At 46.4% G+C, this 143240-nt stretch overlaps 3 protein-coding genes across 10 annotated transcripts in view; 1 reads left to right on the top strand and 2 right to left on the bottom strand.

Moving 5' to 3' along the window:
- CHTF18 (chromosome transmission fidelity factor 18) overlaps window positions 1-41426 on the top strand; it is a 46867-nt gene extending 5441 nt beyond the window's left edge. Inside the window, exons 7-22 of the mRNA XM_008164768.4 lie at window positions 786-930; window positions 1662-1874; window positions 2989-3086; window positions 3194-3317; window positions 4194-4339; window positions 5506-5599; window positions 5695-5793; window positions 6209-6339; window positions 6761-6929; window positions 8798-9022; window positions 9249-9398; window positions 18340-18470; window positions 30323-30467; window positions 34851-34979; window positions 40127-40184; window positions 41110-41426. Of these exons, the coding sequence (XP_008162990.2) occupies window positions 786-930; window positions 1662-1874; window positions 2989-3086; window positions 3194-3317; window positions 4194-4339; window positions 5506-5599; window positions 5695-5793; window positions 6209-6339; window positions 6761-6929; window positions 8798-9022; window positions 9249-9398; window positions 18340-18470; window positions 30323-30467; window positions 34851-34979; window positions 40127-40184; window positions 41110-41246 (2194 nt within the window). The 3' untranslated portion in view covers window positions 41247-41426. The remainder of the gene's footprint in view (window positions 1-785; window positions 931-1661; window positions 1875-2988; window positions 3087-3193; window positions 3318-4193; window positions 4340-5505; window positions 5600-5694; window positions 5794-6208; window positions 6340-6760; window positions 6930-8797; window positions 9023-9248; window positions 9399-18339; window positions 18471-30322; window positions 30468-34850; window positions 34980-40126; window positions 40185-41109) is intronic.
- Window positions 41427-41814: 388 nt separating this feature from the next.
- On the bottom strand, window positions 41815-51131 carry GNG13 (G protein subunit gamma 13). 2 transcript variants are annotated; one of them, XM_005288974.5, is made up of 3 exons: window positions 50991-51131; window positions 44387-44532; window positions 41815-42058 (listed from the first exon to the last, which is right to left on the bottom strand). In XM_005288974.5, the coding sequence occupies exons 2-3, from the start codon at window positions 44482-44484 to the stop codon at window positions 41953-41955; spliced, it is 204 nt and encodes a 67-aa protein (XP_005289031.1). In that variant the 5' UTR covers window positions 44485-44532; window positions 50991-51131; the 3' UTR covers window positions 41815-41952. The 2 variants fall into 2 exon arrangements, with proteins under 2 accessions (XP_005289031.1, XP_023958187.1); XM_024102419.3 differs by lacking the exon at window positions 50991-51131 and adding an exon at window positions 48325-48449.
- Window positions 51132-67614: 16483 nt separating this feature from the next.
- On the bottom strand, window positions 67615-140682 carry LOC101943176 (uncharacterized). 7 transcript variants are annotated; one of them, XR_010591217.1, is made up of 21 exons: window positions 95270-95468; window positions 94193-94303; window positions 92670-92799; window positions 92127-92220; window positions 90692-90842; window positions 90402-90564; window positions 89765-89890; window positions 89105-89167; window positions 87335-87457; window positions 86175-86330; window positions 82791-82844; window positions 80541-80758; window positions 79030-79106; window positions 75591-75701; window positions 74639-74725; window positions 73264-73371; window positions 72923-73044; window positions 71828-71950; window positions 70417-70583; window positions 69639-69678; window positions 67615-68699 (listed from the first exon to the last, which is right to left on the bottom strand). XR_010591217.1 is itself a non-coding variant. In XM_042853063.2 (21 exons), the coding sequence occupies exons 3-21, from the start codon at window positions 94296-94298 to the stop codon at window positions 68622-68624; spliced, it is 2130 nt and encodes a 709-aa protein (XP_042708997.2). In that variant the 5' UTR covers window positions 94299-94303; window positions 113827-113920; window positions 140547-140682; the 3' UTR covers window positions 67615-68621. The 7 variants fall into 7 exon arrangements, 3 of the variants coding, with proteins under 3 accessions (XP_042708997.2, XP_065416301.1, XP_065416302.1); XM_042853063.2 differs by lacking the exons at window positions 70417-70583; window positions 95270-95468 and adding exons at window positions 113827-113920; window positions 140547-140682; XR_010591220.1 differs by lacking the exon at window positions 70417-70583 and having other exon boundaries at window positions 72923-73115.
- Window positions 140683-143240: the final 2558 nt, after the last annotated feature.

The raw sequence follows: 143240 nt of genomic DNA, 5'->3' as shown, positions 1-143240 counted from the left end.
GTCTCAGCGATTGGCTGAACAAGAAGAAGGACTGAGTGGACTTGTAGGCTCTGAAGTTTTACATTGTTTTGTTTTTGAATGCACTTATGTAACAAAAAAAAATCTACATTTGTAAGTTGCACTTTCACGACAAAGCGATTGCACGACAGTACTTGTATGAGGTGAATTGAAAAATACTATTTCCTCTGTTTCTCATTTTTACAGTGCAAATATTTATAATAAAAAATAATACACACTTTGATTTCAATTACAACACAGAATACAATATATATGAAAAAGTAGAAAGACATCCAAAATATTTAATACATTTCAATTGGTATTCTATTGTTTAACAGTGCGATTAAAATGGCGATTAATCGCGATTAATTTTTTTAATCGTGATTAATTTTTTTGAGTTAATTGTGCGAGTGAACTGCGATTAATGGACAGCCCTAAAAACTACCCAAGCCCCATTACCTCTATTTATCCAGTGCAGTCTGTGATCTTTTGAAAAACCTCAACACTGGCTAGGCAGCAGTTGCTCAATGGTCTCGTATGGACCTTCCGTGACCTGGGGCAGTTAGCTCTCCCTTCACCGCATTTCTCTAACTGCTCAGGTGCCTGGAGTAAGTTAGCTGGATTTAGGATCTCTTCTGTCCTTTGAGTGTTGGATGGTTTGAACCTAGGCTAGTGTTTATATTTCGATGATGACTATTGCCTGATCTTTCCGTGGACTCTAGTACAGGCTCTCATGGGATGGGCACTTTGTGCTCTGAGGTTTTTAATCTCTGCCTTGTTTCCTGCAGTCACCTCCACGGAGAGGCTGGAAATGAGACCTCAGAGCCTAACGAGGAAACAGACGGTGGTGACGATGAGGACGAATCTGCCCTGCATTGCCTGTGGGTCGACAGATTTACTCCTAGACACTACACAGAGCTGCTCAGTGATGATGTAAGATCCCTATATAAAGTAGACCGTTGGGGTTTTTTGATGATAGTTCTTTAATCCTGGGGGTTTCTGGTGCCAAATTATTGTTTGTGTTATAGCAGCTCCTGGAAACCCCAGCTGAGATCAGGGCCCCATTGTGCTAGATGGCGTTCATAGACCTAGTGAGAGATGTTCCTTGCCCCAAAGAACCTAGCATTTAAGTGGCCAAGCGAGGCAAAGGGTGGGAGGGAAAACAGGCACAGAGGTGGGAAGGGACAGGCCTAGGGTCACCCAGCAGGCCAGTGACAGAGTTGCGCATACAACACAGGTCTCCTGATTCCTGATCCAGTCCTGGGCCCGCTAGATGGTGCTTGCACCTCCAAAACCAGATGGCATCTTCCATTCAAGAAGATTAAAATGTCATATGCCTGAGTTAGTTAATTATATCCATGTATTGGGGGACACACACAGAGCGCGTGTGTAGTCTGGGGTCGAGGTTGGGCTGGGGAGAAATCCCTATGGCCTCCTGAAGGCTCGAGTCTGATCTGCTCAACTGTGGTGGTTTCATGTGTGCACGCCGAAAAGAACCTCCAACCGAGATCTGTGCGGTCCATAAACAGTAGCTTTTTAAGCTCCAGAGGGGGGGATGCTTTCAGCTCTGTACGGGGGAGTCTCTCTTGCACATGTCTGCTCAGGCAGATCCTTCAAGCGCCTTTGATTATTTATCCTGCCCCCTTTCCTCCTCTGTCGTCCAGTACACAAATCGCTGTCTTCTGAAGTGGCTGAAGCTGTGGGACGTGGTGGTTTTCGGGAAGGAAAAAACGGTGAAGAAAGCGAAGCCGAGCGCGGACGCCCGCCCTCCATTCAGACAGCCCAAGGAGCAGCAGAACAGGTGGAGAAGTAAGGCACAATTCACAGAAGAGATTCTGGAGGCTGAACTGGATCAACACAAGAGACCCAAATACAAGGTGCGGATTAGCAGCTTGGCCCCTCCTCTTCCAGCACAACCCTGAGAAATTGGGATTTACTTTTTAGAATTGAAGTGAATTCTTGGGGTTTTCCTGTCAACTGCGGCTTGCTCTTGCATTTTGCAAGTTTAAAAAGTGGGATCGCGGCTGGGGTGAAAGGAGATTGTTCCAAGCACAGGCAGATTAAAGGTGCTAGCTTCAACTCGGCGCATACCTGTGCTTGTCCTGTAGTTCATTCTTGTCTTCTGAAAATCACCTCCACTAGAGGGCGACATTACATACACTTAAGCAGGCACGATTCCTTCCAGCAGAGGGCAGTACTGCACAAATACATCATAGGAGGATGAAATCATACACTCAGTTTATGATTTTATCAGCTTAGCTCTGTCCCGTCAATGGATTTTAAAGGGAAAATAAGAATAGATACCCAACAGCGGAATAGCACTGCAGGCATCTCCTCTGTTGGATTAAACAGCAAGTTAAGGGATATAAATGAAGGTTATGGCAAAGATTGTTTTAAGTAAATACATTGCTGGGATCTTAACCACTTATGCAGAATGTGTCACCCTGAAGGGATCCCAAAGCACTCTACAAACTTAAATATACCGTCATACATATTGCTGGCACAGCGGGCACTGATGCCTATAGTTCAGGTTGACTTATGTGTTCCATTAATGGATTCTCCCATCGCTTTGAATAAGTGAACTGTTTTCGTTTGCTTTTATAACTTGGCCATGTAAAATGCATAAATATAGCAATCCGTGGAGCCACTTCTAGGGTGGTGTTTAATAGCAGTGCCACGGGATCATTGAAGTCAGGAAGTGAAGAAGAATTTCATTGAAATGGCAGGAATTAAATAGGCAAGGTTACAATGACCCGAACTGGGATTTGATCAGGTTACTGGGCTAGTGTTGCTGTATAAAGCACCATAGGATCTTAATGCCAAGAAGTTCCCGGAGCCTTGGGAGGTAGAAGATGGGGCAGCTTTAAAGACAGAGCAGTTTTTAGAGCTTTAACCCTTTGCAACATAGACCTTGTTTGATATCGAGCGACTGTCTCCTGCGGTGCTGGGCACCCGGTGTGCATTGCTCTGTATTCCCACTCTCTGCTGCAGGTGGCGCTGCTGTGTGGCCCACCGGGTTTGGGGAAGACCACGCTGGCCCACGTGATTGCCAAGCATGCAGGATACAACGTCGTTGAAATGAACGCCAGGTGAGTCGGTTCTCTTGCCTGGCCTTCCGGTCTATCCTGGCAGGATATCTTCAAGGCAGAATAAGCACAAGAGGGATATAAACGGCTCCAAACGGCTTTCGTTTCAGTGATGACCGCAGCCCGGACATATTCAAAACGCGGATTGAAGCTGCTACTCAGATGAAGTCTGTGCTGGGGGCCAGTGAGAAGCCCAACTGCCTGGTCATTGATGAGATAGACGGTGCGCCAACTGTAAGCTCTGTGACTTGTGAGGGGGGCCCAACCTTGGGTTTCATAGCTGGGGAGATCCTACCGTTTCCTCATCTCTTGTTCTTCTTTGTTGGGGGGAGCAAGAAAGTGACCAAGACACTTAGAGCCAGTTTTTGAAAGGTACCTAGGCACCCAGGGATATTTTCAAAAACACCTACTTGCCTGACACCCACTGAAATCAGTGGGAGTTCAGTGGCTAGAGGCTTTTGAAAATCCCACTAGACGCTTTAATACCTTTAAAAATCTGGCCCTTAGTGGTTTGCTGCAGGTGTGTTTAGTCACCATAGCTCCGCTTTGCAAGTCCAGACTGGTCAGTAACTTTCTGAGAGAGGAGAACTTAGCCTGGCTTCTCCTCTGGCTGGGCCCAATGAGAGATGTCAAAGCCTGACTCCTAGTGGTGGCGACTCATGTGTGCCGCGCGTACTGGGGAAGAGGCCGAGAGGGTTCTAAGCAAGTCGGAAATGGGGGGGAGAGAGAGTTCAGATGTAGAATGGGGTGAAGCCTTTAACTCGGTTGTGTGCTTGTGGGCTTCCTTCCAAGAAAAGCATTTGGTACACTTGGGCGTCTTGGGGAGAGGATAGGTACAGGACTGTCGAGCTCAGCGATTGGATCGTGGCGCCCGCCCCCCAATTATGGACAGATCTCGTACTAACACCAGTTCTGTGCTTGATCTTGGCAGAAGACCCTGAGGAAGAGAGATCCAGCTGATGAGTGCCCCCCCAGCGGCACTGGAGTCGAGCATCCTGACCCACCCCCCGGCTTTCCCCATAGCGGAGAATTAGCTCAGTCGTATTCACTCTTTCCCGCATCCCTCCATAACTAACGTTCACGCTTTTTTCCCCCACCCAATTCTTCAAGGCTTCTATTAACGTGTTGCTAAGCATCATCAACCGTAAGGACACGGAGACCGAGCCGGCAGCTAACCCGGGCGGAGCAGGTGGCAGAAAAAGGAGACGGGAAGGCGGCATCTTATTAAGGCCAATCATCTGCATTTGCAATGACCAGTTAGTATCTTTCATTTGGGGCCTTTCACTCTGGGTGAGGAAATTGAAGATGGGATCAGGCGTAAAACCAGAACCAACCAGCAGAGGGTTGCTGGCTGGCTGCTCCGTGGTGCTGGGGCTAGAATAAAGAATGGTGGTGGTTAGTTTTACTTCTCAATGCTTTGCTTCCTTCTCTGCAGACCACCCTGAGTACATGGTTTGTGTGGGGTGACTGTGAAGACCAGTGGTCCCCAAACTTTTGAGGGTCGCCCCCCTCCCATCCCCCGTTGTCCACACACCCCTGCCAGGCTGGGAACGGGGTCATGGCTGGAAGGGGCTGGCGGGTGGATGGGGTAAGGGAGCCAAAGCTGGAGTTGCAGCTGTGGGTGGGCAGGAGCGGAGCTGCAGCTGGGCTGTGGTGGAGGCCGGCAGCCGGGCCTATGGCCAGGTGTGGCTCTGCTCCCGGCCTTGCCCCCAGCCTCAGCCCCGAGCCAGGAACGGAGCCGCACAGGGGCTGGGGATGGCGCCAGGCATGAGCTGGGGGGCGCAGCTGGGGGCAGGACTGGAGCAGAGCTGGGGGCAGGGAGGGGCTGGGTGGCGCTCCCTCCCTGCCCCCATGGGGGCTGGCCCAGGCCCTGCCACGCACCCCAGGACGGTCCTCTATGCCCCCTTTGGGGGATGTGCCCCACACTTCGGGGACCTATGGTGAAGACACTGTGTGATTCATTGTGTGAAAGCAATTCCCCCCCCTTCTCTCTCTCTCTAATCATTCAACTGTTTCTTTCTCCTCCAGCTAAATTACAATTTTAGCACTGGTCAGGAGAGATGCTGGCACATTTCTGGTCCCACCACGTTCTCTGAGCAGCATCTGCCCACCATAGCATTCCCAAGGCAACTTAGTGACTTATCAAACCTCCCCAGAGAAGGCACCTTTTAAGCACCTTTGAGCCTTTCTTAAATCACGAAGTCCTCTGTTTGTGTGCATTACAAACCCGCACCTACCCAGGACCCTTTTAACCCAGTACGTGTAAATGTATGCTAGGGTCTGCAATAGAGAGGTCCCTATGGACCAAACTTCCACTGAAGAAAGGAGTTAGGCTTGGTCTGTATCTACAGACTCATTATTTTGTTGGTTTCCCTCCTCCATACGGGTTATCCTTAAAGGCCCCTGTGTTCCCCTTTGGCAGGTATGTCCCCTCTCTGAGGCAGCTGAGACAGCAAGCGTTCCTCTTAAATTTTCCTCAGACTGCCCCCTCCCGGCTGGTGCAGAGACTGTACGAGGTCAGTATACACTCAAAGCGCCCTTCTGCCCGGGATTATTTCTCTGTGAGGCCTATGTCACACGGGAGCTAACGCACTCACCCCCTTTTCTGTAGATTGCCGTCAAGCAGGGCATGAAGGCAGATACAGGGGCGCTCACGGTGCTGTGTGAGAAGACGGAGAATGACATCCGGTCGTGTATAAACACCTTGCAGGTACGGCAGAGCTGCCGCTTCCCACAGGCCTGTGGGTGGTCTAGACTCTGTGGCTCTTGACACAGGGCTGGATTCCAGCTGGCAGTCTAGAGGAAAAGCTCTGTATCCCATCACTGGGCCTTTGAAATGTCCATCCCGTTTGCTCCACTTCATTTCTTTAAGCTCTCCTGTTAAGCAGATTTCCCCCTTTCTGGGATCACAACTTAGCATCACCCTGTAGACAGAGTATGTGAAGTCAGATTCGGGTGCCATTAACTGCCATTTTTATCAGCACAAGCTTGGAAGGATGAATGGTCAAATGCCACTAAAATGCCTCTTCCTGCCTTGCCCCTAATTGCCTTCCTCTTCAGCAGGGACCCTCCCTCACGTTCTTCAGGGCATTGCCTATAATCAGACTTCTTGGTTGTATTTCCAGTTCCTTCATGGCCGAGGAAAGAAAGAGCTCAGCATGAGGGTGGTGCAGACAATGAAGATTGGCTTGAAGGACCAGAACAAGGGGCTCTTCTCCATCTGGCAGGAGATCTTCCAGCTTCCAAAGATTCAGAGGTAAAGGGAGTGCTGGTTATGTCTCCACCATGGGGAGAGCAGGGTAGCATAGGAAACAGACTCTCGTTTGTTCAGTATGTGGGAGGAGGGGGTTTCAGGCACCACTAAGGCTACAGAAACGAGTAGCTATGTGCATTTGTTTGCAATGGAGAAATCTGAAATCTCCATTACAATGCATAGGCCGTAATTCATATCCTGCGGCACAGAGGGCTTCATTTAAGCAGCTCTTGGGTACCTCATATTCTTGTGTTCTCTTGTGCCATCTCCAGTGTTGGTTGTAACTTGGATGGAGGGCAATGCTAAAGCCATTCTGAACAGCCTGAGCGTGCTCGGCTAATCTCTTTATCTTTGGACCTCACCACCCTTTCTTCCTTTTATTATTCACCCACGCTCCCTCCTTTGTTCCTTTGTCTCTCCCCAGACAGAGGATTGGCATGGACCCTTCCTTGCCAAATCAGATCCTCCTGGGAGGTGATGCTGACCTGTTAAACATGGCTGGGGGAAGAGCTGGTCTTAACGCATCCACCCAAAGGTTCCATCACATCCTGCACCTCGCCACCTCTTCTGGGGAGCAAGAGAAGCTCACTCAGGTACAGCCGTTTCAGCAGGAAAGCCAGGTGCTGTTGCCTCCACCTCCCCAGGGTATTTTCCACCCAGGTTATGAGGCAGAGATCTGGCTAACACCGGCTACCGCTGGCATCACACCAGGGAGGTCACGCAGCTTTAGTCTCTAGGACCACATCTGTTGCCAGCTGACCATTCTAAAATAAGACCAGGCCAGAGGCTGCGGAATGGAATGAAATGAAAGGGAAAAACCATGTTTCACTATGGTACGGCGGTGCCTGAAAATTACTTCCAGCTTCCCTTATGACAGGGGTTCTCAACCTTTTTCTTTCTGAGCTTCCCCCCACGCTATAAAAACTCCACGGCCCAGCTGTGCCCTAACAACTGGTTTTCTGCATATAAAAACCGGGGCCGGCGTTACGGGGTAGCAAGCAGGACAATTGCCTGGGGAAGCTACGTTGTTCAGGCTTCGTCTTCAGCCCCGAGCTTCAGCCCTGGACAGAGGGGCTTTGGCTTTCTGCCCCGGGCCCCAGGGAGTCTAGCCTTGGCCCTGCTTGGTGGGCCCCCTGAAACCTGCTCACGGTCCCCCAGGGTGCCCCGGACCCCTGGTTGAGAGCCACTGCCTTATGATACCTTGGTAGATGAAAGAATCATGGTGCCTTATGCCGTTCATCTCGGCCATGGCGGGTAAAGAACCATTGGACACCACCGTAACTCCATGCAATGTGTGGTGATACTGCAAGGCAGCTTGGAAGTGGTGGACTCAGCTGCTCCCACGTGGCGTTACGGTGCAGTGTGTCGTGACCGAACTCAACAGTGTCGCGTGACGTGGCCCGGTATCTTATCCTGGTGGACAGAGGGAAGTAAATATGTCGCTATTTTACCCAGAGAAAGGGGGGGAATTTTATGAACCAGACTCTCAGGTGGAAGTCGGTGTAGTTCCGTTGACTTCTCAGTGATGTTCTGCTTACTCTGGGCAACAGGCCCTTTGTGAGCCGAAAACTTTACTTGGCAGAGATGCTACTTGATTAGTAGCAGCATGCGTGGGAGTTTCAGTTCATCTCGGGAATGTTACTGACTGAACTCGGTGGCTGTCTGGAGACTTCCAACATAGGCGTTCTGATTGTGAAATGAAATCAAGTTTTTATATGAGGGCATTTGTGTGGAAGTTTAGCCAGGGAATGGATTTCTTCTTCAATTAACTATCACAAATTATAAATGTTTACAGTTCCCTTTGATTAGGGGTGTGGGGGTGCCAATGCTTAAAAACCTGAAAGGCACCCTTTAAATTCTTTTTGGAGGTACAACAAATACTTTCTGATGGAAACACTGATAACTTCATACTGTTCTAATTGGCTAAAGATCTATAGGCCTTTATTTTTGCAACTGGGAACCTGCACAAAGGTGCAATCATTTAGATGCTAATTTTGCACACACCATTGTTGGAAATCTCACATTTTCATGGGCAAATACGATGCTTGTACATGCAGTTGTGACGCAGGAACGGTAATTGTCCACCTAACCTGCGCACCCGCAAATGCACAGTTCTGTAAACGTGGCCTTTAGTCTTCAAAGGGTAAGAATTAAGAAGCATGATAAAGTCCGGTCATTGTGATACACCAACTGTGATAAAACTTGGGATTGGGCAAGAGCAGCCAATCGGATTGCTGGTTGTCACAAATAAATAAAACCCGTTCAGTTGCCTGTGTGCGTCTAACACGCAGATGCCACAAGGATTGATTTGCTGTTACTTCTGGATAGTGCAGGAGGTGGATACACAGCAATTGAACTACATATTAGTGGGATGCGTGAAACCCTGACTCCCAGCTATGTAGGTGACAAGCTGTCTAGTCAGGATCGATATGTAACCGTCGCTCTGCTCTGTTCCTTCCAGGGCCTGTACGACAACTTCCTGAACATGAAGTTAAAGGATTCCAATTTCAGCGCGGTGTGTCTGGCTCTGGAGTGGCTGGGCTTCTCCGACATAGTCAACAGCACCGTGATGCACGGCCAGAACTTCCAGCTGATGAGATACCTGCCCTTCCTCCCCGTTGCTTTTCATCTGCTCTTTGCTGCGTCCAGCATCCCCAGACTAGCCTATCCCAACAGCCAGTATGAGGCAAGTACTGAGAACTAATGGGCCCGGGCCGGTGCTTTGGGGCCTATGAGGGAGGGTTATTGGCTTCCTTTCTGTAGGTAAGATGGTTACAGCTGTGTTGCTGGAAGGAAGCAGCCGTTGGAGCAGGGGAGCTTGACTCGGACTCCTGGGTTCCTAGGTGATTTGCCTTTGGATGTAAGTGCATTTGCAACACAGTGGCTCACTTTCCTGCTCTGTCTTAAACCAGGCTCTGACCAAACTGAACCAGATGCAGAATCTCGTGGCGTCCATGATATCGGGGATCGCGCCCAGCTCTCGGAGCCGCGCAGGGCCGCAGTCTCTCATCCTGGAGGCACTCTGTCTGCTCCTAGACATCATCTCCCCAAAGCTCAGGCCGGTGAGTGACCCCTGCGCATGTCTCCATGCCGGTGGCAAGTGTTTTGTGTTTGTCCATGGGGCAGCGGGAACCATCCCTTTGGAAAGTGTCCCTCACACAAACTGGGGCCCAGAATGCTCTGAATAATTCCGAGCAGCAGACGGGGATGGGGTATGAATTGCAGAGAATAGAAAGGGGCTGAGCCCGCCACCCCAGAGCCTAGTGCCCCAACCTTTGGGTTAGCTTTAAAGTGGGGCCGCTGTGAGAGGACATCCCAGTCCCGATGCCGGACGTTTGGGGTCTGTGGGGTAGTGCTGAGTGCCTACAGCTGAAGTCAGTAGGAGCTGCAAGAACTTGGCACCTCTGGTAATCAGCCGCTTGGGGAGAGCGGTGTTCACGCACGTGTCTGTTCTTATGCACTTACGTGTCAGTTTGCACTTCCATAGATGGGACATAAACAGTCCTGGTAAGTCCCCGGTGCCTAAAGAATTAGGGTGTCTGTGAAGGTCAAACCAAAGCAATGAGGCCAGCAAGGCTGGGAAGGGAGCAGAGACGTACAGGCAGCCGGCCAGTGAGGGGGAGAGACAGGTAGCCAGAGCTGAAGGAAGAGCTCTTGTAGCAGCAGAGAGCACAGAGACGGCCGGGAGCAGAAGCGGGGTATAGAGCAAGATTTGGTCTGTGAGTGCAGCCAGAGGAGAACACGCTGTTGTGTTAGGATGGGATCAAAGCACCCCCAGTGGATTCTGGGACACTAGTGCTTTCCTCTCTGATCCCTCTTACAGGCCCTCGTGGCTGCAGAGGCTGGGTCTGACTTGGGTCAGCGAATGCTGCACTTTTGCATTGGCACCGGAGAGCAAGGGGCTCTGTCCCTATCAGCCAGGGGGAAAGCGGCACAGCCCTGTTTGGCGTCTCTCACTCCAACCCACACGGACGTTGCTCTGGTGCAGGCCCGTACATTGCAGTTGCTGAGGAGTGCAGGCCGCTTTCTCCCTGGATGGCGCGTCTCTATTCAGCAGCTCTTGTTTTGTACAGGGGTGGCTGGTTTCAGTTACCTGGGCACTCAGATGTCATGGTGGATTTTCCTTTTGGCCTGCTGAGAAGGCTCCCCGCCCCATCAAGCACATTGTGTCCCTAATAGGAAACTCTTTCCCCTCCCCGCTCAGTGCTTTAATCCTCCTGGGTATTAACTGTCCTCCTTGTATCAGGGGAAAAAATCTACTTCATGTTGTTTTTGCGATTAAAGGTTTTACGGATTAATTGCGCTCGACCCTCGGTTAACCTCACCTGTGTTCCAGATGCATCTCCCATGGTTGGGAAGCTAAGGCTGGGTGGTTCGGGGAAGGTCTTGTAACTGGCATTGCTAGGATACAAGCAGTGACAGAAGGCCCAGTCCTGCCAGGTGGAGGTTGCTCCTTTATGCTCTTCTGTTGAACAGATCTTCCCCTTTCTGGGGGGATCCTCACTCCCAGCTACACCAGATTAGGATCATCCTATGGATACAGCACCTGAAGTCAAGAGTTAAAAGCTCTCAGGGATGCTCGGTACGACCCAGAGTTAGCAGCAGTAAGGGTGGGTCCCTGTAAAGTGCTGGCACGTTCTGTCCTTTGCATGTCTGATGGCTGGCTTTGACCATTCACCCAGAGGAAGAAGGAAGGGAGTGGTCTAGTGGATAGGGGTTAGGTTGGCACACTGGAGAGCCAGGTTCAATTCCTGGCTCTGCCACAAACTTCCTGTGTCCTTGGGCAAATCACTTAGTCTCTCTGGGCCTCGCTTCCCCATCTGTAAAATGGGAATCATAGCCCCGCTCTGCTCAAAGGAAAGGTGTGAGGCTTAATGCATTAAAGGTGCGGAGGCCACCAGTTACCATTAATGGCGGGTGGGGCACCGAAGTACCAAAGGGAAGTAGATTGTCCCTTAGTGGCCACAAATGAGTCTGGGGAACAGCCTGCCAGTCCTGCAGTGGATGGACCGAGTGTGGCTTCTATCCTGGCTGGGAGACGTTTGCGCGGGGCTTTCCCAGCCTCATTGTCACTGGGTCAGAAGCAAACAGGAATTCAGAGTCCCCTATTTGTGCATGTCACCAGACGGGCACCGAGCATGGCGCTTCTTGCTGCCCTGGCCAGCCTGTGTTTGGCGATCCCCAGGCCTGGTGTAGCAGGCAGTGCTGCGGGTCTGAATTGAGGAGCAGCAACTGGGGAACAGGGAAGGAAGGTTTATAGCTGAGAACACCCCTTTGAGCGCTGTGCTCTGTGAAATGGTGGGACCAGAGCTGGGTTCGGGGGTACGAGCACCGAACTCCTTTGGCGTCGGAGAATCCCTGGGTGTCCCAAGGCTCTGGTGAAATGGTAGATGCCATCGAGGAGATGAGCTTTCCACGCTCCCAGCTAGGTGGGGGAGCACTGTTGTGATAGGAACGGGTGGTGGTTGGCATAATCCACCGCCCATGAGAGCAATAGGATGGGACCATATTGTCCAGCACTTAGAGCCTGGGAGTGAAGAAAGCTGGTTTCTATCCCAGGCTCTGTCACTGACCTCCTGCGTGACGTCAGGAAAGTCACTTAATATCTCTGCCTCCGTTTCCCCATCTGCAGAATGGCATCGTCTGCAGTTGTAAGCCTCAGGTCAGCAGAGAGCGAGTGCAACGCAGTGTTACTTCCTGAGATCCCTGCCGTGGCTCTGCTGTTGGACGCAGATCTTTTAAAAAATCCCGTCACGTCAGCTTTTCTTTCTTGACACAGATTTCTGCTGTTACCCACTAGGACTTTCATCTGGTTTATCTGTAACTTCCCTTTGTCATTTCTCTGCAACAGGCCTTCCTCCCCTTCTGTAGGGGGTGGGGCAGCCCTTTATCAGTTCATGTGTCACTTTCAGCATTGAATGCTGCGGAAACTTTCCTGATTTGTATTTGATTACACACACGTACAGTTTGGACTTGATTTTATTTTTGCAAACATCTCTGCTCACACTCATGTTTTGAACACAGCTGCTGCCTTGTCAGGCTTGGTTATATTCTGGTTATCAGATGTCACGATGCAGTAAAAATGTGTTCTCATGCATCCTGAGTTTTCCTGTGAAATAAATTGGCAGGCAAAGGTACGTAGCTTATTGTCCATTGTATGCACAGCTCAGTCGGTGACGAAGGATTCTCTTGGGGATTTATCAGCATTAAAGTTGCTAGTAAAAATTGTTCCATTTTGCACTTATTTGTCTTCCTTCAGCCGTCTCAAAGGAATAAAACTTTAAGTAGCTTGTGTGTGTTTCCTCCCATTTTTCTGAGAGGTAAACTGTGATTTACCCAAGCTAACACAGCAAGCTGGTGACAGAACCCAGGAGTCCTGACTCCCTGTAGCCCATCTTCCTGTACTAGCTACTAGGTCACTCTGTACAGAAAGGCCTTATGTTCTTGAGGGGAAGGTCTTTAACTGACATTGATACAACTAAAGGTAGTGAGTCTAATAAATCAAAGATGGCTTCCCAGAGTCTTTGGGGCAATAGGCTGTTTCTTTCTGGAGGCTGCTGTGTTTTTAGAAAAGCCTTGATTGGGAACATATGCAAATGGCAGGTGGTCACTGTGGTGTGTTTACATATTGTGGTGTCTAAAATGCACCTGCAGGGGAAGAAAAGCACGGTACCGGCACTCTAAAGATTGTCTCTGCAGCCCTCCACAAACGTGTTTAAAAATAGCCCTGGAAAACAGCACAATGATGTGCGCTGAGTTTATTTGCTCAGTTGCGAGTCGCTTGGCTCCTGGGAAACCAGCGTTCGGGGCCTAAGGATTATTTGGCTTAATTTTGTTTTTCCTTTCTGCCTTTTTTTATTTTAATGTGTGTTGCAAGAATCCGTCCCTGATCAATTAAAAATCACAGCTGTTGCTGCCTGACGCGTAAGCGAGGGGAAGAAAGATAGGGCTGAAGGAAGCTGTTGAGTGGACGGTTTTGGGGAGTGGAGAAGTAGCTTCTCTTTCACTGTTACGTCAGCTCTGATTCATAAATTCCAAGGCCAGCAGGGACCACTGTGACGATCTAGTCTGATCTCCTGTATGACGCAGGCCAGAGATCTGCCCCCAAAATAATTCCTGGAACAGATCTTCTAGAAAAACAGCCAATCTTGGTTTAAAAATTGCCCCTGCTGGAGAATCCACCAGGATTCAAATTGTTCCCATGGTTAATTACTCTCTGTCACAAATTTACACCCCATTTCCAGTCTGAATTTGTCTAGCTTCCACTTCCAGCCATTGGATCGTGTTCGACCTTTCTCTGCTCGATTGAAGATCCCCTTATTAAATAGTTGTTCCCCATGTAGATCTGTATAGACTGTGATCAAGTCACCCCTTACCCTAATGTGTTCTGGGGGGCAGGAATCCAGCCCCGGCTGATCCAATGGACGCCGCTCGGACTCCGCCAACGGTGCCAATCGGGGAGCAAACTCGCTGGTATGGTGGGTTTCACAGTGTGGGCTCGCAGCTGTTGGGAATGGACTGACACCCGATGACACCAAGCAGCTATCGTGGGGGAGGGAACTTCTGATCACTGCAGAGCCAGGCTAGGTTTCCGCTAATGGCCTACTGGTGAAGGAGGCTATAGACTGCTTCCAGCCCCTGAGCCACCCTGGCGTGTGTGCGTGTTATTTCGACAGGCACTTTCTTGTTGATTTTTGGATTCAGTCCTGCAAAGTGCTTAGTCCTCCACTTCCATCGGGCATCGCTGGGAGTTGAGGACACTCAGCCTCTGCCTCCCCGCTCACTAAATTCATTTCGGCTCCTGCTGCACTAACTTTGTTGTGGGCAAACCAGAGCAAAACTCTGGAGAGGGTGGGACTGTGAGGAATAACTGGTATGCCAGGAGAAGCTGTTGCATAGACCAGTCCTGGTCTAGCTCCTGTCTCTGATCAGTGGGAAGACTAAAGCCCCTGGCGTGCTCCCCCCCCACCCCTCGCTGGATGTCCAGAGGGAATGTGTGGATGGTGATGAAGGGATCTGCTCCCAGTGTGGGCAGAGAGAACTAGTTTGTGCCAGTTGTACCTGGCATCTGACCTTGAGAATGCTTCCACTGTGGCTTGTCAGTCCACACTAGGTGCAGGGTATGTTTAGCCCAGGGCGCTCCTTTCCCTAATTCAATGGACAGGCCACTGAACTGGGAGCTGAGAGACCTGGGTTCTGCTCCCAATGCTAACCTTGGGCAAGTCCCTTCTTCGCTCTCTGCCTCTGGTTCCCCTTCCACCCTGGACTGTGAGCTGGTAGGGGCAGGGGCACTTGCTGTGTTGTGCACACCCAGCTCAACGGGGCCATGATCTCGGTGGTGTCCTCTAGGCGCTACTGTTGTGCAAATAAGGAAGAGCATCGCAATTTATATACCACTTCAAGCCAGGGCTCTGTCTGATCGCGAGTCCTCTGACTGATGGTAATCAGTACTACATGCTGCAGAGAAAAAGGCAAGAATCCCGGTAATGGACAACCGTGGAACAATCTGCCAAAGGGGCAGCTTCTTCCAATCCTTCGATGGCTATCGGGGCACAAGCCCTCACTCCATGAGGATCAGAACCCTTATAAAAGTTTGTCCTGATTCATGGAGCTGGATATTCTGTTTCCTACTGCAGTGGCATCCAGGAGTTGTCCTGGGTTGCTGGTACAGGTCAGTATGTGAGGGACCGCACCCAGTCATATAGCTATGCCATGTTTGCTCCCATCTCGTGACCCATCGGTCCAAGCTTTACCTGAGGCAACCTTCCCATATTTAGAGGCTAAAGGGGACAGCTATGTAAGGCAGCTAGACAAAGGTATATAATCAGAGGACTTGAAGCAAAAGCAATTGCTAAACAATGTCTTGGGGCTGCTTAAAATATGACATTTATTTATTCAGAGCACTTTGATCTTGCATTCAGATGTCTTTCAAGATCTGGTATTTCTGCTGAAAAGTGTCACCTGTTTAATCCGTCATCCTGCAGTTGTGTGTATTTGTTTGTTTGTCTTTCAGCAAAGCCTCAGAAATTAAGGCTAATGTGTAGTTTGTGTAAATAAACGAGCCTGTTACTTTTAGTGTGAGCAAGGGGTTATTCTAAAGCCCTTGAACTACATTTTCCCCTCTTCACACTCCAGTTCTACCCACACCCTTGTACAGCATTCTGGATATTTGTTGGTTACCAACCTCCTCCCCAGAAGTGGCTGCATTTCATTGACATAGTTTAATAGCGTGTGTTAGAATCTTTGAGGATGAAGGGCCTTGCGTAAACGTCCAATTATTAGCATAATCTCTTTCCCATAGCTGCAGTGTATTTAGCGTAGGCCATAGGTTGCCTGGATACAACACTTCGGTACGTAATGAAGTTGTATATACTGTAGATCAAGGGCTAACATTTGCTCTGTTACTGCAGAGTAAATCTGCAATATCTCCATTGATTCCAATACAATTACTTTGCATTTCTACCAGTTTATCCGGGAGCAGGGTTTGGATTCAGTGCTGTAACAACCTCTAAATATGGGCCCAGATTTCCAAAGTTGGATGTCCAAATTTCAGTTTCTCACGCCATAGCTAGGCAAATAAGTTCCCTGATTTTCTTCAAAAGGGCTGAGGACCCAGCAGACTTCCACTGAAGTAGGGAGGGGGTGCAGGAGCTCCGTGCTTCTACAAATGGGGCTGCTTACAGGAGTTGGAGCCTTAACTTTAACCACTCGTCTTTGGAAATAAGCTGCCTTGTCTCGATAACCATCTTGTCTGTCTCTTGCCCAGTGGAGGACGAAGTCATTTGTAAGTCACTTATACAAGCGTATTTTCACACAAACTAGCATTCGTGAATGGGGTTACGTGCGGGACACCATGAGAAATAAGAATTACCCAGTTACATTAATCAAGATAAGGGGAATAAACTCTCGTGTACCATCATAGTAAACATAAAAGAGCCTGGGAGACATCCACGTTGAGCCCCAGTTAGTAATTCCCTGTCTCCTAGTATGGATTGTTGTGTCTCCCCCGCCTTGTTGTTGTCTCGCTGGATTGCTCTGAACGCTGTGTTGTGGCCGCCATCCTTGCTGACCTCGGCTCCTGCTTTATTTGGTAACCGGGATTTCTGTCGCTGGTTTTAGGTACCACTCCTTCCCTCCCACGCCCCTGAGCAGGCTGTGCTCAGATACACCTGCTGCTAGCAGCCTGCTATCTGTAGCCAACATGGGCTAGAGCTCTCCGGCATCCTACAGCCGCTTCGTGCTCTGCTGCTGGCAGGTTCCACCCCAGGGGGGCCGGCCTGCTGTTGGGAGGATTCCCTAGCGGTCCAGGGGTGAGATAATAACTGCTGTGCGTCTCTGCTCTAGCATGGGAAGGGGGGAAGGAATGCGTGGAAAAGGGGCGGGGAAGGCACACTGCGAATCTCTGCCAAGCCCTGGCTGGGGATTCAGCTTATTAGGGGCCTTAGCAGCCGGCAGAAGTTTAGAGCAGCCCTCAGCCTGCTGTAGCACAGTGCAGGGGAACTGGCCTGCAGAGAGCCTGTCCCAGGATCAGGGGAGTGTCACGTCTGAGCTGGGTGCGCACGGGCCCTCCCCTGACCTGCGCGGCCGGCTGTTTAGCTGGACACCTACTCTCCAGCCGTCAGGACCAGCAAGGCTCAGGACAATTCCTCTCCCACGATGTAGCTACCCAGGCCTGTTCCGTGTCCCCTCCTGCCCCAGCTGGGCGGAATTTTCATACTGCACGCGGACACGTTTCTCGGTGTGTTAGAAAATGCCGCCTTGCACCGCTCATGGGCCGGCGGTAGCTTGCTAGCCGGCCACTGGTGCTGTAGGCTCTCGGGATTTCATTGCTGGTGAGGGCGAGGGCGAGGGCGTGGGCATTGCAGAGCACGAGCTGCCGGGGAAATGGCTTTTCAGGGCGAATTTGCACCTCATTGACTGTTCAAGTAATAAATCACAGAGGCTGGAGGGCAGATTTCCTCTTTCCCGCTCCGTTGAGGGTGCTGCTGGGTTTGCAGCCATTGGCTGGAGGAGGATGAACGGGGCTGCCACTGTCGCCCTGAGGCTGTCTGTGCCCACCTGCTGCATTGGGGGGGGTACAGAAAGGAACCAAGCACCACCACCGGAACAGCTGATCAAATGCCGACTGCTGCAAAGTAGGCGTGTGTCTTGCTCTTCATCACGCAATGGAGCTAATTGCAAAGGGGAAGGCCCTGAATGGAAGCCCTGTTGCCTGGTCCCGGAGAGTCCAGCTGCAGGAACTAGGCGATAGGAGCCACATTCAGTCCTGGTGCAAGCCAGTGCACCTCTGCTGAATTCAGTGGAGCTGCAGTTGCTCACAACTAGTGGGCTCAGGTCAGCCTTCCTGTGTTTGCCTCAGGAAGAGTTCTCAGCCAGCAGGGGCAAGCACAAATTGAGCCCCATTCCTTTCTCAAGCCCTCCCGCATGGCTGATCCCTTTGTGCCAGCCGGTGGGGGCGTCCATGGCAAACCCTGGCGTGCTCTGCGTTAGTGCTCTGGTGCCGCAGGTTACCTGCACCTGCTCTGTACTGAGACCCCTCTCCCCTCACCGCCGCTTCTGTCGTCCTGCTGAAATCCCCCCGGCTGGGGGTCGTGATGGAAGAGGAGAGGGAGGGTCTTTCTTTAGCGTGTATAATCTTGCAAACTGCTGCCTAATTGAAGCCTAGATCACAAAGGGGTTTGACTGACCTGGGACCCTCTCTGTTGTCCCTCTGTGAAGCTGTGAGAGGTTTTACATACAGAGCAGGCATGAGTGAGACGGCAGTTGTGAGTGTAGGAGACCAGGGTTCCAGGCCCTGCTGTTTCACAGACTTCCTGTGTGACCTTGGGTAAGTCACTTAGCCACTCCCTGCCTCAGTTTCCCCATGTCTCTGATGAGGATAATGCTGCTCTGATGATTAGAGGTGCTCAGATACTTTGGTAGTGGGGGCCAGATAGGTACCTTAGAGTGATAGCTAGCTAGCCCTTGTGTGAAGGGGTCTCAGTTTGGGTTATTTCTTTACAGGTGAACACGCAGCTGTACAGTCTCAAGGAGAAGCAGCAGCTGGCTGACCTGATCAGTACAATGCTGGCCTATAACCTGACCTACCACCAGCAGCGCACTCCCGAGGGGCAGTATGTCTACAAACTGGAGCCGTGAGTATGCGTTGAGCAGTCGCGTGCGATAAAAGGCCTTTGTGACACAAACACTTGATTGCCCGGGGTCATTAGGTGAAATGGGAAGGCAGCAGATTCGAAAGGGATAAAAGGAAATAGTTCTTCTCTCACCTGCAATTAGCCTGTGGTACTCATTGCCACAAGAGATTGGTGAGGCCGAAGATCTTGGCAGGATTCAACGTGGTATTAGACATTTCAGTGGCGAATAGAAATATCTAGAGTGAGAATAGGTTGGACATTAGGAAAAAGTTCCTAATTGTCAGGGTGGTTAAACACTGGAATAAATTGCCCAGGGAGGTTGTGGAATCTCCATCTCTGGAGATATTTAAGAGTAGGTTAGATAAATGTCTATCCGGGATGGTCTAGCCCGTATTTGGTCCTGCCATGAGGGCAGGGAACTGAACTCGATGACCTCTCGAGGTCCCTTCCAGTCCTAGAATCTATGAATCTATGCATTTATTTTTCACGTTTGAGGGCATACGGCAGCCCTCTGACTACTGGAGGTCAGGTTTCCATGGGGGAAGCTTATGCCGTAACGGTGAAAGAAACCTTCCTCCGAGGCAGCTGGTGCCAGCCCTGGGTGCAGACAAAATACTGACTAGATTCTCTGAGCCAATCTGGCAGTTCATTTTTAATAACATTTCAGTTGAATGCGTTGTCCTCAGAGTTGGTCCAAAAGATTTCCCTGTTTTAGCACGGAAGCTGTATTAGATCATCCAAACGTTTAAAAGCTCACCCAGGAAAATGCTGAGCTAATAATACTCAAGAGCCTTCACTATTTACAGCCTTGGACATTCCTGCAATCAGCGAGCGCTTGGATCTTTTCTTTGCTGCGTTCCCTCTCTCTGCATACAAGACAAAACAGTTCCAGCTTTAAAAATGCTCGGCAACGTCCCCTCAAGATTCAGAACAAAAATTGCAAGAGTCAGAACAGTGACCGAGGACGTCACAGATCTGCTCGGTTATGTAATCAACGCAAGAAAGCCCATGGGCTGGGCTAAGCTCTCACTCCTGCTGCAGTCTTTGGGAAAGGCAGGTGTTTCAGAGGTTAGGAGCAGATGGCAAACTGGCTAAAATATCACATTCATTTCTCAGCCTGTTGACTTTAAACACAACCCTGCCCCCACAATACCCATGCTCTTCCACCCCCTCACTTCCCTCCCACTTGCTAATCAGACTGTTTTATCCTCCTTAACTTTCACCAATCTGTCTTGTCTCTGGCTTTTTTTTTTTTTTTTTTTTCCATTTCTGTAGAAGATTCTTTCATGGGTATTTCGGGTCATGCCCTCTCTCTGCTTTACAGCAGGCTTCTAAATCTGGCGGCTGATGCTTTGCAGTTAACTCTTTAATAGGCGGGAGGGTGTGAGCAGCTGCTTGTATCTAATCCCGGTAAACAGAAACCCCACTTTCGATAGCAGATGGTTAATGGGTGTCGTCTCACTGTCCAGAGTGGATATTCCATTCTAGTTGTCATTTGTTAGACATCATTGTTTTTTAACCGCAATAAGAAGGAATTGCTTGCATTATGATGGACAAATCAGAGCAGATGTTGATATAAGCCCCATGGGAAGAATATGGTCACTGGGAAAGGTGTAGGTCTGAAAACTTTTAATTCCTTTATCGAGCAGTACAAAAAAACCCATGTGTAGGCTGGAAAGGATTCGATGGAAACCGTTAGTCATTGGTAAATGTCGATTTCACCTGACACACACACATCGATAGGGGAAAAAAATAACAATTGATAGTAGTCTGTGAGGGCAGCCTCCCCTGCACGTAGCACCTGCAGGGATCCGGTACCCTGGCCTTGGCCATGCAGGGAGCGCCCTGCAAACCCACCCATTCGCTTCAGGAACTGTCTGGCAGCAGAGCGGTCTCTCCCGCGGCCAGGAGCTCGTCCTTCTTGTTGTGGTTCTAGGCCTGCCTGGAGGAGCTCTGCTCTACTGGGCCAGGACCTCAGCCTTCCCCATGCCTTGTGCCAGGTATCTCAGGCCCCTGGCCCTGCAGGGAGCCCCCTGCAGTCCCGCTGTCGACATCTACTGTCTTTAAATAATTGTCTGGTTTCTACCATCACCCCTTCAGGTCCCACAACTGTGAAGATTCAAATCGATCAAATCCAAAATTTCACATAACTGATCAAACGAAAATTGATAAAAATAAAAAACATGCTTAAAAATACAACCCAATATCCATCGAAATTGCAGCCAAATCAAAATCCGATTCTGCCAGCCTTGCCCATAAGGCAGCGGTTGTCTTAGCATGTGTGCAATGTGCCTCAGATGGCACGTGACCAGGATTCAGCACCGAGTTTGGTCTGTTAATTGGATCACTAGCTTTGGGTCGGGTACTGATGGAGAGCGCGACCAGTGGTGGTGAGTTAAGTCAACAGCCACGAGGAAGAAAGCCACGTGGAAATAGGGATAGCTTGCCCGTATCATCTCCCCAAAGCAGTGATGCTTATTGGCCTACCTTGATGTCCCATAGAGGCCGTGGGCACAGTGAGAACTGTGTCCTTCTGCAAGTTATTTGTGACGTGTTGTGCAGTAGCAGCCAAGTGGCCTAGTCATGGACCAGGACCCTGTGTGCAAGGTGCTGTATAAACACAGAACAAAAAGATGGGCCCTGCCCCAAAGAAATTACAGTCAAAGTATGTAAATCAGACATACCTACAAAGGCATGTAAATGACTGCTGATAACCCCAGACTACCCAATGTGACTGCCATGCAAAGAATTTGGCCACTTACTTATTTGTCACCTTGGCCGTTTCTGTGTGAATTTAGTGTTTGGCCATAGGCTTTGGACTGACATCTGTGCCCTGGGACCGAGACTGAGACCACTAAACAGCCATCAAATCGTAACAACTTAGCATCACCCACTGCCCAATTTGAACCAACTACTGAGATGCTTTGTGGTAGGAGAGGTGCCTTATTAAATCATAGAATCATGGAATATCAGGGTTGGAAGAGACCTCGGGAGGTCATCTAGTCCAACCCCCTGCTCAAAGCAGGACCAACCCCAACAAAAATCATCCCAGCCAGGGCTTTGTCAAGCCGGGCCTTAAAAACCTCTAAGGATGGAGATTCCACCACCTCCCTAGGTAACCCATTCCAGTGCTTCACCACCCTCCTAGTGAAATAGTTTTTCCTAATATCCAACCTAAACCTCCCCCACTGCAACTTGAGACCATTACTCCTTGTTCTGTCATCTGGTACCACTGAGAACAGCCGAGCTCCATCCTCTTTGGAGCCCCCCTTCAGGTAGTTGAAGGCTGCTATCAAATCCCCCCTCACTCTTCTCTTCTGCAGACTAAATAAGCCCAGTTCCCTCGGCCTCTCCTCAAAAGTCATGTGCTCCAGCCCCCTAATCATTTTTGTTACCCTCCACTGGACTCTCTCCAATTTGTCCACATCCTTCCTGTAGTGGGGGGCCCAAAACTGGACGCAATACTCCAGATGTGGCCTCACCGGTGCCGAATAGAGGGGAATAATCGCTTCCCTCGATCTGCTGGCAATGCTTCTATTAATGCAACCCAATATGCCGTTAGCCTTCTTGGCAACAAGAGCACACTGCTGACTCATATCCAGCTTCTCGTCCACTGTAATCCCCAGGTCCTTTTCTGCAGAACTGCGGCTTAGCCAGTCGGTCCCTAGTCTGTAGCAGTGCATGGGATTCTTCCGTCCTAAGTGCAGGACTCTGCCCTTGTCCTTGTTGAACCCCATCAGATTTCTTTTGGCCCAATCCTCTAATTTGTCTAGGTCACTCTGGAACCTATCCCTACCTTCCAGCATATCTACCTCTCCCCCCAGCTTAGTGTCATCCGCAAACCTATTGAGGGTGCAATCCATCCCATCATCCAGATCACTAATGAAGATGTTGAAGAAAACCAGCCCCAGGACCAACCTCTGGGACACTCCGCTTGATACCGGCTACCAACCAGACATCGAGCCATTGATCACTACCCATTGAGCCTAACAATCTAGCCAGCTTTCTATCCACCGTATAGTCCATTCATCCAATCCATACTTTTTTAACTTGCTGACAAGAATACTGTGGGAGACCGTATCAAAAGCTTTGCTAAAGTCAAGGTAATGCTTAATGATAAAGAGATGATAGTCTATTACGCGTCCTCTGAGCTGTCTAGTCCCCCCAAAAACTTGCCATTTCAAAGCAAAGGAATGCAAATAAACGGTGGCAAACCTCGGAAGGTTCAGGAGAAGCGAAGGTTCAGGTTAGAATTGGTTGCCAAATGCAAACGCTTTTTGCAAAAGTTTTTCTTCATGGGTTTCCCTCCCCCAATTGAAAAATTGAATTTTGGAAAACTTTGACAAGTTCTAGTTCATCTGCTCAACCCTACCTTCTTGAGCTTTTCAGCCAGGCTACCAACATGGATCCTACGTATATCATATTTCTGCTTCCAGTTGTGGCTGAAAATGGGAAGCACAGCGACAGATGAAAATGAAATGCATCTGCACTCTGAGATGCACAGTTTGGTACACACTAGAAATCTCTTAGCCTTTGCTAAAATGCTGGCTGCAGTTTGTAAGCTGAATTTAGCAGAGAAGAACCCTGTTTGTGCTGATCCTACTTAGCTATGTTCAAATTTTATTATCAGACTTTATATGGATTCCATTTATCAAACAATTAATAGATGTTATAGGCATCTAACAGATATGAGTAGCTTTGTATAGCTGGTTATAAGCACATCATTAGAAGGTGTTCTATTTCAAACAAGAAGTAATTCTGGGACTCCTATGACTTGACTTGTGTCATTTAGAGGTCAGACTGCATGACAACAGTGGTCCCTTCTGGTCTTATCTGTGAATCTTTTCCCAATTCTGCCACTGACTGATCTGTGGGTGGGATCAAGTCCCTGTAGCCAGCTCTGTGTAAAATGGAAGGAACACCAAAATGCTCTATAAATCGCTTTCAGATGCTCTGATAAGAAGTACTAAAAAAATCCAATTAACGCATTTTTGTTTATATAGTGTGTTAATTAAACCTCACACCCCCAATGAGGTAGGAAAATGTTATTCCCATTTTACAGGTGGGGAAATTGAGGCACAGCAAGGTTAAAGGATTTGCCCACGGTCACAAAGTGGGTCATTGACAGAGCCAGGGATAGAACCTAGGTCCTCTGCTCTAACCCCCAGCCAAAATCCCTTTCATTTGGCATTGCACAGAACTCCCCTGGGAGCATGGACCAGGATTTCACAGGGAAAGAAAATGGCTCAAGAAAGTTAATTTAAATATTTGAATTAATTATAGAAGTTGGGTGAAATTTACATGCTGATGTGCTTGCTGGGCTATCGACTTTAATCATTTTAATAATAATAATTAAAAAAAACCGCAAACCATACATAGCAGCAGTACTTGTGATTTACAAAGGTGTGGAGGGAATGGCTGAAATTGAGCAATAAAGATTTTCTGAAGCACCTAATGAATGCAGGAGCTGATGGCCCGTGGAAAGGACTTGGACTTCTTTGTCTCTCATCTCTCCTTTTTCATTCAAGAAATCTTTTTGCAAAGCTGCCTCCAAGGTTAATTCTGCTGAAATGTCCTGTCGTTCCAAATCCCTTATGTATCTAAGGGGCTTAGTGACGTTTTTTCAGTATAAACCCCCTCTTTTTCTTGATGGTGGGTCTTACTTCCTTTCTGCACCACTGAGCCATCTCTTTCCAGGAATATATTAAAGTGTCACAAATCCCCCACATGAAGTCCCGGTTTTTGCTTCCCTCTTGAGAACAGCAGAAAGGGAGAGTGGGCAACTCTGATGCATTTTGTTCTCCCACCACCTGTCTGATGTTCGCAAGTTTCTGCTCTCTCCCTGGGCATCCAGGCGAGCGAACGCTAGAGTGAGATTGTTTGCTTTAATCGGATTAATGGAGGGGAAACAGCTGCCTTTCGGCTTTTAACAGAGAGGCGTGAAGAGCCGGCAGAGAGAAAAACCAAAGATGCCCGTGGCTCTTCTTTTGTCCAAGGAACAATAGAATGCGGCACGAACTTCTGCGCCTATGTTCCAGGCTCGCTGCCATGAGACTTTGTTCATCACGGATTGGGGAGTGCCGCTGGTGATTGCGCTGCTCCTTCTCGGGTTGATCTATCTGTTCGTTTACCTGCCCGCCACTCTCCAGCAATCCACCGTCGATGAGACCGTGAGGAACTTAACAGAGAATTATCGTTACAATGGCCTGAACTTTGCCAAACAGTGAAAGACTCCTTGCTCTTGGCTGGGTTTACATGGCCCCTGTAGGTGAGTGACCGGTTTGACAAGAGACAGGTCTGCTCCACCTCTTCTTCGGTGAGATGGGATGGAAGCAACTGGTGTAGATGGAGAGAGAGAGAGTTTTGGTTTATTAGCCATGGGATGATCTGAAAAGGAGAACTCGATACAGCAAACTCCTTGAGAGGGGCTTTCCCAGGACAGGAGATTTTGTGCACTGGGCTCTGAGATTCTGCGTAGCTCTCTTCAGTCATCTCCAGCATGCAGTGTTCTGAGCAGGAACAATGCAGTATTGTCTGCCCTGAATGGTATTCTGTGCAGTGTGATTTTTAAACCTGGCTTCTCAGTAAAGACAAGTTTGGTCCAAAGACAAATTAACATCATCTCGCCAGCACAAAGCAGCTGAAAGGGGATCCAGCACTTGGAAACAGCAACACTCTGCAAACAGAGAACTCAACCCAAGGACAATGGTTGACTTTCACTGTGAACTTTGTGTTGGGTTAAATGTTGGGGGTGCGTCTGGAAGTCGAGGCTGGTTTTGGTGAGAGAGGGGGGCAGTAGTTTTGAAGATGGTTCTGCCCAAGGCAAAAGGTCCTATGCTTTGTCAGAGATTCATAGCTTTAAAAACAAGGGATGTATCTAATAACCTGGAGATTTCTCTCTGCATCAGGGCCATTCCCCATTTAAATTCTTGGTCCACAAAATGCAAAACCATAGGAAAATGGCGTCATTCCGTTTGCCAGTAACGTGTGTCAAGTTCCATAGGCTAATATGGAGTAACTGGGGGTTACAGTAGAGGTCTCCAGAAAAAATGATGTGTAGCTATGACTGGAGTTTTTTGAACTGTACAGTGTCTTTTTAGCTTTGCAGCTCACGTAGATGGAATTAAGTTTGTAGATTTCAGTTGCCAGAAAGCTTGCCGAGAGGGTTATTGTTAATATGTGACTGACATCTCTGTTCACATGCACACAGGAGATCAGATTCTACTTGATTGGGCCAGGAGTAAAGCCAGTCATTTTTTGCACCAAAAATATGCTGGTGATTCACAGCCTTCCCTAAGATTTGAGTTCTGTCCACTTTGGTTTGTGTTACTACTTGATGTAACCTCACTGATGTCAATGGGGTTGCACCAGGAATGAATCGGTCCCCTTGTTATATTTTTATTTGCTGAATATTAGTAATAATGGTATTCGGTTACCAGGCTACAGACCTAATAATTTTTAAATATTCTGCTTCAAGTATGTACAGTACAGTTCAGACATCCAAGGTGTTGGGAATACATTCACACATCCAAGGTGTTGGGAATACATTACAGTGTAATAACATAGGACCTAGACTATAGCTAAGACTTGTGCTAATGTAGTCTCCAAGTTAAAAAAAAAAAATTTAATATATACACCGCTACCTCGATATAGCGTGACCTGATATAGCACGAATTCAGATATAACGCGGTAAAGCAGTGCGCCGGGGGGGGGGTGTGTGGGGACTGCGCGCTCCGGCGGATCAAAGCAAGTTCAATATAACGCGGTTTCACCTATAACGCGGTAAGATTTTTTTGGCTCCCAAGGACAGCTTTATATCGAGATAGAGGTGTGTGTGTGTGTGTGTGTGTATATATATATATATATATATATATATATATAATCTCCAGAGTTAAGTCATACACTGTATTTCATTATAACGAAACCTTTTTCAAGCGGCAACCCAAAGGACTGGAAAAATTTGAATTGGCCTTCTGATAAAGGAGACGCTTAATGGAGGTGGATCTTCCAGTGATGGATTAGAATTGTACTTGGTACATCTGAGGATATTTTGTGTGATCTTTTAAGCCAGCAGTTGTTGGACAAACATTTTGCCCAGGTTTCACTCTGCATCTTATTGCTGGCAGTTACGCTACGCGGTAGGTTTTTAGATTTGTTTCAAGTGATTCTTTCGCCTTTCTTGAAGCGGCACGTGTAGATTTCACAACATGCATATGGAAACAATGTAGAACTGACCTAATACACTCTGGTTGTAGTGAAATGGTATCCTCTCCCCCATTGTCCCTGGTTTGGGCTTCTAATTGGAAATGTTGCAGAGTGTGGAAACCACATGACATTAAAAGCACCATTTGGTGCAGGCATGTGCTGGGATGATATTTGATCTTAAGTTTTGAGTCTGGGCTTTGTTTTCTTTTGCTGGCATTTTCTGCAATGTACTGTAATAGTGACTGTAACGATCTGAACATGCATGAAGGTGCGTTATGTCCTATTTGCACTTTTGGCTGTGTGACCGTGGGTTGCTGGGAAGACAAGACTGTCCAATGCAGCTGTCAAGTATCAGGGGGTAGGCGTGTTAGTCTGTATCTACAAAAACAACAAGGAGTCTGGTGGCACCTTAAAGACGAACAGATTTATTTGGGCATAAGCTTTCGTGAGTAAAAACCTCACTTCTTCGGATGCTGTTTCTCAAAAGTGCTAGTGTCCCTTCTAATTTCAAATAGTAAAATCTCTCTACATCTCATTTTAAGCCATAGAAACTTTGAAATGAGAAGAATATTTGAAATGACAAGCCCAATATTTTAAAGCAAAGCTCTGTGTTAGAAGTCCTTATTTTTCCTACAGTTACGAAGACAGCAGAGAGACAATAGGAAAACTGGAAGAAGGATGCTTTTTCAAATAGCAAAGCTGGTCTCTAAATCACTGAGAATTCTTCAGATGCATGGGGTTTTTTGTTCTTAAGAGAAATATTATCAAGTGCAAATAAGTCATAAAATATTTATAATTGTTATACAAGGAGGTTAATCTGGTTTCTAAGAAATTCTCTGGCTGTGTTCATGTTTTAACTGCTCAGAAAAAGACCTTCCCTCCAAGTCCAGCGCTCAAATCCTGTTAAGAATAAAACTGCTTTGCTTAGCCAAAATGACTGGTTATAGCCTAGCTCAATAAAATAAACAATGGGAGTTGGTTATAATTTTTTTCTCTCCTTTGTTGCATTCCGTCCTGGATAGGAAATTGGGGCAGGTGGTTTCCCATGCAGTCGATGTGAAGGATGCTTAATTAAACCCATTCAGGTGGAATGGGTAGAGATACTTTGATACAATAGGCAGGGTGGTTGTTTTTTTAATAAAGAAAAAGACGTACAATACAACAGGAAATGCTCTGTCAGGTTGCTGTAGCTTGGAGGGCTTTACCTCTGAACCCACTTTTACGTTCCGCAGACAGGCAGATCAGACAATGCCGATCTTTTGCCAGTGGGCTGATTTATTGGGGAAGCCTGTCAGCCAAGATGAAGAAATGGTCTCTCTGAAACTGAATTCTCTTTCATGTTGCAGTGTGACACTGGGGGAGTTAATTCTAAATACATCTGTTGTTCAAATCCATTGAAAGTTGTTGGCCTTATCTGCAAGTGTGTAGATCTGCTCCTGAGTTTATTAAATCCCGAAACGTTACTTGTGCTGCGTGTTTTAGGCCTAGGATCCAAAATCCTTTGAAGCGGATGGTCAACCCCATTGACCTCCCTGAGCTTTGGATCAGGTACTAAAAGCCCAATAAGGGATCCAAGAGGAAACTCCAGCAAAGCCCAAACCTCTCTTCTTATACCCGGATCTGACCTTGTCCGGGATTAGATGCCCACCCTTTGTTTTGCAGGATCGGGTAGGAAGTGTAGTAAATAGGCAAATGTCTGACCGATCGGTTGTAGAAGTTAGAGCCTTTTGACCGAGTTGCAATATATGCAGTAAAATCTGTCTCCCATATTATTATGTTGTCTATTTCCTTGTCTAGTCCATCCCTCCCCCTATATTCCCTTAATCCTTTTAATCCAGGATTTCTCACTGAATAATCTTCAGAAAATATTTTAAACCCAGGTGACCTGCTTTATTTTAGCTTCTACAACTCATTGGGCAGAGCACTGGAACTAGACAGAGCAAAACTGGAGCGAGCTTGTTCTGATTTTGAAGAATTGACATTTCTAGCAGACACAAGGCATGTGAGACAAATATCTTTTAATGGATCAACTTTTGGTGGTGAAAGAGACAAGCTTTTGAATTACTCAGAGCTCTTCTTCAAGTAGCTTTCACCACCAAAAGTTGATCCAATCAAAGATACCCACCCAACCTTGCCTTTCTAGTATCCTGTGATCCACATGACTACAACAACACTGCAAACAACAATGGAAGATTTCTATCAGATGCATTTGCTATAGATACTGACCTTGTACATCTCAGGTGTCAGAGCTCTTCCAAATTTTGCTCTCTGTTCGGTAGGGCTGTATATATGGGAGCTTGAGAATGAGAGACAGTGAGTCGTAACTGAGGTTGACAGGTGGACTTGATCACTGGAGATAACTTCCACTCATGGAGGCACTCATCAATTACTAAAGGGCTCTATAATTAGACAGACAAAGGTCTGATGGCTGGAAGTTGAATCTAGACAAATTCAGACTAGAAATAATAGAGAGGTGATAAACCATTGGATCAGGTCACCACGGGATGTGGTGGATTCTCCATCATTTGACGTCTTCGAATCAGAATCAGCTGACTTTCGAAAAGATACGTAGGGGATCAACCCCAATTTATTGTGCTCAGTACAGGCATTACTGGGTCTCTATGTTACGTACAGACCAGACCAGAAGGGTGTAATGGCTAGGTGTCTGTTTGAAGATAGACCTGTACAGTGGAGATGTGGTGGGTTGGGGATGGTAACAGAGTGCAGTGCTTTGACGTCCAGGTCGCTGTGCTGAATGCTGCCCAGGGTCAGTGGTCTCTGTGGGTCAGCCTCTTGGACCAGTTCCTACTGGACCATACAGTTAATACTAACTGGCGTCCCTGATGGCACCGGTGGCAAACAGGCCGAGGACTGGATTGACCCTGGCAACTGCTACCCTGGTTAGTAGAGGTGGTTCTTTCTGAGGTGCGGTGGAAGTGTGTTGACAGAGCAGTGGGCAAAGGGTCCTTTCACTGCTGCTGCTCGTGCGATGGCTAAACGAAGCTCGGATAGGGCAGGGCTGTCAGTGTGGCTTCTCGCGCAAGAATTACATTCGCTGCGTTCACATGAAAACAAACGGTAAGAAGTATGGGACCTGAATGAACTTCTCCCTGGTTTGGAATCCATTGAAACGACTTTGCTCTGCACTTCTGGCATATTTCACCAAGTGATTTCAAAGTACTTCTCAGACCTCGAAACCTCAGCACGACCCTGATGGGGAAACTGAGGTACAAGGAGACAGTTACTTACCCAAAGTCACACACACAGGAAGTTACAATGTTGGGGCTAGAACCCAGGTATCTCAACTCCCGGCCCCCTACGCTATGGCCATGAGGCAACGCTTCCTCCCAATAAATAAAGGTTTATTCTGAAAGGAAAGATAATAGAAAAGCAAGTACTGAATTTTGAATGTGGCTTGGATGAAACAAAACCCAGTTCTGCAGATCAGTTTAAATGAACCTTTGACCCTAGATTTTGAGGGTAAGGTTTTCAAAGGCGCAAGTGGGAGCTGGCTATCCAGCTGCACTCTGTCCCTTCCTAAAAATCTCCCTCTTAACAGCAGCCAAAGGCTGTCAGACACTACCAGCCAATATTAACTGGCTCCGTTTCATTGATTCCCCCAAATCTGTTCTTTTCAAACCCCCTAGAAACGTGGAAGACGTCTGTAGGTTCCCGGACCTACCGGCTCGGAAACCGTTGACGTACCAGGCCAAGCAACTCATTGCAAGAGAAATCGAGCTCGAGAAGATGAGGAGGACGGAAGCTGTGCTCCAGGCCCGGAACGCCAGCCAGGTAGGAGTGGGACACTGATCATGGGAGACGGCCCGAAGCTGAAGGGGAGCAAACGTGGCAGATTCATCGAGCTCCCTGCGTGGCCCGGGCGTAGCTAAAGAGGGACAGAGCGCCCTGTTGAGCGGGGGTAGGTTACACAAATTATAGGGGCAGTGTGAGCGTCAGCAGTGTACTCTCTGTCCTATGCACAGAGGCCAAGACTAATGATTCTGGATGGCTCGGTATACGGGTGTGCAAGCCCTAACGGAGGGAGGGTGCTCAGCGATGACTGGAAACCAGCCCCCTTTATAGTGACTCCATTGGGAAAGTGTTCGCTTAAGTTGCTGCTCTCTTGTGTTCTAAAACTCCAGCTGCCTCTGCCCAGATCCTCCGCTCCGGCCTCTCAGTGGGCTTAGCTGTCTCTGCCCCAGGATGGCAGCGGGCAGGGGGGAAGCTTTGCCTGGCAACTTCCCTCTGACGCCAAGTGCAATGCGAAAGCTTTCCTTTTGCAAGTGAAAATTCCAGATTAAAACCTCCCTCCACCAGCAACGATTTGTATGTCGTGCACCAGCAGCTTTAAGGCTGTCCTCGGCTTGCACCATGTGAAACGTGTAACGTTAGCCTTGAGTCTGACCGAGCCAAACAGCTCATCTTTCTGCAGGGACCCTGGTAATAAATACTCACTGAAATTGAAAGTGCCGAAAAGTGATTCTGCAACAATGGCCGAGGTCATTCTGAACGTATCCCATCTCCTTGCAGTTTGCATGTTTCAGTGAAGCAGCTGTCCGTATAGAGAGATGCTCTGGCATCTGCTTGCTGGTAGATAGTCAATTCCATTATTATTGGACCCTTCTGTGTCACCTTTCTCCCAAAGATCCCAAAGCACGCCAGGAACATGAGGTCATTTCATCCCTCACTGAAACAGCTGCCTCTGCAGCTAGCAATGATTCCCTGGCTGCGCATGTGTGCTCGGGTGCCTGCTGCATCCTGGGCGGTCCTCTCCCCCTTCCTCTCTGAAACCGAGAGCAGCTGCCAACCTCCGCCAGGAGAGGGACCCGGTAAATCCACAATTGGGCCTGACGTATTCCACGTAGTAGAGGGCAGCAGTACGTGCGCACACACAGATTGTCGCTGCGGCTGTTGGGTATTGCTAACGTGCCTTTAGCAAAGGGTCGCATTGATGTGGAGGGCAGGGAGAGAGGTGAAATGAGGCACAGCTGGGATGGATATTAAGTGCCAACAGTGCTTCTAGCGCTGTAGAGAACACAGAGCCAAGGCATAGTCCTTGCCCCGAGATGCTATCGGCCCCAGGAATTGGTTTCCTGTGCTGACTGCTGTTCCCCTCTGTAATGCTAGAGTTCTGCGCAGCGCGTTAGTTTTCCCTGCCTTGCGAGCGGCACGAAGACTCCAGCTGAGGCCGCGGGTGCTGTGCGCTCCTGCCAGCGAGCGACGGCCCTGCCTGTCAAGTTCTGCTCTTGGTGCATTCGGGGCCATTCGCACCGCTGCAGCATTCCGACGCGAGAGCCCCCAGCGCGAGAGTCGTGGGTCGTGTGTCTGGAGCAACGAGGGAGGGAGGGAGGGATGGGGAGAGGAGGAGGCTCGGAAACGGCGTCATTGGGGCTCACGTGATTCCGATTGCTTTCAACAGAGGCCTCCCTTGGTGCCGCTCGGTGAGATAATTAATCCTTCGGAGCCGGCGACTCGCAGCAGAGGGTGTTTTTCAGGGAATGCACGTGGGAAAAAGCGATGGTGTAAAAAAATCTCCGAAGGATTCTTGTTTACATGATGCCATCGGGGAAATGCACGCGCCAGTGATCGAGAGGCCAAGCCGGGCTGAAACATTCAGAGTTCTTAAAATGATGGCAAATAATTGCCACGGTATTAAGATGTAGTGTTTTTAAAAAATTCTTTTTTTTTTTTTTTTTATTATTAAGCATGTTTAGTACAGCAGTGCCTAAGGGCCAACCATCACGGGGCTGCACCGTGCTAGGCGCAGTACGGACACACAGCTTTAAAGAGCTTACAGTCTAAACGGACAAACCAGAAACTGTGTTCTGAGATCTCCAGTCAGGCTCTTTGAGAGGAAGGCAGTGGGTCTCAGGCTAGCTCTCCTGAACTTTGATTCCCAGGCAGTGGAGTGAAAAAAGTCTGACAACCAGCAGGGAAAATGCCACTTGCATGAGCAGGGCGGGACTGAGCTCTAAGCAGGACTTTAGGGTATGTCTACACTGCACACAAAACCTGGGCTGTGACTCTGGTTTGAGCCCAACCCCGCTTTTGTCCACACACGCACATCAGTCTGACTGGGGTCAGCAAGCACTCAAGACCCAGGCCCAAAGACCGTGCTAGGGGGTGGGTCCGAGCCTGGGTCCAGGCCCTGTCATTTTGCAGTGTAGACGTAGCTCAAGCCACAGACCCGAGTCAGAAGGTCTGCGTAGTGCAGTCTGGATGTGTTAGCACGGCTGTGAGCCCCAGATCCAGCAATTGTAAGAAGTGCTCAAGCACGGGCTTGAAAACACAGAGTCCGCAAGCCCGTATCCCACAGACAGTGCAGTGTAGACGTGCCCTTAAAGGGAGACTTCCAAAGGCCCAGGGGGCTGTTAGACATCCACTGACTTTCAGTGGAAATTGGGCACCTACCTGCCCTTTCTGCTTTTGAAAGGCTCCCGGGAACAAATAGGAAGGAGGCAACAATAGGAAATGGTCAATGAGGGCGTGATCCAGACTCCACTGGGCCCTAAAGCTGGTAATGAACCTGTGTTTTAGGCCGGTTCTGAAGCAGATGTCGCAGTGAGGAGCCGGGTTGCCCGTTTTGTCTGGCATGCTTAGCGGGAGGAGAACTGGAGCTTAGAGAGGTCGCGTGTTGTAACGGAGGTGGGCAAGGGCAGGTGTGGGCATAGCTTTGCCTGCTGCATTCATAAGGCTGGACTGGATGGCAAAGAGCTCTTGGAAAGGGGGGAAAAACTCAGGTCTCCTGGCCAGACGGCTCTTAAGGAGGGAGATAGCTGTTACGTGCTCCGCCGCCACGGTAACGGACACGGAGTCTTGGGGAGAGTTCAAGGTGCCCCCACTCCTTTGAAAGGTCTCCTCTCATTCTAATCCGTCCTCCAGCCAGGAGAAAAGAGAGCGACACTTATGGAAAACCACCAGTGTACCTTGTCGATCTGATGGGACCAAAAAGTAATTGGAGGCTCATCCCGTGGGGCAATGTGCTCTTCCTCCACTATAGAGCCTTGTGTCGTGCTGACAATAGGCCGCACTAAACACAACTGGCCTAAGTGAGCCTTGTTTCATGTGAAAACTGCTTGGTAACTTCTCTTTTCTCACTTCTCAAGGAAGGATAAACCCATGGAAATCTCTCTCCGTGGTAGTTTGTCATCTTCAGTCTGTGACATTCCTTACGTCCCTGAGCACGTATGTTAGCTCAACAGCCAGGCAGGAAAAAAATAAACTAAAATTAGATTTTTATTTCCAGGCCGTTGGAAGCTTATCACCTCGCGTTGTATTGCAAAAGCCCCTAAAATTCCCAACTCGGCTCTGGGTCCCGTTGTGCTAGGTGCTGCACATACACATAGTGAGAGACAGTCGAGACCCCCAAAGAACTCCCAATCTAAATAGACAAAACAGGGAAAGGGTAGGAGGGAGAAGACAGGCACAGAAAGATGAAGTAATTGGCCTCAGGTCGACACAACAGAGCAATGCCAGAGCTGGGACTAGAACTAGGGTCTTTTGACAATGGGTTCAGTGCCCCAGCCATGAAACTGCACTGTCTTCTCGTTGTAAGTGCACCTACAGCCCACCCAAGAGCTACGTCCCCACAGCACAGCTGGTTGGCTGACTTGGGGCCTGTGAAAGGGTGATACTGCCCAAGCAATTAGCACTCCAATGTTCCCATGCAGAGGCTTCCCAGAGCAAGTCCCATGTGAAAGGTGATGTGTACTGCTGAGTTATAACCTTGGGGGAGGGGATAGCTCAGTGATTTTAGCATTGGCCTGCTAAACCCAGGGTTAAGATGTCTCCTGTTGTAACGGAGGTGGGCCAGGGTTGTCAGTTCAATCCTTGAGGGGGCTATTTAGGGATCTAGGACATAAATCTGTCTGGGGATTGGTCCTGCTTTGAGCAGGGGTTGGACTAGACGACCTCCTGAGGTCCCATCCAACCCTGAGATTCTATGATTCTAATAGCTGGATTTGTAACAAAGGATGTTCCTTAACCTGCTGTTGCACTTCCCAAAGAGTATCCTGGTCGTTTCCCCCTGAATTTTTTGAATAAAGAAGGAAGAGGTTGCTCATGGAGAGCAACTTTTACCTTGACAGGATCAATGGTTTGTCTCCAAGAGAACAATTGAGAAGGAGGAACTGTAAATACAATGTGGCTTGTCCAAGTAAACCTCCCTCGTTGCAGGTGTCTGAAGAAAGCCTTGGTGAAACAGAAGATAAGCCAAGTGCAAAGCCGGGGATGCCCAAGTCCAACGTCCGCAACCATGAGCAGCGTCTGGAGCACATCATGAAGAAAGCCGCTTTTGATGAAAAGGTGAGCTGGAAGCCCTTCCGCAGTGGAGATAAATTAAAGGGGGTTGGCTGGCCCAGGGCCTGGGGCAATGGCACATGTTGCTGTTCCCACGCTGAGGTCAGTGGTTCAAATCTGGCAGCTGCTTGTTGGCCATGATGAAATGAGTCGTTGGGTTGCAGTCAGCACAGATGGGTATCTGTGCTGACAGGCTCTGAAGAGGTGCTTGCAATAGCTTTCGAAGGCCTGGTCTACACCTAAACCTTATGTCAACCAAGCAATGTCATTCAGGGCTGTGAAAAATTTCACGCCCTGTGAGATGTAGTTCGATTCACCTAACCCCCAGGGTAGATGCAGCTAGTTTGACAGAAGAACTTTTCCTCTGACCTAACTACTGCCTCTCACGGGGTTGGATTAACTACAGCAACAGAAAACCTCCTTCCATGGCTACCGCAGTATAAGTGTAGACACCCCCTAACTGGACTGCAGTTTTTCATGGTATTTAAGTGACTGTATTTGCCTCTTATTTGTAAAACTATCAATCTTGGCATGTTCTTTGATATCAAGGCAACCACTTTCCCCTCTGTTGCCCACCTGGTAACATGCTCCTTTCCCCTCGGTACGGGCTCTGTAGCATAGGCACTGAGTTTCTAATCTGCTGGGGGGTGCTCCCCCCCCAGCTCCGCCCAGGCCCTGCCCCCACTCCACCCCTTCTCCCAGGCTCCACCCCCACCCTGCTTCTTCCCGCCCCCTCCCCTGAGCACGGTGCGCCCTCATTTCCCCCTTTTCCCCCCCCGTGCCTCCTGACACCACAAAGCCAATGATCCACAGGAGGTGCTGGGAGGAAGGGGGAGGCGCTGAGCGGCAGGGGGAGGTTTTGGTAAGGGGGGCTGCCGTTGGGTGCTTAGCACCCACCATCTTTTTCCTGCGGTTGCTCCAACCCCAGAGCACCCACGGAGTCGGCCCCTATGCTCTGTAGCATAGCTAGACCGACCCTCTTTTAGAGGAAACACTAAACCAAGATCCCCTCCGTGAGCGGGGAATAACCCTCCCACGATATGTGCACGAGCTATTATGGAGCTTGGAACGGCTCCTGCAGCTTCTTCCTAGCTGATCGTCACTTTGCACCGAGCTTTAGGATGGTAAGATACCCCGAGGACAGGGGCCTTCGAGAAGCCTACTGGATCCCGCTAAATTTGATTCCAATTCTGTTCTGCTTTTCAGCACTGATCGGTGAGCTCTTTAGCTGGGGGAAATCGGCCTAGCTCTGTTGGCTTTAGTGGAAATAGACTGATTTACACCAGCTGTGGGTCCGGCCCCGGTATTTATAAGGCATATACATGTTTTTGGTGGAACGAACACACACGGCGGTTGGGTCTGCTTGTGCGGCATGCACGACCGGTCAGAGCGCTGGAGGGTTTATCTCAAGGCACCGGGTTTCAGAGGAGGGGTAGCTTAGTAACCTAGCATCCGTTGCCTCTGCCAATTATGGGATTTTAATGTCCGGGGAGCCAGGAAAAAACCCGTCTTCCAAGAGGCCAGGAGGCTGTTGCTACTGCTGTGACCCAACTAAAGCCCCACCTCCCGAGAGGGCAGGCAGCGTTGCTGGAGTGCCAGTGCCTCTGATGCAGATTGCATAACCACGTATTAAAGTGCAGCGCACCCGCTGCTCCACGCTTCAAACTGCTTTCTCCTCCGCTACACTCAGGCTTCCGCAGCAACGAGGGTGTTTGGCTTCCCATCCTAATGCTGCCGGTATTGGGGAGGAGGGAGGAAATCGACTGCCTGCGCGTAGCGAATAGACCGTTCACAAAGGCATTGCGGGAGAGGGGGAGGTCGATAGTGGATATTTATAAACCTCTCTTCCTCTCTGCAAAAACGAAGGGATTCAATACCAGGCTTCCCTTAAATGCATCAATGATTTTTATAGTGCATAGAGCAGTGTAATTAAATATTGATGGCAGAATTACCTACATGCCAGGCACCAGCTGCACCATTAGCAATGTTTATGAGCTTGCGTCAAAGTCCTCAGGGTCAGATCCTCACCTGGCGTAAATCATTGAGGCTCCATCGAATGCTAGGGAGTTCTGCCCATTTGGGGTTTAATTTTTCAGGGCAAGGCTAAACGGGGGAAACCCTGCCGCTGGTTTGAGGGGCGTGGGACTTACGAAACAGATGGTTGGAGGATTTGGGAGGCCGGGTGGGTGACCTTGGGAAGCTTGCCCTGAAGTGCAGAGTTGCTCAGCCTCCCTGCTCAGATCGGCACAGTATCTGGTGCCGAGGCTCCCAAGAAGGGGGCCCCGTCGGCGTCAGGCTCTGTAGTGCGAACCCCCATGTGACATTGTGGGGCTCACCCAGAGCCATCAGGGGTTCTCTCTGCTTGTCCTATAACTTCGGGTGCCTTCATGCCGTGCTGCTAGGCTCAGGGCTCTGGCACCAGCAGCCAGCCGACAGGCGTAAGGTTTCACCCTGCCTTCCACCAGCCTAGTGACCCCTTGCAACAAGTCTCTCCAGCTCTGTCTCCCTAAGTTCTGAACTCCCAGATGCTTGGACTTCTTCCCCTCTGGACCATCACCCCCGAAGGGGTGAAACCTGCCACCAGTGAGTTCACTTTGGAACACCAGGATTGCTATTCCCAAATGTTCAAACCCATGAGTCAGGCTCACCAAAAAAAAAATCACGAGATTGGCTTTAAAATCGTGAGATTATGTAAAAATAATTAGATTTTATGTTCTTTTTATTTGCCTTCTGCTTTGAGCCTTGAAGGTGCACTGGGGTCACATTTTGAAGCTTTCTCCATCTCCACGAGGGCTGGACACTTACTTTTTCTTTAAGACCAAAGGCTGAAATCATCATATATCCACTTGACTCCAGGAGCTGGGGCTTTAAGGAAACCAATAATTGTCATGAATCTCATGACAAAATCATAAGAATTAGCAGCACCAGGACATAGTCCACACAGTTTGCACACCAGAGACCTGCTGGGGGCAAAAATAAACCGCAAGTTTATTTGACGGGAAAATCGTCGGTTCAGAGATGAACTGGGGAGGAAAAGCAACACACGCAGGTTACGCAGAAAATCAGCATAAAGATGCAACCTCAGGCTTGACACTCCTGTGTCTGCTAAACTCCCTTTTCTCATACAAGTTACCTGTTGCTGCTGGACGGCTTCCCAGCATGTCCTCGGCCTAGCGGGGCTCCAGTGTGTCACAGGCAGCACCCTACTTCAACGCTGGCCTCTGTTTCTGGCTCCCCTTCACTTTAGCCCCTCTTCCCTTTTAACATGGTAATACCCGATTACCCAGAGGGGGGAAATTCCCTCCGTCCTTGGTTTTCTTGGAGTTTTAATGTCTTTCCATTAACTTTCGTGGTCCACCATTGTCTTTCCCTGGGTTGTACAATGCTCGGTGCCTGGAGTTAGTTTTGTGTAAACAGCTCGTCTGGGAGGTGTCCCTCTTTGCCTGTTGGCTTCGCTCCCTGTTGTGAGGCGATGCTGTAGTTGCGCCACAGCTACAATTACAACTTTCTACGCAAAGATACACGCATACGTGCAGAACTCTAACCTGGATACAGCTCTCCTAATGACCACCGAGTTCAGAACATTGCACGCTTCCATCAAAGACGTTGCCTGACATATATTTATACCCCATAACCTTGTATACCACCAGTTGATTCACTTGCTTATTCTTTGGGGTTCAGATCCCCTGTTCGTCCATTGGGGTGTCTGGGGGTGTGGATACTGTGCTGCTGAGGCTTCCGATAAGACGGCCACTTAGCATCAGTCAGCGTAATGTGAACCTCTGTCTGCTGGGCACTGAGCTGTGACCTCTGCCCCACTCATTTCATCCAAGCCATCAAACAGCCGCTGGGGCTTCCATCTGGTCGTCTTGAGCCAGGTTGGGTTTGAATCGACAGCCTATTCGGGAGAGGCTCTACATCCATCTACCAATCTCCTGATTCATCCAGTTCCCCTCCTGCAGTGCCATTGGATATCTAACAGGGAGTGCAAAGCTTCCAGTGCAGCTGCAGTGCCCAGAATGTGTGGCTGTTACCAAGCGGAGAAATGCTTGGAGTTATTTCTAATCCAGTAAATCATTATACGCCAGTAATCTCATCCAGGGGGAAATCAAGTTAATGGCAGATAGAGAGTATAAGCCGTAGGAAAGATAAGCTCTGTGGCTTTGAGGATGTGAAATAAAACCAAGAACCAAAGGCCACATTTTAAAAATAACAAATAAATACATTCAGAACCATCTTGGTTTGTGGAATCATTTTCCTTTTTAGTCTTCTGACCTTGTAGGCTATTACGGGAGGACCTGGCTAATTCATAGTAAGCACAGGGAGACCTGTCATCAACTACTAGATTCTAGGAGCTAGGGAGTAAAAAAGACAACTTTAATTTGTTACCATTTCTGCTCTCTTCCTCCTCCTGCCCCCCGTGTCTGCATTTTACAGTGAAATCAGACCAGTCACTTTCATGCTTTGTTTCTAATCATTTGCACTCTAGTTCCCATGCACGCTAAGGTTGGTTGCTTGGGTTTCTGGACCTGTGCAGGCTATCTGAATGACTAAAGAAAGGGGACTGAAATATAGAGTGATCTCAGTATACTTAATCCTACCTCAGTGCAAGGAAATGGCCTAGATGACCCCTTTCAGCCCTACATTTCTGTGCTTCTATACAGCGGCGGCTCCCGGCACCAGCGCACCAAGTGCACGCCTGGGGCGGCAAGCCGCGGTGGGCGCCCTGCCGGTCGCTGTGAGGGCCTTTGGCGGCATGCCTGCGGGAGGTCCGCCGGTCCCACGGTTTCGGCGGCAATTCGGCGGTGGGGACGCCGAAGGCACAGGACCGGCGGACCGCCCACAGGCATGCCGCCGAATCGGCGTGACCAGCGGACGCCGCCGAAAGCTGCCTGCCTGCTGCGCTTGGGGCAGCGAAAAACATAGAGCCGCCCCTACTTCTATAACAAAAGGAAACATTTGTGCTGATAAATTGTGTAATTTTTTTTTCTTAATGAAGTCACATTTTGGGATTGTAACTAGATAAAAATCCCATTTGATGTTGAACTGGGCTGGGCTGGCACTATTCTCTTTAAATACACACTATAACCAATATGTACCCAGAGATCTGCTGGGGAGGAGTATACTAAAACCATTTTGATTTCTTTTCACAGCCAGAAATGGACTTCTTTGGGCGCCAGCTTGTTAAGAAACAGGTGTCTCCATCAGCAGGTATGTGCAGAAAAAAGGCATGATGTTGGTCAGGAGAGATGGAAGAAAACTGAGAACATATGTTGTAGTAGAAAGCTTTGCAATATCTTCTGTGGTTCCATAATGCTGAAATCAAACTGACTGTGGGTCACCGAAAGGGTGGATGGAGCTGGGGAGCAATTTCCATGGCGTGTTTTGCAACTGTCTGACAATATTTATGTATAAGGGAGGATTGGAAAAAAAACTTGGGCCATAAAGGCAGTCCAGTCCCCTACATGGAGCAGCTAGGGTAGGATATTTCATTATGGAAGCACCCAAAGGCCCAGTTAATAGGTAATAAAGATGGCTGCGGTTCTGCTCCTGCAATGTTTTAAGCAATAATTTTACTTAGGACATGTCTATGCTACAGCTGTGGTGCTGTAGCTCCATAGCATAGACGCTTCCTACACTGATAGAGGGACTTTTCCTGCCACTGTGGTTCATCCATCTGTCCAAGAGACACGAGCTAGGTTGATGGAACAGTTCGTCCCTTCACCTATCTGCGTCTATGCCAGGGGTTAGGTCGACCGAACTGTTGTGGTCAGGGCGTGACGTTTTTCACACCCCTGAGCGACGGAGCCAGGCCGATCTAGTTTTGAAATGTAGACCCGACCTTAGCAAAGTTACGCAAGATGCTTAAGTGTGTGTAGGATCAGGGGCTTTTGAATGTAAGCCCCTAGTTCTGAATGCACTTAATGTGGCGTACTGAATTGACTATGGAACCCCTCGTCGTAAGAACTATGCCCAGCATTAATGTTTGCAGGTGCCGTCCTTTTCAGTGTCTTATTGGTACTTCCTTGACAGTCTGTTGCCTAAACTTTAAGACTTTCCCATTTTAAGTCCCTTGATTTAATTGTATTATCGTATCTTCTCTCCCCACCCACCAACCTTCTCTGGTTACCATCAGCTAATCAAACGTCCGAGCACAACTCTGTTGAAAAACAAATCGGAAAGGCCGTTGGAAAGAGCGATGTTTGGTTCCGATTTAATGAAGGGGTTTCGAATGCCGTCCGGCGGAATATTTACATTAAGGATTTGCTCTAGTGATAATTTAAAGAAATAAAACTGAAGAAACAATACATACAGAACAGAAAGAAAAATTTGACTCTTAGCCTTCTAAAGAACATGTATGGTTCATGAGAACTTTCCTGCTTTTATTTTCTATTCAGCTGTTTGTAAAATAAATAAATAAATAAATAAGCAAAATAAATGTTTTTAAAAATTTGTGAAGTATTGCTTTGTTTATTTTATTTATAAACCCTTAGTTCTTATATTTCGCTGGCTTTGCTGCAAAATTGTATATTCTACAATATACAAAAAAGTATTGAAAATGTTTTTATAAAAGTGTTTTTTCTTTTACAAGTTCAAAAAGGCTTTGTAAGGTTCACAGAAGCATAGTTAAGCGCAAGCTTAATTGAAAACTACAGGATTAATCAAGAGAAACCTTTTGCCCGTTGTTTGACATTGCTTTTCAAGTCCCCATTCTGATGCTGCTAATCAGCTAGTCTCCAATACATTGCATCTCTTACCAATTTACTCTTTTATGGCATGTGCTTTTTCAGTATAAAAAAGAATCGCTTCTACTAATAAAAATAATAAGACAAGATGAGGATAGTGTTTGTACAGTTAGTCATATTAGGAAACTAATAAAAAAAATGTACATTCAGAGTTAATGCAAAATTGAATATCTCAGGAGGAAGCCATTTTGTCAGCCACGGCTGCTTGGGAGTGAAGTTGGATTTAGGGGCATTTAGAGTATGGTACATTTTCCTTTTTCCACCCAAGGGTTGCTTTTCATCAGCTCTGGATTCAGAAATGGGTCTTCTGGAATGCTGTCTTCTATCCACTTCATCAACCTACAGAGAAGAGGGGAGAGGTGGGATGGTTAAACGGCTCTGGGCGTTTCTCATTGTCTTATTCTGGCTGAAGTGGAGCTAGAACGTTTCTTTTCATTGTTACGCAGTAATGATACTTAGCATTTCCATGGCATCGCCCAGCCCCCCGGCCCGTCAGGTAGGTAAAATAATAGTATCCTCAAAAGACAAGGGGGCCAAGCAATTGCCCACGGCTACACAGAGTCAGGAGTGCAATTGTGAAGAGAACCCGGCAGTCCCACTAAACCCTCAACGCCCAGACTCTGAGTTTCCCAATGCTGTGGGGTTGCTGCCGTCGGAGTGAGCTACATCAGCTGCAGGGCACAGCATTGTCCAGAGTGGTGACGAAGCCCGATGGGCTGGTCTGTGGTGTGGGGAGCAGGAAACTTAGCAGAGGAGCAGTGGCTCTTGCATTTATTTGGTTCTTTAAATTTTGTCTGTCCCGTGCACCGTGTCTCAGCAGGCCGCCTTTGGGATGGCTGAGTGGGTGAGCTGCCCCGTGGCCTCCTGGCACTGTGTTCAGCTACACTTGCCACTCGCTCTCCTTTCTTCTCTCCAGTCTTCTCACTTCTCTTCTCTCACTTTTCGGTGTATTTTCCCTTTCACGTGTCTTGCTGACTACTCCCCCTCCCTCTCCTTATTCCCCCCACTTACCCAAAGGGTGTAGACGGTTGGAGGCAGAGCACAGAGAAGTGTGGGATGGCAGGTCGCCATCACTAGCTTCCTATTGTCTAATCTCGAACAAGGCAGGTAAGCTGGAGGAAGGATAGTCCTGTGGATAGGGGGTAGGTCTGGGGCTTATGCCTAGTTCGTCCACAGAGTTCCTGTGTCACTTTGGCCCAGGCCCGCATAGGTATTTGAACACCTATCTCCCATTAATTTCAATGCATCTGATGCAGTTGGGATGGCGGGGGCAGATAGGTCAGTGGTTTGAGCATTGGCCTGCTAAACCCAGGGTTGTGAGTTCAATCCTTGAGGGGGCCACTTAAGAATCTGGGGCAAAATCAGTAGCTTGGTCCTGCTAGTGAATGCAGGGGGCTGGACTCAATGACCTTTCAGGGTCCCCTCCAGTTCTATGGTAGGTATGTCTCCATATATTCATATTTATTTATTACTTCTGCTATCTAGATAGGTCTTGGATTGGATTCTTAGAGCTCCCAGGGCTTAAAAGAACAGTGCACGACTCCTTTCTCATGAGAATTTGCACAACAACACTACAAAGATTTGGAACTTAACGAAGTCATTAAGTCATATGAATTTTTCCAGAAGCCAGGGGAGGTGCCTAGAATGGAATAGGTCCTGCCACGTGTGCTATGGAGTACTCCCCAGTGCAATCAGTTTGCTCCCGAAGGTGCAGATTTTCAAAGGTAGATGCAAGTTCAGTGGCAGCTCCCTTCGCCCCCCCCCCCCTTGCACCAGCAGACGCCTGGCTTTACACACGTATTTGGCACAAGTGTTGCCGAGCGACTCTGTTGTACGTGCAGTTATCCAGGCTGTGGGTGCGGAGAGAGGAAGTGATGTTTCTAGGTGCACCTCCAGCCTGGCTCCGCAGGGAGTGCTATCTTCAGGCCCACTGGGCGGGTGCGGGGGGCGTGGCCACCATTAAATATGGACTAAAGCAGGAACCCTGCAAGCTACTACCACCTCAAGAGCAGGTCACCGAAGGGGAAGCGTCCTTTGCTTTCTAATCCAGGGGGAAAGAACTGAGAAACAGCTGATCCAACCAATCATGGCTAAAACCGAGCAAAATTAAAGTTAGATGCAGTCACGTGTTAAGCTAGCGTTACCCTTATCCCGTGCAAATCTTTCCTGCTGGTGGGTGCCTAGGCTTCCTGGAAGATTGGACACACAACCCACTTCTCTATGTATCGGTGCTTAGATCCTATGACGATAATGAGTGCTGGAGAAAACTGGCCATGCTGAATGCTTTTGGCTCTGCCGTCCTCCCTCGATATGGGTGGTGCTGCTGGTGGGGCAGAGACAGTTGTGTAGCTAAGGTTAGGAATTTATGCCTAGATTCTCTGAGGTAATTAGGTACTTAACTGCAATTGATTTCAAAGGTCCTAAGTATTGTGGAAGATCTGGGCCCAAGTATTCTTGATGCCGATTTATTTCTGGCAAAGGGCGCTGGAGTCGAGACCCTAGAATCTGCCGTCCTATTCAGGGCCAGCAGCAGGGCCCACTTCCCACAGGGCCTGCCACTGCACCTCACTCCTTCCAACCACTAGGCCTTAGTCTGAGACCCACCACCTTGTTCCATGTGGGCTACTGAACGGCCGCCAGAAGGGGCCGGGGAAAGCATTGACTCACTCAGGTATTGTTTTAGAAGACATTTCCCTCTTGTAAGCCAGTTGGTATTTCAGGCTGTCTACTTCCTTCTTCCACTGTGGAAGGTCCCATTCATCCATGGTGGCAGGTCTTAGCGAACGTCCTTCTTAATGGGGAAGCAACCTGGGCTGAAAAACAAAGGCAAATTTGTGCTTGTTAACACTCCCAAAGCCCATTCCTCCTCAGGTGCGTTTGTTGTAGCTTGTTCCCTCCCGCTCTGGCCCTTCCTGGCTGAACAGGTCAGTGCTGGATGGCCCTTGCAAATGAGCTTTCCTACAGGTGTCTCTAATCGCTGGAAAAGACCCTGCCCTGGCGTTCACGGATCAAGTGGCTTGTCGAGAACGCGTCAAGGCTTTCAGTGCAACCCGCCCCTTTGCCCGGGGCCTGTTGGGTGCAATGGGCGTGACGGTTACCCGGTAACGGTGGCTCCACACGTAGCCCTGCCATAAGAGTTCAAACAAAATGAACTCACAACCTGGGGCTTAGGATCTGCTGATGCAGAATCCCCCCTTCGGCATATTCACCGTGCGTGCACCACGGACTCGGGCTGTCGTCACCACTGGGGGTTGCAGATGGTCAGCGAGGTCATGCCTGGAAGCTGAGCTTGGGCTACCCTTCATCGTGGTCCCTGGCACTGACCCTCCCCCCCCCAAAATCTGCTCCTGCCATAGCCCTTAGATGTCCTTCCAGACCTTTACCAGGGGCTCATTGTTTGCAGCTCCTTCACCGCCACCCAGCCCCACCTCTCTAAACATGGGAGAAGGCCTTCGTAGCCCAGAGTCACACCAGCGTTAGACAGCTGTTGCCCTTCGCTCTTCTTTCTATGATGCAACGGCGTCGTACTAGGGGTCCCTCCCATGCATCAAGGGTCCCTGCCATGGCTGCTGCTCAGTCTGAGGCTACTGCTAAGGAACTAGGTCGGGCTCGTGTGTTCATTTGGAAGTAATTCTCCCCTGCATTGTTCCCCCTCCCCTCTGCAATTTGCATAGTGCATCATACGGCATTATCATTTGACTAACAAATCCCTTTGAGTGCGGCATGGGGCGGGGGAGCTGGCAGCTGTTCCTGACCGATGGAAATGAAGGATTTAGCCTTGATGTAAATATCTGCCTTTGAGGAGTGGTGTAACAGCGGACTAAGCTCCAAAGTGGGTCGGACACATGGTACTACTTGCTAACCACAGCCCCTTTGTTCCGAATCCTGCCTTCCCTGTGTGAAACCAGGCCCGGATCCTGTGGACTGAGAATCTCCTGGCATTGTGTGTCTCATGGTCAGAGAAGATCCAAGTGTACTTGTCTCAGACATTAGGACAACACTTACAAGTGGCATGTGACTAAAAGCAGCCTGGGATTCAGATGGGGGAAGGCAAAGGGTTCATGAAGAGAGGCAATGAGTGACTTCCAGGGGAGACAAACCAAACCCAATTCTTACTGAATGAGCCTGGGGAAGATTTCCTTTTGGACACCTGGGAGAGACCCACCAATGTTCTGATTTGGGCAGGTCGCTGGTGCCACATATGCAGATACCCGCTAAGTCTGGATACGAGAGGGAAGACAAATTTTGTGTGAGGGGCTTTCAGACAGCTGGGGAGAGGCCCTGGGTCAGAAGAAAGAAGGCTGGCTCAATCTCCGAGCTAAGATTGAGATTCCCTTGGCATAGGGCTAATCTGCCAGTGGACACAGAGGAGGTCCAACCACCGGAGACAGCATAAGCCATTCTGACAGCTGGCTGTTGGCAAACACAGCTGAGCACAGCTTCCTGTTGTCTAATCTCGAACAAGGCAGGTAAGCTGGAGGAAGGATAGTCCCGTGGATAGGGGGTAGGCCCGGGGCTTACGCCTAGTTCTTCCACAGAGTTCCTGTGTCACTTTGGCCCAGGCCCTCATAGGTATTTGAACACCTCTCCCCCATTAATTTCAATGGGAGTGGGGGCTCTTAAATACCTTCCAGGATCTGGGCCCTTGTCTCTCAGGGGGCTGATTCCAACATGGAGGTGGAACCCATCGAGTTTGTTGCTATAAAACATCGCGGGTTAGTTAGGTTGCTGTCTGCCTCACCTAGAGTTCTCCTGCTGCATCACAAGCCCCTGAGGCCCTTTTGAAGCCCCAAAGGGAAAAAAACATTGCTTTCCTGCAGCGCATGCAAGGGATCGTTCAGAGATTCCTCCTGGAGCTAATAGGACTTTAAGGGCCAGATTCTGGTACCCTTAGCCTGAGTCATACATTACAAATAGCCTCACTGAAGTCAGTGGGACTTCTGATGGAGTAAGGTGCTATTCAGCACAAGGCAAGATATCCGAAACTGGCCTACGGTTGCAAACGCTGGGCCAGACCCTCAGCTGCTGTCAGTCAGGCAAGCAACATTGACTTTAGTAGAGCTGCTGTCATTTACATCAGCTGCGGATCTGGCCCATTGGTAGCACAATGAACAGAATGATCCCGTTTGTACCATTTTACTAAGCAGGGAGTCCCTTGGTGTGAAAGCTCTGAACCCCATCTCACACCTGCCGCGGTGACATTTATATTAAATTGGGCACAGATTGAAAGGGGCTGGCGTCATGGCTCTGCGAACATCCCTCACACCCTGTCCTACCAACGTGCTTCAGGCCTGATCCGCGGGCTCCCCCCACTAGGTCTCACAGTGGGGTTCAGCAGGCCTACGTCAGTCGGTCCTTGATTTCTCTACCAGCATGGGTGGTATGGAGTGCCAGTTGTCACGGTGATGGTTTGGTGATGTAATATGGAGGGCTGTCCACTAGGCACTGCACTGAGACCAACTTATTGCACACAGGTGGGCTTGGCAGAAGTTGATTCTTGTTTTGTGATGATTTTGATGGATAATATAAATTTTTATTTTTAGATTTTTAGCTATTTAAATCTTCACCATGGAGGGAAATTCTGGGAAGGTCAGACACGGGCTGGGGAGGGGCAGACAATTGTTTCATGACCGTGGATGCTGAGATTCCAAAAATTAAAGCTTTAACTGTTGAAACACAAATGCCCAACATCGCATGTCAAAATATACAAAGTAAATATCCTAAAAATCAAACTCTAATACTTTCTCTCAAACAGCATTTTTCTTACCTTGCCTTTTGGTACCTTTCCATCCTCATAGATGGACATATGTATAGTTTTTGTGTGTGTATGTGTGAAATTGATGTTTATCGATATTTACTGATAAAAATCGAATCCTTCCAAGCCAATACCAAACAGCCACCCGAGGAGAACAACTTTGTCTAACACCAGCCCAGCCAGAGTCTTAGCCGGTGAACTAAAGGTGAAAAGCGCCTTTACAAATACCAATTTCCTGAGTCATCTTGTTCACGCTCTTTCCCCCACCCCCCAGCTCCTTCCAAGTCCAGTTCCCATTTCTCCGTCCACCTCGAAATTAAAGGTTCCAGGAGCTGCTGGGGAATCCAGACTCCGGGATACCTGTAGAGGTACAATTTCAGGGGACTGAAGCCCAGCCTCCCTGTTCACAGGTGCAATCTGTGCCCGCAGCAATGAACGCGCAGGCACCAAATGGGATATTTGCCCTTCTCCCTGCATTGGGTAGAGGTGCAAACACCCAGCGCTGCTCCTGCAATTCAATTCTAAATACAACGTTGCAGGTACAAAGTGCACCGGCCTGGGAAGACACTGCCCTTCTCACAGTGGTTTGAGCATTGGCCTGCTAAACCCAGGGTTGTGAGTTCAATCCTTGAGGGGGCCACTTGGGGATCTGGGGCAAAATCAGTACTTGGTCCTGCTAGTGAAGGCAGGGGGCTGGACTAGATGATCTTTCAAGGTCCCTTCCAGTTCTAGGAGATGGGATATCTCCATTAATTATTATTATAATCCAGCCCTTATTGTAAAAGTGTCTCTCCGCTGCCCACCTGCTATTGCATTTGTCTCCACATCACAATAGCAGCCCCACACCTACCTTTGCACAGGTCGTAGTCCGCCGAAGTCAGAGCTAAGCAGTGGCATAAATAACACAACAGCTTCTCAGTTTATAGTGTGGGCTAGCAGGTTTTGTGCTTTGCATCCGCTGCCAGCAGCATTAGCATTCAAATAAGTAACCGGGAGAACCAGGTCAGCTTTGATTGCGATTTAGATTCTCTGCTGCCCTTAGGTGGAGTGTGGCACGTAACCACTTGGACACTCTAAACGCAGCGTGTTTGATGGCCGGGGAATACATGATCTGGGCTAAAAGGTTGTCAGAAGGGGGAGCAGGTGGGACGCAGTCCCTGAGTAAAGAGGCCAAGACAAATTTTGCCTTCACTAAGAAGTCATTGACCCTTGCACCACAGCGGGGGAGAAGGGTGGAGATCAGGCCCACTGCCAGGCAGCCAATGTTACTCCTGTTTTACACGGCTGTAAGAGAGATCGGAGTCGGGGCTGTGGTTTGGGGTCGAGCTGCACTGAGGGTTCACTGCGGGCTGTTGCAGTTGGGTTCATAGGTTTGAGGGGCCTGGCAGGATTGTCCCCCACTGACACTAGTGATGTGTCTCAGGGCGATCCCTGCCACCTAGGCAGCGCTGGTCAGGTTTCCAACTTCTACTGCCCCTTGCCAGCTAACACCACTAGACACTGCTTAACGGGGGGCAGTGCTAGACTGGAGAGGCTGAGAAGAGACTGGGAAGGACTGCGGAGAGGAAGAGAATTTAAAGGAGAGAGAGGGAGGGAAACAATCACAGAACATAGAAAGGGGGGAAGGAAGAAATATCCGAGCCGAAAGCCAAAGGAAATGTAGAGTGCAATGTCTCATGCTGCAGCTGCCACCTCTAGCTCTTTGCAAAGAGGAGGAAGGAAGTATTATCGTCCCTATTTCACAGCGGGGGAAACTGAGGCACAGAGCATGGACGTGGCCTAAGGTTACACAGCAAGGCCATAACAGAGTCCAGGTGAGACCCTGGAAGTCCTGGCCCCGAATACCACAATAAGTCCATGATAAGCAAAGTTGTTTCACGTCTGAGGAAGGGGCCAGAAGACCCAACCACCTGACCTAGATGCTAACTTTCCTTTGGGCCAAGCCCCTCTGGCTAACACCTCAGCCCCAATGGCCGGTTGTCCCCAGTGGGTCCCTGCTGTACTTTGCTGTCAAACCGAGCTGCATTGGTCAATGGCGGGGGCCGGGTGGTACCCAGCCAGTTCGATCGACCCTCGTCCCGGTGTGTCCCTCCGGGCAGCCTCCAGCCATGTGGAAAGCAGCATGTAATGTAATGTAAAGAACCCATTCGTGCTGCTAGCGCAGGGGGCACTTGGGCAGCAAAGCCTCGGGCGCCAGTTCCAATAATCCATTCGGGGGGTCGCAGAGCTCACCCCCGGGCTAAGCGTCAGTGCGCCAGAGCACATTGGGATACAGGCACCGTAAAGGGGAGCGAGCCGCCGGCCTGCGAGGGGGCAGCGGGCAGGAGGGACTTCATCAGAGCGGGGTTTTGGAGGTGGTCAGACCCATCAGCTCCATTCTGCTCCTCCCCTACCCCGAGGCAGCCCTGGTGCTCAGTCATATTTGTCCATCTGCCTCTGGTCTGCTTCGAACCCCAGCCGCTTGGAGGTGGCACTTGCCCCCAAAGACCTAAAGCAACCCGGCGCAGAGGCCGCCTCCCTTGTCACACTGTTCAGCCCACCCCTGCATTCAATAGGGGGGCAGCCACGGCCTGGGGGGGGGGTGTCGTCAGTCTTAGCTGGGCTGCATGGACGCCGCAGCATGAGATGTGCGCTCACCCCGACCCACACACTCACTTTCTCCCCACGTCTAGCACCAGCTGACCCGGACCCCTCAACGCCACACACGCTCGCCATCAACTTAGCCTCAGCGTCTCGCTTATACTAGTCGGCGGCTGTTTTGGCCCTAGGGTGACCAGATGTCCCAATTTTATAGGGACAGTCCTGATATTTGGGGCTTTTTCTTATATAGGTGCCAATTACCCCCCACCCCCGGTCCTGATTTTTCACCCTTGCTATCTGGTCACCCTATTTGGCCCCGAGCCTGACTTCCCTGCTGATGCGCCAGACCAGGTGGGTGAGATCACTGCTTGTCTTGGACCAACTTCTGTGGACGAGCAAGACAAGCTTTCGGGCGAACCCAGAGCCGATCCCGTTCATCTACCCTGACAGTAAACGCCAACGGTCCCCTCAAAAACATCCACCCGCCGCCGGGATCCCAACCGAGCATCCCCGAGAGGCCGCACATGGCTAACTTTAACCCCCTCCCCGGTCCCCAACAGAGCTTCCCCGGCTGAACGGTGCGAAGGCCCCGGCTTTTAAAAAAAAATGGCAACGCAGCGTGCCCGAGACTGAGCCGCTAGCCCCAGACAGCAGCGGCAAAGGGCCGCTTGTGCGGGGCGATTCCCATCTCCCTGGACTGTTCAACAAGCCGCAGCCGCACGCTCCCCTCCGGGGCCAGCGAGCCGGCGATGCGTGTCTCTGCTGTTGTTACAAAGAGATGCATACAAGGCGGCTTTGATTTGATCTCTCACCCCGCTTCCCCTGGAGGGAGTGTGGGGGGGGGAAAATAATTCACCCCCACCCCCAATCTCCCCTCCCCTGCCAAAGCATGTGTAGTGCCGCTTTTCAAAGAAACACATCAAATCAGCCACCTACCTTGTCCGAAAATGTGTAACCGGGAGGGGGAGAAGTACAGGTCCCTCCTAAAGGATGCGTCCTCCGCTGTGGGGCGCGCCTCAGTGGCCTTTTACCAGCATGGATCCAGCTAAAGCGCTCTTCCCTGTTAACAATCTCAAATCCTCCGTGTAATCTATTAATGGACAGCCAGGCCAGCTGCCTCCGCCTCAGCGCCGAGCGGGATAATGAGACCGTCTTTCCCCCACCCCGCCCCGGAGGATTTGGCTGGCTAACGCTTTGGTACCGAGCTTAGCTGAACGCGAGCGAGCCGGTGTCCCTGGCGCCCGGGCTGATCACGCCAATGCCCTCTGGGCGGGATAACGGGGGCTGATGCTGATGGCTCATTAGTTCTTGACCAGGCTTTTCTCCACTGACAGTAACAGCTAATGTTTGGCTACCATAGTTACCTTTGCCTAAAGACTGGGGCCTTAATTGTGTCCCTAAGGGCGCCGGGAACCCAAGAGCTGCTGGCTAGAATAACACGGTGCAATCCAGGCGTTACTGTATCACTCAGACACAGCGATCATCCCTTAGGTTTTGCTGGATACGTTGCACAAGATTTCCTGGTTAGTATTTGCTGCGTTATTAAACCAAAAAAAAAATCTAGTCCCACGGCTGGCTTTTCCACGGTGCCCTTCACGCAACTGGTGCAAGAGCGGGCGTGCTGGTTCAGCACCAGGGCCTGGCTTATGGCTGGCACCTGCGTGGAGCCGAGCTAGGGTGACCAGATAGTAAGTGTGAAAAATCGGGACAGGAAGTGGGGGGTAATTGGCACCTATATAAGAAAAAGTCCCAAATATTAGGACTGTCCCTATAAAATCGGGACATCTGGTCACCCTAAGCCGAGCGGGGCCACCGTGCCAGCAGACCGAAACGGCTACACTACATGTTTGAAACGTGTTAAAATGAGACGCGGCGCAGTCACAGAAATGATGGCGGATTACACATTTTTTAAACACGTCAACCCCTCTGAAAAGCCAGGTAGCTAAACGGCTAAGAATTGAAAGAACTAACACGGCCACTGGTTTAATTACCGTGAAACAAAAACTGAAATAATCCCACCCAGCTAAATGGAGCAGAGCAGTCATGGAAGGAGTGTGGAAGTCTGGGATTGATGCTCTAGGCCAGGGGTGGCCAACCTGAGCCTGAGAAGGAGCCGGAATTTACCAATGTACATTGCCAAAGAACCACAGTAATACGTCAGCAGCCCCCCATCAGCTCCCCCTGCTCCCAGCGCCTCCCGCCCACTGCTCAGCGGTTTTGTGGCATGCAGGAGGCTCTGGGGGTGAGGGGGAGGAGTGAGGGCATGGCAGGCTCAGGGGACGGGGTGGAGTGGGGGCAGGGCCTGTGGCAGATCCAGGGGTTGAGCAGTGAGCACCCCCCCGGGACATTGGAAAGTTGGCGCCTGTAGCTCCAGCCCCGAAGTTGGTGCCTAGACAAGGAGCCGCATATTAACTTCTGAAGAGCCGCATGCGGCTCCGGAGCCACTGGTTGGCCACTCCTGCACGCTGGTCTAGAATAGACGCCTGGGATTCGAGACTTCTGGGTTCGATGCTGCGTGCTGGAAGAGAGTACGGGCTAGTAGCTAGAACTACGGCGTCCTCTTTAACCCAGAGCAAGTCACTTCCCCTCGTCAGGTTCCCAGCTGTAAAACAGGGCTATTTACCAACCTTCCAGGGGTGTTACAAGTCTTAATTCACTCCGGGGTTGGTTGGTTTGTTTACATGCTTGGAGCTTTTCGGGTGTAAGTTGCAGTAGAACCGATAATATTAATGACGTTGAAAGCCTGGGCTAAAAGCTGCTACACAAGGGCCCCGAATCCTATTACACTAGTTTCCGTCTTTCGCTCCCTTACCTTGCTATGATGATAGCCTCATTTCGAAAGACACCAGCTGAGCTCACGGGTGTATTTTTGGTTAGACTCGGTAGCGCTTTCCCAGTTACTGTCTGGTCCATCCCACCACTGTGATCAGTAGCCAGGCCCAGGCAGTGAGCAAGCCAGCGTCTAGGAGCATATCAATGCGTTCAGTAGCATGCAGTTAGCACATCTCTGCTGCATTAGACCCGCAAATTGCATTCAGCTGCCACACAACAGTGGTCATGAACCAAGCACAAAATACATCCCGGCACGTACACAGTCACTGCCCTACTTCTAGCACATCGTACCTACGGTAAGTGTATGCTTATGGTGAATTACCCCTTGTCTCAGCGGTTTGTATTATAGGCCAGCCTGACAGCTACTGCTTAGTAGTAAGTTTGCCTGATACCACACCGTGTTTTCAGTTACTTATAACGTTGCCAAATTTTAGCTGTTTGGGCGAAAATGTTGCCATGCTGGCCGGGCGGCCTCAGGCTGAATTGTTTTGCAAAAGTTCAGCCCAAATGGTCCAGCTGTTTCCAAGATGGAGGCAAGTGAAAAAACACATTGTTTTGCCCCTGTTTAAAAAAAAAATCCTTTGAAAAGCTCTAGTGCACCGTGCTGTGGCACAAGGACTAGTTGTAACGTACCAGCGCTTTGCAGCTAAACACAGAAGATTCTGTCCGGGGCTCAGCAGGACTTTCCCGGCCTTTGCAACACTGGGTGGCTGTGGGCCAAGCCAAGGTTGGGCACCAAAGCTGAGAGCAGGGCCCGTGTCGCTGATGTGCACTGTGCTTCCCTCCGCTGACGCCCAGCGTGTTCAGGAGAAAGCTGCCTGATTGGCACGCAGAGCCAGCCGGCGGGGGCGATGGGGCGGAATTCGATTGGAACAAGGAGCCTGGGGTGGGCTGCAGGGGGAGACTGGGCATTTGCGGGGGGTGGGAGGGGGAAGAAGTGGCGATTGGGCAAGGAGACTGGCGATTGGGAATTGGGTGGCCAAGGAATCATAGATTTTTTTTAAGGTCAGGGGGGGCGGCACTAGATCAGTCAGTCTGAGCTCAAAGGTGACTGGGACTCGCTTGGCAAAGAGCCTGGGACAAAGAACCGGGTTGTGGGGGGAGCTGAGCGGGGGGAGGAGAGCCAGCTTGGCTGAGGAGCTGGGAGGGGGAGAGCTTGGCTATTGCCGATGCAGTGGCGGCAGGCATAACACTTGCCCTGCCCAACCCCTTTGCAGTGAACCAAAATGTGCACTACCCCAGCTGGGCAAGCCGTGACTGAGGCCTGTTCTAGCATTATACTGCTCGATGGTATGGGCCATCCTTTGCTCCCAGTGCTCCACAGTTACATTTTCGTTGAGAACCAGTCGCTGGGCACTGGATTGGGTGTCAGGACACCTGGGTTCCATGCTGGGTGACCTTGGGCAAGGCCCTTCTGGCTCAGTGTTTCTGTTTCCCCTTCGTCCGGCCTGGCTCTTGCTACGTGTTTGCCCAGCATGTCCCACAACAGAGTCCCCATCTTGGCAGTGCTGGAATGTGGCTGGTGTTGTGCTCGTTGTCGCCTGTGAGCGGTTGCCGGCTGTCACACTGTCACATGCTCCTGTCTCTGGCCTCTTCTCTAACCGCCCTCTCTTCAACCTGGCCACTAGGTGGCGCTATCAAGCTGTTGCGTCTTTGCGTAGCGACGCCGCCACGTGGCCACCGCTGGGTTCCAGTTTTACCAGCCCTGCACAAAGCTGCATAGGTGGCCGAGCGACACCGCTGCTTCGTTAGGGTCTGGGGGTGTCTGCAATGGAAGGTGGGGAGACCCACTCGGAAGCTCCCAAACTATTTAAAGGGATACCACCCACTTCCTAGACACTACATTAGCCCTCTATTGCCATGTCGGCTGAGGTGCTAGATCAGTCACATCACAGCGTTCACAACATTTGGCATTAAGGCGCCCCCTCTCCCCCCCCCCCCCCCCCCGCTTTTGCCGGGCATGTGGGGAAAGCTGAGAAGCGATGCCAAGGACAATGGGCCATGGAGACAGCACTAGTTCAGGTGATCCCCCCAGTTCAGTGCCGCGCCATGTAGGCAGGAGAGTGGGGTGCTACAGGCCTTCTGCGGGTGCCTGTGCTGGAGTGAAGTAGAGCCAGCACACCAGACTGGCACCTTTCACGAGCAACGCATCTGCACAAACTCATAAAAAAGCGGCACTAAAATTTGTATCAGGTGGTAGCCGTGTTAGTCTGTATCTACAAAAACAGCAAGGAGGCTGGTGGCGCCTTAAAGACGAACAGATTTATTTGGGCATAAGCTTTCATGGGTTAAAAACCTCACTTCTTCAGCTGCATCACCAGACTCCTTGTTGTTTTTGTAGATACAGACTAACACGGCTACCCCCTGATACTTGATACCATGCAAGGCACTAAAATTAGTAAGGGCTCAATGCAGAGAGGTAAAGGAAGGCAAGACATTAACCCATGTGCTGCTATTTCAACAGAGAGCGCGTGTAAGAGAGGGAAGCTACACACACACATGCTGGTAATGTGAGTCAGCATGCATAGGGACAGAGAGAGAGAGAGAGAGAGAGAGAGAGAGTGTGTGTGTGTGTGTATGTGTGTGTGTGTGTGTGTGTGTGTGCGCGCGCGCACTATTAATGGCTCTTGACCGTTCTCCAGCAGCCCGTGCTTTCTCGTCAAGGGCAATACATTTCCCGCTCCAAATCAATATGGGCGCCAGGGTAGTTGCTGTTGGCAGGTACTATACGTCTGTTATTGACAAAGTCCTTTGCGGGCTCCATCCGCTGCATGTCAAATCAAAAGAACTTTGGGTGAGTTCCTGGGGAGTCGCTGCCCATTCGACCAGTGCAGGCTCAGCTGATGGGAACCAAAGTCTGCCTACAGACTGCAGTACGAGCTGTGTTTTTATAGGCAGCAAAACCGGGCTCAGCTCTCAGAAAAACCAGGCTACACGCCTTAGACTGGTTCAGTTTGGCGTTGCTGGTCAATGCACACAATGAAAGGGGAGCAGAGAGGGGCTAGCAAGCCTGCCGCTGTAAGAACTAAAGCCAGCAGTCCCGCCAGAAAGTGTCACTCTACTTGAATTATATTGGCCTGGCAAGTCAGGCTTTTGCTACTGCTGGGAGGACTGGGGCTTCTCAGGTGCGGGCTGGCTGGAAAAGATGGGGGTTTCTTGCTCCATCATGGGGCTCAGGCTGTGTTATCACCTTGCCTCTCACTACACACACTGTGCTGTTTTCTCTGGCCTAACAGTGACACCTCCTGCGGAAATCTCTGCATAAGGTTCTCAGTCTGGTTGTTGCTCAGCGTCCCGAACTTAATTCCCAAGAACATTTTTGCTGGAAATCCTGACTTTTTTTTAATTGATGTTCAAAATTTCCACATGAAGTTTAAGAGAAATGATGACGTTCAGAAACAGCTGGCCCGTGCCTCACTTGGGCTGTTCTTTTCATGACAACAGCGGGGAAGGCCCCACATGCGCGATCTTTGCTGGGGCGGAGATGGAGTCTAAAAGGGACAATATCGGGCCAATCTGTGCTGCTCATTGGATGCTCCTTCCTGGCCACAGCATCTGTCTCTTTGGGCACCATGTCCCCTGTTAAAAGTATTCCAGGGACTTGAAAAATAATAAGGGACTTGTATGCTGACTAAGGGAGTAATTCACCAGCGAGCAGGGAAGGAGAATTCCATTGCAGTCCAGGGACAATAGCCAATCCACCACCCATGCTCTTCTAGACCAATCAATTTATCAATATCACAGCACTAGGGCAAACTCCCATTGGCTAATCGTGACCTGGAGGGCATGACACTGCTGTTAGCAGCTTAACCCTTTCCTAGGCATCACAAATATCATGCCTAAGCTCTTGACAGTTGGTTTCAGCTTTTTAACTTCTATTCCATTTTATAAGGCCATCAGGGCTTGCCCACACTGGTTACAGGACCATCTTCTAGGCACCCCTCCTCTGCTAGTCCCAAGTCCTTTCTTGCTCTCATTTTGATGAGGCACTTTTTTTTCCTGAGAGCCAGCCTGGAGCTCCAGTGCTTCTGACGGGGGTGCAATGTTGGGGGGAGAGGGCAAGGGGCCCAGGCTCGCCTGGCCAGCTCTGAGGGAAGACCCAGAAGCCTGCATCATCTCTCCTGGCCATGCCTGACATGACAGCCCTGCAGCCGGGGACCCATTGCCCACTCAGGAGGTTACAGGCGGGAGCTCGGGGCTGGGGAAATGTTGGGGCTCCCCTTCCCAGCCTGCAGCACTGGCAGGGGCTTCCCCATATGCAGGGCATGCAGGTGCCCCAGCCTGTTACCGTCTGTGCGAGAGGCCGGCTCGTGCTGCTGTCTCAGGCATGGCTGGGATGGGAGGTGGCAGCTGCCACGTCTCCGCTCAGAGCCAGCCAAGGGAGGTGGACTAGGCTCCCCACTTCATTACACCTCCATCCCCCCATGAGCAGTACCGTAGGCCCTTTACCTTGTCACAGGCCTGGAGGGAGGATAGGGACCCCTGCTTCTCGGCTTTTGCTGCCCATGAGTAAGTCAACCCAGCCTAGTGGCCGCAGGGCACCAACGGAGGAGCTCCAGCACCTCTTTCTTTGGGCACCAGCATCGGGCTGCTGCTACCCATCGCCTCGCCTCTGAGCACCTGCCAGGTAAAAACAATAGCAACACCCCGAGTGGAAGCCAAAGTCTCTGGCACGTTCTTTGTAGCCAACCCGGCGCCTCCGGTGCTTTTCCCTTTTCAGGGTAAAAACACTCAGGGAGCAGGGGTGAATTTCTTTCTTTAGTTAGTTGGTTGATTTGTTTATTTTGGGGGGGGGGCCTCACTAGACCTACCTAATTAAGCAATGCTTTCTCTTAACGAGAGCTGATTCATCTCCATTGTGACACCAACACTGGGCTTTGCTTTCCGACTCTAAGGCCATGATGTCGGGCTCCTATTTAGCAGTCTCTTGGGGTTCCTCCCTCGCTACGGTGCGCTGCGTTTCCTAAACACCACCACATGGCGCTTAAAGAGGTCAGCGAGACGGGATTCAGAAATACCAGCTTACTGATCTGCTGACATCAATCATAAGCTCCTCGTGCCACCTCTCCGAACGGTTATGGGCCGGGATTGGGGGTTTAAGGACAAAATGACGCTGAACGTGGGTTATTGGATTTTCTTGGCTTTTCAGACATCTGACTGTAGTGACAGCGAAACAGGGCTACGCGCATCTGCCGCAGAGCCCAGAAAGCCCCCCTAGAGACGAGCTTTGTTATGGATGACGTCATTCGCTTTGGACTTGCCTGGGGCGCTGGCTCTGTTTAACCTCGCACTTAGGAGCAACTGGGAATCAAGGGTGCTGCAGCATCTCCTCCGACAGGTTTCCCAGCAAGTTCAATGGGGCAGGGGGGGGGATGTTCAGCTTTTCTAGGTAGATTTTCCAGAGACGCAGCAGGGGCCACCGGACAGGAACTCAGGAGTCATGGGCCCTGTGCCCAGCTCTGACCCAGGCCTGTTAGCTGACTTTGGGGCAAGTCACTTCACGGCTTTGCTCCTCTGTTTCTCCCGTCTGTAAAATGAAGCTAATGCTGCCGCCCGCCTCTGCAAAACACGTTGAGCTGGCTGGCTGAAAACGGCCATGCGGCAGCTGAGCATTAATTCATCACAGCAGCCGTTGCATTGTACCTTGAATCAAGAGGGGATAGCTCAGTGGTTTGAGCATTGGCCTGCTCAACCCAGGGTTCTGAGTTCAATCCTTGAGGGGGCCACTTAGGGATCTGGGGCAAAATCAGTACTTGATCCTGCTAGTGAAGGCAGGGGGCTGGACTTGATGACCTTTCAAGGTCTCCTTCTAGCTCTAGGAGATAGGACATCTCCTTTAATTTAATTTATTTATAAGACTGGTACGCAGTGAAACTTCAGCTTCCCATCGGACTGAACAGCCCTCCCTTGGGGTACTTCAGAGGAGCATCCGTCCCTTTCTTTAGCATCATGCACAATGGCCACGCATCTGTTGGCCCGGCCCTAGCACACGGATCTGGCCACCTGCTCACATTGAAATATCAGCCGGGCCAAATTCTTCAGCTGGTGAAAAAAGTCAGTTTTACAGAGGACTGTCCCCAGCTGGGGTGGGCGTCACCCCAGCAAATGCTTCTGGGCCAGGTCTGGCAGATTGCAGGCCCAGCTTTATAGATTAGGGAATTATGAACTCCTGAAATTTTGCGATATTAATGATTGTCGGCCATCTGTTCATCTGGCAGCCAGCAACGAGCTGCTGGTTAGTTGCTTAGTCCAATTTATTAAAAATTATTTTTGTGGCAGGCAGCTGGAAGAAAGAGACTGGTGTGTGCCCCTAGTTCATTGAGAGAGTGTTTAACTAACAACACAATAACTGACAGGAAATGTATTAGGGTTACAGTGCTGCCCCCAGAGCCTCCCTGTGATTACAGCCCTTCTGGGCGAGGTGCTGTACCGAATGAGGCAGGCCCGTCCCTGAAAAGCTCACAGCCTAACTAGAGAAGGCAGAGAGAAATGAGAGATTATCATTTTACACTGGGGGAACTGAGGACCAGACTGAGTGACTTGCCCACAGTTGTTGGGCCCAGGTATTCCCTGGCAGAGCTTGGAAATGACCCAGATCACTTGAATCCCAGCCCAATGCCTTCATCCATCCTTCACTCACTGTCCAATTTTAAAGCTTCGATTTTGAAGTTCCCATGCAGTCCAGATTCAGATTCCCTTCTCCATCCCATCTTCTGAACCCAGCCTTGATAACCAGCCAGGTAAGGAACTATCCTCACACTGCACCTGTGGAGGACAGCAGCTCCTGCAGACTGTCACAACTGCACCTGTCCAGTGCTTGAATTTGTTCATTCATTAGCCCAGTGAATGGCAGCATGCAATATGAATATGATGTTCCTTCTACTGGAGAGTTGGGCTCACTTAACCACGAGTTTGGAGGTGAATACATGTACACTTCAATCTAGATATTGCCGATGTGTTTAGCGACTTATTACCTAGATGCCATCTCAACACCAGCTACCCGCCCGGAATTTTCATGTCACGTGCTGCAGTAACGCATTGGAGCTACTTAGAACTTTCCAGCCGATGGGCAATTCTCCCACCGAAGCCATGATGGGGGCTGCAACCAGGCTCTTGCCTGAAAACTACAGAGCCCCCTGACAGTTCGCTCCCTCTGGAAAATAGTAAGTGACCTCCACAATGCAGGACCTGTGAAAAGCGTTGCATCCAGTGGAAACCAAATGCGCTACCACTGCAGTTACATGCCTATTCGATAGCCACCAAAACACACCCAACCAAAGACAGAACAAACTCATTACACTGCAGCCCTTGGAAGTACTGAAATATGGAGCTTCTGGAAGACTACATCTATTATGCTCCAACCCATTTACTGCTCTAGCTGCTGATCTACTCACTGTCCTTAATGCCTCATGCAGCATGATGGAGTGATTTTTGTTGGGGCTTTGATCTAATGTCAGATCTGACCCTTCTCTCAGTGAAGTCCCTGGTGTTTTTGCCATTAGCATCGGTGGCTGCAGGATCAGGGCTGTAAACTGTAAGGGCCAAATTTCCAAAGCCCTCCAATGTTTGGAGCCTAGAGACGCAGGCAGGGACATAGGTGCATGCTGTAGGACACCGATCACATTGTCATTCACCGACTTCTGTCTTATTTTGCAATCTCACCACTCTGTTTGGGGGACATGGTGGGGCAGGGAATATCTTTTACTGGGGACTGAGTTGGTTGCATGCGGGCTGCTGGCCTCAGCGTTCTCTGTCTTTGTAAATCCTCTCCTACACTCACTGAGCCAGAGAACCTTGAGGCCAACAAGGTGAAGTGGCCTGTTCACAACATAGCATGCCATGTGAGGACAATGGCATCGCAGCAGAAATGAGCCCACCCAGCTCCCCACAAAAACCCACAGAGCAAGCACAGCCTCATTAGGTCACCCAAAACATTGATGGTGCCCTCAGAACAGGCGGCTAATTATGGATTTCTTTTGCATGGTGTTTTAGCTAATTTAGCTTTCTGGTGCATGCTCAGAAGGGATAATCTCATTTAGCAGGTTAATTAGTGTCCTCTGTAGAAATAGTTTATCAGTGACTGTCCTATCGTGCTCAGCAGAGACAGTTTAAAGATATAGTATTGAAGGTCTGGACTGCAGGAAAAGCCAAAGAGACTTTCAGTGTTGACTGTATATGGCACCACATCTTGCTCTTATTTTGATTGGGTAGTTGACTGCCCATTGAAAGTCTTAGAATATGAACATACGCAGAGATTTCCGAAGTTGGCAAGGGTGTGTGTGGGGGGGTAGATACCTAATCTATATTCGAGTGAATAGGAATGTGGTGGCCAGAAGCAGGTTGCTTTGCAAATCTCAGCCGTAATCTCAAAACCGAACGTTTCAAAACTTGCATTAGTAGTAATGAATAGCTGTATAGCAGCAGGGCTGAAAGGTCCCGTTGGGGCTTAGGCCCCCATTGTGTCAGGTGCTGTACATACACACACAAACCCTGCCCCGAAAGCTCCTGCTCTAATTAGAAACACAAAGCAAAGAGTGAAAGTAACAAACAATAAGTGGGGCTGGGGAAGTGAGGATGAGGGCAATGGGAATAAAAAACATGATTACGTTTCCCCCCACACTCGCAATCAGACTGTAGCACTCACTGTCACAGGAAAAAATTGAGATTAAAAATTTAGCAGGATTCCAAGAGGGACTGGACATTTAGACGGATAAAAGGCTTATCCAGCATTACAATAGTTACTACTACAATTCTGGGGGGGAAGGGACATGCCACCTTGTGTTTCACGTTTAAGCTAATCTCTAATGTTAGGGTTTAGATGAGATCTTCATAGGGGGCAAATTAGCCCAAGTCTGCCTATTGCAGGGTTTATTGCACCCACCTATGAAGCATGTGATGCGGGCCCCTGTCCGAGACAGGATACTGGACTAGCCGGACTCAGTGTTCGCTAGTCTGGCAATATCTGTTCCTAACTAGATTGTTCTGACATTTCTGTATCAGTTGATAACCTCATCCTCCAGGATGCAATCTAGAATTAAAATATACAAGTGGATAATTTAGGAGCCGTAGAATATCAGGGACCATTGATCATGCAAGATTAGCAGCAAGGACTGGTGAAATCATTTTCCTACTGGGTCTAAAATGAGCTGGAAATAAGCAGCCACAAACGCTATGTGAAAAACGTGGTATAAAATATATGGCGTACGGCAAATCTTTTAGCCTTCCCCCTTCGAAAGGCCCACAGAGCACCTGCCGTGCTGCCACTGGCGTAGGAGTCCAACTCCTGGTAACCAACATCTCCACCCTCCTCAAGCCAAGGTCATAGAGTGCCAGGATTAGATATTATTTTATTAGCAACCTTAACTCAGGTCCTGGAGCCTCACAATGACTCTACTTTAAAGACAACTGAAGAATCTTGTGAAGTATCTTCCTTTTTAATCTCTCTTTGCAAACTGGCTTGATGCTGCTAAGAAGTCAGGCGCAACATCAAGTGACATAGGGAAGCTGTTGAGCAGGAGTGCGCCGTCCATTGCTACAGAAGTCAACAAGAGTTGAGACTATTCAGTCTTACAGGATCAGGCCCAGGTTGTAACTGACCTGAGGGATGGACGCAGCAGCTCTTCTCTTGCACAGACTAGATTGTTTTTGGAGAAGGAGAAGTGACACAGAGTGTTCGTATCTCACGTTCCAACTATGGACAAGACCCGATTTCAACCCTGGGATAGCTACAGCTGTGCAAACCCTTAAGGTAGGTAGACAAAGCCATAATTTCAACCGCCCCATTCCAAGCAGAGGTAAACATTCATGTTGGAAATGGGGCTTGGCGTAGCTGTGCTTGTAGTTTGCAGGTGGTTACACCAAGGCTTAGAATTGGGGCTAATTCCAAGTGAAGACAAAGCTTTAACCTCCTAGCACCCATTTGCCAAGCTGCAAAAGGGATAGAATAGAAGTCATACGGTCCAGGGGCCAAGGCATGTGTCTTCTTACCTGCCTTTGACACTGATCTGCTGTGACATCCTGGGAGGATGACTTCCTCCTCTGTGCTTTAGTTCCCTACTCCCAGCTCCTGTGTGTGTCTTGTAATATCTTTAGGGCAGGGACTGAGTTTTACTAAACCTGCCATACAGCACTTAGCCCAACAGGGGCTCTGCTCCTGGGAAAAAGAATGCCTGGCTCTTAATACAGTGCTGCTCAGGGACAGATCTCAAAGTGCTTTGTCAAAGGTGGTCAGTAGCATTGTCCCCCCTTTACAGATGCAAATAATACCTCATTCAGTGGGGCTATGAGGATCAATTGATGCTTGTAAAGTGCTCAAAGATCCTTGGCTGAAAGGTGCTGTCTAAATACAAATCAGTATTCTCCAAAAAGAATTTTGTTTCTTTCACACTCCAGCTCCTACCTCCAACATCAAACAGCATCAATACCTGTTAGTAGTTTTTAGGATATACACTATAGTAGGCAAACATTGTTCCCCATCTTCAGCAATTTAAAGACAGCAGTTACTGTGGCTAATCACAATCTCCTGTTAGGTTAGGAACAGTGTATTTTGATCCTTTGACCATACTTTTGTTCCCACATTATCTCCCCTCCTGGACACCAAGAGTAGCTGGAAATAACCTTAAATCTGATTTGATTGAGGTCAAGAAGGTATCCCCTAAGGTTGTCTTTAAGGCTGTCTTCTCATGACCTTTCTAATTCTTTGGAACAGCGCACAGCTCATTTCTCTGCTGAAGGCATCATGTGTCAGTAGTTCTCTGTCTGAATTAGAATTTAAAATTAAAATGACAATTAGCTTTTAATCTAGCTTTAGATGACTTAACTAAGAACAGGCTTCTTCTGCATACCTCAAAAAAAGCCAAGCTGAGGTTTCTTGAACCTGATGCAGGAATCTTCCATAATTGGTAATGAGACCTGTCCCATGTAGTATTAAGATAGGAGTAGCTGAATCTTCAGAAATGTTTTGTTCTTCAACTCAAACTTCCATTGATTCTTCCTCATACAGGCCCGTATTTAGGGCAGAAGATTTCACAGCATCACATACCTAGGTGAACTTAGGAGACAACCCTGCTGAACTTTTGATCTTAAGGTTTTATTTACGGCAAAATATAAGTTGAGTTGCCCCCAAAGAGTGATGGGATATATGCTAATGGTCACTGAACCTGCTTGACAGTGGAGTAGTGAATAATCCCTATCAGGGAGTAGGAACAGATGTTCAGATTGTAGAGTTTACTATTCATTCTTCTGTCAGGCCCTGCACAGGTCAAATTTAAGCTCTGATTGCAAAACCTAGGGAACATTACTTAGAATTGACAGGCAGGCCAGATATCTTGAGAAGAGCAAAGACAAGTGGGGTGAAGTAATATCTTTTCCTGGACCAACTTCTGTTGGGGAGAGAGACAAGCTTTCGAGCTCTCATAGAGCTTGGCAACAGGTTTGAAAACTTACTCAGGCGGTCCCAGCTAAATACAAGGTGAAAGATTGTTTAGCATAAATCGTTAACACATTTCAAGGGACCAGTCAAGGTGAAGTGGCCGGTTAACACTGCATAATTCCTAAATATTTACATCTGAGGAAGATTGCCCCCACCATACTGGATGTTGAGAAAGAATTTATTATTATTACACATTTCTAAAGCTCCCATACCCTTAGTACCAGTAATACTACTTTCTACTTAGACAGTGCTTTCCATCAGAGGATCAGCTCAATTTTACTCAAATTCAATGAGTTTATCCTTACTGGCCAGGTAGAGTATGGAAGTACTATCCTGTTACTGATGAAGAGACGGAGGCAACAGGTGGTTTGTGTGACCTGCTCACACAGGAGTTGTGAGGCAAAGGCAGGAATGGAACCCTGGTTTCTGACACTCAGTTTTGTGCTACAGTCACAAGACCATCCTTCAGCCTTGTCACAGACTAGCCCTTTTGTTAGTCAGTGATTCAGAAGGCCACGGCAATAGAATTATGAAACATGGTTCTTGAATTGCCAAGGTTACCTTACCCCACCATCATCTCCAGATGCAAATAAGTGGAGCCACTTCCTTGAATCTCTATATTAGAGCTGAGCTAATTTTCGGATGAAATTTGACTTCGCATACAGACACATTTGCATTTTTTGGGCAGTACTGGCTGTATAGTGGTGTCTGTTAAAGGAACACTCCAGTTTAGATAACTAGGAAATTTGGATCAGAGAAATACTAGCAAAAAAACTCCACCGTTTTTGATCATATAGAACTTTTTACATCCAAAATGAAACTCTGCTTATCTTGATTACACATGCATTAAACCCGATTGGTCTTCAGCCTGACATCCCACACTGACCACCGGACTTAAGCCTTGAGGTTACGTTGATGCTAGTCTCACAGGAAGGCTGGGAAGAGGTTTTCAACTTCTGTTGATTATCCAAATTTGGATAAACAGCTATAAAGAAATATTGGTCTTCAGAGAAAGCCAGTCCTTTATACACAGCAGATTATACCATTATCTAGAGCATGATCCTCTCAGTAGAATTTGGCTAATCATCACAATTCATTAAAATTCAAGAGGAGATAAATAATGAATAGGCATGTCACTTACTCATTCAAATTCAAGGATTTCCCTAGTTCTCCTTTTGGTGATTTATTCAGTCCCAATGCGTCTCAGGAAACGCACACATCCTTGAGCCATTCTCCCCCTCGAACACTCTATTTTCTTCTGCAGACTGTCAGTGGAATTGCACCCGCAGCACAGGCATTATTTTATTTTGTTTGAGATGCAGAGCGGGATTGCTTGGTTTCAGGGGTTTTAAGAGTGCAAAAGGCACCAACCAGAGGCTCTGGGGGGTGGTGGGATAACAGTGCAGAAGGCAGCCAGAAGGGTACTGTTGTGGTCAAAGACACCCACGCAATGATTTTAGTTCAAAGACTCAAGCCTGAGGCCAGTTTATTGACATACATACCAGTGCACTGGGGTGCAGTCCGAAGACTGACACCCCGAGGACCGCTTGCAGGCGGCCTTTTATTTCATTAAACCACAAGCAACGTACAAACAACACGTCATGAGTTAAGAAATTAGCGTTGGGGTCAGTCCCTCCCCAAACCGCAAGTTAAGAAATTAGGGTCAGGGTCAGTTCCCCCATCAGGTACCTTCCTCATTTTTCCGAGAATTGGATGTTTATTTGGGTAGAGGGGCGCTTGGTGGTTTTTCCCAGGGGTGGTACTTGGCACCAGTTTGGGTACATTTCTCAAGACATGTTATTTTCCGGGGGTCTTTTGGTTAAAGATTGGGGGCGGGGGTGGGTGGGGGTTCCCCTGGGACGCCTAAAGAGGATCTATGATTGGCTATTTTTGCAGCTAGCTGGAATCACGGAGTGGGTCACAGATCACTCAAAGGAGAAGCTGCAGGAGTTAAGAAATTGCATTTAGCTCAAGTTACCTATTGCTTCACACAAGCGGTTATTATATTTCATTAGTGCTGCTGGGGCTTTTCTTCTATTCTTTCCCTCCTTGCCCCCTGCCCCCCTTCCTCTGGTCATGACCCTTGACCGAGTTTGGCAGGGAATTGTGCAGTCTAGTCTAGTTCAGGCCCTGGCCTGTACTGCTTTGTGTAAGGGTAGTTAGCATAACAGATCTCTGTTGCAGGGTTTATTTTGGGGCCTTCCGATTCACAGCTCTGGCTATTAAAAAGAAGGCCCCCCTGCTCTATTTCCCCACAGTACTGACTGTAGTGATGGGTAAATCCCCCTATGTTACCATGAGCAAAGGCCCTCTCCCTGCTCAAGGACTCTTTCAGTGGTGAATGGCCCAGTGGTCTTACATTTCAGGGGAATTCAGTTTGAGGAAGTTAGGGTAGTGGGATTTGACAGGGAAGTGAGGGAAGTACTTCTGAGCCTCATTTAGAAAAAAAAAGTCTATAGTTTTGCATTTCTGATGTCAGGATTTGATTCTCACTGCAGTCACTTTGCTAAGGAGTGAACAGGGAGTTAAATAGTCAAATGCGAAGGCTACGCTTCTCTCTGTTCTTTCCCAACATATGACAGCCATCCCAAATTCCTCTAGAAAGGAACCAATGTATCACAGGCTGAAATAAGCGTATTTTTAATAGATACGTCTATTTGATGAGTTGGGAAAGTGTGAAATGAGAAAGGACTTGGTGAGGTGTGATGACCCACCCCCCGGACACTGGCTTTAGTTTACAGCCGAAGTGATGGGTTTTGTGAGTTGTAAGAATATAGACTTTATGAGACCCCAAGCTGGCAGTCTATGCTGCAGGTCAGGACCCATGTGCATTTGGGGGAGGGGAAATTTGAATAGCCTCTGCTTCTAATAAGTGAATAGGCATCAATTGCAAATTAAGTAAACTTGGAAGGATGAGATTGTTACCAGTAAACATCAATTTCATTGCACACACACAAACCAATGAAAAGTATTTCCATCAATAATTGAAATTGACAGATAGGCAAAGCAAGAAATGCTCAGAGTTGGATTCAAGGATACTTAGTTGGTCTATTTTGACATGTTTCGCTGACAACGTGTGTTTTAACGGTTTATAAAGCTAACTCGTTGAAATTCAGCATCTGCTCTCATGGTCTGACCCACCCCGCATAATTTCCTACAACTGAGAAATTTTAAATAAATACAAATGTTTAAAAAAAATGAAACCCAGTGAAGGAATAAAAAAATAAAATTCTGCCCCGTCTAAGCAACCACCATAATTTTATTTGAACTGAACAGATGCACAGCAGAGGAGAGTACTACAATAGTTACCATTTATTGAACGCTTTATACAAGGGGTTTAGATACACATTTTCATTTTTTTTTTTTTAAAAGAAAACTTCAATAAAAAAGTGGTTTTGTAAAGAAAATAATTTAGCCGAACTTGGCACGAATAAGCAGTAAAAGCCATTATAAGCCTTAAATGTGCAAAATAAAATACATGGACATGTCAACATTTCTTCCCCTTCACTCCCAACATGGAAAGATGTCAAAGGGATTGTAGTCAGACTGTATTTTCTGCTGAATTACATTTCTCTAGTTCTACATCCAATTTTAAAGTCAACTGTTAAACTACAATTATGATAGCAATTCAAGTAACCCAGACGTGTTAGCACCCGTCAAATAGCCATCAACTGCAATACACCTGAAAGTTAAAATTTCTCTTTACAAACTAACTATTAAATTTACATCATTAGAACCATTTCTAGTTTCTGTATAAGCACTTGGGATTGGAGAAATCCAGGAAAATGGAGAGTGGAGGTACTAATCAAAAACAAGTGGGTCATATACATAATTAGATGCCACATAGAGGAGGCATTCCAAAGAACACACACTATCAAACTTCTGCAGGACCATGAATTAAGAGTTTCCCTTATCCAGGAGCTGTTTGCTCCCTCAACAAGTCCTCTGCTGCTGACGACAAAGGTCAGCATACATGCATCATGGTAGAGAACATGTCTGTTGCTCTCTCAGCACTTCCATAGAATAAGCAGCCCTGTAAGCATGGTAAGTTATATTCCATGAAAGCCAGATTGCAGAGAACTGCTAGAAAATGCACCTGCAAGAAGGAAGAAAGCGCTAAGCACATTTCGGCTTAAACGCCTCCTCCATTCAACACACCAGTCTAGGGTTGGATGGGATTTTTAAAAATGTTTGTTTGTAAATCAGCTCGTAGGCTGAAAATTTTATTGAGGGGAAATAGCAAAAGGCAACCAATTGGGAGGTGTTATACGGCAGGTTAGAAAATTCTTGAGACCCTCAGAGTGTTACAATTTTTCCAAAACAGCTATGAACTTGGCAACTTCATGATCAGTCGTGGTACCAAGAGGCAGCTTCCGTAATCCCTGCACAGAGAAAAGAGGCGGTTAGAAGATTTTATTGAAAAGAAGTTTTTTTTTAAATTCTATTTAAAAAAAAAAAAAAAAAAAAGAAGAGGCACCCACTTACTAAAGCCATCTCCCATGGAGGGGATAGCCAGCCTTACATCTCCCAAAATACCTCCCTTCCAGAATCCCTGACTACCTGCTGGATTAACTGTTCCCTTTGTGCCCTCCTCTCACTCACACTTGTGTGCCTTCTTCTACCTGGTCCCATACACATGAATCCCTCCTCTCTCCACACAGTCCACGTTGCCAGTCTACTCTTTCCTCAAGATTACTTCTTCTGAAAGACCTACAACATTGAACTCCCTGGAGAGAGGACTAGGACTATCTTTCTCTACAAAAAAACAAACCTTTTAGAAATCCAAAAAAAGGCCCATCATTAACAAGACGGGTACTAAACTTCATAATTCAGTTTGCTTTCTGTTCCTCTCCAGTCTGCTTTCAGGGGATTGTCTGTTTAGATTGTTAGTGCTCCCAGACGAAGGCTGGGTTTTAAGTTCAATGTGCTTCATGCTGTAGACAGATGGCACTATGTAAACTAACAACACTATTCGTTCGGCAGAGGAGAAAACAGTTCATCTACCCTGGTGTGTAATGCTGTTCTGACCAAGCACTAGGAAATGTGACACATTGCAACCCAAGGAAAAATCACCACCATGGCAATTCCCTCAGCATTAGAGCCAACAGCTTAAATCCAATCCATGGAAAGAAAGATGGACAAGAAACCTTCTAAGGTTTCCAAGATTTATTAAGACCCACCAATTCCTTTGTATTGTTGCTAGCTTCAACCTAACTATTTTATTTCTTCCATTTGCTTACAGAGAATTTAACATGTGACGACAAATTTAACATTTGAGAACCATTGCTGGGGTCAGCAACCTGAGGTACAAAGACACTTACTGTGTTCAGAAAGTTGCAAAGATGCTTTGCCCATGGACACCTGAAAACAGATTTAGATTCTTAATCCACTTTCCACAGATGGACAGCCTCCTTCCCCAATTCAGCTACTTCATAATGAATGGAAAGTTACACTGAGAGCATGACATTCCCAATATTTTGTTACACTTGCTAGTCAAATGCTCAAACTTCATGTCCCAAAATGTGGGAGAGGTCGCCACTGAAGTCACCTTGACATTGGAGTACAACTTTGAACTTGAGCACATGTTGAGACATATTACGTAAGAGCTAAATAAACCACTGTGCAAGCTGATGGAATTCAATAAATATAGCAAGCTTGACAAACAAGGCTGTATTCAGACCTCCCTCATGCACACATCTACATCATCAGGCTCATGAAAGCCAGTGATTAGTCACCCCATCCCTTTTGCCATGTACAGCGGAAACAAAGCAAATGAGAAGCTCTTTAAGAAGCGGATAACTTAAGTGTTCCTGATTTCCTCTCAGAACAAGATTCCAGGAAGTGCAATTGGAACGTTATGCTACAGCCGTCTGCAACATGTTTTGCCTGTGAATTAAAAATTAAAAATTTGGAGCAGGCAACTTCTGTGTCTTCAGATACACAAACATTTGGCTACCTTGTTTTAGGATTAATTCAATTCTTAAGGCCTGGTATGCCAAGGCAAAAAAAAAAAGAGCCCACATTTTAAAACCTTGACTGCTTTACTGCCAAATCTAGAAATAAAATATTGCAATCATACCAGACAAGGCTTATGCTTACCTGTGAAACCACTTTCTCTCTGTAACACATCTGAAGCATTTATAGCAATAACTGTATTCCAAAAGTACTGTTACGACTATTTCAGAAACCCTTCCCTCCACACCTAGTCACAGAGCAGATGATTGTCTCCGAATTTTATACACAACTTGAGGCTCCACATAGTTTGCCTAAAATGGGACAGATCAAGCATTGGTGCACCTTTAGCTCCCACTAGAAGCACGTCTATATTAAGGATGCAAGACTCCACACCCAATCTCAGTGGATGAGCTGTTTGAATGAAGTGAGTCTTGCATGTTGTGCTCTCTAGTTTCTGTGGGACACACTTCCTTAGAAAGGTGCAGGGCCTTACTTTAGCGTTTCATTGAAACATGCAAAAAACCCTGATTGAGCTCCATATTGTTGGAATTGTTGCTGCTATTAGTGACCATCACTTTTCATTAAAATGACCAGATGGCCTTCCAGGGTCCATAGCTTCATGGAAACTGCCCCAGGCCAGGGACCCCATGTCTTCCAGGCTGCCTGACCCCCATAGCTTGGGAAGCCAGCTGGCCCAGGCACCTGGCAGTCCTGGGTGCCTGGCCCAGGGGCAATTGCCATGGGGAAACTGCACCAGAGCCACAGACCCTGGAAGCTGCTGACTGAAATCGACATGATTTGTGTCAGTTTCACAGCTGAATAGAAACTATGCCTATTTCCTTTCAAAAACACATTTGCATTTCTCATACAAAAAAAAAAAAAAACAATCAGAATTTCCAAGTTTTGGCCATTTTAAAAATGTTTCTATCTACTCCCCATGAAGTTGGAAAGCGCCTCGGACTTCAGACCAAAGACATTACCACTACACTGAAGACTTTATACAAAAGTGGTACAAAAGAGAGAGCTATGCTATTTGCGGGACAGGTTTCCAGCTATGTTTTAAGAAAGTTTGCGTGTTCTGTTAACCACACATTTGTGCAGTATGAAGCATTCTTAGGAACCCAGTAACGTGATTAATAAGCTTTTCCTAAATTTATTTAGCTAATCAAAAATGACTTCCACAGAGGATGAGCAGTGTCTATTAGTGGAAGGAACACCCACCTGTTTTCCCCAGGCAAAAAGAAAACTAGTGAATATTATCCTGGTCATTGGTCATGCTCCTAAAAACAGACTACAGACTTCTTTGACAATAGATGGAATGGCCCTGAGGGGCCCATCAGGTAACAGGGCTTGTCACTGAAATATTGACATCAGAACAATTTTAAGCCCACCAAAATTTTTGAATCTCATTACTGGCTGTAACAGCAAGGATAAAATTGTGCAAAAAATCCATAACAAGACTCTGTGAATGTTAATGGAATTATGAGCAATTCAATCAGTGTAATCTTCACTGCTATAATCAGCCTGGTATTTGACTCCAAATATTCATACTTACATATACAGGTTCTCGCTAATTAAATGGATGATGAAGATGCCAATGGACTGCATCTTCCTATTTCTGCAAGTCAGGTACAGGCAGAGCAGTTCACCTACATATTGAGGACCAAGTTTTTTCCACCTGAACAATAAAGAAAATTGGAATAGCAGGTGATGGCACTTGTATCTAGTTCTAAAAACATATGTGGCACCATATATAATTTGGTTCATTTGTTTTGTAGACCATTTCCTCTCTTCCCACAGAGTCTTAGATCAAAGAAATCTCACCATGGAGAGAGGAGTCTACTGAGTAATGCAGCTCAACTGGTGTCCTTGCCTGACTCTCATACAGCCACTGGTTGGAATACAGTTTTCCCAGTCTTAAAACTACTTCCCCGTGATCGAGAACCACTTTGAAAGTGAAACCTTCACCCCACGTGCACTAGAAGAACATGTATCCGGTATGAGAAGTCACTTGGCAATGCTTTAGGAGAGCCCTGCGCAAATACAAAATGCATATCTGCGGATGCAGATATCGGCGGAGTTACAGGGCTCTAACAATGAGAGAGACCAACAGGGCCACGACCAGCGACCGGGAACAGGAAACCCAGTAGCAAAAGCAGCAGCATGTCAGGCCATCGCTTGCAGGAAGGGACTCCTGTCCGGGAGTGCGTGAGCGGCTTGCACATACTAGCGTGACCAGTGACAGCCGCCAGTGAGCCTGGTGCCCGCCCCAGTGGGCAGGGCAGGGGGCGGTACAGCCATACTGGAGGAGTTGCCCGAGCTGGGCACTGACCCAACATGCTGCTACTTTCACCGCTGCGGTTCCTGGCCCGGTTGCTGGCCATGGCCCTGCTGGTCTCGCTCGTTGTTGCAACACTGCGGATATAAATTTGGTATCTGCGCAGATATAAATTTTGTATCAGAACCCTTTAAAAAAAAAAAAAAAAGTTTGGCCATGTCTTACTGACAATTAGCTGGTTGTCTATAACCCCCCACCCCCCAACACACACAAGTTACATCTCTGGGGGAGGAGATGGGGGGAACCCCATATCTTTGGCATTTAACTTTTCCCACAGATAAACGATCAGACCTCAACAAAGTGTTTACTCACAGATGCAACATTGTTGCCTTCTGAAAATTCAGATCTCTCAGAAGCAAGTTAATAGTGCCATGGAGAATGTGTTCTTCACAGGAAAGGCCATTTAATAATAGCCTCAGAGCCCAGAAGTTATTCTAGTAGGTAAAGAGAGGAATAAGCTCGTGAAGGAATTCTATGCTACAGTACCTCATTTTATTGGAAATCCCTGAAAAATAAACAGCTGGTCAAGTTTAAATATAAAGAAAACAAAATATAAAACTTGACAAAACGTGCGTAAAATTCAATAGGCTGTTAATTGTATTTTAAGCATCACTTGTTTTAATTTACTAGAGTTGAAGATTCCTAAGACTCACCCCAAAAGCCAGTGTTATTTCTAGAAAGGAACTCAAGTATGGAAGGTCGTTTAGAAGCATCTGCTGCACTGCTTGCACTGTGAGGATAAGACAAGCCTCAAGCTGTAACTGAAGGAATCAGAAAAGATGTTAAGAAATATTTAAGGCCGGATTCGCCGTGGCCTTGTACCCTACGTTGGTATTGATAGCCGCTCATATCAGGTGTAAATTGCTCCCATTCTGAGCTAGTAGTGTTTTACACAGACTTTGCCCAGGTGTCAATGATAACATATAGTGCAAGGCAGGAGAACCAGGCCCTCAGTTCACATTGGGCAATATCAATACAAGGGGAGCTTGCTAAGAGCCTTCTGGACAAACTGACTGCAGAATAGATGGTTACAAAAGTCATAGAAAACATAAGAGATCTAGTGACAGGCAGTAAGATTTGCACATGGGAAGGGAGATCAGAATTCTTTGCATTTCTGTGGTATCTTTTACCAAAGGTTCTCAAACTGCCTTACAAACATTAAGGCTCACAACAGCACTGTTAAGTAGGGCAAGTGTTGTTACATGGACCAAGAAAATCCTGTAAAAAGCAACAGAGTCCTGTGGCACCTTATAGACTAACAGACGTATTGGAGCATAAGCTTTCATGGGCATTCACCCACGAAAGCTTATGCTCCAATACGTGGCATTCACCCACGAAAGCTTATGCTCCAATACGTCTGTTAGTCTATAAGGTGCCACAGGACTCTGTCGCTTTTTACAGATCCAGGCTAACACGGCTACCCCTCTGATACTTGACAAGAAAATCCTGACATTTGAGTTACACAATTAGGAAAGAAGTTAAACATGATTTCCTCAGAGGAAATAAAAGGAGTAGTGTTAATCAGTTTGCTTCGGTAAATGAATATATCCTAATTACTGATAACTTCCATCACGTTCACACTAAACAAATCAGGTACTCTCTACTTCCTGATTATTAAATTATGGACAGCCAGGTTTTCCAACTATAGTAGATTTTACTTATTACCAACCCATCAGTTGCCATCAAAAAGTTGACTTATCTATCAGCAGCCAGTCAACTAATCCTAATACAGAAATTGAAGTCTGTTTATCCCCCTTTTGTAGATGGGGGAAATTGGGCAGAGAGAGGCAATCGTTGTTGAAGGTCACAGAGTGGCAGGAATAGATCCTGGGAGTCTCAGCTCCAAGTCCTCTGCTCTAACCACTTGACTGTGCTAGGAATTCCTATGCCACTTCCTAAAGATTCTCAGCCTCTCTCAAAAGCATTTAATACATTTGAATTGAAAGACAGCTATTTTCAAACCTAATAGTGCAATCAAAATCCACTATTCAAAACAATCACCTCCCTCATTAACCGTTACATACTTACAGGACCAGAAAAAACATTTGATGGCAGAGAAACATTGACTTTTGTCTTCAGTTCATTTAGAAGAACGCAAGATACAGACACCACCATCTGCAACAGGAAGTTATGACAGTCACAAGCAGAGCAAGAAAGAGCCCAAGTATTCAACAAATGTCAAACCGTGTCCAAAACTAAATTCTTTGGCATAGGGTGTTTTAATGTTTTCAGTCCCATTTCTGCTTGCTACGAGGTTGGTTATTCTATCTATGAGGAATGCTGTAATTGTATGGTCCATCCTCAGTAGTCCCCCTAAATGTGCTTGTATTAATGTAACTGTGCTTTAGGTTTACTGTGTTTAGAAAATATTCTGTTATACAAATATTGACCTTTTGAGTTATCCCTAAAGCACCTCCTTTAAGACTAAATCCCTCCCTCCCTCTTGGTTTTATAATTATCCAATGCACTTCACAGCTAAAAGATCTGGAATCAGCACCAAGAACAGTTAAATGCCATAGTGAATTAAGCGTTATAGCCGTGTTGGTCAGGATATTAGAGAGACAAGGTGGGTGAGGTAATATCTTTTATTGGATCAACTTCTGTTGGTGAGAAAGAGAGAAGCTTTTGAGCTTACATAGAGCTCTTCTTCAGATCTGTGTAAACTCGAAAGCATGTCTCTCTCGCTAACATAAGCTGGTCCAATAAAAGATATTACCTCGACCATTTTGTCTCTCTAATGGTGAGCTAACTAACTTCTATGCAGTTACCAGATGGGACACAAATAGTATATCAGACTAAGTCCAAAACATGTCAGGATTTCCATATGAAAAGGCTAAGACTTGGCATGTACCAAATTAAATTGATGGTGTAATACAATGTGGATCCATTCCCAAGACTCCAAAATGAGTTAATCCCCAAACTGAAGAAAATAATTAAACACAAGGCAAAAGCTTCTCCATCGCAAAGTGGAGTCAGTTACCTCTTGGAAATCATGTGGTGGCTCTTTCAATGAGACAGGATTTACATGCCCATTTTTCTCCAGAGTAGTGCTACTACCCAAAACCATGATGAGGGAGCTCCAGCATTTTGGCTGAAACAGAGTAAAAACTTTCAATTAACAAAACCACAGACTTTGGTGAAGTTTGCTGAATCAGTCTTTAGATCTAAAGAAAGACTGAACAAGGTAAATATTATATATTCAAGTAAAGACAAAAGTACATAATATTTGGGATAAAAAATGGTTTCCGGCATGGTACACACCACAGAATCTGCAAAAAAAAAAAAAAAAAAAAAAAAAAAAAAAATCAACATTTTCTGCTTTATGTACCACAAACCAGAATGAGTGAGACAGAACAGAGGGGTTTCTTCCTGCGTGACTCTGTAGTGCTGACAGTGAAATGGTAATATCTGGCCTGTCAGCAAGAAGTCACAAGGGCAGGAGGAGCACAGATATTTGCAACAGTGTGTCCAAGATACTAGTTTCAGAGTCACTGTGCTGACCACACTCTGGAGTTATACATTGGAGTATACGGGGCTTGTCTTTTCCCCTCTTATACAGACACTATCCCCACTGTGCCTCACCTGAAGCAAAGGCTGCTCCCCCCTTCCCTCCCCCCCCCCACACCCCTATCACAGTACAACAAAAGGCTTCAGGGGTAGACCTTCAGATGGTGCAATTGTCATAGCTTCATTGATGTCAATGTCATGGACCATACCATGGACTTCTACCCGCTGACGGTTAAAAACATTCAACCATGGTAAGTTTTATTTGCTTTGTTCTAGGTCAGGACACTGTGGTAAAGGTGGTCAACTTGACTTAGATTGCTTTTCCCTTTTACACAGTGTCAGAGGTGCCTGCAATTCTTCACCACTCCTACCAGCCCACGGCTCAGGTTCATAGGTCCTGGAGTTCCAGTCCTTTTCTCTTCAAATTTCTTTTAACAGACAGATAGTCTTTCCATCGCATCCTCAGTCTTCCATGTTTTCTCACTGTTCTTTGGTGGTCATTCTCCCATTCTTATCACATGTCCAGCCCACCTCAAATGTGCACTTTCCAGCCCAGAGTCCCAAGTTCATCTTCCCCCTAATTTCTTCCATGCACACAGTCTACCCTCCACTTGCCTGACAATCTTCTCAGTATATTATTTTCTATGACCTGTATCTTGTTTTCTTCTATCTCCAGGAGACCCACTGTTTCCAAACCATACATCACAGAGGGAAAAAAAAAACACAGCACAGACTTCTCCTTTCAAATTTGTTACTAATTGCCTGTCCCACAGTACTCCTACCGCCCACACACACTGGGTGGTTCTTTTCAGTTTGAGATCTTTCTTGATGGCACTGAGCATACTTCCCAAGTACACAAACCTTCTCTTTTGATTCTGCTTCTCTCCTGAAATGTCAGCCAACAGCTCTTCTTCCACCTTCCTTAGTTTTCTGTGTTTACCTTCAAACCATGATCTTCAAACACAGATGCCCACTCCAATGCCATATTTGCCAAAAGGGCTGGACTGTCAGCTTACATTCATTTTCTCTGTCTCCCCACAGGCTTGGTTCTCCTACTAATTAACTCCAAATACTAGGATGAAGAGAAGTAGATTCACAGCACACTGCTTTCTCTCAAGCCCACCGTCACCTCAAAACTCTCCAAAATTCCAATACTGTTACCACCTAAGCTCTTGACCCTCAATACAGCTCCTCGATCTCCTCCACATCTTGAAGTCCCCCTCCCATTCATCTCCATACTCCAAACACCAACTCCCACTGTACAAAGTCACATGCTTTCTCAAGATCAATAACTGCTACAACGCCCTCCATTTACCATTCTTTCAAGCGTCCGTCTCATTGCAAATATTGCATTTGCAGTACTCCTTCCCTTTCTAAAGCCACATTGCTCCTCTCCTATACACCTCTACCCTGTTATAACGCCACCTGATATAACATGAATTCAGATATAAAGCGGTAAAGCAGCGCTCCGGGGGGAGGGGGCTACGCACTCCGACTGCTCAAATCAAGTTCGATATAACGCGGTTTCACCTATAACGCGGTAAGATTTTTTGGCTCCCGAGGACAGCGTTATATCGAGGTAGAGGTGTATTTTCCTCCGTCTTGCACTTCAACCTTGTCCCCGAAACCCTCTCAAGGCCTTTAAAGGATTGACTTAACATTGTCACGCCCTGATCGGTGTTTGAATCATTTGCACCATCCTCATCCTTCCAGAGAGGCACAATCAATCCTGTTCTCCAGTCATCTGGTAGCCACCTTACCCAGTACCTCCAGTTGCCTTGATCATATCCACAGTTCTCATCTTCACCTGCTGCTTTACCATTCTTCATGTTATTCGGTGTTTTTTCTACCTCCTCTACAGAGATGGATACCTTCTGAGACTTTCCCATAGTTGTCAGCAGTGCTTGAATTTGCAGCTTTCTTCTCATTTAATGGCCTTCAGAACTATTTTTTCCCCATACCTCTACCACTTCTTTAGGGTTAGTCACCACACAGCTCCCATTCGTCACACAGAGTTATTCATATTTTGTTTCTTTTTCATCAAGCCAAAATTTCCTGCTACCATCTTTCTGTGTAATTCCTCTTCAGCCTCCATTCTTACCTTAGCAACTGACTTTTTAGCCTGTTCGTATGCATTTTAGAGTGTCTCATTAGCACGAATCCTCAAAATTCTGAATATTTTTAATTTGTTTGTACAGACTTCCACCACCATCTTATTCTCCGAAAGCACTCCCATCTTACCACTAAGAGTGTTACCTCCACTGCCTTAATGAAACATTCTTTAAACTTCCTCCATTCTTCCTTCAATGACTTCATCGCCATTGGCAAAGGGCGAAAACAAGCCTTCCTTTACTTTTTGGCAGAATTCTTCCTTACCACCCTGCTTCTCCCTTTACATAACGACCAATACAATTTCATCTTCTTTCATGTCAACTCACTGAAAACTGGACTACATAAGGGGACATCTGACAAAAAACGAACTGATGAGGTTCTAGTTCAATCAACCAATCCTTTGCACCATCTTGCTTTTTACAGCTTCCCAGCGATCTCTACTTTGTCACTGGACCCTGCTGTACCTCTGACGGACTGATCTCAGGGCTAAGAGCCAGGAACCCCCAAGTTTGACATTGATTAGTATGTGGTCTTGGGTAAACTGCCGCTTCTCTGCCTCAGTTTCCCCAACTGTGGAAAGGAGCTAATGCCTGCCGAGGAATTGAAAGGATTATCTTTTTACAAATGTTTTGAAAATATAAGTACAGTATTAAAGTTTGGGGGAAAACCTGGCATAAAGTCAGAAAAAAAAAAAAAAAGCTGCTCAACGGTGTATTCTTGTATTAGACAAACAGTGGCTCTATAGAACAGAACTGTATAGAAACTAACACCAGAAGCATAAGATTAACCCAAACACTCACATTTCTGTATAATGACAGATTGCAGTAAAGGAGTTTGAGCGCATGCTTAATTAGAATGGAGTTCTTCACAGGAGAACCTAAGGGAGGAAAAAAGTAGACAACTCCTTAAACCTGATAAAAATGATGGAAATGAAGTGCATATTTAAAAAAAAAAAACAGGAGGCAGATTTAATTAAGTACAGTAATGTTTTTACATGTATTTAATGTTAAGATTTGTGTCACGGTTATTTTTAGTGACAGACAGGTCACAGGCAATAAACAAAAATTCAGAGGAGCCAGTGACCTGTCTGTGACATTACTAAAAATAACCAGGGGGCAGGGCTGGGGGTGGGGTGGAGTGGGGAAAGAGAGGGGGGAGACTGACAGCATGAAGCTGAAGAAGTTACAGAGGTCTGGTAAAGTCACAGAATCGGTAACTGCCGTGACCTCATGTGTAAGGATACAATTTAAACACCAGTAAAGCAAAGAGGGGATAGAAATGAGAAGTGTCCACGCTACTTTACAATATTTCATGCCACAATTCTAGGTTCCAGTCATCAGTTTAATATGCTCCCCCAGAGTCCTTAGGGACATGTACAAGCAATTAGGGGGGAGGGATAGCTCAGTGGTTTGAGCATTGGCCTGCTAAACCCAGGGTTGTGAGCTCAATCCTTGAGAGGGCCACTTAGGGATCTGGGGCAAAATCAGTACTTGGTCCTGCTAGTGAAGGCAGGGAGCTGGACTTGATGACCTTTCAAGGTCCCTTCCAGTTCTAGGAGATAGGATATCTCCATTAATTAAAGATACTAAAACATATCACATGGAATAAATCCTCTCACCAGGTACAGAAAGTTTACAGTACATGACTATTGTGCTTAAATATCCCATGCGCCTACAAATATCACCAACTAATAGTTACTGAGTGGACTTGTGTGAAATAAGCTTGGGGTATCAGACTCGTTCCTGTGGGGCAAGTCTGTGTGTACCAAGGTCTATTATCACAATAGTCTCAGCAGAAACCCTCTAATAAACCACAATGTACACAAAGGCAATGTATACATTGCCCACATTATCCTGATATATCAGCCTTGACCTTGAGCAAATGCCTTTAGTGAAATGGGTCTCAGTGTCTCCACGGTCCGTTCACTCATTTGCTCAAGGTCAAGGCTGACACATCATGACAGTGTGGGTAACATATACGTTTATGAAAGGGTTTAATACTCAGCACTTTTTAAAAAGGCAGTCCTTTAGAAAAAACAAAAAGGAGCTGAATGGCTGACAAGGGTTAGTATCTGTGTAAGTTAGAGCATGGTAAAACAACAAAGTAATTTCTGCTTGAGTCTAAAACTTAAATAGCATTGTTCCTCACCAACACTGAAGTACCATGCTTTAACCCAGATAATTTATGGCTGAGTTGGAAGTTCCATAAATCTCATGTTAGATTTAATCCAAACAGATAACCACACACAACCATAGTCAAGTGGGGTACCAAATGGATAGAAGCAAGAAGCACTTCAACGAATAATACTTGCCAATTGAAATCCACTCTCCAGGGTCATGAAAATTATTTCCACAGGGAACACTCCCAGTTCTGAACATCTTTAGGTAGATCTCAAACTGGAAAGGGGTTATCCGGCAGGCGGTACAGCATGCAAGGTTATTGAAGGGAAGCAACAATGAATGTACAGCACTAACGAAGTCTCCACTTTTGCACAAGTAGAATGGGATTTTATCTCTAAGCTTTCTTAACCTGGATACAAGAAAGGATTGCAGATTTGATTTTTGTGGATGCCATTAACAACATGGAAGCATTACCGGGATTTCCTTTGAGACCTCTTTCCACTTGGCTTCCCAAGAACTCAGTTTGACTCCAGACTTCGTCACTCAGGTATCTTTATTTGGTATACAGCAACGCTACACTGAGTTGATTAGACTCGAATGAAGGGGGTGGATGTAGGGTACATCACAGATCCAAGGTTACAGAGAAACCATCTTCCTTTATGTACCTTTACAGATTTCATTACATTTACTATATGCTGCGTTACACATTTTGGGATTGGCTTGGTTCCTTTGTAGGAACCAATCCCTTTACAGCAAGCTTTGCCCACGCATCATCCATGTTCAACCTACTCTTTCCAATCCCAACTTATCTTGTTCGTTGTTATTTTGCTCTTTGTAAATGGTTCCCTGGTTGTTCCTGTGACTGCACCCCATATTCACCACAGGGATATCATTATGATAGGATTATAACATAATTATGATGCATCTTGTACAAAACGTGTCATGGGAGGCGTCAATGGAAAAGTTATGGATTGCTGAAGGATTATCTTATTGTATGCATGTATCATTTTTGTATCTGGAGTTACTAATAATGACTATGCATCTGTATTTCAAACGTGTTTGCTCCTGGGTAACCCACAAAGTAGCTCACATCCAGCACATTGGGAATGAACTATTTAAGGTAATGGCCCATCAACCAAAAAAAGGCCACAGGAAAAGCTTAGCCTCACCTAATAAGCTTCCCTGTGGACACTTCAGCCAAAATATGGGTAATGGATGCCATGACTCATCGAAGCACGCAAGGGCATGTAACTAAATCATGTGATATTGGACTCCATTTTGGTGCCTACACTTTTCCACAAACTGTGCTGGGGCTTGTTTGGGACAATGAAATTCCCTCCACATGAAAGAAGCTTTAAAAAGGGGGAAGTGACATCACTTGGCCTCACTCCCTCTACAACACAACACCTGAGGAACCAAGACTGAACTGGGGAAGGAGGTCCTAGACGGGAAAGAAGAAAGCCTGCCTGTGCATGGAAGCTTGGTGGACTGTTTGTACTATTTAACATGGTACACTGCTTGATTCAAATCCTGTCTAGTTTGTAAAGCTTAGATTACCTAAAAAATAAAACAAAATGCAATCTGCTTTGATCTGTATGTTCACTTATAATCACTTAAAATCTCTTTCTGTAGTTAATAAATTCATTTTATATTTTACACCTAAAACAGTGCGTTTTGCTAGAAGCGTTTGGGGAATCTGCTCAGGAACAAAAACTGGTGCATTCTCCTCTCCGCACCGAGGGAGGGGCAGACTGGGTAATAAACTTATACTGGCCAGGCTTTTGACCAGGGCAAGATGGTACAGTCCAAGGGTGCAAGGCTAGGGAGCTATGGGGAGTTGGCTGCAGCCTCTCTATTGTTAGTTCATGAGTGGCTGAGGAGAAGCATTCATGTAACTGCAGCTGGGTGTGTCCCTGCCTGTGTAAAGGTTTGAAAGAGTGCAGGACCAAGAGCCGTCTGCAGCTTGCCACAGTCTTCAAAGTGTGAGAGGAAGCCCAGACTGGCATGCCAGAGGGCTCAGCGGTACCCCAGTTCCAGGGTGCACCCCAGGGAAGTCTGTCACAGTTCCTTCCCCTTATCTTAGTTAGTTCAAACATTCTATTTTAGCTCACTGACCCTTTTACCTATCTTAGTTAGCACAAACATTCTGTTTTCAGCCTGCTGACCTATTTGTCTTCCCAATTTGGTCTTCCAAGACACATGCCTCCCCCATGCTTACTCACTCATGTCAACCCAGGCCTACAAATGTTATAAAAAAAAAAATATCAAATCTGGATCCTACTATGTTTACCAGCTAATATTTGTTAGTGATGCAATGTTGTGTTCAGCAACTAAAAAAAGTCTGTCAACCAGAATCCTTTCTTTTCAAGTTGTGATTTTACTGAAGATTAGACACACTGCATCCCATAATCTTAAAGATAAAAAATAAAAAAGCCACTTACCCTAGAGTGTCATTGCATTTCACAGCTTTCAAGTAGCGAACTATTTCCTTATAACTAAGGAAGGGAGGAGAAGAGGAGGCATTAAATTTTGAGCAGATGAATGAGGAATACTGATGAGAATTAATGAGACAAAGCAATAGCTCCCACATAGAAGACATTTATGTTCAGAAAAAACAAAGGCCTGGATAAAACTGCTGGTATCTCGTTTTCCGATAAACCCCAAAAGTACTGAAGTCCCTGGACAGATAAAAAACAAACAAAAGAACGGGCAGCACTCACCAATACAGAGTTATTCAATATTTAAGTCTAGGAAAAGGTCACCACTGTGGTACTGGCTGTGGAAACAATAGGAATTTACCTTCTCTCTATACCAGGGGTGGCCAAACTGTGGCTCTTTCACAGTTAAAATGCAGTCCCAGAAGGACCCCCCCCCATTCTCCGTCTACCAGACTCGGGGGCTGGTAGGCGAGCTTGGGGCTTCTGCCCTGTGGCAGAATGATGAGGCTAGGGGCTTCTGCCACAGATGACTGGTGCCTGCTGAGGCATCCCCTACATGAACCTTCAATCCTGGTCCTGTACTTAAGCACGATTGCCAAGCTATACAAGCTACACGGGGCGAATGTGATCTGGAAACTGCAAAGGCTACTCCCTATGCAGCACCCACTGAAAAACAGGAATTAAGAGGATACGTGTGCATGCACATGGTTATACTGGAGAGAGATAATTACTAGCTTTAATAGCACCTATGCCAGGGGTGGCCAACCTGAGCCTGAGAAGGAGCAAGAATCTACCAATGTACATTGCCAAAGAGCCACAGTAATAAGTCAGCAGCCGCCCCGCACCCCGCTTCCAGCACCTCCCACTCCGCTGATCAGCTGTTTCGTGGCGTACAGGAGGCTCTGGCAGGGAGGGGGAGGAGCGAGGGCCTGGCAGGCTCAGGGGAGGGGGCGGGAAGGGGTGGATTGGGGGCAGGGCCTGTGGCAGAGCCAGGGGTTGAGCAGTGCGTACCCCCCGGCACATTGGAAAGTTGGCGCCTGTAGCTCCAGCCCCGGAGTCGGTGTCTATACAAGGAGCCGCATATTAACTTCTGAAGAGCCGCATGCGGCTCCGGAGTCACAGGTTGGCCACTCCTGACCTATGCTATGCTTCCCCAATGGACTTCCCAGTGGAACAAATTCCAAAGGAAGAAACCACTAACAGAGAAGCCAGACAACGAGGGTTGAAATCTAGGTTCTGGTAGCAAGTGCTGTGGCAGCCTATCAAATGAGAGGGTTGACTCACATGACTGGGGCCCCAAATCATTCAGATCCTTAATTGGACCATGAAGATTTGTTTAGACAGAACCATGAACATCAAGTACCTTGAACTGTCCTTAACATTCAAACTGGATATGAATACAAAAAAGAGGAACAGAGTTTTCTTACAAAAATGGATACGAAGTTTTGAATGAACCCAATTAACATTTAATTGGAAAAAGCTTTCATTCTATCCCCAATGGCAGCTGCTATTATAGGATCTAACCTTTACAAAAGGTAGAGTCAGTACAGACAGCAATTTACCCAGCAAGAAAATGTATCTTTATACACTCTTTGAAAGAGTCATTTGCACAGGTCCCAAACGTATTAATTGTATGTTCATAGACCTATCAAGGTTTTATCAATGTTGTAAGAAGTTTCAGAGACAAAACCGAAGAGATACTGTTAACATTACTACTTATGGCCTTACAGGAAGCAGATCAAGAATCTCTCTAATAATTCACTAGCTTTCTACAGTGCCTTGCATCCAGTGATCTAAAAATGCTCTGTTAACATCAATCAAGTCTCACAACACCCTTGGGAGATTACCTCTACACATCTGTAAAATGGGGATAATGCCTGAGGCCACAATCTGTGGAAGAGACAGGAACAGCTCCCAGAGTCCTAATTTCTAGTTCCTTGCTCTAGCCCAGTGATCACCAACCGGTCGATCCTAGAGGATCTTGCATTGGCCCCTTCTGGGAGCGGTGTGGGGCCGGGGTAGGCAGGGAGCCTGCCTCAGGAGCAGCCACGCTGTGTCATGGACCAGGAGCCGCTGGGGGTAAGTGCTGCCCGGCGGGAGGCCATACCCCAACCCCCAGCCCTCTCCCAGAGCCAGCACCCCATACTCCCTCCTGCAGCCCAAACCCCAGCCTTGAGCCTCCTCCCAGAGCCATCACCCCAAACCCCAGTCTGACCCACCTCCCAGAGCCAACCTCCTACCCCCTCCTGCACCCCAACCTCCTGCCCCTGCGGTGACCCCTCCCTTCCAGAGCCAGCACCCTGTATCCCCTCCTGCGCCCCAACACTGCCCCAGCACAGAGCCCCCTCCTGCACCTCAACCCCCTGCCCAGAGCCCCCTCCCACACTGCGAACCCCACTGTCCCAGCCCAGAACCCGTACCCCCTGCCAAACCCCTACCCCAGCCCAGTGAAAGTGAGTGAGGGTGGGGGAGAGCGAGCCATGGAGACAGGGGGGGGATAGATCCTGGTTTGCCCTTAAATTCAAAAAGTGATCTTGGGCGTAAAAAAGTTGGAGACCACTGCTCTAGCCAGTAGAACAAACCGCGCAAGAGAGAGTCTCTCAACTCTGTACCCAGATTAGAATGTCCCATTCCTACCAAGAGATTTTATTTTAAATGCCAGGCATCTGGCCGAATACCACAGTTGCCAACTTTCACGCGGTAAATAAGCACCCCGACTTTCACAATAAGCCAAAAATCAAGCTATCCCATTTCAAAACAAGGCCAAAACAAGCCAATCCCTAAAAGCCCCAACACCCTAAGTGACTAGATCCCCCCGGCGTGCAGTCTGGAACGGTGGTGGGCCCTCTGTGCACCCCTGACTCTCTCCCCTTCTTGCCCCTCCTCCCTCTGCTTGCCGGGAGCCGATCAAAAAAAGAAACAACAAGCTATAAGCCAAACAACCAACAAGCCAAAAACTAGCCAACAAGCAACTCACAAGCCAATTAAGCCAAAAACAAGCCCAATTTCTGAATTTTTTTCGCGGGTTTGACACGTCTGCTGAGAACGCCTGGGGGTTAAGGAGACAAAAAAAAGGAGCAGAGAAGAGAAGAAGGAAGCTTCTTTGTGAATTGTGCATTTTAAGACCAATAAGGGTGTCAGAAGCACCTTTGGATGGTCTTTATAAAGCATGAAGGAAAAACATTCATTACACGTTGTCAGTCGTCATATATATATATATATATATATATATATATATATATATATATATATATATTTTTTTTTTTTAAAAACACACACCCCCACCCCACCCACCCCGCAGCAATGTTAGGTGTTTGAAAGACACCATGCTCTATAAAGCGGATATGATGCAGAATGCAAGTCCTCAAAAGATGGATAAGAACTTACTGTCCCTGGTTTTCCATTTTTTCTACTCGAGCCTGTATGACAGGAAGTACTTCCCACAGAAATACTTTCTTTCCTTTCTGTGTTCTTTGACCAGTGATGTTCTGGCCTTTTAAGACAGTTGTCAGTAATCCATGATCCCATGGCACCACATTTAGGCTGAAAATTAAAGTTAAAGAATATTTTTCTAAAAACTATTGCACGGTACTATAAGAATTCACAAAACAGAGCAAGGAGACACCCATATCACTGCAATACCACAATTTTTTTAAGTGTTAAGGTTTGGTGCAACGTGGACTGCTACAGTATTTCTAAAGGTTATGACTCATTTCAGAAAATTAACTTGATGGACCCCACGTTAGTCATGGCAGCAGAATGAAACTAGCACCAACTAAGCTAGTTACTAGCAGACCTTGGTGCACTACATCCCCAGTATTCAGGACAATTATTCGTTAGAAGAAAATGGTGTTGGAATAGATATTTGTGTCATACGATTGGGTTGCTACAGAGATTGTATTGATCATGACAGACTAATCCTTCTTGCTAAGTCATCATAATGCTCACAATATATTTGACGCAGTAAATCTTGAGTTTGCTAAACTAAAAACATCTTAGAACCTAGACCACATAACCATTGCATCTAAAAATGGTTGTTTGCCACCCGAGCGCTGACAGTTCTAATTTAAATGTCCACAAACCACACAAGCATGACACCATGTAGCTTTTTCCAAGGAATTTCAGTAATTTTGTTTGGACGTACCAGAATATTAGCCAATGTTTTGACAATGTGTGTCTTATGGAGATATGAGCTATCATAATGAATGCTTACGGTCACTATTACAAACAGCTTCTGAACATTTCCTGTAGTGATTTCTAAAGGCAAATAAAAGTAAGCCTGATGCAGCCCTGCTGTTTTAAGCTTCCATTTCCCAGACTACCAGTAAAAGGAATATTTAGTAGGACACTATAACTAGTTTCTATTAAACCACACGCCAGGCTTAGTCTCTGGACAGATTTCAAGAGTTCAGGTTGTTGTCCACAGTCTGTTGTAGCAACACATTAGAAATCCCAATGGATATAACATGTAAATACTCCCTTTCACACTTGAGTACATTTAAGTCCACCGAGTAATAACATTTAGCCAATAGAAGCAAAGGACATACCTATTTGAGAAGGCATAGCAGTGACACGGAAGTGAGATAGTCTGGAAAAAACTAATGAACTTTTCATATAAAACTTTTGGAAAGTCACACAGCACGAGCATCCTCTGAAGTTGTGTTGTAATCCTGCATTTACAAAAATAAACTAGTTTTAAAAGTCAGTGATGCGAGTAAAATCTTTTGAAGCCAGCTGAATTGTTCACTAGGTCAGTTTCCTTTTCTGATTAGGAACAAGTCTATAGTGTTTTATAAAAAAATTCGAATGGATACTTTGGATTAAAATTTAGATTTTGTATAAAAACAATTTTACAAGATTTACTGTGACACTACACCCTATATTCATCATGGGGGTATGGTTATGAAATGATTATGACGGAATTATGATGCAATTTGTACAAGATGAGCCACGTGAGGGGTCATTGGAAAAGTTATGATTTGCCTGTGTGAATGCTGGTGGAAATGCAGGACCGGGAGCGGTCTATCGCTTATCACAGCAGCGCAGTGCTGAGAGGGAGCCCAGGCTGGTGAGTCAGACGTCTCAGTGGTACCCCAGTTCCAGGTGGCACACAGGGGGTGGGGAGAACCACCATCACACTTACAACCAGTGTAAGTCTTTGGTTTTTAAAATTCAAGTATTTATTGTGGGGGGTTTTTAAATCAAAGAGCCTCACACACTATTTGCAACATAAACCCTACAGCATCATGCCAGTGTGTACCAAACTAGATAGATCATTTGTAGTCAAAATTCAAAAAACAAAAACAGAATAGGAGTGGTAACAAAAAATTTTTTGATTTAAAATTTAAATTTGAGATTCTTTATTTTAAAGTAAAATATTTTAAACTACACTGTCCTTTTAAATAAGTAACTTCAAATGCCATTACAAAACACTTTGTTTTTAAATAGGTACGTAGCAGCAAGTAGGAAGTCAATTCTGACATGAACCATTGATATTGCAAGAGTGGTGGTGAAAACGCGCTTGATTTCACGGTTTCTGTCTTAAATGGGAGCTCCTAAACAAATCAAGGAAAACTGGAGGGCAAAAAATAAAAAAATAAAAAAAATCCTATTTCATGTTCCTTCAGGATCATGTTTTTATTCTCTTGAAGCCCAAGTCATAACCAGGACTCCCTTGCGCTAGGTGCTGTACAAACACAGAACAAGACGATGGTCCCTGTCACATAAAGTATACAATCTAAGTGATATGGCATTAACTTTGTAAAGAATTATTTCCCTAATGTAAAAAGCAGTCATTTAAAATGAGGACAGATGTAGGCTATACCTGGCCATTGGTTTAAATTAGGGAAACAGTGGGAGGGAAAAGATTTAAGTCTTCCCAAAAATCAGTTCTTAGCTTTGTGGCTGGTGGATTTACTGTTAAAAGTAAACTGCAAAGCTAAAGTAAGAATTGAGTTAAGCAAAGAAGTGTGTGTTACATGTCCCCATTCCTCAGGCTTCGGAAGAAATTTAGTAGAGTGGTAAGTTTTAACTAACCTTTTCTACTGATCTATCCTGGTTTATATAATACAATTGTGTAACATTATGGATACAGTTAGTAGTACTTAGTGTTAGAGCTATACAATTCACCTTTAAGGAATTCTAGATCAGGAAATTTAGATTTCAAGCACCAAAGCTATTTTAAACCCTTCAGTAACTGAAGCTGGCCTTTGAGGATCTGACGTGTTAATGTACTTTGTAACACAACTATAGAAACTTTGCAGCCAACCACCATCCCATTGACAATGAATCTCACACCATACTAAGCAAAGTCTTACCTTTCCATTAGACAAGGTACAGCCGTCCTCAAAGATGCAGAGACACCAAGATTTTGCAAGTTCCTAACACAAATGCATTAGTTTAGTGCTTACATATTCTTCCTAGGACTGGTTTTAAAGCAATCAAATTGACAAGAGAAACCAGTTACATAAACAGATGACATCTACCCCATTGAACTTTATTAGAAAAATATTCCAAAGTATTTGCAGCGTTATAACGTACCCAATGCACTGAGTACCTTCTACAATTAATATTATCTGTATTACAATAGCGCTTAAAGCCCTGACTAAAGTGAGGGCATCTATTGTGCTAGACACTGTACAAATATAGAACAAGAGATAGCTCTCTAAGGCAGGGGTTTACAAGCTCAACACACAAAACAGAGATGGAAAATTATTACTCATTTTAAAGATAGGGAACTGAAACCGAGAAAGAGAGTGACTGGCCCAAGCTCATAAAAGAAGTCCAGATAGTAGAAGTTGCAATCCAATTAACTGTTAGACCATCCTCCCCCTTTGTTTGGGATTTCCAACCTCTCTCCCGTTTTGATTTAAAATTATTTTAAGCTCTGCCATGATTCAGTTATAAATCATCTGGGGCGAACAGCCACAACTGTGGCCAAGGGGCTTGGGGATTAGCTGGTGAACTGGAATACTTACTGAGCAGGGTCCTTATGAAGTGCTATTTCTTTGGCTGCTCCCAGGAGCATGACCGCAGCAGCTTTAGGGTTCTCTTTTTCTGCCTGATTTAGAAATGTTGTTACCAGTGCAAAAACACCAGAATACCTAGGAGAATGAAAAGTCCTTCCAGTGAAGTAGGTCTGCTCTGAATTGGTGTGCCAGCAGGAAAAGCATTTGCACAAAATACTATAGTTAGCATTTAAATGGACTGGTCACGATACTTCAGATGCTTTCAAGTGAAAGACACAAGTTGTTTAAAGTAAACCGCAACATTTAAAAGGAATGTATTGGGATTGAAATTGGACCCTCCACCCCAGGGAAAAAAAAAAAAAAAAAATCTAGTCAGGAAGCCGAATTTATAATTCATGGAAGTTTAAAACTAAACAGTGAGGAAAAACTGTTAAATCTTTGGTCACACAAGGACAGACGCTAAAGTTTAGGGTTTATTTATGGATCCTGGTCTGGCCTAACTGGGGAAGGGGAAAAAGAAGCGAGTTTTCTATGGCACGGTTTAGTTATTAACCTTAGGTTGTCATGAGTCTAACTGTACTGGAAAGCAAATCCCTGTGAATTAAAAAACATTCCTTGGAAATTCACTGAACCTCTCATCAGTTACCTGTATATAAGCTCCACATGGCGCTGTCTGCAGATATTACATTGCCCAGGTCCCCGTTTTGGGTGACAGAAACATTCATGTGAATTGGGAGACACTCTCTCACCAACCAGATATTTGTTATATTCCACTGAAAGTTCATGGACAAATTCTATCAGAAGGTTTCCTGGGGGATTGAGGAGGAAAGAGTGTTGAAATAAGCTTTCTTCTAGAGTGTTATGCCCATAAAAAGTCCTATATATTATACAATAAACCTCGCTGATTCTGGGACAGCACAAAAGCATAATGCTTACCACCCTGTCGAAGGTCTGAATCTATATCTGTGAGCTCCAAGTTGAACATCACAAGAACACCAGCCAAGGCCAAACCACGCTGGTCTTTCCAGAATGTGCTTTTGTTATGTGCATTGCAGTGACAGTGAGACGGGGCTGTCCAGTTTTGGCACTGTTTTATGAGGGGAAGGGGGGAAAGGAAGAGGAAAAATTGCATTCAAGTTAACCAAAACAAAAATTAGTTACGATCCCTTGCTCAGAGAGGTCAACATTGCATTCGTATTGCTAGGTATCTTTTATACTGAGCTACTGCATATTCATATGCAAACGTTAGTTGATTTTACAAACTGTACAGTAATATACCTGTGCCTGGAAAGGCATAATCTACACTATAAACCTCCTTGATAAATCTACTATGTCAAAATTACAAAGTAGTACTTCTTCTCACACATTACCAGACCTAGACTAAAGAATATAAAACAGCCAAGGTCTGACTGGTTGTGAGCATGGAGATTTCAGTTCTATTTACTCTTTAATACGTTTCTTTCAGTTGATCATTCCCAGTGTACTCAAAATCCAAATTTAAGATACTGGAGCGTGGATTTCAATCAACAACTGGAAATACTATTACAGGAGAGGAATTACATGAAAAGCAGACTGATCTAGAAAGAGTGAGAACTGGATCTTAGAAAGATTAAGCCTTTATACTTGTGTAACTAACTCACAGGAATGTTGTGAGGCTTAATTATTTGGTACCTGTAAAGCACTGTTATCCCTGGATGAAAGGCATATAGTTTAAACCCAAAAAGTTTAGTGAAGGGGGAGGGTGGGGTGGGGTGGGGGGGGGTGGGGGGAGGAAGAAGAAGGGGGAAAAACCCTGAAAATATTTTAGGCCACTTTTGAGCTAATGAACCATTTTCTATAGAACACTTGGCTCCATGTTCAAAACTTCCCTAAAATCTTGGTAAAGAGCTGGAATATTTTGATGAATTACACATTTTTAAAATTTTAGCCTTTTTTTTAAACCTGTCTGCAACAAAAAGTGGAGAAATCTGAATACTTCTGATATCAAGCTAATCCGGGGGGGTGGGGGGGGAGAGGAATCAGAAGTTACTTCCACAGAAGCCACAATGCAAGCCACCATCATTGTGTCCGAAGCAAACAAGAGCTACACCAACTGAGAATCTGGCCCTCATAAATTTACAGAAATTGCTTCCAGTAAGTTGTTTTAGTGGCAATTCGAAGAGAGAATTATTGATGTTTAGGAAACTATGTTAAAATACTCAATGTTATATTATTTATTGTTTTAATTAGATCCTGTATAAGAGGACAGGATACTGGGCTTGATGGACCTTTGGTCTGACCCAGTATGACCGTTCTTATGGTTCCTATTATACAGTTGACTTTGGACAACTCAAGGCTGTGTTTCATAACTACACCTCAAGTCCTTCCTTACCTCAGAAGCTAGTTTATCACAAATGTAGCAGTAGCACTGATGACAGATATTGGCATTGTTCTCAAGGGGTGAACGTGTTTCACACTCTGTTCGCCTGTAGGTTGATAGAGCAGAACACTATTTATAGTATACACTAAGTAACTGTTCTGTTCCTCTTCTACTTCATGACAGTTTTTCTGATTATTAAAATCCTGCCACAATTATTTAACACAATCAGCTAATAAACTTACACCGGTGAAACTTAATATATAGCACTAAAGCACTAATAAAAACAAAAAAAAAAACCCACGGTATTTTAGAATAGCATGTGGCCCAGCAGGAAAGTTGAGACCTTGCTTTGTGCCCTGATTGCAATTATATGATTTAAATTTTCTAGCCATAAAAAAAAAAAAAAGAGGTCACTGATATGGGGCTTTTTCAGACTCCTCTATTGAAATTTAGTACAAATTAAATAAATGCACACAAAATATCAATAATAAAAGATCTGGTATTACTCCCTATAAAAGAGGAAACCCATAGTATCCACTATGCTACTGAACATACTCAAATGGGTGTGTCATACAGTCATATCTTGCATGAGGCATCACTTTCCCTTGTTTACAGAAAGTTACTACTAGTTCACATTCCTCATCCACAATCTCTTCAGCTTTCTTGTCTTCCAGAATAGGTTTTTCTGTAAAAAGGGAAATACATTGTGGTTTATTTCAGAGTAAAATGATTTCAGATTTAGTAAAAACCCAAACTAGCTATTGGCTTTTATTCATTAAGCATGGTGGGGCAAAGACTGTCTTTGTTCAGTGTTTGAACAAAGTTTGAGCTCAATCGGGTGCTGGTCTATGACTGGCACTACCACAACAGAAATTAAAGGGGTTATTCACATCGATACAGGACAGGCATTGGAAATCCTACTGGTACTTTGATACCACACACCAGCCGCATTTAAAGAAACTTGTTAACAACTTAAAACTACTTTGTGCTTTAAAAAAAGTTAACATTTCTGGAGATCTTACGTTGAATGTTTTTAAAAGATGTGAAATACTAGGAGAACCTTGTGCTTTCTCTCTGTTTTTGAAAAAGATCTCATTTTCTAGCAGCATAAGCACTAATATCACACAGCTTGTCCTTGTATTAGTGACCCTCCTGATTCTCCTCCCCAGTTTGTTCACCTATTACGTTATTACGGTATCTGCTGCTAAAGCCCGATGAAGATTTCCTGCATTTCAACTACTTCCCCGCATTTTAAACTGAACAAAATGAAGGATCATTAAATGGCAAAAGATGACTACAATTTATTTTATATTTGTCTGACTTAGGTCACTTTCCACGGGGAGAGGGACCAGATGACCTAACATGCCATTTCCATTTCTAGTTTCATGCCAATAGGACTCACTACGTTGAATGGTAAAGGAGAGACGAGTTATCGCTATTTAGTAGGAGACTTCAAAACAAAAACAAAAAACAAACAAAAAACCCACCATACACCAACAAACAAAAAAACCACCAATAACTACTCAAGGATACGTTCTCTCCCCCCCCGGGGAGAGAGAAGACTCTACTTTTTCTGATGAAAATTTAGATTCTGGGGAAACAGTTAACAAAACCACTTAAAACAACTTTCCTTAAGTTTCCTTTACTTTGCCCTTTAAAGGAATTTAATATAATAGACACCAATTTAAGAGAGACACGGTCCACTTAAAAAAAAAGAAAAGAAAAAGGATGAGTTTTATATGCGTATTTCGTACCTGCTTTTGTAACTCGCTACAGCAAATATTGCCATAACAGAGAAAGGAAATGCTTATTTTTCCAGTTTGTTTAGTAAGTGCATTTACAAACATTTTGTTTGTACCCTGTTTTATTGCTGCCCCTGGTTAGTCAATTTTCTTTTTTGTTTTTGTGGTGGTTATACACTGCAACAAGACAGAGGAAACACCCTCACATTTTGATTATTTTAGAACTACAAACACTGGCAGGGAGACTCAAGAGCAATAGTAATACTTAAAACAAATCTGAACTAAAAAAAAAGTCTCTTTGCAGAGACTTACACAAGGCAAAAGCACAACACTTACGCAATGGTTCAACTAACAGGACTGAGTTCCCGAGAGGACTCTCAGCTTCATCATCACTTATCAGGATCACACTTTCCTCCTGCGCACCTCCTTGTTCTGGGCCCATGATACCTAATCTCAAAAAGAGAAAACAATTTGGGACTAGAGGAGAGAAATAAACTTTGCTACAATACATTGCTCTTAGTATAGAGCTTTTCATCAAATGACTTCAAAGTGCTTTACAAAACAGGTCAGTGTCATTATCCCCATTTTACAAAGGGGGAAAATAAGGCTCATAGAGGGGACGTGATGTGTTCAAAGTTGCCCAGCAGGCCAGTGGCACAGCTAGGAATAAAACTCAGGTTTCCGGAGTCTCAGTGCAATACTCTATCACCTAGGCCACCCTGCTCATCCTAGGAGCCTTTAAATCCCACAGATGCTTTGGCTCGCAGCTCAGAAAACCTTATACAAACACCACCCACAACACCGAAAGCCCCACATGAAAGTAACTAGAAAGTCTTTTAAAAAAATATTTGGACTTCTGACTCGTGATTTAAACTGTTCCTGCAGAACTAGACCAGGAAAACTAGAAATGGGCTGAAGAGACCATTCCCTTCTCCCCCCACTGTCCCCGACCCCCAGACCTCCCCATCCCCCAGACCTCCCCCCCCTCTCCCCATCCCCCAGACCTCCCCCCACTCTCTTCCACCCTTGTTGTCCCCCAGACCTCCCCCCCACTGTCCCCAATCCCCTCCAATCTCTCTCCCCACTGTCCCTGACCCCCAGACCTCCCCCAGACTTCCCCCCACTGTCCCCAATCCCCTCCAATCTCTCTCCCCACTGTCCCTGACCCCAGACCTCCCCCCACTGTCCCCAATCCCCTCCACTCTCTCTCCCCACTGTCCCTGACCTCCCAGTCTCCCCCCCACTGTCCCCGACCCCCCCCTTTCTCCCAGACCCCCCCACTCTCTCCCACCCTCGTTGTTCCCCAGACCTCCCTCCAGCCCCCCCACTGTCACTGCCCCCCCACCCCGCCCCACCCCACAAACCTCCCCCAACCCCCGCGCACCCTCGCCGGCCCCCTCACACAGCGCCCACCCCGCCACTGCCCTTCTGCCGCCTACAGCGGCCGCCGTCGCTTTCAAGTCTCGCGGCTGATGCACCAGGCAGGACTTCCGGAGCCGCGACCCCGCGCGGAGGCCCCGGGACGGGGCGGTGGCAGCGGCGCTTCCGCCAGGACTTAACGGAGCCGCTACGCGGTCACGTGACGGGCGCCGCGGTGGCCATATTGGCTCCTGGCGCCGCTTGCGGAAGGTTCCATCTGAGCCAGACGGGGGGGTGCGAGCGAGGCGGGGCATTGCGGGTGCTGGGCCCTGCAGGCTTAGAGGCGCCGGGCTGTAGGGGGCAGGGACAGCCGCTGGACCTGGGTCCCACCCCAGAGACCTCACCCCCCCCCACTCCTCATAGCCCTGCCCCAGCCAGAGCCCCCTCCTGCCCTGCAGACCCCTCACCCCCAGCCCAGAGCCCCCCCTACACCCCAAACCCCTCATCCCCAGCCAGAGCCCCCATACTCCTCAGCCCAGAGCCCCCCCCCACTCCCCTGCCCCAGCCAGAGCCCCCTTCTGCCCTCCAAACTCCTCACCCCCCTACACCCCAAACCCCTCAGCCTGGAGCCCCCATACTCCCCAGCCCAGAGCCCCCCCACTCCCCTGCCCCAGCCAGAGCCCCCTCCTGCCCTCCAGACCCCTCACCCCCAGCATCCCCCCACACCCCAAACTCCTCATCCCCACCCCAGCCCCCTCCTGCCCTCCAAACCCCTCATCCCCAGCCCAGAGCCTTGCGTAACTCGAATTTTGCGTAAGTTGAAAACATATACCTGACCTTTACGCAAAAAAAAACAAACAAAAAACCCCTCTCCTATTTCTAGCTTATGTAACTTTTTCCGTAAGTGCGGATTTGCGTAAGTCGGGTTTGCGTAACCCGGGGGGAAGGAGGGGGGCGTCTACTTTCTATCATTTAGGTTACTCACTTTTTGCAGGTTCAGACCATTTATCTTTAGGAAACATTCTAACAGCCCTGTCTTATCTTAATCACCTGTTAATCACGCTGTTTATAAACACAGATCAAGGAAGGTTTTTTAAAGTCTTTTTAAGCTCCCCCTAGAACTCTGTGCATGTGCAAAGCAGAGATTGAGTGAGGATGAAAAACAAAAAAACAAAAAGTGGAAGAAGCCCCCCCCCAAACCCTGCAACACGCTACTTATAACACATTAAGAGCAATTTTAAAAAAACAACCCCAAATCCACTTATTGTAAGTGGCAAGTTGCTTGCAGTTTAAATGCGGGGAGGAGAAAAGGCCAAGCATGGAGCCACTGTATACTCTTAGGCCTTGGCTACACTGGCAATTCGCAGCGCTGCACTTGCTGCGCTCAGGGGTGTGAAAAAAACACACACCCCTGAGCGCAGCGAGTGCAGCGCTGTAAAGCGCCAGTGTAATCAGAGCCTGCAGCGCTGCACGCTCTCTCACAGCGCTGCAAGCTATTCCCCTCGGAGAGGTGGAGTACTTGCAGCACTGCGAGAGAGCTCTCACAGCGCTGGCGGCGCGACTACACTCGTGCTTCATAGCGCTGCCGTGGCAGCTGTGAATCCGCGAGTGTAGCCAAGGCCTTAGTCCATGTGCTTGGAGAATATAAATCCAGGCATGTCTGGGGGCATTGCTGAGTCACCAGGCAAGGTTGAGCAATGCTTCTGGTGTGGCCTTCAGCAGGTGAGTCATTGCATTGTAGCTCCCTTGCTGGACAATGGCTGTTGATGGTTGTTTGACACCCGTCCCTGAGTTGGTTATTGTCTTTGCAAAGCTAGTATCTGGGCGCTTCCCAAACCCACAGCATATTTTAGTGACAACCATACAGCACAGTTCTCATAACTTCATATGCATTAATGATATACATATTTAGATGGAACAGTGGGTTTCAGCAGATCATAACCTTTTCCACAATATTTCATATAAAGCATGCCATGTGAGGTGTCACAATTATAGACAATGATGAATATGGAGGTTACAGGGCACTCCCCTGGGGTGTAGAGTGTCACAAAGATTTTCTTTGCTTTAGATTGTAATTACAATTTTAACACCTTCTGGAACCACCACCCTCCTGCTTGCCTTCCACAAGGAGTTGCAACCTTGTTGTTGAGAAACACTTGTCTACTATGACCTCCTCCATGACAGGGCCTATAACATTTCGCCCAGTGATTCCTACAGTTCAGGGAATTGTTCTTCCCCACTATAGTTGTGTGTGGGTGTAAAGCAGCAGAATTTAGCCAGTGAGTGGAATATTTTATATTGCCATACTCTTCTTTTTAAAGTGTCACAAACAAATGTGGTTACAGAGTATTTCATTATGCTTAATAACCATTGTGGCAAAATGAGCTAATCACAACACACTCTTCTCCATTAGAAATCGATCAGGCAATAGGGACAAAGTCAACTCGCATAATCAAAACAATATCCATCACACTTCACAACCACCTTGCTAACACTAGATGGTACTTTAGCTCTTTGCTGAGCTTTAAAACTGACAGTTTCTTTCTCTAGGAGCTTGGCCAAGTTGTGCAGTGAAACAGTTTTCAGAGCATGAAAAAGCCATAGAGAGAGAGTGCCACAACTTCCGATTATTAACCTGGCACCTAGGAAGCTATTGAAACTCAACTGCCACATATTCTCAGGTCCTTCTAAGGGAATATAAATGTCGAAGGATTATGCATAAAACAGGATATTCTTAATAAACAATCTTCTAATTTCCAGGATTAGGAATGCAATGTATTATTTGGGCTTAAAAACGAGCAGGATGTGTGAAAGTATACCATCTGGTTGGGGAGGATTTGAGAACTAATTCCCGAGAAATTAATGATTACCAGCAATTAGTTAATAACCCAAGGAAAATCTAGGGACTATTTTGATTTTACCAGAAACATCATAACAATGAAGAACAATTCTGGTATTGTTACTATTAGAAGCTATGCGGGGAGAAACACAACTAATAATATGACTGGTGTTTTACTCAAATGATGCAAATATAGTGTAGTATGTTCTCTAAAGCTTTTACTATGTATTAGAAAAAAGTTTTCATGAGAATGATCACTATTCTATTACTAATAGGATTGGATACATTTAATGTCTTTATATCTTTAGTACATTGTTTCAATCTTGGGTGCCTAAAATTAGGCATATTCTGACACTTAACTAAGTAGCCTGATTTCAGAGGTGTGGAGCACTTTTTGGATAGATATTTCATCCACCAGTGAAATGGTGCCACCTCTGTAACATAGCAGCACTTTAACAGCAGACAGTAACACTACATAGAAATTTAGGGCAAGAAATGAAGGATTGACACTGCAGAGGGAATTAATATGAGCAGAACTAGAGTTCTGGCCAGAACACCAAGGCTAAGACTGCAACTCTTGGGAAAAGTGCCATGGAATCGTGTAATGGCCAGAAATGGTCAGGACTTCAATGTTCCATCTCATCTGAAACACATCTACGTTGGAGTTTTCTCACCCATAAAATGGAGGGCGGATGTTCTGTTTATACTTTTAGTTTTGTGGGGGTAAAAGAAGTTGATTGAATTTTACGCAGACTGCATTCATGCTATCCCATTGCTCCATGCCAGGCTTTGTATTTGTAAATGTAGAGGAATTTATCTGCAAGTTTGCATACATATTTTACATATACAGGATTAGAATTCAAAATGACCTTGACAAGTTGGAGAATTGGTCTGAAAGCAATAAGATGAAACTCAATAAAGATAAGTGCCAAATACTACACTTAGGAAGGAAAAATCAAATGCACAACGAGAAATAACTAGCCAGGTGGTAGCACTGAAAAGCATCTGGGAGGTATAGTAGATCAAAATTGAATGAGAGTCAACAATGTGATGCAGTTGCAAAAAAAGGCTAATATTCTGAGGTGAATTACCAGGAATGTTGTACGTGTGGCACAGGAGGTAATTGTCCCGCTCTACTTGACACTGGTGAGGCCTCAGCTGGAGTACTGTGTCCAATTACAAGGAGTAATGGGCATAAACTGCAGCAAGGGAGATTTAGGTTAGATATTAGGAAAACCTTCTAACTATTTTACCATATCATTATAAAAATTAATCAATTGGAATATAAATAATATACTTACATTTCAGTGTATAGTATATAGAGCAGTATAAACAAGTCCTCATCTGTATGAAATTTTAGTTTGTACTGACTTCGCTAGTGCATTTTATGTAGCCTGTTGTAAAACTAGGCAAATATCTAGATGAGTTGATGTACTCCCTGGAAGGCCTTTGTGTATCCCTAGGGATATGAGTACCCCTGGTTGAGAACCTCTGCCCTACCCCATTCCGCCTCAATTCTCAGTCCCACGTGACATCACCATTCCATCAATTCTGTCCGCCAGCACTCCTCCATCAGTTTTCTCCCTCCGTGCCCCCAGATACCATGCACAATAATTCTGTTCCCTCCAAACACTCCCTCCCATCAGTTCTTCCTCCCCTGACACCTCACCCATATCTGTTCTCAATCCCCCAAGACATCCATCCATGACTTCTCTCCCTCCCTACACACATCTTCTGCTCACTCCCATAATCTCCTCTTGTTCACCCTCCTCCTCAGTACTTCACACACAGACTGAGCTCTTCTGAACAATTAGAGAAGCACCTGCTCTCCTTCCCCAACCCATCACTCAGCACTCCTGGTGCTAGACTCCTCCCCAAGACTCTTCTGAGTGTCTGATTGGAGGAGGAGAGGATCTGAGATCAGAGAGGCATTAAATTGCGTGCTATAAGGAGGCGGCAGAGTCAACCACCAGAGCCAACCACCGTGACAGCCAGGAGTTGGGGGCAGGCCAGGAATCTGGAGAGAACTGGAAAGTCAGAGTAAGTGGCTGAAGCCCCAGTAGCTCCATCTGGGAATGAGAGCTGCAGAGAAGGGAAGCTTCCTGTCTGCGTCCAGCAGCCTCAGTGAGGAACTCCCTTTATGTTCATCACAACCAGTCCTGTCTCCTCTCTCCCACAGAGCAATGGCAGTTGTTATTCTCCATGCTTCATATGGTGTAATTAGTGTTTGCAAAGTGCCTTGAAGACTTTTCATGAAAGGTTCTGTACAAGTGCAAAATATTATTATTATCCATAGTACTGTCACTCTAGCTAAGGTGGGTGTTATTCACGATGGACCACAGTTCTAAATTTTACAGTGCAACATTCAGTTTCATACATGTGATTGGCCAGCATCAACCGAACCATAGCTTGCACTGTGCTGGAAATGTCTGGGGACGTGCCTGGCAATACAAGTGATGAATTTCTGCTCACTTTTTAGCTAGTTGGAGCTTTACTAGGAAAAGTTCAGGGGACTACATCACCATTGCTGCTTCAGAACTTAGTCTACTGTGCTGGGCATGTGCCACTGACTCCTGTCGTGCACTGGAAGTTGGGGCTTGGCCCTTCAGACTGCTGGGGCGAGACAGAATGCATAGACTCACTGCTTAGATACCTGGTGTACTGTGTGTCATAGCTTCCCACTGAAAAGAGCTGGAAGTCCTGGGAATAAAGAAGAGGGCATCCCCAAAATAAAGAAGTGGGAAATAGCCAAGGTTGAGCGGCTTGGTGTGAAAGGTGGGATAGCTCAAGAAAAATGTACACGCTTGCATGTCATGCATTAATAATGTACTATTTCAGCATACGTGAGCATGAGTCAATTCTCGAAGAGAGTCTGACGTTCTCTTTGTTTATTTTATACAGATGGGGCCAAGCCACACAACTGAGCTGTCGTGTCTCAAGCAGGAACACTTAAGCAACCCCATCCACGAGTTACACTGAGACACAAGGGGTCTGCAATAGACCATCGTGGGGCAGCCTGACGTGGCATGCGCTGGAGATGCTGGAGCCGTTAGATACGTGGGAACGAAGTACCCAGGAGTCGGAGGAACTGGTTTCAATCCACCGACTTATGAAGTAGAAATGGAATGCCTCTCTGACCGCAGTAGCAGCGAACAGACCATTAAAATGTCCATTCGAAAAAGTATTCATGTCCCATTTATATTTACTGCTGCTCCATTCCGTTGAAAGTCGAAGGCCCATTTGTACCTGATGAAAAGCTCAAGGTAGATCAATTGACTGGAAAGGGCTCTGAGGACTGAAACCTACAATTCCACATGGGCAAGTGTTAATCCAACAGTCCGCTGAACCCAGACGAGGAGCCGTAGATCTTTCCAGGAACACAGACTTGTGGGCTAGCTGATACAGAAGGTCCCAGCCTAGGACGGCAGTGCTGCTGACTGGTTTTTATTGCTTTTCAGTTTTCGAAGAGATTCTCATGCTGGAGTTTTGGAAAAAAGGGTGGCCCTGTTTTGTATCCATTTCCAGCTTCTCTGTATGTTTGATTGCATCTGTCAAAGGCAAACTTTCCATGGTAATGTAGTTGAGATTGTCTCCCTTTTAACCCTTCAAAGTCCCTTAGAATGTATTGTAATGACCTGGCCGGGTGGATGGAATCAGAATTTAGTGGATGGAATCAGAATTGCTCAGTTGTGTGGCATAGGCCCCATACCGCTGACCGCTAATGGAGAAGTGGTAAGGGGTTGTGCATCTGGAGCAGGAGTCTCTGTTGCCATGCAGTGAAAAGTGGCCATCTATTTGTTACAATATGATTGCGTAGGTCAAGTAAGAGTTTACTGTTTGGGTTATTCGGAGGTAGCCAGTTCTAGAGACTGTGGATAAAATAAGAACTGACTCAGTCTCTCATCCATATTTATTGTTGTTTATAATTAGTATTACAGTACTATGCACAGACCCCAGTCAGGATCAGGACCTTACTGTGCTGGGATAAAAGACAGTTCCTGCCCCAAGGAGCTTATGATCCAAATGGGGCAAGACATGAGGGATGGATGTAGAACACACAGGAGATGGAGTTATGAGGAAGACAATGGTGACATTACTAGGAACACAGGTTGCCTGCAGTAGCGAGTGGTACTAGATGGTGGCGTCACACCTCAGCTGGAACTAGAGTGACCAGATGTCCCAATTTTATAGGGACAGTCCTGATTTTTGGGTCTTTTTCTTATATAGGCTCCTATTACCCCCAACCCCCATCCTGATTTTTCACACTTGCTGTCTGGTCACCCTAGCTGGAACCAAAACAACCTTTATTTTTATGCTTGAAAGAATATGGGTAAGTTCTTGCCTTCCTCCAAGATCAAATAAACCAGAAATAAGACACCAGAAGAAAGACCCTTCCCAGGGTATTTTAGGCCCCGTAAGAATGATTCAGTCCAACATGGGGCTTTTCAGGGGACAAATAAAGTGACAGACAGAGGGAATCGCAGGAGAGAACCTAGAGCTAATTCCCCACACACACTCCCAGTTGGGTTGTGAGCCAGCTTGCATCCAGTGCAGGAGACAGAGGATGTGGAAGATGCTCCCCACCTCAGCAACGTGGCAGCCAAGAGCTCTCGGTTTAAGAAACAGATGAATCCGAACCAGAGTGGAATGCCTTCAAAAACCTGCTAGCATGCTCCTTCCCACCGGAACCGGAATAAAGCCCCTTAACATTTCAGGCTCCTCTCAAGTCCCTGCAATATTATCAAGTATCAGAGGGGTAGCCATGTTAGTCTGAATCTGTAAAAAGCAACAGAGGGTCCTGTTGCATCTGAAGAAGTGAGGTTCTTACCCACGAAAACTTATGCTCCCAATACTTCTGTTAGTCTCAAAGGTGCCACAGGACCCTCTGTTGCTTTTTGCAATATTACCAGTGCTCTTTGATGCTCTATCTGCCCCTCATTGCACCTGGTTCTCCATGTAACACATTTCCTCCGTTTTCAAAAGCAAGAAGCGTTTGGTTCATTCAAGCCCTGATGTTTCTATAGCATCAGGGTGATCGAGTCTCCTCTATTTTATATTTGGCATTTTAATAGGGTTTTCTTTTAGACTTTTAATGAGTTTTTATTCCCCTTTGTGTATCAGACACTTCAGTCTGTCCGACAATTTTATACACCCCCTGTGGAATAATATGAACCGTTAGGACAACCTTTGTTTTTCCTATGGCACAGTTCTCTCTGCCAACATTTTCTTTTGCCTTCAGCCAGAAGGACTTGTTTTGACCCTTTCCTCACTACCATCTCCCCTCCCCAGCCCTCAATTCCTTCCAGTGTAAAAGCAGAAACAAAACCAGCCTTGCTCTTCAGCATTTCAAACTCTTGTGGTCCTTTGTCAAGAAAGAAAAACAAACGTGGAGTTCAGGTCCTCTAGATCCTTTCAGTGGCAAGAAAGGTGCTCCCTTCCTCCCGAAAGACCTTCTCTTGCTCTCCAATGGACCAAACTTCCCAAAAACCACACAGGGTAAAGCTTCACAAAAGAGACTCAAACCTCACACCCACTCGCCCGTCATCCTTGCCACTTTTGCTAAGCCACCCATGAGAAGTAGTTTTTTGTTTTTTTTTTTAAAATACATCTGTGCAAAATGTTCACGACAAAACCTGAGACTGGAAGACACTCACCTAGTGCTGACTTGAAAGTCAGACCAGACTCATGGGAGAAATTGCTAAGTTTCACGGGCCTGGTGAGTGAGCCGGGGGGGGCTCCCCATACGTTGCAGGCCACGCCGGGGCCCTGTAATGTTTTGGCCTGAGTTGTTATGGTGGTGGGAAAGTAATGCCATCTGCCCAGTGCTCCCCAGTGAGCCAGCGGTTGGTGAGTGGGCGGAGCCATGATTCTGCCCCACCCACCTCCAACACAGTCTGCAGGCCTGGCGTGAGGGGGAAAGCAAACAGCACACTGAAAAGATTACCTCTCTGCCCCACCAGAGCAGGAGGAACGCAAGGGATGAATTGCGTCACTCTTCCTACCAAGAGCTGTGGTACAGTACTGTACTCACCACCCTTTCCCCAGGCTGAGCCTAAAGGCTTAGGGCACGATTCTCCACTGCCATGAATGGTATCTAGTCAGTCGCACACGTGCACAGTGGCTGTCAAATGATACTTACTCACAATAGTGGTGAGTTACATACTGTACAGATAATACAAAAAAAGAGAATCCCTGCCCCAAAGAGAAAAGATATGATGGACTGGTTTAGAAGTGTGTGTGTGTGTGTGTGTGTGTAGACATTGCATTGGTATAAATCAGAAAACTAGGTGTCTGAGCCCATCCCTTGGTGAATAGATATTTTCAGATGACATAGACACTTGGCAAAGGAATGTCTGACATTTTTAAAATGAAAAGCTGGGGAGTGGGGCAGTGGGTTATATTTTTTGAGTGCGAGTCTGTGAAAATGAATCCTTTTCAGTGTTTTCATTTTGCATAGGATGGTGGTAGAATGCTTGGGTTCTTTCTCCTTTACAGAGGGCAACTAGATTGGTTTCAGACATTTCTCATGCTTAATTATGCGGGTCCTGTGAAGCTATATAATTTAAAAAACATAAGTCATTAAAATGTTACATATTAAAAATTGCCTTATTTTTTGATGTTGCAGAGTGCTTATGCTCATATGTTGAGAATTATGAGGCTATTATCTCTGTGGCAGCTAATCCAAATTGCCTGTTATCCATAGGCAGAAACTTAAAGGAATACTTAAGCCCAGTCCATGGATTACAAACTTGGTGGCATAACTTTGAATCCAGTAGTATTAGTATTTTGCATTCGATAGTTGCCAATAATCTGAGTCAAATATTTCACATCTGGCATTACTATATATTGTCTGGTTTAAGCAATAACATTTCTTCCCCTTTTGCATGAAGAGAACTTTGATTACTAAAGCCCTTCCTAGGACAGATTTAGCTGGTTCTTTAACATTTGTGATGGGATTGCATTTTGATTCAGTTGAATAATTGGCAGTGATTTTGGTATTAAATTGATTCATGATGTTGATCCAGGCCCTTAAATAATTTAACGTTATGGTATTTAATAATTGAATTTGGGGCTTATTTTGTCCCATTAGAAAATATTGCAAACAGACTAGTGATCTGCTTTGGTTAAAAAATAAATGATTGGGAATGGATGGCTCTGGGGATGAGTAATGAGAGATTGTCAGCCTTTCTTTTCTGTCACCCACACAAATCCAGTCCAGGTCGACTGAAAGTCATTTCTTGTGTTTGTATAGCACCAAGCACACTGGGGTCCCAAATCCTGACCGAGTCTTTTGGGGCACTACTGCAATATCAATCTTAAATAAACTATTAATAATTATTACTGTACAGCGGCCTGTGTGAAATGAGTTTGATGGATCTCAGATAAGTTTTTAGTAGGTAAGCACCTACATCAGCAAAAACACCATACCAAATGGTACTAATTGGTCTAATTACCAACAATTGCTGGCATATCAGTGCTGAATGGGCCACGGAGACCGACCTACTATCTCCGAATTGTGGTGCCTGTAGATCAGGAAGTGAGGCACACTGCCAGGGTATGGTATGCCGAGGAACCTGCCTTTGCTATACCTGTCCTGTGAAGAAAGCCTGCAGGGTTGTCATTCTGGTTGACAACGGACAGTTCGATTCATTCCTATTCCAGAGCTGAACTCTGTGCAGGAATGGGACCATGGGAGGTGGGAAATGGTGGTGTTTATGTAAATTCATATAATATAGCATTGTGATGAAAGTCAACAGCTGTCTCTGTTACACATAAGTTCTTTTTCTCAGCCTAACCGCTCTGTGCAGGCTCGGAAGATAATGCTGTATTGTTGTTAATTTTGTGATGTTCTTTTGGGAGAGCCGTAGCAAGCAGCAGGGAATTTGCTCTCTGCCTTAATCGCTTGAACTAGAGGCAGTTCTTGGGGCAGAGTTGCTTCCTGGGAACTGTCCATTAGTGCCTGGGGTTGCCTGCATGCCGTTTGTGACCACCTCTCTTTAAGGACTGATGTATACAGTGTAAAAGAAAGAAGTTACATTCAGAATATACCCAGTCTTCATGTCACTGATTTCATTTCCAATGGGGAAACACCCCGCCAAGGCCCTTGCAGTTGGCAATGCCAGGCAGAAGGGCAACAATACTATAGCTATATATTATATCAAAACTCTGGATCCAAACACACACAATATTTAGGGGTGTTTGAAACGGAGAACCAAACTCTGGAGACTTTTGCCTGCCTCTAAGATGCTATTTATTAACAAACTGAACCTATTCACATTTCCTGACAGACAGACATAGGGCTCTCAGCCATTAACCTGTAAACCTGTGCAAGACCTAGGTGACATCTACAGATATGCTTTGCAGCAGAGGAGACCTAGCTAAGGTCACTGTTGGAATTGGAAGAATCGGTTCAGAAAAATATCACCCATCCTCAACCATCACACCCATACGGTCTCCCCACCCCCCTAAGGGTTGATCCAGAGCCCGGTCAAGTCAATGGGTGTCTGTCCATTGACTGCAAAGGCCACTGACTTTGAATCAGGCCCCCAAACCTGTACCCCTTTCTGGAATTGAATCACAGGGCTTGTGTTTGGGTTTGATTAATTAACTTCCCCCTCAACGCTCATTTCCATGCACCTCAGCACTTCCTATTTGTAGCTGGAACTGATGCGCCATCATGACAGGGAAATGCTGTTTCCACCCTGACCAGAAGTAGAGTGCCCCAGCACCAGGGCTGACGAGAGGGGGCGGGAAGCTGGTAAAAATTACCAGAAGGGGGCCTGGGGCCTGGCTCCCCCCCCCCTCGTCGGCCCTGTTTAGCTGGTCCGCCCTTGCTGGGGGGCCAGAAAAATTTTTTTCACTGGGGCCCGAACCCGCCCTCGGCGGCCCTGCCCAGCACTATCTCAACTTGACACATTTCAAATCCAATCTTGAGTACCTGGGAGGTTCAAACACAGCAGATCAGCACTGGAGAATTAACCCGATTTTGGGGTACATATCTGAACTTAACTGAACCTCCAAAATCTTTGCACCTATCACCAGCCATTGGGTTTTTTCCGATTGCTTGACCAGTACCTGCCATTTGTATAAGCTAAAGGAAATGACCAACTAGACAATGTGGTTTAGAGGATAGGTAAACACAGTGGGTGAAATTCTGAACGCATTGAATCAATGACAAAACTCCCATTGACTTTAATGGAGCCAGGATTTCCCCCAACAAAAGAAATCCTGTAACTCCATTGGATGGATTTGACTCTGGGAGCTGTGAAGAGAAATCCATTATAGAAGTGGGACCCTCGGTGATCCAGGGAGTCAGGGTGCCAAATTAAAATCTGTCCGTTTCACACTCAACCTTTTCCCCCTTCTTGGCAGGGCCATGATATAACAGGTTTTGTGTAGCTGCTAGACATCTTCCTAATAGTATCCCCTGTGAATTCTAAATTTCAGTCACAGCCTCTAAATTTTCATTAAGAGCAGTCACCCAGAGAGAATGATGGATTAGATTTTATTGTTGGAAAATCTCCAGGTAAAATTAAAGTGCTTCTTTCTTTTCTGAAACCTTTACCTTTCCCCCTGTGGTGCCCTATAAATAGGGTATCAAATAATGTTTGTCCTTTTGAATTCTACAATCTTCCATGTTCCATGCTTACTCCTGGCCACTTTTCTGCCTCTTCAAAGATATAGCTCTTCTATTAAAGCCAATGACCAGTCTAGACACAGTCACGCTGGATAATATGCTTAGACTTGGGTATGTTATAAAGCCTGGTTGTTTTGTTTCAGTAAAATTTAGGAGATTTTACATAAACTCATGTAAATCTTTTAAATACAGTGCTGTCCTCACCATGAGAACCAAAGCATTTATCACTTTACTGGACGTCTTTCTTTTATTTCCTTCTCTTTTTGTTTCCCCCTTTCTCTCTCTTTTCCTGAGCCTTGCACTCTCCTTTCTTTTCTCTCACTCTCTTTTCTCCCTAAATACATTTAATCTGTTCAGATTGTAGACAGATGAGACAACACTCTAGTACAGCCCATGAGCACATGACCGGCACTGAGACAGTTTCTGTTTAAAACCAGCCACTGTTTCAAATTGCCAAATTTTGATAAGTTGTTATCCGCTGTTGCTGCCCTTGGCCATAGATTTTTATAACAGATGTTATTTCTTATTACATCGAAGAAAGAAAGAAAAAAAAGATTACACCCTGTTAGGATGGGGGCGGGGGGACTAAATACAGTTTGAGATGCTTTTAGTCTGTCATTTCGAATACAGAAAGAAAGAAAGAAATGTGCAAGCGTTTGGTAGGAAGCGTTCAAAAGCAGGTAATGGTGGCATGATTCATATTGGTGTCAGCTTGTTTAAATTAAATTCCACAGGGATTTATCCTGCAAAGACTCCAAACAAATTTCAGACAGCAACCTTTCCCCTCCCACCCCCACACACACACTTCTCACTTCGTAGCATCTTAAATTAATGTGGTGCGGAAAGAGCAGGATTGCATCAAGACAAAGGCTGCTCAGCTGGGTTTGCTGGGACTGGAATTTTCTCAGCTTTCAACCCCTACCACCCCCCCAATGAAAGGGAAGATCCTTGCTTCTATTTGTCTGGCCGCTTTGTGGCTGAAAGTTAACACAGGTTCCGTGCACCAAACGAGTGCAGAACAGGGAATTGAGATCCACACCACAGAGGTGAGGGAGAAAGACATTTCTGCTGAATTAGCCGATCTCATTATTGTTATTTGCATTCCAGTAGTGCTCCCAATCAGGCTCAGGGCCCCAGTTCACGAGGTGCTGTATGGTTACATAGTAAGACTCCCTGTCTCAAAGACATTACAGTCTAAGCTAATACGGCTACATTCTGAGATCTTGGGTCAGGAGGGGAAATGTCCTCTCAAGCCAGCCATGAATCTCACGCCTCCTTCATGGAAGGGTAGAGTCAGCGGGAGCCACCTTCTGGTCCTGGCAAGGTGCCCATTTGCAAGCCTCAGGGTTTATGCCTTGGGAAGCGCAAGAGGGCTACGTGGGCAGGATGTGCTCTGTCCTCCCAACAACCTTGTGGAAAATGCTCAAGAAAGCAAATCAGGGAGCGGATTAGCCAGTGGTGTAGTAAGGCCAGAACACCGTCCCGGTACTTACACGGAAACAAAATGGTGTCCTCCATGTGGTCACATGGAGGACACGGTTTTGTAGAGCAAAATGGCGTCCTCCATCCAACATGGCCTCGCACGCACTGTACGTGCAAGGGCATGCCAGTGGGGTGGGGTCATTCTGGTACTTCAGCAAATCAGGACTGCACTGCTGGTATTAGCTTTCTGCCCCTCACCCTCCATTCTGGAAAACTCCTCTGGAGAGGGTGAGGGTCTATCTATCTAGTCATATATGGCCCTGGGGAGCCCTGTGCTTCTAACATCGTGAGGAGGCAGGCAGGGAGGTGAGACAGGAGGCTGGCGGGGTGAGGAGGTGAATGGGGAGGCGAGCAGCAGGTGGCCAGGGGGAGCGAGGAGGAGCTCCCCTACCAAAACCTCCCCCTCCCCCCAGCGCCTCCTGCCTGCCGGTGGGCCCCGCCGATCAGCGCCTCCCCCTCCCTCTCAGTGCCTACCGCCTGTCGCAGATCAGATGTTTTGCGGCGTCAGTAGGGGATGGGGCGAGGGGGTGGAACTGGGCGGGGAAGAGGCGGGACGGGGGTGGGAAGAAGCAGGGCAGGGGTGGGGCTTTGGGGGAAGGGGCAGAGTGAAGGCGGGGCCTGGGCAGAGCCGCGGTGGGGGGAGCACCCCCTGGCAGATTAGAAACTTGGCACCTATGTCCCGGGCCCCGCACTTCCCTAGGGACGTCCCTGACTGGTTTCCAACCCACTTGTCTTCCCTTCTCTCCCAATGGAAGAATTTGGAGGGCATTCCATGAGAGAGGAACAACGTGGAATTGTCTTTCTGGGTGTCACTAGCCAGGAGGATACAACTGGGCCCTCAGGGCCAGATCCGTAGCTGGTATACATTGGAGTAGCTGCATTAAACTCAATAGACCTTTGCCAATTTACACCCCGCTGAGGATCGTGCCTTCCGTTTTTACTCAATTCTTACTGAGGCAAAATTCCCATTGATTTCAAAAGGAAGTTTGCTGCAGTAACAATCCCAGCATTCAGCTCACAGAAGCCAGGGCCTCTCTCAGAGCCCCCAGGTATCGCTGAACCTGTTTTCCTCCTACAAAAATTCCTCAGAACTCTTTTTGCACAAGTAGAAAAATTACAGTTCAAATGGGAAACAAAACAAAAATATGACCCCTTCCCTCTTTGCCATGTTTTAACGTCGTCCCGAAGGAAGTGACTGTCTTGAAAAAAGAAAAAAAGTCACAAAGCTTGTTGGCTACTTTTACGGGTTTCTCTGCCCCATGTTTTGAGGATGGCAATGTCAAGAAAACCTCACAGCTTTATGAAGAAGAGGCCTTGGAGAGTCAGAGGTAAGTCTGGGAGAGAAATAAAAAAAATGGAATGAGAAACCTTGTAAATTTGGTACCAGCCAGGATGGAGAGGAGCCAAAGCTGACAGAAATCTGCCGTGAAACAAATCACATTGCAGACTTCCCTGTTCAGAAGTCACAACGCCCACAGCTGGGAGAGAGTCCAGTGTTATTTTTGGGAAAGTTTTCTGTCAGTTCCAAGCAAAGTTTCAGTAAAAAGAAAGAGAAGGGGAAAGAGGTGGTTTCTTTTTAACTAGAGATGTTGGAAAGACATTTAAAATGATGGGTAAAGCATTAGCAAGCCTACTGCAGGGAGCAATCATGTCCTGCTCAGGGCAGACCACCACAGATGTGACCTAGAGGGGCCCTTCCATCTCTAACTTCTTTGATGCTATGAAATGTCTCAGAGGTATCTGAAAGCGGGTGCCCCACCTGGCAATGTTTCACACTTCGAGGTTGGCCCTGCATTCCTTGTGCAACCCAAAGCCCCATTGACTTCAGTGACTGTGTGTGCAAAGAGTACAAGGCCAAATGCTTTTTAAACCATCATTTAGTGAATAAGAAAAGGGAGTGGAGTATGTGGAGAAGATTCCAAAGCTCCATTCCATGTGACCTGGGGGAGAGAAGGGGTGGGAGTGCAGGCTATAGGCTGGCTTATGGCCTTTGCCCCCTTGTGAATTTGGAAAGCAGATAAATGCTCCATTTTTGGCAGATGCTGTAGGAGCTGAAGAATTAAGTCTTAAATGACTTAAATGTTAAATATCTGCCGGTCTCTTGGTCTAACCAGGCTATTAGCAAAAGAAAGAAAGTTATTCTAATGCTCACGAATAAGACCCATTAAGGGGTTCTGAGTGACTCAACGAACAACCAATGACTGTGCATAATGAACGATGGCACTGCATGCTCTTAGATGGAAGCATGGGTTACGGGCCAAATCTTAGTCCCCATATAAAGCCGCAGCAAATGGGCAGGCTGCAGGCATGTTTCACAAAGGCCAGTGGGCCTGAGATCTCCCGCAGCTGCTCTGCTGATGTAAACAACATGGCTTTAAAACCCTGTCCCCACCACATCCCCTGGGAGGGAGGGTAGACCTGGCTGTCGGATCAGTGCATCAGGAAGCAAATCACCTTCCATGTTCCCACCTGCCACCTCAATCCCCGAGTATCCAGTGCACTAAGGCAGATGAAGCAGGGTTTGAGAACACCCTGCATGAGTTCTTCACAGCCTGTCCTCTGCCCAGTGCAACGTAGATTTGCACTAGAATCATCTGTGTTCATGGTCGGAGGATTTTGCCTTATGGATGCCTTTGTGCAAATGGCCCCTTCTGTTCATATAAATATAGATCACACATGGATGACACCTCCAAAGGTCATTAGTTACAGTGCAAGGTATGGCTGAAGACAATGAGGCAAAGTACTACTACATATACTCCTATGCTTCTTCATCTGCTAGATGTATTAACTCAGTTACTGAGGGATGGAGCAGCTGCCATCCTATGGGATATATTCTTGTAAGGTAGGTAGGTGCATACATCGGTGCAGCAAGATGACAGTCTACCGCACTGTAGCCTTGTGCAGTGACTTCATTATTAAGAATGCTAAACAAAATCTGTTACCTCATGGCAGGAGAGGAAATCAGTTTGGTTTGATGGAACATTTGGTGGGTCTTTTCTAGTGTATTCCCCCCCCCCCCCCCCCGCCCCCAGCTGCAATGCAAGGTTGATTTCCTTATTAGGAAAGCATCTTGTATTTATAGAAAGGTTTCAGGATTAGTTTTCCATGCCTCCATCTGTGGCAATTCTGCAGTAACCCGTGGCAAGCTTCCTCCATCACCTGAACTATTAGAATTATACACAACCCTGGTGCAACTTCATTGACATTTGGCCCATAAGGATCTTTCCTAATATTCAACTAAAATTTTCCCTTGCTGACCCCACTGACAAGACATTGGAGTCAACAGATCTTCCTACCCTATAGCACAACAGTGACAGCTTCTCTTCTACTTGAAACAACTCTCACTTTCTTCCCACTCTAGTTTAATAGCATCATTACAAACAATACTAAAAAATTAAATCACAAAAAACAAAACAAAATATGTTCAGACAACCCCAGCGGGTCTGATATCTGCCCCTTCCAGAAGCAAGAAATGCAGTGTTAATGCTGAAACCCCATAAAATACAAACACCAACATCTATGCAGGAATCTCTAGGTAGGGTCTTTTAGCACTGTATGGTCCTACATATCTCAGGCCAAATCCAAATCACCAGTGCAAAACCAAAGAAACTCCACTAAAGCAAATGGAATTATTCTAAATTTACACCTGTGGAATTCAGATCGGAATTGGAACCCATGTGCCGTACACATTCAATGGAGTAAATCAAGGAGCTATATCGGAGGTAATTCAGCATTTTCTTTGCAGCATGAAAGATGTCGTTCAGATCTGATGTAGCCTTGCTTGCTAGAGGGTGAAATCCTAGCTCTGTGGAACTTAAGGGGAATTTTTATTTCAGGGTCTGATCCAACTCCAGTTGAAGTCTTTGGGAGACTTTCAGTTGACTTATGTGGGCATTGGATTGGGCCCTTAGAGAAAGAGAGTGGAAGCCAAGCCTCCTAGGTTCTTTTCCACCAAAATTGTCAAGTCGGTCATCTTTCCGGGCCTCTTTGTGAAACTGGGCTAATAATATTACACTATCACCAAGGGATGTTATGAGGCTTAATTAAGGTTTGTAACTCATTAAGATTCCAAGGCTTAATTGAGCACTTTGAGATCCTTAGATGAAAGCCACTCTATGAACGCAAAGCATGACAGTTTCTAGTTTGATAAAAATGCTATCAGGTCACTACAGTAAGAAAATTATTCTTCAGTAAAAATCAGCACACTGAACTTGTTCCTAGTGCATTAGCAGTGGTAGGTCCTTAGTGTGAAGATGTGTATAAAAAAAACCTCACCACCACATTACGGTATGTTCATAAGCCCAATTAGAAAAAAATCACCTTTTTTTACTATGGAATTTTGAAAAGAAAACCATTTCCAAGAAAACTGTTCTCAAAATGTGTGGGTAGGTTTTTTTTATTATTATTATTATTTCATTGCTTTGCTTTTCTAAACAAAGTTCTGATTTTTACTAACAACAACGACAATGTTTAGAAAAAAACCCAAGAGCTGGATTAACTCTAAAGCTATTTCACTTTCACTCCATTTCTTTTGTCCCTCCGTAGGGAAATCCTCAGTGCACAGCTTCCAAACATTAATGAACAACAGCCCTCTCTCTGTACCTTTTAGGGCCCTGATTCACAGTGATCATCCATAAATATTACTTTAAAAACCTTTTCTGAGACGCTCCCGGGGGCCCTGATCACAGCCGACGTCAGGAAATGTCAGACATTTCTCCTTCTCCTCCTCAAGAAGCTGGTAGCGTGGCTGGAAAAGAACAGATGCGTTAAAGGCTAAGAGATTTACAGCACCCCACACACACGGGAACCATAAAACGACAATTTGTTCAATTTCAAAAGCAGACCTCTTGCCCATCACAGGACCTTTCCCCACTGTTGATAAAGCTAGGCTTAAAAAGCCCAAGATCCTTTTTGATAAAATGGATACAAAGTTCATTTTTCAAACTGTGCAATACATGAAAGAGGAAAATGTAGGTCTCAGAAAGTAGAGAAGGGTTGGTGCGGAGTCAGTGTTAGCATCCTCTATAGACCTATCTCTTCAGAGGCAGAGCACATGGAAAAACATAGTCTGAATCTCCTCTCACTTGCCCCAGTAGTAAAATTATTTAGCTCATAAACTCTTTGGCACCAGGACTATCTCTTACTATCTGCACGTACCTACTACAATAGGGCCCCAATCTTGGTTAAGGCATGTAGTTGGTACCATAATAGCAATACATAAATAAACAAATAGCTGGTGTAATTCTAATGCCTTTCCTGGAATTACTACTGATTTACACCAGCATAATTCAGAACAGAAGGAAGTACTGTGTGTCTTCAAACTGCTTTGCCAACGACTTCACTGAGGTCTGTCCTAGTCCTTATGCAGATATAGAAAATATCTTTCTTCTTCTACATTTTTATCTGCACATAGGGCAAAATGCAGGGCCCATGCTTCAATCGGCATTTGCTCAAGTTCTTCATGCCTGATTGTTTCCTTCTCTAGTTAACCATAGAACAGATACAGCAGAGGAAGTAGCAGCACAAAGTTCTCCTCACTGCCCTGTCAACATTTCTCAAGCCCGAATTGGACAGACCAGCTCTATCATAACTGAGAGGATGAGTTCAGAAGGTAGGAAGGGTGGTCTGGTAGATCAGGTACTACACTAGCACTCAGAAGACCAGGGGTGAGCCTCAAATTTCCTATGTCACCTTGGGCAAGTCACTTAATCTTCCTTGTGCTTTTGTTCTCCATCTGTGAAATGAGGACAGCACTTCACTGTATCACAGGATGTGGTGAGGACAAGTCTCAATGACTGCATGATGGTCAGATGCTCTAATGGTGAAGGCTACATGAATACATAGACTGGACTTCACGGCTTTTTGCTGAGGCTCCCAACTAGGGTTTCAGCTGTGGTGGTGGATTTTATGATGTAGACACCTGCCCACAAGGAATTGGAGGGACACCCAACACCTTTTTCCACACAGACCACTGAACAGCCATCAGATGGTAACACCTTTTGGCTGCTACCAACCTGAGCTGGATGTGAACAAGTGACCTAGAACGAACACATACATGACTATTTTGCTACCACTCTTCTGAGCCATCCATTGCTCCAGAAAATAGCTTCTTCAATCAGTAAATGCTGGCAATAGTCCAGAGAAACAGAATATGGCAGGATGTAAGTCTCCCTCTAAAATAAAGAGACAGGACTTGCTAAGCCAACTAACCACTCTCTCTCTAGCGCCATACAAATCTTTAGGTGCTAATTAAACCAACATCAGCAGGTGCAACATATGACAAATATTATGGCAGCAGCATAAAGGTAAGTCAGGACTGCGGGTCCATTGGGATTGTTGGGGAATCATGTAAATTAGAGCCATAAATGTGAGACACTGATAGTGCTGGCAAGACCAGAACATAACATGGCCTAATGGTTCGCAAGCTTCCTCAACATACTTCATCCATGCACCTCATTTGTGACTTATGACAATCCAACTATGTTGGTTCTGGGCATCTCCCGAGCAGAGAGGGCCAGTCACAGTGCACCATGCCATACTGTATCGTAGATTAGTCATATGCACTAGATGTGCCACTAGGGGTTGTGGTTGCCAAGCCCATTTTCACAGGCGACCTTAGATTTCAACCTGGCTGTATTGTGATGAGATGATTAATTCTATATAGCAAATACTCATGGTAGAGTCAGCTGACAGGCCATATCCAAGAAAACACCAGCTGTCTGCAGCATAGGAAAGCTGTGAGTTGGGACCTTCTACTTCTCTCACAAAACCAAGAGGTTTTTAATTCTGCTGGCAGTTTCCGTTAAGGAAGAGAGGGTTCAATGTGAGACCAAGCTCTAGAGTCTCACCATTTCATAAGTAAAAGGAAAACAGGCTGATGTCAAACTGTGTTAGCAACGCTTCCCGGGGTTCAGATTTTGCTACAAACCTGGAATTCAGACCTGGTTCATCAGAACTCTCACGGATGTCTGTGAACATACTGGGGAACCAGAACCAAACTTCAAATGAACCTGGGGCCAAGTTTCATGCAATCTGGATCAGTTTGTGGTTTTGGGTGGAAATCAAGCACACCCCGGTGGTGTTAGCTGAATTTCAGGGTATACTTCAACTTGAAACTCAAATCAAATCCCTCACAGCAAGGGAATGGTGAAGAAAATGTTTGCTCAAACTCCTGCAAATCTAAATCCCTGTGTTTCAGGCTGCTCTTGTGCAAAGTTCCCTACTCCCTTGCCTCTGAGAGATCAGACATAAGGTAGCAGGGGTTGAACACGTTTCTTTCAGGGGACTGACATCACACTGACAGCAGAGGGAAACATATCAGCATTTTGGCATAGTACTTTTAGTCAGTCGGTTTCCTCACTTCCAGTTAGTCTGTCGTTAGTGTTTCATTTTGGTATCATTTTCAAGGTGGCCCCAAACCAAAACCCTGGATCTAACTCTTTCCCCTATCCCCACCCCCAAACTTCCTACCACAAATGTTGTGAGATTCAAAATCTTGATCTAGATCCAAATTCTGCGGCTCGAGCTCACCTCTGGCATCATTGGGATTGAACCTGAATGAGAAGTGAAGCAACATTACCCAGATAACGGCTGAATACGAGCAGAGTTCTGCATTTACTGCTTAAGTCGTTCAAAGTGATTGTAATGCAGCCAGATTTACTTCTTATATATAGTGCTACACTTATTAAACCTCCAGAGGAGCTCTTTAAGCTGTCATTTAGGATTTAATTGCTTGATATAACTGCCTGCTTTAAAAAGCCCCTGTGAAGTAGCCTTCCCTTCACACAAACCATCCTGTGCTGTCCAGGAGCCTCTAGGAACTCAAAGGGTTAAAGTGCTCTCCAAAACACCTCAGATCTGTCTAGTCCAGATCTCCCCTCCTCTTCCCTATTTTTAAAATAATAGAAAGAAAAGGCTTAGATACCAGAGATTTATGAGCTAGCCCATCACAGAGCCTCAGTTCACACTTAGATGATAGGGGAACAGCCTCAGTGTAACAAAGGAGCAGTAAAGCATGCCCACTAGTAAATTCTACCTATTGGGAAGAGCTAAATCCTCCTTGGATTATTAAAAGCTCTGCAAGTCCTTGGAGAGAAAGGCTGCACCTTTTTTATTGCTGCATTATTAATAAAAAGCTGGTGAAATACTTACTGTTGCTCTGTAAATCTTCCAAAGGCAGGAGCCGGTTGCACAGACGTTGGGGCTGGAAGGAAACTCAGAGGCCGTCAGGTTTGACCCTCATCCCCACATTCTCCCTTCCCCACCATGGAGAATCTTCTCTAAAGCACCGATATAGTGGGATCCCAGCTTCACAACATCAGAACTCTGGTATGTGTAGGCATGTTTCTTGGAATAGGAGAGTGGTGATCTTAGGGTCGTTTATTTTGGTGACATCCAAAGATGAACACAACTAGGCAAGGAGTGTGATCTTCCTCAAGTGTTGAAAATTCCTTCAAAGAAGCCCCTTTCCAATGAATCCCTTGCCATAGCAGCCATGCAGGGAATACATTTGTTGGTCTCTAAGGTGCCATAAGTACTCCTGTTCTTCATGCAGGGAAGAACTCTCTGCAACCCGAGCTCTAGAGAAGGTCTCTTGTGCAGAGCCATTCCAGAGTGCCCATCGGGCTGGGCTTGAGGTCTTCTTGGAAGATTCCTCATTTATGCCGATCCAATGACCTAAAATTTAAGATGGGTGGAAAATCGTTTTCCCATTCTGCAATTTTTTTCTAGATTTAAAAGAATTTTCCCATGGGAAGTTGAAATCTCAAAAATTGCCCTGAACCAAAAAATCCGGAAAAAATAACAGTTTGGATCAATTGAAATGTTTAGTTTCAATAATTTGAAATGTTTTATTTCAATGTTGACATTTAAAAAAATATAATTTAAAATTCTACATGAAAAGCCATTTCAAAACAAAAACTTTTTGTTTCAAAAATGTTGAAACAGGAAATGTTATCAGTTTCTAAAACCTTTTTGTTTTCAACAACTTTTTGAAATCAGAAATTAGTCAAAACTGACCCTTTCCTGCAATTTTTTTTTATTTCAATAGATCAGCATGTTCCAATGAAAAAAGTTTAGTTGAATAATTCCCAGCCTGCTCTATATGGAACCATTGCAGAGGAGGTGTGGCATGCCAGTGGTTGCTGGAACATGGTCCACCTGAAAGTTGGGAGGTGAATTACATCATTCTCAATTCCCACTTAGTTCCTCACACAAAATCTAATTACTCGGGGCTTGTGTGAGGTAGGGTGAGTTTGAACCTTATTACTTTATCAGTTGGAGGCAATTGCAACACCATGGTAACTGTCTTCCAAGAGCCCGTCTCCCATCTTTGCTCTTCCATAAGACCTTTCAAAACAGGATCTCACATCTCTACAGACATTAATTAAGGCTCACAATAAGAGCTGGGCAAAAAAATTGTGGTGACTCATCCTTGTCCTCCTTCTCCTATGTTTTGTGACTCTAGTCATCCTTGGCTTTTGTCAAAATGCCCCAAATCAATATGAAGCAAATTTTGACTTTTTGATTTATCAAACAATTTCATTGCCACTTTGTCCCAAAATAAAACTTTTTATTTTGGCTTTCAGAATTTCCAGAGAACAACAAAAATCAATGATTTGCACAGCTTTACCTTCGACACCACTGTAAAGTGCGTTACGATTATTTACACCTATTTTACTGAGAGGTAGACTGAGGCTCAGAGAGCTTGAGAAGTTTATGGAGGGAATAGTATGATAAGGCTGCCTACAATGGCACCTAGCTAATCTGCGACTGCTAGTAGCAAATATCCCCAGTCACTGGTGATGGGGCGCTAGATGGGGAGGGCTCTGAGTTACTACTGAGAATTCTTTCCTGGGGCCTGGCTGGTTGGTCTTGATGAAATTTTCAGGTTCCACTGACCACTATATTTGGGGTTGGGAAGGAATTTTCCCCCAGGTCAGACTGGAAGAGACCTTTTTTTTTTTTGCCTTCCTCTGCAGCACTGGGCCACAGTTCACTTGCAGGTTTAAATTAGTGTAAATGGTGGAATCTCTGTAACTTTCTACCATGATTTGAGGCCGTCAGTAACTCAGCCAGAGGTCGGGGTCTATTACAGGAGTGGGTGGGGTGAGGTTCTGTGGCCTGCGGTGGGCAGGAGGTTAGACTAGATCAGTGGTTCTCAAACTGTGGGTCGGGACTCCAAAGTGGGTCTGGCTTAGACTTGCTGGGGCCCAGGGCCAAAGCTGAAGCCTGAGGGCCTCAGCTCTGGGTGGTGGGGCTTAGGTTACAGGCCCCCTGCCTGGGGCTGAAGCCCTGGGGCTTTGACTTTGGCCCTCCATCCTGGGCCACGGGGCTTGGGCGAGCTCAGGCTTCGGTCCCCCCATCCCAGGGTCTTGTCATAATTTTTGTTGTCAGAAGGGGGTCATGGTGCAATGAAGTTTGAGAATCCTTGGACTAGATGATCCTGATAGTCCCCTCTGGCCTTAAAGTCTCTGAGGGTACGTCCAGACTACCTGCCGTATCGGCGGGTAGCGATCAATTTATTGGGGATCGATATATCGCGTCTCGTTAAGATGCGACATATCAATCCCCGAACGTATTCCCCGTCGTTTCCGGAACTCCACCGGAGCGAGCAGCAGTAGCGGAGTCGACGGGGGAGCCACGGCCATTGATCCTGTGCTGTGAGGACCCAAGGTAAATCCATCTAAGATACTTCGACTTCAGCTACGCTATTCACGTAGCTGAAGTTGTGTATCTTAGATCAATCCCCCCCCAGTGTAGACCAGCCCTGAGTCTATGAGGTTAAGTAACTTTCACAAGGTCTCACAATGACCCAGTGGTAGAATGAGGACTAGAGTCCGAGACTTCCCAGCTCCCAGTCCTTTGTTCTAACAACTTCGTGTGTGTGCGCGCACACACACACAAACACACACACTGTGTGTGCCAATCAATCTTTCTCATGAGTGGCATTTCAGTGTGCTGAAGTTACCAGCTGAAGCGCAATTGCAATTAGAAATAGATGCAAACCAAACTCTTATCCAATCTCTCACACCTCCTCCAAAAGCAGAACTGGACAACAGCTGATTTTGCAAAGACCAAAACTCAGCCTGTCCTAGTTGCAATGCAATGCTCTTATCCTTGTTCATCTCTTGGGGCCCTATCCTGAAAGAGCAATCTAAGCCCATGGGGGCCTTGCCTACCTGAGCACATGCTAAACACAGCAGGCAGAAGGAAGGATGTCAATCACGTATTCTTCTTCAAACTCTCTATTTTCAAAGCCAGGGCTCAATCTCGTCGAAATCAGCAGCAGTCATTTGAAAGCTGTACCCTCCAAGTGTTCAGAACGCACAGAATGCGGAATGTCTTATAAATCAAAACAACAAAAAAGTTTCCTTCCTAATTTTAGTTCCTGCCATAAAGTTTTACTTTTATGTAACAGCATGAAAACTGCACAACCAGAACAGGGGGTTTTAATAAAAGTCAAAGCTGATGTAATATCCGAGCCAAGGTGTTTTTATAAGCCAAAAGAAGAGAGAGAGAGAGAAACTCAGAAGGAACATAATTTTCTTGAGCTCCTTCCAGAGAGAAATTTCACGTTAACCATACTGGGGACTCTCCTTCCTCCTGATGTACAGACTTTTCCCCTCCCCATTTCCTTGTTCCTCCGTATCCTGTGTATTAACACCAGTAAATCTCAACCATTCATTTCCTTTGCAGCTCCAAGAGGATTTGTTTTAAAGTTTTACACTCTTAGGAACATAGGAATTGCCAGACCAAATGAGACCCAGTGTCCATCTAGCCCACAGTTCTGTTACCAACAGTGGCCACTACCAGCTACTTTAGAAGAACGTGTAAATACCCTGCAATAAGCAGTTATGGGATAACCTGCCCCTGGGAAAATTTCTTCCTACCTCCCAATAGCTAGAAGTTCTAGGAATACATTTTTATAGGGGCCAAGTTTTCTGCCAGACCCAGTCTGGCCTCTCTTTCTGCGTACCTACTTTTTGGACAGCACAGCCTATGGAGTGATTATAAACAGAGGCCGGGTCTGAACATATGCTCTACTAGATAAGTGACATCAGATGGGGTTGCTTTTATTTCTTTAACCCTTGGAATTCTGCCACTTCCCCAGCTGCCAACCAAACCAATGCTAAGCATGGGGTGGAGCGATATGCCCAGTCTTTAGCGAAACTATTTCAGTCTCCAAGGTCTTTCCCGTACTTTTCACCAGCAATAAATTCACTTCTTTTTTTAACAACAATGTAAACTAAACAATGCTTGAAAATATGCCATCCACCCACTTCCCCGTCACAGAGCTACAGATCCCAGCCTGGGCACTGCTGTCTAATACTGTCCCCTGCAACATCCCAGAGGAAGCTATGCAAATCCATGGGCAGGTTGAGAGAACTCTTTCCCCATGCCACAGAATATAGAAGGTACATGGGTAAAATAATGGCTTTTTAAGGGCCAGCAACAAAGCCTCTCTGGCTGATGAAAAATGACTTCCAAATGCCTCCTGCTCTGGGGATTTTATAAGGGAAGATGGATCTCCTATCTGTTTTCCCTTCGTCTTCATTTTTCCACTCTTGACCTGTACTGTGAACGTCTCCCTCCTGAGTATGAGCCTTAGGCACAGGAAATGTTTCCTGCAGCTCATTTGTCTTCAGTAGTCTACACCGCTGAAGAGAGGCATGTGGTCAAATAGACTTTGCTCTCCTCCCCGTCCCCCGCCCTTGTCTGACTCTCTCCTGCTCCCCGGGATCCCGCAAAGATGATTTTGTGATCTCATGGGCGAAAGGCCTTTTCTAGACGGGATGTGGGTACCAGCGTTTCAGTCTGAAATCGCCTTTCAAGTAGGAAAGAGGGGAATTAAAGTGACCTGAGCCTCACTCCCAGGATAGACCCAGGCCCCAGGAAGAACGGCTGCCATTTATTTATTTATTTTAATTGAAAAAGCTATTTCCAAATTTCATAGGCTCAAACGGTTGCATCTCCAGCAGGATGTAAATGGGTACAGCGGCATCAACGTCAGCAGAGCTTTCCCCAGTCACACCAGCTGAAGAGCTGGCCTGCAGAAGTTAGAGATGGAGAAGGTACCTTAGGCCTTTCCCACCCACACTCCTTAGCCACTGGGAAGGGTGGAATTTGCAGTGATTCTCCTGGTTAGTCCTAGGTCCAGCCTATGTTTGCACATCCCCTCTCTAGGGACAGAACACGACACGAGCCACCAGATTCTGATTCACATTTCAAACACCCCAAAAGGTGCGGGACCTGAGCTTCGGGCCAACTGCACAATTTGGTTCTGGAACTGAGTTAGGAATTTGCCCTTGCCACCAAAATCCTGACCAACAAGATTTTGCAAGACCAAAACCAGTCCTGTTTTTCCTGGTCTCCATTCCATACAGAAATGAACTCAAGCTACAGAATTTGTCTCTAGATTGTATCTGCATCTAGTCCTGCATGAGAGACAAGGTGGCTGAGGTAATATCTTTTATTGGACCAACTTCTGTTGATGAGAGAGAGAGAGACAAGCTTTTGAGCTTCCAAAGAGCTCTTCAGGTCTGGGAAACTCACTCAAAGGGCTTGTCTTCACGTACAGCACTACAGTGGCGCAGCTTCACTGGTGCAGGAAAAGAGAGAAGCTCTCCCACCGACATAGCACTGTCTACACAGGGACAGAGTTAGGTCAGTGTAACTACGTCACTCAGGGCTGTGCATTTTTCACACCCCTGAGTGACAGTTATACCTATATAGGTCTGTAGTGTCTGGCTGGAATGTCACTGCTAAATATAAGATTTGAATAGATTGTTTAGCATACATAGTTCACACATATTTCAAGGAACCATTCAAGGTAAAGTGGCCTGTTAACCGCCCTCCAGTCATAGGGAGGAAAAGCAAATGGGAGGGGGAGGAAAGGAAGGGGTTGTTACTGGGATACAGATTGTTGTAATAAGCCATAAATCCAGTGTCTCCGTTCAGTCCAGGATTTTTCATGTCTAGCAAAATTGTGAATTTAAGCTCCCTGGCTCGTCTTTGGAAAGTGGGGCTGTGCAGGTTTTCTTTGAGGATGAGGACGGATAAGTTAGATATAGAGTGATTGTTTTGTGAAAAGTGTTCAGCCATGGGTGCTAGGAAAATGATAAAAGACAAAAACACCCTGTGTGAGTTCATTGAGAGCGTAGGGATTGTCTGGTTTCACATAGTTGCTATTGCAGGATTTAGTGCACTGGATGAGGTACCCCACATGTTGTGATAGCCATGTTGTGACCCCTGGATCTTGAAATGTGTGTTGTGGAGCATGTTGATCATTGTAGCAGTGGAGATATGTCTGCAGATTTTGCATCTGTTGTTCTGGCAGGGTCTGGTACTGTGTTCATAGAATCATAGAATATCAGGGTTGGAAGAGACCTCAGGAGGTCATCTAGTCCAACCCCCTGCTCAAAGCAAGACCAACTAAATCATCCCAGCCAGGGCTTTGTCAAGCCGGGCCTTAAAAACGTCTAAGGATGTAGATTCCACCACCTCCCTAGGGAACCCATTCCAGTGCTTCACCACCCTCTTAGTGAAAAAGTTGTTCCTAATATCCAACCTAGACCTCCCGCACTGTGACTTGAGACCATTACTCCTTGTTCTGTCATCTGGCACCACTGAGAACAGTCTAGATCCATCCTCTTTGGAACCCCCTTTCAGGTAGTTGAAAGCAGCTATCAAATCCCCCCTCATTCTTCTCTTCTGCAGACTAAACAATTCCAGTTCCCTCATAAGTCATGTGCTCCAGCCCCCTAATCATTTTTGTTGCTCTCCGCTGGACTCTTTCCAATTTTTCCACATCCTTCTTGTAGTGTGGGGCCCAAAACTGGATACAGTACTCCAGGCCTCACCAATGTCGAATAGAGGGGAACGATCACGTCCCTCGATCTGCTGACAATGCCCCTACTTATACAGCCCAAAATGCCATTAGCCTTCTTGGCAACAAGAGCACACTGCTGACTCATATCCAGCTTCTCGTCCACTGTAATCCCCAGGTCCTTTTCTGCAGAACTGCTGCCTAGCCATTTGGTCCCTAGTCTGTAGCAGTGCATGGGATTCTTCTGTCCTAAGTGCAGGACTCTGCACTTATCCTTGTTGAACCTCATCAGATTTCTTTTGGCCCAATCCTCTAATTGTCTAGGTCCCTCTGTATCTATCCCTACCCTCCAGCATATCTACCACTCCTCCCAGTTTTGTGTCATCTGCAAACTTGCTGAGGGTGCAGTCCACGCCATCCTCCAGATCATTAATGAAGATGTTGAACAAAACCGGTCCCAGGACCGACCACTGGGGCACTCTGCTTGATACCGGCTGCCAACTAGACATGGAGCCATTGATCACTATCTGTTGAGCCCGACAATCTAGTCAGCTTTCTATCCACCTTATAGTCCATTCATCCAGCCCATACTTCTTTAACTTGCTGGCAAGAATACTGTGGGAGACCGTATCAAAAGCTTTGCTAAAGTCAAGGATTGTGTTGAGTTGGTGTGTCTTAGTTTGTGGGGAGCTTGCTTCTGATGATGAGCTTGGAGAGGTTGGGGGTTGTTTGAAGGCCAGAAGAGGGGGTTCAGGAAAGATTTATTTCAGGATGGGGTCCCCATCGAGGCTGGGTTGTAGTTTGATGATACCCCCCATATCAAACCACAGGTGACAACTAGGATTGTGTGGTTGAAGGGGGTTTTATTTCTGTATTGAAGCAGGTTCTCTTGGGGTATTTGGGGAGCCTGTTTCATGATGAGATCTACTTCTATGGTGGTGAAGGCAGTTTAGAGTGTGTTAAGGTATAACTTTCTCCTCGGAGCATGTTCTGTGGTACCTGAGTGCCTGTCTGCAGAAAACAGATTTCGTGACGTGTTTGTGTTACATCTGCACCTCCATTTTGATCACCCTAACGTCTTACACTGTTCACCTCAGGTGTTTGGGTTCTGTCCATTAGGAAGAAAGGGGCCATGTGCAAAACTCAGCTCTAGAATTGGTCCATACTTGCAAGCTTTGGATGAGCTGGGATCCCGAGTTCTCCAGTTCCAGACAGACAGCAATGGCGGTCTAGCAAAGGAGTGGTAGGAGAGGTGTGAAATGGCAACTAGCCCCATTACACAAAGCCCTGGCCTTCAGGGAGCTTGGTTTGGAAAACGGGCTTATTTTGTTATTGTTTTTAAAGTGTTTTCAACATTACCAAGGATTCGAGCCCATCTGGGAATTCTCCGTTTGAAAGAGAGTAACCCGCTCAGGCACACACAGATATTTCACATCATAAACAGGAAACAATTGATCTTCAGCATACGGTGATTTATCAGCAGCTGGCAACCTGCAGTGCTGAGACCCTGCCGCACTTGTTCATCTGTTATGTAGCAAAGCTAATGGAATAACCAGGGAGAATCGCAGATGTGAACAGCTCTGCCACTGACAGCAAGATACATGATATCTTGGGTGGCGGCAGAGGGCTTAAGTTCCCTTGGTATTTTTGGTGCATGTACAACTCAGCCTAAATGACTTTCAACCTGATGCCATGGAATGGTGCCACACAAAGATGTGGAGATGGAGAAAACAGGGGCAGGAGTTCACATCATCTCCCAGAATTACATTAGCGGGAGCTTCTGGAAATTAGAGAGAGGCCAGGACCAAATCCCCAGAAGCTGGATACCCTGAACTTTGGCGAGGGTTTGGAACATGGATCAGCCCTGGGCCTGTCTCAGGTGGAAGCTGAGATGAAAACTCACAAGTACCCTTTTCTGCTTGTTTACAGTACTGGAGAGTGTGATGGGTTCAGTCACAGAGACCCCCTTGGGACTGTCACCTGATGTGCTGAGATTACCTCTGAGCCCATTTTCCCTGCCAGCTTGGGACTTCAGAACCCTGTCTTTTTGAGCCAGACACACTAACCTGCTGCAACACAGACCCAGGGTCTGAACCACGCCCCCAAACCTGCAGACTTAACTGAAAACAGCTCAGCAAGTACTCCTGTCTCCAGCACCCAGACACCCAGCTCCCAGTGGGATCCAAACCCCAAATAAATCTGTTTTACTCTGTATAAAGCTTATACAGGGTAAACTCATAAATTGTCTGCCCTCTATAACACTGATAGAGAGATATGCACAGCTGTTTGCTCCCCCAGGTATTAGTCACTTACTCTGGGTTAATTAATAAACAAAAGTGATTTTATTAAGTATAAAAAGTGGGATTTAACTGGTTCCAAGTAATAACAGACAGAACAAAGTAAGTTACCAAGCAAAATAAAACAAAACACGCAAACCTAATACATTAAGAGACCGATTACAAATAAACTCTCACCCTCAGAGATGTTCCAATAAGCTTCTTTCATAGACTGGACTTCTTCTTAGTCTGGGCCCAATCCTTTCCCCTGGTACAGACCTTGTTAGTTCCAGCAGGCATTTTAGGTGAAAAGAAGGGGATTCCACGTGACTGGGACCCCCTTTGTTCTGTTCCACCTCCTTTTATAGCTTTGGCACAAGGCGGGAATCCTTTGTCTCTCTCTGAGTTCCCACCCTTCCTTCTAAATGGAAAAGCATCAGGTTTAAGATGGATTCCAGTATCATGTGACATGGTCACATGTCCTGTGAGACCCCTAGTCTCCATTCTTCCAAGGCTGGCCGGCAGCACATACCCAGGAAGTTTTACAAGTAAACAGAGCCATTCACAACCAATTGTCCTAGGTAATGGGAGCCATCAAGATTCCAAGTCACCATTAATGGCCCACGCTTCGCATAATTACAATAGGACTTCAGAGTAATATTTCATATTTCTAGTTTTAGATACAAGAATGATGCATACATACAAATAGGATGAACACACTCAGTAGAACATAAGCTTTGTAATGATACTTTACAAGAGACCTTTTGCATAAAGCCTATTCCAGTTACATCATATTCACACTTGTAAACATATGTTTATAAAGCATATGGAGTGCAACATCACAGAGAGGTTGAAACAAATAGTCCTCAAAGTTATGCCCACAAAACAAGCATTAGCAAAGGCACGAAAGGGGAAAACCTGGATCCAAAGCTCTCTGAACTGTGGGTAGGGAAAGGGTTGGAATCTGAGCTGATCCGGATTTAAATTTCAGGGCTACATTTCACCCTGATCCAGAGCTACATTTCACAGCTTGCCCCAAGTTCTGTAATTGGCTGAACAAATGCTTTCAGAGGCATGAAATCTCAATGTAAAATTACAATTTGGGCCCATCTCTTTACAAAAGAATTCAAAGGAAGTACTTTTGAAGGGAAGTTTTGTTCCTCTGCAGTGGGACTTGAGGCACTCAAAACTGTGTCACTGGCCATTAAAGGGGTTTGCCAGCATCCTTACTTGTCTGTCCTCTCTTTCAGCAACAAGTTTTCCTTTCGTTTACAGAAGCCCGTGCTCCATGGGAAAAATACCACTGTCATTCTTTATGAATGCAATGAGAGCACTGAATCAAAGAGACTGCATATAAAGCACGATACAAGATGAGAAAGACATCCAAACTCCATGGAGTTAGATAAAACAAAACAGAAATCAAATGCTGAAATATGTATTTCTTGCGGGTATGAATAGAACTGTCTATGTTTGCCTTGGAGACAAGGGGAAGGCAGCCAAGCAGTTTCATCTCAGCAGGTAATGCTTTTCAGCACAGACACATCTAGCAACTTAAAGACCTCCTGCCAGACTCTTTCTGTGGTCAAACATCCCTGCTGTCTTGGAGCTGCTCCGCGGTGGCGTGCTGAAAGGTCAATCCAATTCTGGCTCCACACATAGCCCCCATAGACAGGTGGATATTTACACATTCCAGCTCTAGCACAAGTGTAGGACAGGATGTGCACATGACTAACCAAAGCAACCACATATTCTTACTGTCCTAGGCATTGCCCCGCCTTCCCCTGGCTTCCCCAATGTTTGTTACCATCGCTCACCATGTGGTGTCTTCACGTATACTGCAAGTTCTCTGAGGCAAGGACATTGGGCCCCCCTCAGATAGTTGTTGTGTTCATGGCATACACACAGAGAAGTTAGATAAAAACATAAACTACTCTTTCTGGAAGATTGCAATGTACCACAACTTTATTTCTTAGAATCTGGAACCCTATCACACAAGAACCAAAAAACAGAGAGAAACAAAGCAGGCTCCTCCCTCGGGCAGAGAGGCACAACTCACCCCATCTTGCTCTAGACTGGCTCTTTGCAGACTGAGTGCTGAAGACCCACAAGCTTCCCTACAGAGCTTCCTAGCCTGCAAGCAGGACCAGGAAACCCCTTATACTTAAAATGATAGCTTGTAATTTGAACACAGTTTTCAATACACCACATTCGGCCATGGAATTATGCTGGTAAGACAGAGCAGGATTTGGCCCATTGTCTTTTATCGGTCTATAAAGCACTATGCCCCTGTATGTTGCTGTACAATTAATAATGATAATAGCTACAGAGCCCTGGCTGGATCTCCCATAGAGCTGTGTGGGAACCAAGAAAGCCAACGAATATCCCATGTTCGTGGGTTCACAAAGGAAAAACCTTGGAATACAAAAGAGGTTTTGTTTTCACTTGTGTTAAAAGTTGATGCAGACAGATTAAAAATATACACCAAAGGAGGAGTTTCCTTTACCTGATAATAAAACTTCAGTTTATTCAAAATGGAAGAATTTTACAACTCCTAACTGAGTGGCTACCATTGGTGAATCTTGGCAAATCTGGCCATGGATTCTGTTCTAAAAATTTTACCCACTACTACTTGGGTCCACATATTATATTTTTCCCCTTTGGAAACTCTAATATTCATGGTGTCTCCGTCCATTTTTGGGATACACACGAGCAGGCTGTGATTCTCAGAACAAACTGCATGGGATCTTTACTCTAGCAGATGCTTTGGGGACTGAGTCCAGATGGGTGCAAACAGCATGGATTTGGAGATGAACTCCAATGATGCTCTGGTATACTCAAAAAGGCAGACTGAGTGCAAGGATCAGAGCACCCGGTGTATTATGAGTGGAACTGGAGGAAAGTGGCCAGGTTGCAGGAGGGATGAGATCTTTAAAAGAAGGAGAAGGAAGAAGGCTTGCAGAGGAGTAGACATTTTACACAAGTGTCCCTGGGAACTGTTATGTGCATGTTTAATGTTCTAGTTGTAGTGATGGTTTGTTATTTCAGACTGCCTGTGCCTTTCAGGCTAAGAAGGCACTTGGGATTCTGGGAGAGGTATGGAGGAGAGTGTGCGGTGGGGGAGGTGGTAGCGAGGGAGCGGGCATACTTTTCTAAACATAAGCATGTTCACGCAGGTTATTAACGCTGTGTACGCTGGGAATCTATATATAGCAGAAAGGCTTGTAGTTTCAGCCGGAGGAAAGTACTTAGCAGGTGTTTATGAAAAGACTTGGGTTTGGCAGGTTCACCCCATGCTTGTGATTGCAGCCAGAGTCAGATGTACCGCTGGTGAAAGCAAGACACCTGAGCATTCAGGGGCTGTAGATCAGCCCTACATGCAGCAGTCAATGGAAAGACGCCCAGGCACTCTGGATCAGACCCTCCATTGTCTGCGTTCTGCTGGCGTGGGCTGGCTGCTGCCCTGTGACCTTGATGGATCACGCTCCCATGTCTCTTGTGCCTAGATACTGCAGCGATAAGGGATGAGGAACGGCCAATGAACAGAATTTTAATGCATTAGCTCATTGAACATATACTTGCATTCATTCAATTATAATTAACCACCACTTCCATTCTCCTAACTTCCATTGTGATCCCTCTCTTTCTTTTATCAGCTCATCCACATACAGAAACCTAGTGCCTGACACGGCTGGAAGGTGGGACTCCTAACTGTAGGAGTCACAGAAAAAGGAGATGGATGCTGTCTATTAGATCCCAGCTGCCCCATCCCACCCGAGCCACTGCAGGACTGTCCCCAGCAGTCTATACTCTAGTACTTTGGTCAGGCCACTTCTACAAGCTTCGCTAATATTTATCTCCATTAAGCAGCCAGGTGGTCCGAGAAACAAACTCTTCCCCCTCCTCCTCCTCCTGCCTCTACCACCCCCCGCCACTTACATCGTGTTGTGAGGATGAAAATATGGCTTTAATAACATGCCTGTAAATCACTCTGTCTCTAGGAGCCAATGCAGCCAATGGTGCTGGGAATAGGCCCAAACCTCCCAGGTGCAGTAAAATCTACAAAATCAACCACAGTCTGGCAAGCCACCACGTTAGCTCCAGCACCCCACCCTAACCCACGTCTAGCTGGCAAGGACGGGACTGTCAGGGCTTTTCAGGCGAACAAGGATGAAGGGTACGTGGTAAAAAAATTAAAGCAATTCTAACTGGGTGACGGTTAGCCCTCAGAGGCACCAAGCCTCAAAACAGGGAAGGCGCACAGGCTTCTGCACTGGGTGAATTTCACCTGTTAATAAGAAGAAGCATGTTTTGCACTGATTGCATTGCTGCAGGGAATCTGTCTAGCAATGGTACTACAGGGCTCCCGTTACCACGGTATCCGAGCACCTCACAATCTTTAAAGGATTTACCCTCAAAACACTCCTGCAAGTGTTGGGCAGGGCTATCACGCCCATCAGGTAGATGGGACACTGAGGCCCTGAAGGATGCGGTGACTTGCCCACTGGGAGCTTGTAGCAGAGCAATGAATTGAAGCCAGGTCTCCCAAGTCTCAGGCTAACGGCCTAACCACTGGACCATCTCTCATCACCTTCACAGGCCTCAATAATATTATAGAAAGAGCGATGGTGGCCATAATGGAGATGCCACTGCTGGTCAATACAGCAAGGGTGACACTTGATATTCCCTACCACGCTGAGAAAATTGCCAAGTATTTCCTCAGAATTTTTTTTTTTCCAAATGGAAGCAGGCTAGTCCTATCAAGACTGCCCCGTCAAACAAATTTCCAATAGCCATCTATGGATGCTTTTGGCCAGATCCGTAGCTCCATAGGGTCTGTCCCATAATAATGTTATTATATCCTGGCTCTGTTGCTATGATTTTGTAACTTCACTAGAGGACTTGAAACTCGGTAGCCAGCAATTCCTAGAGTCTGAACAAACAGTTCACCCCTGGTCTGACTCTGTTCTCTCTTGGCACAGCACCCATCATGGTAGCGTTTAATAGTGAGGCGTGTGTTTTCTTGCACCAGTTCTTTTACATAACAAGCCAAATACTCAGCGGGTGTAAATCACCATGGCTACATTCAAGTCGCTGGAGCTACACCAGATGCACTAGCTGAGGGGGCGGCCCAGCAACGTCAACAAGTTAATATGTTCTTCCTGCTGTTCTCGTTTTGGACCATTTAAGATTTTGACCCCATGTAGGGTTCAGCACAACAGCCTCACTCTGATGAGGTGACATGGTTCTGATGGAACACACCTAACAGAGGAGTTGGACGAATATGACATTTTTGGCTATCATGAAGGGCCATCCCCACCAGTGGCAAAGTCATGAATACATGTACCCCCATCCTTTCCCTTTACCCACATTGGCTTTCAACTTGATTTTGATTTTCCAGCAGGCCGGGAGTAATTTTTCACTATATGACTGTGCCACAGTTTTGGAATAAGAGGCCTGTTTACTGGATTCACAGAGATTTAAAGGAAAGGCAACACTAACCCCCGTCCTGTTCCCAGCCTTTTTCTTTGTCTCTTCAAGTGGCTGGGAACACAGCTGGCCATCTTAGGAATCTTCATAGTGGGGCTCTGTCTGATACAAAGGCCGCGAGAGGGGTTTTCACCTGATGCTAGGAAATAATGCCATCCAAAGAAACCCACATTGTTACCTTCACATTTGGAAGCAATTACCTGCATGTTATGTAAAACTTTTATTAAACAACTGGAGAAATTCAGTAATGTGTTAATCATCGGTTGAATGACATCTGCCTAATACCAGAGATGTTTGAACTGTAGCAGGCGGGTTCAACAGTTCAAAATGATTACCAAAACATATTGCTCCTTTTTTCATTTTCCTACGTGTTAATTTTTCAGATTTATTCTTTTAGGCTCCTGCGTCTAGTATTTTCACTACACGTCAACATCTGTTATATCTCTGCATTTCACAGCTCTTTATTCTTTGCCCTGTTAAGCTGTAGGCACTCGGTTGAGAAAGGCAGCCAGCTACAACCCGGGGCTTATGCAGTTTTCCAAAGCAGCCCCAAAGAAGATTTTTCAGGGAAAATTTGGCATGATGGGGCACCATAAAAAGGTTGGTAAATGGATGCAACGGTAAGGGAAAAGAGGAGAAGCCGGTGAGGGTGAAGGACAGACTAAGGAGAGAAAATGGTTGTCTAGAGGAGACTCTGAATGTCTGTGACGATGCAAGTATAGTGCTGTCCGAGACACGATTGTGGAAGGGGAAGTTTCAGAAAAGATTTAAGCTTCCCCCTACCGTTTTTATTCAGTAATGTAAACCAGGGAGACACTCTATTGTAATGGATGCAGTAGAATTCTCCAAGGCCCACAGCCCAGATGTTAGTGCTTTTGAGATGCAGTTTAAGGGCAGGAAGGTATATTATATCCAAGCTGCTACAGCCAAGGGTCTCTGGTAATGTGTTCGGTATCGAGCACTTATTTGTGAAGCTCTTCTAGGACTCGGCTGGACATTCTGCTCCAGGCTGATTCTTTGCACACAAGCGCTCAGTGGGTAGGGGAGGGCTGGGTGGGCAAGAAAGTTATTTCAAAGTAATATCAGTTTGGCCACTTAGACTGTGTGCGATTTCAGTGTGGAGGAGAGGTCAGCCTCCAGGGCTCATCTCATCCACCAAGATTGCCAGCAAAGGGGAGGAGGGTTAGAAATCTGTGGTGGTGCTTATGAGATGAACAGTGGACCCGGAGGAACTTGATTGAGACATACCACCAGACATTCCACGTAGGCCACTGAACAGCTGTCAGATGGTAATGACCTTTGGTCATGGGACCTCTCCCACTTCTATCGGTCAGGAATGTCTCTGATCATATTGTCTTTACCCTTGTTCTCCCTTTTACCATCCCTCCATGCATTTAGCATGGCATTCTGGCCTTAACTATGTCAGCTCTTCAAGGCAAGGACTCAATCTCTCACACATCTAAGTAATAAACAAATTGAAGTAACTGAAATCAATGACCAAACTCCCTTTCACTCCAGTGTAGCAGGTCATTTTTTTTCCAACAACCATTGGTTTATAACGTGGATTTGGTGCTTCTGGCTAATATTTATTCGGGGTGGGGGCCGTGGGGAGAGACAGGGAAGAACAACATGGAGTTATTGAGTTTAGACTATCAGCTGCTACACATGGGCAGAGACTTTTTGCTAACCAGCTTGCCCAAAGGAATTCTAGTTGCTGGTTTATTGTACAGGTGTTCAGCTGCTTTAATGGTGCAACAATGGAAGAATTGGTGTTTACACTACTAACCTACGTATGAAATAGTCTCTGGACATGCGGTAATACTGGCACCTAGGTACGATGGTGATGGGCACCCTAAGCTAAATGGAGACTGCCTTGGCAGGGGCAACTGCAAAGAGACTTGCCCATCTGGATCTAAACCAAGGTGGCCTTCTCTGAGCTACTCTGCCAATAAGAAGAATACACGGTTTGCCATACCGAATCAGAACATGGATCGGATCAAGTGGCCAATACTTCATGCTTCAGAAGAAAACTAAACCCTTCTACAATGCACGGATGAGTTATGCAATGCTTTAAATAGCATTCAAAAATCATTCCCACCTGACTGCTGGCAGAAATCTGACCCCTTGAAGCCTCAGTATTTACAGCCTGTTTCTTTTATCTTGGATAATTACAAATGTATTAATACTGCAAATGAGTGAAGAAGCCCTGGAGCCTGCAACAAGCCCCTGTGGCACATATTAGAGCTCATCAGCTCTGAAACTGACACTCTAGAAGGTTCCTAATATTAAGGAGCTAAGTATCCCAGTATCACTGATGAAAGAGCCTTAGGTATGTTCTTATGGTAGTGCAATGTACAAACACTTCTGCTTCCTACGTTTTCCCTTGAGATGGTGTTTATCAGGGTTTCCCCTCCCCCCCCATTCTTTTTCTTTATATCACTCCTTTTGGATACAATTCTATGAAAAGTACATTGACAACATCCCTTTAAGTCAGCCCCTGATCTTAATATTAGTCTAGACTTTGCAGTTTAATGGCCCTTTTGGTTCAGTAAATCAGTTACTCATAAAAACCTCATAAATAAAGTGTGATAGGATCAACAATGACACAACCCCTGAGGTCCTCACTCCATCCTTAATCCAGGAAAATTCCCATGAATTTCTGCAAGTTCTGAGTAAGAACTGAGACAGGTTTTGCCCCTGGATTTTCAGGACAGATCAGTAGCTGCCTCATCTTCCTCTCTCATCATTTCAGATATTAGCTGTAGTTTCAATATCCTTTGCTAGTGGAGGAATGAAGACGCGTGGCACATGGGCCTGATTCTCCTCTCATATTGATGTAATGCCACTGACTGCAGTGGAATTTCTCCTCATTTACATTGGTGTGAGTGAAATCGGAATCAGTCCTTTAAACCAATGCTTTCCCTGATTTAGCTGCTTCCCTAAACTCACATCCCTTTGTAATCAGCACCCTTCCTGCTTTCCTTTATATATTCAAAGAAAGAAAAAGATCCAAAAATTAAACAGGACAGAATGCCGAGCCCGCGTTCTATTTCACAACTTCTTCGTATTTAACTTCCATGGTCTTCTTGGCTAATGATCAGAAATCTGGGGTGTGCGTGTGGGGGGAAACAACAGTTCTACCCAGCTATTACTTAATCTCCGCAAACTGACGTCCATCCCTGGAATCTTGTAGCCATAACAACAACAGGACAGCAAGTTACAGAGGGGATTCTAACAAACACCCATCAGAAAGTGCTTTTTGTCTTGCCTCTTTTCCTCTCTTTTTTTGTGGTTTAAAGTACAAGAATGACAGCGCTTCCCCTCTGAGAAAATAATCTCTCCCCACTCCCGGCCCCGACTGTTTTTGCTGGTCAATCCGAGAAGATGCTTTTAGAATGGGGGGTCCCTCTCTGGCTGCTCTAGCTACACTAGTGGCACGTTTCAAGTTATTCTGCAATAGAAAAATCCAACAGAATGGAGCTGACATAGCACTTTGAGTGCCACAAGTGGTACAGGACAGGTGGGAAAGCCACGGCGACTACAGGCCACCTCTGATCTAAGCATGCATCCCATGTTGCATGAGACTCCATTGAAAATGCCACTCTACTCCCCCTCTGGAAAAATCAGTCCTTTATAAAAACTGCTCATAACTAACCTCTTCAATGCAACTGCAGCCATGCACTGCCTTCTAGCTAGAGTCGGGCTCCTTTCAGATCTCACAGGGTCAGAGGCTCTTATCCCTCACTATGCCCTGAAATGGAGGGGAAGGGACATTCAGTTTCTACAGCCTATTCCATCCATCACCTCTCTGATCCGCCTGCTAGGAAGGCCGCTCATTTGTGCTGGCGGGATACTACTACTTTGCATTTCTCTAAAGCTGTCCATCAGAGGACCTCAAAGCTCCTTACAGACCCTCAAAGGGCTAGAGCCTCAGCACATACCTGCATATCATTCCGCCCCTTCTGCAAATGGGGAAACTGAGGCCCAGAGAGGCAATATCTCTGGTCCAGAATCACACAAGTAGCCGGGCAGAGCTGGGAACAAAGCCCAGGTCTCCTTGAATGCCTACTCTCAGCATCGAAGGCTGAGCATTAGGACTGAACAGAGACCACAAACTCCTTTCCCAAAGGCCACCAAATGCTACGACCTTTAGACACGCTGAATTCAAACCCACGATGCACAGGTTGGAAGGCTTTGTAGCCCATTCCTTCCTCCTGAAAGATCCAGGCTTCCGTTCTCTCTTTGGGTGAAATTTACCCCTTATTCCAAAGGTTAGTACCAAGCTTTTGCCAGTATTTAAGTTGCTCTTATGCCCATTAGGGGAGTTGAGCAGAGTTCCACTGGGCTGAAGTTGATTCAAGTGGGTGCATAGGCTTTGTGCTGTGAATTTTACCCTACATATTTAAGGGCACATATAAAGAGCACAGAACGGCATGTATAGGCCGGGTGCATGTTGTAGGATATGGTTCAATAATGCTAGGAGGCAAGGTGCAACAACTTCACTGGAAGGATCGGCTTACAGCGCCATTTAGGAGAAAGTGCACCATAATATAACTTCATAGAACATCTTTGTGCAGGTAATTTCCATGTGCTGTAATGTATCATGTTCCATAGGCAACTCACATTATATACGAGCCAAACACTTTCCACTCCCAGACGTCAAACCACGTTTCTAATTTATGGAGGTGGGGGGTTATTTCATAACCAATAAAATGACAGCATCAATCTATCTTTTTTCAGAAGGAGATGCCGTAAGTTTAACTGCGCCCCATCTCTACTGAGTAACCTGCTTAACGTAACACAAACTTTCCTTCTGCTTTTCTTTGTAGTGTATGTTATTTCTATCACCTCGCCTTACACATCCCCTTTCCGCATCCTCCTCAGGATAAAAACAGTCTTTAAAAGACCATCTCCAAAACCGAAGAATGGCTGGTATAGAGTACAAATAAAGCTTGTGGCTTCGAATGGGGAACTTCCTGACTCTTTTAAAAGGCTTTAACTAATTAGCAACAGCTTGAAACCAAAGTCTGTGCCACTTGCTGCACTCTGAATCTTGGCAAGAGAGGTCACTTCTGGAAGTCTATTGTAAATTTTGCTTGTAGACAATTTGTAGTTTTGATCTTTGATAGGGTTGGAGCTTTAAGGGTGCCAGGGAGAAATGTGTTGCTACGATGCTGGAAACGTCCATTATTTTTTAAAAACACCCTATAGCTTTCCCACTGGATATAGAGAGTGAAAAAGGACTCGTACGAACATAGAAATTGCCACACTATATCAAACCGGTATTTCAGGATCCCATCTCCAACATTAGTCAGTACCGGTTGCGTCAGGAGAACTGATCAGGCATAATCTGGCCAGGGAAAGTTTCCTCCTGACCCCACAGTAGTTAGAGGCTTAAGACTTGAAGCATGAGGGGTTATTCTTGCACCCTCCCCCAATGAAAAATTGTGATGAAAACAAAGAACACGTTTGTTAACATTTTTCAGGGTTTTCTTAAAAAATCAAAACCCTGAAAACTAATTTTTTTTTCAGTTTCCGGCAACTGAAAACATTCCAGTTCTTCAGTGAACATCTGGAAAATGGATGAAAACGGATTTTTTTTTTTTGCCAGTTTTGTCAAAAAGCCACTTTCCATCATTTTTTGGTGACCAACTCTACTTACGATATTCCTTCCAAAATTCATGGGTTTTAAAACACAAATAATTATAATTAAATTAATTATTATTTATTATTTGTATTGTTGTAGCACCTAGGTGCTGTAGTCATGCACCAGGACCCGATTGCACTAGACGCTGTACAAACAGAGAACAAAAATTTGGTCCGTGCTCCAAAGAGCTTAAATTCTAAGTACAAGACAAGAGATAAAGGATGGAGACAGACAGACAGATGGGAGAGCATAAGGAACCAATGAGACAATACTGGTCATCATGACAGCAGTAGTCACTAGCTGTCTGACTGTTGTCAACTGTTTTGTAGACATCCCGGCATAGGAGAGTTTTAAAGAAGGATTTGCATGTTTATGGAGAGTTCTTCCCAGGCATGAAGAGCAGATTGGGAGAAAGCACGCAGGAGCTTCTTTGAAAATTTACCAACTGGGTGATAACTTTGGATAGTCTTGCTAGCCATATAAGTGTCTAATCTCTTTTTGATAACAGCGCCTGAAGATGTTCCTCTTTACTCTGGGATGATTTTAAAATGCTAAACTCTGGCAGTGGTTCTATTAACACAGAAATGTGTGACCTTGGACGACCGTGATTGGCAAAAAATAGGTGTTGCTGATATTTATTTATTTTCTGTTATGGTTCTTCATTCATCATCAGGTAAACATGGCTTCGACAGCATCAACTTCCTAAAATCCAGCTAAGGTGACTACGAAAATGAGCAGCCAATCCCAGTAACGCCTTACATCACGTGCATGTTATTTTTCACTGGACATAAACTGTGAGCTGTTTTTTCTTTGTTTTGAATCCCGGGGGGATGAGCATTGGTCCATGCTGACTAACGCAACTGGGTGATGGAACTGAATCCAAACCTAGAAGTTTTTTGTTTCGCTGGGGAAATTTTCCAAGTCCCTGCCAAGTTGGGTTACTAAAATGGGTTGAAGAAACCCCACTAACTGAGACCTCAGGGAGCAAAGCATAATTTTCATCCTCTATCATAAATTCTTGCTTAGTGAAAAGTCTTCAAAGAGCACACTTCTCCAATGGAGCCACACACACAAGAAAGCATGCATATTTGAACCACACCGATAGCTGTGATGGCTAGCACTACACCGAATATGGCCAGATTTTATTAAACATCTGTGTCTAGCTTTCTTTTAGAAACTTTTCTCCCCATTAGGTCTACACGGGTTAGAAAGCAGATGATTGCTCAGTAGAACAAGAAATACTGTTTAGGGCATATGAGATTCCATGGTAAGAATGTTTTAACTCCTATGACAGAACATTTTAATAGCAATTGAGTCAGAAAACTTATATTGCTTTTCAGTATATTTTTGATTAACTTTGGTCCAAGTTGATTATTATGCAAAACATTATTTTTTGTTGTTAAGCGTTTCAGAAGAATTTATCACAAATATGCCGCGATCTTATGGGAGAGCTGTAAATTCTGCACCTTACAACTAAAAAAGGCATTATTGTTATAACCTATTATTTGTATGACCATAGTACCTCGGAGCTCTAGACATGGACCCTATTACGCTCGGGGCTGTACAGACACAGAACAAAACGACAGCCCTGCCTCCAAGTGCTGCCCCTAATTTGTAAGCTGAAGGAGCATTGCCTAACGTTGGAGCATGAGATGGCCCGGCCCGGCCACTGACTCACCGGGTAGCCTTGTAAAATGACTGGGCAAGGCCTTGTAAAGTGGAAATAACGCCATCTCTCTCAGTAACATTGTGAGGCTTAATTCATTAATTGCTTTTCGAGGGGCCTGAGATGAAATACCTTGAACATGTCAAACAATGTTATTATTCTTATATGCAATAGCAAGTAATGATTTCTGGTTCACCGTTAAGGGGATTCAGAGCTTATTTATTGTTATAACTATGAATGTAATAATAGTTTGCATTTCATAGCACCTTCTAGCCAAGGATTTCAAAGCCCCTTTTCACATACTGGGGTGAAATTCACCCCAAAGCACCAGTTAAGTCCCACTGAAGCTCTCAGAATAGAGCTGAAATTGGGCTTGGGCCTTGTGCTGGTTCTCTGTGAATTGCACCCACTAATGAATTAATCCTCACAACCCACCACTGAAGTATCTGTCTTAGGCACTTAGCTGAGCGCTCGGGATCTTTAACGCCGTTATCCTCACAACATCCCTGTGAGGGAGGAAAGTGCTACTATCCCCATTGTACAGATGAACTGAGGCAGAGAGAGACTAAAACCCAGATCCTCAACAGGTATATAGGCTTCTAACTCCCATTCATTTCCAGGTCATGCTGGAAGCCTGTGGTGGAACAGGCATTTGATTCTGGATTTCCCAGAGCCCAGGCTAATGCCCTAAGCCCGGTTGGTAAGTCAGTATCACTACGGATGGGAAAACCAAGGCACAGAGAGGGGAATGATTTTATTGATTCCTCCCGCCCCGTCCTGTCACCTATCCAGAGACACTCCCGGCTCACGGGAAGTCAGTAGGAAGTGGGAGCAGAAATAAGCAGCGCTCAAGGAAGAGAGGCTTTGCTCCTCGGGCTCGTCAATACTCAGTTTAACCCAGGCCACAGAAGGGCCCGAGACAAGGCTGGGATCAGAGCAAGAGTAGAAACAGCACGAGGAATCACAGCGCATACAGCCTCCAGATCCACCCTCGTCTTCGGCACGTTCCGTTCAGCTCCCCCCACCCCGGCCCAGCTTTCCTCCCCTGGGATCCCCCACAGAAACGAGGTGAGTTCAGACACGGCCCACGGTAAAGAAAAACGGCTTTGAAAAAACAAAACACCGAAGGCTTTCCTGTCTGCGTCTGGAAAACACACCTTCGCAAATACACCCAGGCTGTGTTACACACGAGCCCATTAACCGCTGCTGTCGCTGTAGACGGCCCGTTCCCTGCCAGACACCTATAAATATCCGTGTCTGCTCGCGGGGACACGAGGGGCCCACAATTTGCAATGGAGATGGTCCTGAACCAAAGCCCCCAGACCTGGGGGAAGTTTGAATCCTGATTCCAGTTCTTCTGTTCAGGCCCAGCCCTGTTATTAGCAGTTTGGCTGGATATCGGGTCCCAACCATGCAAGTAAATAACTCCCTTAGTGCCCCCCACCAGACACACCCACTTCTCCAGCCTACCTGCAGTTCCTCCTCCTTCCCTTGTCTCTCAGAGGTTGTCTCTCCCCCAACCTGGGAAGGGGGGGGGTTCTTCACAGGAATCCTTTCCTGTTCCCCAGCTCACTCCCTGAAAATGAGGCTCGCACTTCGCCCCCTCGGCTTTTAGTTCGGATCAAAGGCTCAGGGAGCTGCCGCCAGTAATTTATTACCCTGGCAAAGGTTTTTAATCAACATATGTTCACTGCAAAGGTTAACACCAGGGTCTAGTTGGAGTCCAGGCCAGAGCGAAATCCCCATCGCAGGGGAAGGCAGACGCACCAGAGATCCAGCCTGGGATTTACCCGTGAGGGTGGAAAGTGTTTGTTTAATAAAGTTTTCATTAATATCCAACAAGTACAGTAGGCCCAGGGGGCAACAAATGCACCTGGGACATGGAGGAGAAAACCTGAACTGTAGTCCAGGGCCTCCTTGCATCCACTGGTTACACGTCGGCTAGGAGCGGTCGGCTTCTCACATTGGAAAGACCCATTTGAAGTTTTACATGGCTCTTCTCACTACATCCCTAACTAGGTTTCCTTTTGGGCCAGTGGAAGTCTTCCAAATGTTGACAAAATGACTAACTTTGAAACAAAAAAAAACATAAAATAAAAAAACGGGGAAGGTTTTTTGACAAAATGTTCACAAAACTATTTCTCCATTTTATGACCCAGCTATAGACATGGTTGGAAATTTTCAAAAGAAAGAAAGAAAAGAATTTAAAAGGCCACACCATTGCCCCCTCCATCTCTAACTGCTGTTGGAGTCAGGGGCTGAGGAAGTAGTCTGGGAGAGCCAGAAAGGCAGAACCGAACTGAACTGGAGTTTGTGCGATTGCTAAGGATACAGCCTACAAACAGAATTCACCTAAGCTCACTGTTCTCCCAACATGTTCCAATTAGCAGCTGCTGGGGGGATCTTACCCATCTATGGCCCCACAGGTATTAGGAAAGGACCAAGAGGAGACGTGCGGGTGAGAGAAGCGAGGGGAGCAGGAGTACCATTGTAATTCTCATTCAGACAGCAGAAAGGTCTAGAGAGCTCAATAAGGAAATGCCTGCAAAACAGAACCATGCACCCCCACCCTAAACATTGGGGAAGAGCTTAATTCGGGGCATGTCATCAACATTTTTTTTGCAATCCCCCAACCCAGCTCCTGCCCATCTCTCTGGAGGGTTCAGGACTGCAGCAGTTGGCAAGGCAGTGTGGGCTGCAGATTAGGTGCATTGGCAGAGCCGAGGGGGAGAGGCTGCAGGTGGAACAGCTGGGCGAGGGCTGCATGCCAGGATAGAGGTGCAATAGGCTTACACCATTGTCGGTTAAGCAATACAACCTGAAACTCCCTTATCTTCCAGGTAAGCTAGCAGGCTGTGCCAAACAGCCACTTCCTCAATGGGTTAATAATAGACTAGAAAGACTTCCCCAATGAATAAACAAGAGGTATAACTAAACTGCTCTCTGCTGAATGGAGGGCATCAAGGCGAGGAAAGAGAATTTTGCAGGATGAAGAAAGATTCCCTGAATTCTGTGCAGCAGAGGTATAAACTTCCTGTCAGCCCCACATGTATCAGATTCACTGGTACTCCGGGCACTGGTAACAGAACATGCAGATCCCAATTGTGGAGAAAACCCAGATCTTCCAGCAGAGACAGTGTGTTCTCCACAAGATCCTGGCATGGTGCACAAGCTTGTAAAAGTCACAATCATTTCCCCAGCCTGGTGCGTGCACATTAGGGTGGGGAGGAAGCATAGGGAATAATCTCTCTCTGGGATGAGTCAGTGGAGAACAGAGAGAAGCATTCACAATGAATCATTCATCTATTAACTTTGCCTTTTTCTGCTCAGGAGCAGATCACAGGTTTATTTGTCATTTGGAAGTAATGGAATTTATTTTTCAGTCCACTTTGTGGATTGACTGCAAAGAGCGCTCTATGGGTAATCAAAGCTCCGGCCCGTTGCAACTGGTCAGAGAAGTCACGTGGTGTTTCCATTTTCCGGTTGGATAAGTAGGCCAGCCCTTCTAGTGCCGTTAGTTATGGGCCTGGAGTTAAGAATCTGGTTTAGGCCAATACTCAAAACTGCCCAACTCTGAAATTCACCTGCTGCAAATATGCAGGCTGGTAACACACAACCACGCACGGAAGTGACAGGGACAAACGTCTTGCGTCTCACCTTCATGACAGCGAGAAGGGTGTGGGCACCCAGCCCGATTCCCTCACAAAACCTGAGCTCATCTCCAAGGAAAGTGTGGCAGGGCAGGGGTAAAACCCCCTTTACAGCCCTGCCAAAATGCTGGCTACAGCCTGCTCGCTGGCCAGGAGGCCAAGTGTAGAGATGCAGGTACTCAGCAGGGAGCCCAGCTGCAAGCCCTAACGAGGGCTGGCTCAGACGAACATGTTGGGCTAAGTCGTGACAGCTGGCCTGGGGCTGGAGAGGGCTCTAAAAACCCTGGGCAAACCTCAGTGAGGAGGCTAACCTGGGAGGAGACAGGAGGGTAGTATCGCTGTCTCTCTGCCAACAAGGAAGCCTCAAGGGCCAGGAGACCCTGGGGAGGGTCTGTGGGGCACTAACTGTTGGGGGATTTGGGAGCTGCACTTGGGGGATCCTGCAAAGGAAAGCGTGGAAGACTATTACACCAGCCTAAACACAGGGTGCAGGCACAAAAGTGGGAGAGTTTGC

The sequence above is a fragment of the Chrysemys picta genome, chromosome 10 (genome assembly GCF_011386835.1).
Source record: "Chrysemys picta bellii isolate R12L10 chromosome 10, ASM1138683v2, whole genome shotgun sequence".
NCBI lineage: Eukaryota > Metazoa > Chordata > Testudines > Emydidae > Chrysemys > Chrysemys picta.
This window is presented reverse-complemented; position numbering and strand designations above follow the sequence as displayed.

Coding starts and splice junctions, on each gene's coding strand:
- GNG13 (XM_005288974.5), bottom strand. CDS start 44,484: ATGGATGAATGGGACCTTCCACAGTGGAAGAAGGAAGTAGACAGCCTG. Junction 42,059..44,386: donor TCTTCTAAAACAATACCTGA/GTGAGTCAATGC, acceptor TCTTCTCTGTAG/GTTGATGAAGTGGATAGAAG.
- LOC101943176 (XM_042853063.2), bottom strand. CDS start 94,298: ATGGGCCCAGAACAAGGAGGTGCGCAGGAGGAAAGTGTGATCCTGATA. Junction 90,565..90,691: donor TTCAGACCTTCGACAGGGTG/GTAAGCATTATG, acceptor TCAATCCCCCAG/GAAACCTTCTGATAGAATTT. Junction 71,951..72,922: donor AAGGCAACAATGTTGCATCT/GTGAGTAAACAC, acceptor TTTATTGTTCAG/GTGGAAAAAACTTGGTCCTC.